The 143,876-nt window shown below is 43.9% G+C and overlaps 2 protein-coding genes and 1 long non-coding RNA gene across 3 annotated transcripts; 2 read left to right on the top strand and 1 right to left on the bottom strand.

Moving 5' to 3' along the window:
- Positions 1-16,247: 16,247 nt before the first annotated feature.
- On the bottom strand, positions 16,248-71,665 carry ANXA13 (annexin A13). Its single transcript, XM_040979444.1, has 12 exons — positions 71,651-71,665; positions 70,260-70,382; positions 47,191-47,266; positions 36,794-36,888; positions 32,964-33,134; positions 30,353-30,386; positions 30,166-30,245; positions 27,936-28,004; positions 27,410-27,511; positions 22,930-23,005; positions 18,367-18,479; positions 16,248-16,370 (listed from the first exon to the last, which is right to left on the bottom strand). The coding sequence occupies exons 1-12, from the start codon at positions 71,663-71,665 to the stop codon at positions 16,248-16,250; spliced, it is 1,077 nt and encodes a 358-aa protein (XP_040835378.1).
- LOC121155957 lies at positions 47,302-49,451 on the top strand. Its single transcript, XR_005883773.1, has 3 exons — positions 47,302-47,391; positions 47,505-47,685; positions 49,369-49,451. It is a non-coding gene; the product is annotated as an uncharacterized LOC121155957 (long non-coding RNA).
- A 25,143-nt stretch (positions 71,666-96,808) lies between the features above and the next one.
- Positions 96,809-143,674, top strand: FAM91A1 (family with sequence similarity 91 member A1). The gene is made up of 24 exons (XM_040979332.1): positions 96,809-97,094; positions 102,100-102,184; positions 103,704-103,855; positions 105,385-105,442; positions 106,432-106,499; positions 107,518-107,631; positions 109,153-109,243; positions 109,617-109,679; positions 113,241-113,347; positions 113,834-113,872; positions 114,386-114,498; positions 114,866-114,981; positions 115,704-115,816; positions 116,114-116,200; positions 118,546-118,678; positions 123,944-124,092; positions 126,399-126,533; positions 126,647-126,760; positions 127,955-128,027; positions 129,771-129,920; positions 135,388-135,492; positions 137,674-137,797; positions 138,862-138,931; positions 141,819-143,674. Exons 1-24 carry the CDS (start codon positions 97,023-97,025, stop codon positions 142,002-142,004), a joined length of 2,517 nt encoding a protein of 838 aa, XP_040835266.1. The 5' UTR covers positions 96,809-97,022; the 3' UTR covers positions 142,005-143,674.
- The last annotated feature ends 202 nt before the right edge of the window (positions 143,675-143,876 follow it).

Below are 143,876 nucleotides of genomic sequence, written 5' to 3'. Positions count from 1 at the left end.
CTCAGATACCTGTGAGCCCTTTATCAGTCTGCTGTTGTGTCCTGATTCTCCTGTGAGTCCTAAGACTCACTATGCTGGGATTTTTTTTTTTTTTTTTTTTTTTTTTTTTTAGTAAAAAATGATCCTGCTATACAGCCAGACATCTAAGGATGCTGCAGAAAATGAGCAGAATGTATGTGTTATCTTCTAATTCTACATGAGCTTTTGAAGGATGCTGTCCTTATGCTAAAAATTTTTTTCTCATCTGAAATTCAAGTTTGAGTGCATCTTCTGTGGTTTTACTACTTGGTTTTATTTTACTGTGCAACTGGCAGCACCAACCCCCAGAAGCCTATCTCACTACAGAGATCGAATTACACAGGGCATTTGATAAAGGTTATCTTCCTGCTCTCATTTTTCCCACTCGTCACCACTCAGTGTTAACAGAGAGACCAGAGACAGCAAGCCTTCTGGGAAATGAATGAGTGTACCCTGGCCTGCCCACCAGCTGTTTAAAGAGACATTTTGTTTTTGGCCAGAGGCTTCCTGGCAGCACCGGAACTAAAAAGAGGGCACAGTGATAACCTGATCTGTCCCTGAACCCCAACCAGAGTTTTGACCTTTTGGAAATGATCATGGCGGAACGGTGAGCCAGGAGTCCTTGGCCTCTGCAGATGTTAATGCTTGCCTTGGCTTAAATGTCCACTTATCCCATGAATCAGGCTGCTTCTGTTAAGTCTCTTCTACCTTTATGTCTGTTTCTTGCTGTGTCAAGGCTAGGAATTCCCATCTCTGTTTCTTCATGGGGCTATGTCTTGCTGAGAAATAGAATAGTTGATAATCCACTGATCGGGGTGTAGGGCCTAGCTCTCTGCTTACCAGCTGTGCCACCTAAGCACTGGGTGCTTTGGTTTCCTCATCTGTAAGATGAAGATGGTGATAACTTAAATACAATGAAGGCTGTGTGGATGGGAGGCCAGGCTTGCTAATTAGTCTTTTACCCACACAAGCACTCATTGACAACTTGGTCCTTGCCCCTATAAACAGCCCTGCCTGTTTGCCTAGTTGTGTGCTGCATGAATGCCTTGCTCTGTGCTGGAAGAAAGCAGAGACACCCCAGGAGCAAAAGAAACAAACAGAATTAAACAAAACAAAATAACTCCCCCCTAATCTATGCTCCAGGGGTGCCACAGCAGGTGTGGGGGTGATGCAGAGGAGGAGAGGTGCATGTGGGATGATACAGCAGGTGCAGAGATGCCATGAAAGTTCTGCTGGCTTCCCCGGGGGCACAGAGAGCGGGCGTGATGATATAGGCTTTTAGCCCAGTGCAGCTTTCTGTTGCATGTTCCCAGATCCGTGAAATAATGCATGGTGGTTGGAACCAGGAAGTGCTGCTCATGGGAAGCTATTGGTGGAAGAGGCAAGCAACTTTTGATGATGTCACAGATTTGGATCAAAAGGTGCCAGATTCCATGTGTAAGGCCACGGGGTCCTGATGTGCCTGAGGCAAGGCCTTTGTACTTGCTGTCCCCTGAGACCTCTGCGTGGCTGGCACCTCCATGTTTGGGACTCAACTTGGAGGTTATTTCGCTGAACACCTAAGGCAGCCTGTGTCCCCCTGCTGTGTTTGTCATTGCACCTTGCATCTCAGGATTCTTGGGATTACGTTGTGTGTTTTTTTCTCTGTCTCTCTAAGAGGACTGGGTCTGCAGGAGAAGTTGGATGGATGTTTGGGATGAGCATGTGAGCAGGGTGAAGGAACCTGGTGGATAGTCCTAGGGGTTCAACAAGACCCATATAGACAGACAGCATCTGCGCTGGGGACTTCCAGTGACAACAGCTTGCAGGGAGCTCCTTCTCTTTCATCTTTCATTTATGAGTAGTTCCAAGGCAACTGGCAGTAGCGGAGGGGTCCACAGGCTAAGACGTAGCCTGGGCTTCAGGCCCATCTGAGACTGTGTCCATGCAGTGGTTCTTGCTCTGGCTTCACGTGAGTTTTGTGGGAGACAGAAAAACTCCCAGTCTAAGTCATGTGAAATTCACGTCTTGGGAAGTGGGGTCCAAGCATCAGCATTCAATGAGTGCACTGCATAGGTGGCCATGGGTGGGAACACTGTTCTGGCACCATGCATGACCCTACAGGATTTTATTTACTGGTCTCTGTCTTATTTACTGTCAGAGAGCAAATCCAGAGACCCTCCCCTGGATACGATGTGATGGGTGTGTTTGTAGCAGGGATACTCTGCTTGCAATCACCTCCACATTTTCTCCACAGGGTCTCTCTGTTCTGCCAGGACCATCCTGATGAGATGTTATTTTGGGCTCCTTGCTGGCAGTTCTGAGCTGGCTTACATTGTGTTTACGACCAGCTGGCTCAGGCCATCTCCACTTTCACCGTGCTTGTGATTGCCACCTTGCCCGACTTCTGTTTATCGTATCTTCAGCAATACTAGTGACCAATGAAGCTTCGTGAGCTTGATACTATTCACACAACAGCCAGAAGTGCTAGCCTGACCTCCCAGTAGCTCTCTCCCCACGACTCCCGCTACTGGCCCAGGACAGGTGGCTCCCTTGGGAGCTGTTGAATCTCCTCCACTGGTCTTGCCATTTGCATTTCAATCTTGTTATGCTGACTGTCACCCCTCTCTCAGCCCTCTACACGCCAACTTCTACGCATGTGCCATGTGACCTCTGATGAAACTGGACATCTGGTGGACCACCCATAGCCCTCTTTCTAACTGAACTCCTTGAAATACAATTGATACCCACTGTTCCTGTTTGCCTTCTGTGTGCTGAACAAAACAAGGAGCTAGTCAGTCCTTCAGAGGGGGGCTGCCCTGAGGCCAGTCAGGGCCCGTGTTGCCTATTAATCGAATTTATTCTTGCCTTTGTCTTCCCTAGTATTTATTTCAGAATGTGAGATTCATTCATTGTGCCTGTGAATCTTGTGTTGGAAAACATAACAGTTGCCAGACAACACCGCAGTGGCTTTCTTTGTCCTTTGGGAGCCCCGGGATCGACTGTGTTCATGGTGGCTAATCAAGCCATTCTTCCTCTGTTTGACAAACATGTGGAGTGAGTCATTCAGGAACAGATATTTGCTGTACACCTACTATTTCTCAGATACTGTTGTACACACACTGGAACTACAGTGCTGGAACTCCCCCTGAAAGGAAAAGGAAAAGTCAAGAGAAGATATTACCTGGTAAAAGGACATGGTGTTCATCTGGTCAACGGCCTTTCTTGAGCATCTGTGGGTTTAGAGTACCAGACATTGTTCTAGGCACTGTGGTAATGGTGGCGAACAATAGAGAAACATGTTTCTGACCTAGAACATATGTTCTAGTGATGGGGTGTCAGGGACAGACAATGAGGACATAAACCAGAGGATCTGGGATGTTGACAACCACCATGAAGACAGTACAGGCTAAGGTAAAAGGCAGGGCTTGGGCCTCTCCTGGAGGCACGGAGGGTGATGGGAATGCTGAGTGGACAACACTAGCCCTGAAGGAGGTGATCTGGGTTCTGACAACAGATTGTATGTTTTCCTCTAGGTGGAGTGGGGGGCTCTAGGCAGAGGACCTATAACCATAGAAATCCTATGTATGGCAATTTGGGGAGCAGGTTAAAAAAAGCCCAGGGTGGATGGTACCTGGTGGGTGACAGGGAGTGGACAGTCTAGATAGAGTGATTGGAGAATCAAGGAGCTTATTTGAAAGCCAGAAAAGATGGGGGCTTGGCATGGGGTGGTAGTGATGGAGCTGGTGGACACAGATGCTCTAAGATGTGGGGGGATGGCATTTAGTGGGGAGTCCTTGAGGCCTGAGGGATGGGAGGGATATCAGATGTTTTTATGTATAAAAGTACCTTTTCCTTGGGGATTTTTTTTTTTTTAAGATTTGGTTATTTGTAATGGAAAGGCAGATTTACAGAGAGAAGAAGAGGCAGGAAGACAGATTGATCTTCCATCTGCTGGTTCACTCTCCAAATGACTGCAACAGCCAGAGCTGAGCTGGTCTGAAGCTAGGAGCCAGGAGCTTCTTCCAGGTCTCCCACATAGATGCAGGGTCCCAAGGCTTTGGGCCATCCTCCACTGCTTCCCCAGGCCATAGGCAGGAAGCTGGATGGGAAGTGGAACGGCCAGGTCATAAACTGGCACCCTTATGGGATCCCAGCGCTTACAAGGGGAGTATTAGCTAATTAAGCCATTGTACCCAGCTCTCGTTGATTGCTTTTTTTTTTTTTTTTTAGATTTATTTTGTTTTGTATCTCAGGTGTTGAAAGAGGAGGAAAGACAGAGAGGAAGATCTTCCATCTGCTGACTTATGCCCCAAGTGACCACAACAGCCAGAGCTGAGCCAATCCGAAGCCAGAAGCCAGGAGCTTCTTCCAGGTCTGCTATGTGAGTGCAGGGTCCCAAGACTTTGGGCTATTCTCGACTGTTTTCCCAGGCCACAAGCAGGGAGCTGGATGGGAAGCAGGGCTGCCAGGATTAGAGCTGAAGTAACAAGGTGAGGACTTTAGTTGCTAGGCTACTGTTCCAGACCCCCTCCTTAGATTCTTAAAGCTGGGGTTGTAAGGTGTGACTTAAACACCTGCCCTGAAAGACCCTGCCATTTTGGACTCAATATTATTAGTGTTATGATTATTATTATTTTGATTCGGTGCTATTTTAAGTATCTGCTCCCCCTAGGTCTGCTTCCTTAAGTTTCGCACGCTTTTCAGGTTTCAATTTTGTTGACTGCCAATCCGCTGTAACTTTTTAACCCTGTTCCCACCAATCTGCTGTAACCTCATGGCACGGTACCTGACAACCCTACCCACCAATCCCTCGTGGCCCTTCCCCTCAATCCCCACCAATCCCTCGTGGCCCTTCCTGCCAATCCCCACCAATCCCTCGTGGCCCTTCCCGCCAATCCCTGACCATCTACCCATCCCCTGCAACTCTGACAATCCCATCCACCCATCCCTCATGAACACTCTCCCATGCGTTTCCTCTTCCTCCCTCATTTCCACCTTGCCCCCCTGAGCTGCTGCGGTTTCCTCTCCCGACTCTTCCCCATTGCCTTGTAGCCTCATCCTGCCACCGTGGCTGGAGAAGTTCCCTTGTTGTTCTCTCCCCCTCCTCCCTTGCTCTTGTCACTACCCTGCTGGAATGGAAGGACCTCCTAGGCACCTCTCCGAGTCTGGGATTTTGGCTTATGGTGGCAAATGTATGCTGAAAAGAGGACTTGGTTGTGCGTGAGAGCTAATGGGGTGCTTCTTGGCTATTTGCACTCTCATTTGACGGAAGAGGATATGGAGCCTGGATGGGCCAGTAGCTTCCCAGGGAGAAGCAGGCTGTGAGTGGAACTGCCAGAACCATGCCTGGTCATCCTCATTCTTAGGCTCCGTTCTCAGTTATTCCCTGTCTGCAGCTGGTGGCAAGCAGGGGCATGGGAAGCCATCTAACTCCATGCACATCTGTTTCCAGAAAGTCCCAGGAGAACCATAGACAGACGGGTGCTTCAGAAGGAAGGAAAAACAGGAATACAGTGGAAATCCTCTTATCTGACTCCCTTGACGGGGACAGTTGACACTTATGTGTAAGTCTAAAGCAGAGAACCATCACAGCACAGTTTTATTTTCCACATGAAACCCTCAGATGTACATGGTTTGGTGTAAACATTGACTTAAGAATGAATCATGGCAGGCATGAACGGTGTTTGCTTGTTTGTTCTGCTGTGGCAGTCCAGCTTTGTGTAGTCTTTTCAAGGCACTCAGTTGGGTTTCACAGAAACAGGTCGGACTTTTGCATTTACAGCTAGTCAGCCTATTGAGTAGGTAACTGAATTACATAATGACAGCAATTAATGCAACAGATGAAGTTTGGGCATAAATGCAATCTGCTTTTGCAAAGAATCAGAAGAGAGGATGCCTTCGACCAGCCACTGGGTCACAGGACCTCGAAGGAAGCCACCAGCAGACTGCAGGTGGACACATGACATGCATGGCTTTGACCAGAAAAGGCCACCGATGCTTATGGAGCCTGCCTGTTGATCTGGCACATAGACTAAGGGAGATTGTGTTCAAAGAGTGCTGATCGATAGGAACAGGCCTGAGTTGCATGTGCTTAGATGGAATCCTGGTGTGGAAGTGATTTTGTTCTTCTGATCTTTCCTGGCTCAAACTTCGCTGAAGACTGTTTCAAATTTGAATCGGTTCAGTAGACTCTTTCAAAACAATAACTTTGATTTATGTTTTCAAGGCAGTTAAAAATTAATACTTCAGAGTTCAAACAATTAATGTCATCTGCTTTGGGTTGTGAGTCACGTGATCTTGGTGTGTGTTAACTCACAGTGAGGAAGCATTCCACACCAGAGCTCCATGCTTCCCACTGAGTCTGACAGAGCCTACAATGCCTCTGGTATCTGCTGTCCTCAGCTGTCCTCCTTTTAAGTAGTTCTGACTTTTGGTACCCACTGGGGACCAAAAGTCTCTGACAGAAAAAAACCTGACATCTAACCCTGCTGCATCTTGTCTGTAACACTGAAGTTGGTCATCCTGCTAATGAATGGACAGCTTCTAGAAATCCATGACTCCTGCAGTTCAAACACTTCCCAAACTGAATGTCATAGTGTTGTCCCACTGGCTGTGCCAAGTTTCCAGTGATGACCCAAGCTCTGGCTCTCTTGGCTTCTCCAGTTTATACTCATGTTTCTCACATTTTATCATTCCCCTTCCCTTGCATGCCATCAGTATTGACTGAGTGCATTTAAAAATGTGCTAAACAGTTTATTCTAGAGGTAGAAACACACACACACACGCACATACAGGCAGAGTAGGAAGAGAAAGACAGACAGACACACATGTAGACAGAGTGCCTAGTTGCTGAGTCACTCTTCAGAAGCCACAGTGACTGAGCCTGGGTTGGCTGAAGCAGAAAGCTTGGAACTCAGTTAATTGCCACATACATTTCAGGGACCAGCTGCTTTAACCATCACTTCTGTCCCCAAGAATCTGCACTGACGGGGGGGTTAACGTTGGGAGTTGGAGCTGGGCGCTGAATCCAGGTACTCCAGTCTGGGCTGCAGTTATCTGAATGGCATCAATAGTTTGGTTTTGTGACAAAGAAGCCATAGTGCCTTCTCTTCAAAGCTGTGGTCCCTGGCAGTGGATGTCTGAGGACCCCTCAGCCTGGCTCATTCTTGCTCCCTAGCCCTGGATACAAATTCTCCCCAGGGATACTTGCTCCTGGAGCTTCTCTTACATTCTTCTTTCCCTTTTGCTCTCTCTCTTTTTTTTTTTTTCACCCAGGATGTTAACATCCCCTCTTAGCACAAAGTACTTGACTGGATGGAAGTAGGAAATGTTATGTGATGCTGTTAGTTCAATACTGACACAGTGGATCTGTGTCCATGTCCACATCCAACACCATGTCTGTGTGCATCCTCTATAACCTGTGTACAGGTTTTTATTCCTTATCTGAAATCCCTGAGATCAGAGTGCTTCAAATTGTGATTTTTCAAGAAGATTTAAAAATCTTTGCATGCATAAAATGAGATAATTTGGGGAGTGGGTGGGACTAAGCCTAACTGTGCCATTTGTTGATGTTTCCACCTTACACACATCCCCTGAAGGTAATTTTGTACAATATTTTTAGAGATTTATTTATTTTTATCTGAAAGGAAGATTTACAGAGAGAAGGAGAAAGAGAGAGAGATAGAAAGAGAAAGATTGATTTCCATTCTCTGATTCACTCTCTAGATGGCTGCAACAACCAGAGTTGGACCAATCTGAAGCCAGAAGCCAACAGCCAGGAGCTTCCTGCAGGTCTTCCACATAGTTGCAGGAGCCCAAGGACATGAACCATCATCTGCTGCTTTCCCAGGCCATAAGCAAGGAGCTGGATTGAAAGTAGAACAGCCAGGACATGAACTAGTGTCTATACATAATTCCAGCACTGAAAATTATAGATTAATGTGGTATGCCATTGCAACAAACCCACACAATATTTTTTGTGTGCTTACAGCTTGACTCTCACCTATTACATGAGGTCAGGCATGGAATTTTCCATTTGTAGTATCATATAAGAGCCCCAAAGTTTTGGACTTAGAAACATTTTGGATATTTGGATCAGGTGTTCACTTTGTATACAAATAATTTTAGATGTGTATGTATACATTGATTAGTATACACACATGTTTTGTACTTCTCCCCACTGAGTGGGCCAAGAAGCAATGGCACCGGAGATCTTGGTATGTAATAACCTTCCCAATCAAAAGACGCACGAGCCAGGAAGAAATGACTGGTTCTAGGACTTGGGAAGAGAACATGCAAGATGGTAGCACCAGAGATTAAAACACCCAAGAAGGAAAATGAGGGGTGTGTTAAACAGACCAGGAGCCAAATGCAAGAGGTCCCAAGGCTGCAACAATCTGAATAACGCAACAAAAAAATGTGGTGTTGATTATAACCCAGAAATGTAAATATTCATGAGTCTATTTGATATGTGTGAATTGATGCATCCACTTAAGTAAGTGGAAGCCAAAAGAGAAACATCAAGTACTGAGAAATCTAAAATAGTTGATGTAGAGAATCCCTCCCTTCGGAGAGTGGAGTTTTATTCCATACCTGTGGGCTGCATGGTGGGGTGTGGTTTCTAGGAGCCCAGAGTGGAAATGGGGAAGAGAATGGGTGATTTCAAAGTGCAGAGACCTGCCAATCAACACTGGAGCCAATGGATCAAAGTCAACATGAAAAGTAATTTGATGTCATATTACTATCATTGAGATGTTTGACAAGAAAATATTATAGCCATGGGCTTCCTCTCTGGGTCCCATAACCCCAATCTAATCAGGAGAAGATCCCAGGCAGGACATTCTGTAACATGCCAGATAAGTATTCCAAAAACTATCAAGGTCATTGGAAACAAAGAGGAAAAGCTGAGGCAGGGTCACAACCCAAGAGGAGCCTAAAGGGGGCATGATGGCCTCTTGCAGCGTGGAATCCTGGAAAAGAAAAGTAGCATTAGGGACCTGGCGCTGTGGCCTAGCAGCTGAAGTCCTCGCCTTGAGCATGCCAGGATCCCATATGGGCGCCGGTTGTAATCCTGGCAACCCCACTTCCCATCCAGCTCCCTGCTTGTGGCCTGGGAAGGCATTCGAGGACAGCTCAAAGCCTTGGGACCCTGTACCTGCATGGGAGACCCGGAAGAACTCCTGGCTTTGGATCAGTGCAACACTGGCTATTGTGGTCATCGGATGGAAGATATTTCTTTCTGTGTCTCCTTCTCTCTCTATATATCTGACTTTGCAATAAAAATAAATAAATCTTGAAAAAAAATAAAAGCAGCATTAGATAGAAATGAGGGGAAAGTGAACCGAGTGTGGGCTTCACTCAGGTGTAATGCATCAGAACTAGTTTATAAGTTGTGACAAATAGAACACACTCATATTGGTGCTGGAGAGGCCAGGAGTGGGGTCTATGAGAATGCTGTCTCATAGGCCTGCAACTTGTTGGCATCTCTCTGTAGTAAGTGGGGCTGTGCTCAGTTCTTGGATGGAGAGCTGAGATCCATTTCTGGCTTTCTGGCATTCTCAGCAGATCTTGCTGCTGTGGGGTTATCTGAGGCCTGTTGGTTAGCTGTAATGTGGTCAGGGAACATAGCTTGGTCTAGGAACATCCTGGGCATTAGTCTCTTGCCACTGACCAAGCCAGGCTGCACACTGTTGGGGCAGGGATGCCCTGCCCTCTGGATGAGGGATGTGGGGAGGAACTCTCGGGGGCAGGTCCCCTCCATCATGCTCTGCTTCCTTTTATTCCCCCAATCTCTCCTTTATGTACTAACAGCTCAGTCTCATCTTAGTATCATTATTCTTACCTCATTTTTCCTTGAAATCTTTACTTTTGGATTTACATGAATTGTTTACATAATATTCAGGATGTCTGGAGAAATAGAACTTGTAGCATCTGAAATTAAAAAAAAACTGGTCACAAGACATTCTGTTCAGGGAAGGATCTCCTGAATGACCCAGTTTTGGGTAAAATAGCTTATAATCAGCACTAGTCATTTGGAACCAGCCAATGTGGTAACTCTGCACATTGGCAGAAGGTGCTTCCCGAAGGCTGCTACAGCCCTGCAGGCAAAGTCTGCATTGGGAGAACTGAGATGTCAAGCCCAAGATGTCACCTCAACCAGGCAGCCTTGTGTAATAGAGAATCTACACACCTGTTTGTGGTGCTCCTGAGATGTAAGGTGGAATCCATACAATGCATTGCCCTGGGAAGAGTGGCTATCGTGGGGATGTGAGTTTGGGTGTTAGTAAGTGTCTTTCAAAGTCCTGCATATTAAGGGCTTCCTCCCCAGAAGGAGCCATTGGGAGCTGGAAGAACCAATAGGAGGCAGAGTCTAGTCAAGGCCTTAAACACTCATTGGAAGTTGTTACAAAGCCTTAACTGGGCCGACCACTCTTTTTGCTTCCCATCTTGTTACATGATCTGCATGTTCTTCACCAATGCCACCTACCACACAATCTTGAACTTGAAGTTTCAGAACTGTGACCTCAGCCAACCTTTTCTCTTTGTAATTTAGTTGTCTCAGGTGTTTTGTTGTGGTGATAATCACTTCTTACACTGGCTCCTAGCAACAAGGTACAGATCATCCTAGGAAAAGCAGGGTTAAGACACAGACTAAGTGCAATGTCAGTGCAATTAGTTTATAAGAGCTAAGTAGATTTTCAGAAAATTTATGAGGTGGTTTGCTAAACATAGCTATTGTTGAGAATTAAATTAGATAAACTTATAACAAATATGGTGGTATATAAGTGCAGTAAGTACTCAGAATCCATTGGTTTCTAGTCCTTGACTACATTTTAATGTTTGTCACCTTTTCCTTGTGATAATGACATCTCCAAGGCAGGCTACTTATGAAGATAAGAAATGTAGCGCAGATCACAGATGTGCATGCTCAAAGTGCACACAGCGTGGTACGGTCTCTGGCAAAGGACTCAAGGTGGAAGTGTGTACAACGGGGAAGGTCACGTCTCCATACAGGAAGCCAGAGGGAGCCTGCTGGAGCCAACTCAGGCTTCTGTGACAATCTTCTTATGAGAACTAGTCAGGCTCCGGTGAAAACCAACCTAACCCTTGCTGAGGGCATACACTCAACTGATCCAGGGACATCCTACTAGACGCCACCTCTTAAAAATTTCACACCAATTCCCATCTCCACCACCAGTATCCTCAACAGGCCTCTCCTAGTACAGGACAGAACCAAAGAAAAACAAGCAGGAGGAGCTGGGCTGGTATCCACAATTAAGGGTGGGCTTGTATGGGAAGAATGGCCCAGGACCCCCAGAACTGGTGGAGAGAAATCAGACAAGGGCTGGAGCTTCTGTAGTTGGTGATGGATTGATTTTTTTGGTAATTATTTTATTTTGATAATCTTAACATAGTTGATTAAGGCACAAAGGGTCAAGGGCTACAGGAAAGTGGGTAAGACTGTTGTTTCCACATCATTGTTATTATTTTATGTATCTTGGGTAAGGGGAGAGATAAAGGCAGAAGCCCCACTCAACTTCCCAACCATCCCAAGTCCGTGATATGGGGCATGCTCTGAGGGTTCTGCTCAAGCAGTTTTGATAGTTCAACAGTTCTGAATTGCTGCCAGTCTCGCCATTCCACGTACGATAAAAATCTCTCCAGAATCCACTGGCTAGCATAGCTCACCTTAGAGTTTCCATTTGCCCAGATTTTCACTGCCAGCACATAGCTGAGGCAGTTGAATGATTTGTTTTGTCTTACAGCCTCTGTTGTGGTACCAGGTGTCCTGTACAGATTCCGATGGACTGCCATATCCTCCATGTGCACCTGGACACGCTGTTTACTGCTCCATCTAAGCCACTGAGGAGGTTCAGTTTTGACACACGCACTCCATGGTCAGACCGTGGAACCTGCACTTCTCTTCATGGTTGGGGTTCTGAGATCAGCAGTTCAGTTGGAGGGATCCCCAAAGAAACTTCATCTGAGGTCATCCCAGATATGATTCTTGTGTGTGCTTGCCAGTGCAGAGTCTGACACAGCCCGTCATCCCAATCAGCTTATGCATGTATTGGTGGTTGCAATTGTTGGGTCAGTTCTGTTTCCAGACATGTTTTCCACATGAACCAATGGGTGTTACAGTCCAGCCTGATTCTGCCCAGCACACATTCAGCCCTCACACAAACCAGTGGGAGCTGCAGCCTTGTTGGAGTGACCCACAATACCCCTCATCAGGACCTCCCCCTGCCCTGGTTCCCGTGCTTGCCAGTATGTACAGCAGACTGGCCCAGTCTGTTCCAAATCCCATTCAGCTCTCATACATGTCAATGGGCACTGAAGCCTAGTTCAACCCAACCAGCCCCACTATCCAGCCCACTCACATGCTGGCAGGTGCCATTCTGTCTAGCCACCCCTGCCCTAATCCTGATAACCCTAGAGGGAGGTGCCCACTATTTCCCTACTGGGCCACTCCCACTCCCAGAACATGCACTCTCCAGGTGGTTCTGGAGTTTAACTTGACAGAATTAGCCCCCTAGTGCCAGCATCTGCCAGCTGATGCTGTGGCAAAGCCCAACCAACCCTCACCCACTCTGATTTATGCTTGTATCAGTAGGAACAGTCAGCCCAGCCTGGCTTTTCCCTAATCTAGCTCACACGAGGCCCACAGGTGTTATGGCCTTGCCTGGTCTGGTCTGGTCTGCTCCCATCTCCAGTGGGAGTGGCTGTCCAGCAGGGGGGCCCTCCACATTCCCCCTACTGGCTTTGCCCCTCCCTTCCTGGTTCTCATGTGTGTTGGTGGGTGCTGTGACCTAGTCTGGCATGGCCCCTCTCACCTCAGCATTCGCCAGTGGGTGCTGTAACCTGGCCTGGCCAGGCCTGGCCCATTCCCTATTCCAGCTGATGCTGGTGAGGGTTACAGTCTAGCCCAGCTCAGCAAGCACCAAATCCCAGCCGTAATGTGTACTGGTATGTGTTGTGACCGAACCTGGCCCGACCCACTCTTAGTTTTGGTGCTCGGATTCATCAGCAAGTGATGTGAACTGGTTCAGCCTGGTCCACCCCCAACCTATGCCAATTGTATGGCGGTGGGTACTTTTCCCTGGGCTGGTCTAGGCTGCTCCCTATCATGGTTCTTGTGCTCACCTGCAGAGACTGTGTCCTTACAGAGGAATTACATAGCCCTGGTGCTCCCAGTCACCAATAGGCTACTGATAGTTATCTGTACCCAGAACCCAAGGTTGCACTGCCCTTGTCCCACCTGCCACACGATGTTGGTGGTAGGTGGAGCCTGGGCCCACATTGTTCCCAAAAGATCCCCTCCCAGCATACTCACCAAGAAGGGAGAAGCCCTTTGACCCCAGGCAGGCCCGGGCCCAGCTCTGCATGGTTGCGGTGGCTGTAGCCAGGGCCCCAAGCATGGAGTCCGACATGGCCCGGGTGCTCCCAGCTGCCAACAGTGATGGAATGATCTTGACCTCTCAGCTTTTATAAGGGTTTCCTAGCCCAGCTCCCCAGTGTCTATTTACCTGCTGCACCCTGGGAAACTGATGTGGGGGAGCAATAGTATGGAGTCCCGTGGGGCCCTGAAAGAGATTTCATGAGGCAGTGAATGTGTGTTGCATTAACAAAGGCATCAGCGGGGCCTGCTGCTCCTGTGTGCAGCTCTGGGCGTGTGCCTCTGGGCTCTGTAAACATTTGGCTGGCAGGAGCTGGCATTCCTCCTGGGGTCCTGGAAGGAAGTGTGAGGCATGGGGACATGACTGTGCAGTGGAGGTGACATGACGGCGCTGCTCTTTCCTTTGTCCTTCTTCTGTCTTGTTCTCATCTTCCTTGCCTCCCACTCCCTCCACCTTCTCCCCACTCCCCACCTTTCCCTGGCCAAAGAGGCTGGGAGGGCTTGGACACAGGTAAAAGGGGCCTGGGAGGACAGCCACGTGTGCAAAGAGGAAAGGGAGGGATTCCCCAGCTGGTTATGGGAACAGGGTGGGTGGCCATTCCTGGGACAGACCGGACTGGGGATGTCTTGTGTCGGATCTCAAATCAAGCAACTAGGAACTGGCTCTGGCTTGTGAATGATGAAGTTTTGAACAAATGCACTTGGGAGTCAGGAGCTGCTATGGTGAAGGGAGCAGATGAGAGGGCCACAACAATCTGAGGTTGAATTCTAGACCCTTCTTCTACGTAGCCTTGACCGGTGGCCTTGCTTCCTCCGCTGAGAACCACCTACATGCTTTTTGCCGTGTGAATCATAGTCAGCAACAAATCATGTCTGCTTTTAATAGTTCTCTCTGCTGGCCTTGTCATGAGCTCAGATCCCAAGAACTGGTTGTTTTGTTTCTTTTTATGAAAGCAAAGCCCAGCTTTAGCTCCAGATACATAAATACCAGCATGTTTTGGCACTGACCTTGGCTCTCGAAATAATGTTTTATGTGTTAAAGTTCAAAACGATGACCGTGACTATTAGGTAGATAGACCAGTATGGTGAAGACAGATGTTTGTGTAATTTCATAATTGTGGATTCAGAGTTTTGTAGCCACTTAAAGGACACCCATCACATCTGTCCTTAGACTGCTGGGGATATTTGCTACATGTTGATCAACAAAGTTATTTCCCAATTCCCAAAAATGATTATGCTCCACAACATGATCCGCAATGTATTATGCACTTCCAGTGGCTGCCACTGTCCACAGAACCAAACCCAGACATGACAGGAAATGCCATGGCCAATGGGGTCTGAACTGAATGTTGGTGGCCTGGTTGCCTGGCTCCCAGCAGATGCAATATCCCTCCTTTCATAGGGCAATGTCCCAGGAAAATGGATCTTGCCTCCTCCTGGACATCCTGCCTACTCCAACTCCCCATCTCTGCCTGTGTCCCTCCATGTTTTCTCTGGAGGGCATCTAGGCACTCATTAGAACCCAGCACAATTGCATCTCTGAAGGGTTCCCAGCTCCTCCACAAAGGCTGTTGTGTTCCCTATTGTCTCTTTTTGTTCCCTTGTGTCCCCTTGCATTCCATTGTGTTCCCTTGCTAATGCACTCACAGCATTCAGTTGAATTATAGTGGACACCACTGTCTGCATCACAGCCCTGGGAATGAGTTGCCCAATGGGTAGTCAGTCTTCTGCTTAGCTTTTGTATCCATGGAGTTAGATGAATGAATATAGACCCATTCCCTGTAATTCAGGTTATCTTTTTTGGGGGGACAGGTGATTAGTAATATGATTTCTGGATTCAGTCAACCCTGGTTTCACATCCTGATTCTATCACTTGAAAATGAATTAGACTAGGTTACTGATGTCATGGTTTTTCTGACTGTTAAATGTTAGTAGTATTAACCTCATAGAGGTATGGGAGCATTAGGTGTGACATTGTCACTTAGAAGTGCCATACACAATTGGTCACCCAAAAACAAAGGTGTTTATGGTCTCTAGATGGATTTCTAAGGTCAACATCTTGGGTCAAAATTCTGTTGCTAGAAACCAATCCACCAAAGAGGCATCCCATTAACCTTGATCTTGGTGGCATTTTGCTCAGCCTGAAACGCTCAAGTGGGCCAAATGTCTAGAGAAGGAAGCCTGAGTGAACTAGATGAGCGAATTTTGCTCCAGTTACATTTCATGTAGGCCAGCCAGTTATCTCCTTGCATTCTGTCCCTTAGTGATCACAAATAAGTGTCACTGCTTACATCCCCACTTCTGTTTGAATTTCACAAGTCCTCTATTTCCAGGACAAGAACCCACACAAATCAAGTCAGTCTTTGGAAAAGCAGCAGACTGGAGACATAATCTACAGCTTTAATGAAGACAGAGGCTTTGACATTGAACACAGAAGGAAAATTAACAAATTTGTCGAATTGTCTTCCCTGTTCTTTATCCATTTAATCTTTACCTGGTACATACACACCCCATGCACTGTATAATCTTCTAAACATTTTATTAAAAACATAGGGGTTTTTTCATCAATTGCTTATTTCATTTGTGTGTGGAAAGCATTCAGTTAGCACGCTGAAGAAGCATTGAGAGGCATCCCAGACACCTGCTAAGCCACTGTTCAAGGTGAGCCACCAGGGCATCTTGGTATTGCTGCCCTTAATTTAAACAGCTGAGCTTGGCTGCACTGCTTAGGTTTCTGAGAAAATAAATCTGGACTTTTGAAGGTATTTGTGTGTGTGTGTGTGTGTGTGTGTTTGGAATATACTCTTCGCAAACATGGCTTCTCTCTATATTCTTGTTTCTGGGGCTTGGCTCAATTATTCAAGAGGGCCACGAGAAGTTTCCTGAAGTCTCCAGAAGTGTCTGAGCGAACCATGTCAGTGAGAGACTTCTGATACTTCTCTTGAAACTTTGCTTTAATCCCTGGAAGGTCCACCTGCAGGAAGACAACAAACACAGCCACATTTATGGTACATGGAGCACTGTTCTAGCATGTTCTAATTGTTGGCTTACTTATGTCTTAAAACTTCCTTTTAAGAGTTGCTGTTTCCATTTTGTGGATAAACAAAAAGCAGGGCAAACTCTGAAGATTCTTTGCATATATTTCAATTTTTTTTTTGTACCAAAATATGCTTTCCATGAACTTTGTGATGTGTTGTTAAACCACTGTTAATTTTCTGGTACATATTCAACAGAGCTGCGGAAGTGTCTGTGGTGCCAGCATTTCTTGAGGAGATGAAAATTAAGGGGAAAATGCACTTTAAAAGGCTAGAGTCCTTTCTTGAGCTTGCCAGGATACCATATGGGTGCCGGTTCTAATCTCGGCATCCACACTTCCCATGCAGCTCCCTGCTTGTGGCCTGGGAAGGCAGTCGAGGACAGCCCAAAGCCTTGGGACCCTGCGCCTATGTGGGAGACCCTGAGGGGGCTCCTAGCTCCTGGCTTCAGATTGGCGCAGCACTGGTCGTTGCAGTCACTTGGGGAGCAAATCATTGGGTGGAAGATCTTCCACTCTGTCTTTCCTCCTCTCTGTGTATCTGACTTTGCAGTGAAAATAAATAAATCTTAAAAAAAAAAAAAAAACAGTTCCTCAGAGGAGTGGGTGTTTGGTGCAGTGGCTAAGACTCCACTTGGGACTTTACCGTCTCATATCAGATTGCGTAGGTTAGAGTCCCAGCCCTGCTACCAGTCCTGGCTGCCTGCTGGGACACCCTGTGTTCAGTTCACCAGTGCATACCCTGTGAGGCAGCAGCTGATGGTGCATTTGGATCTGTGCCAACCCATGTGTGAGGCTTGAATTGAATCTCTGGCTCTTGGCTTCAGCCTGACCCATCCTTAGCTGTTGTGGGCATCTAGGAGCAAACTAGCACATAAGAGTATGCCCTTTCTCTCTCTCTCTCAAATAAATAAATAATTCATTTAAAAAGCTTCTTGGAGGGTAATCGTTTAGGCTGAGAACAATTGTCATGAGTTGCTGCATCTCTTGCACATGCTCAGTGCTTCTACAGTGTGTCCAATCAAAGGCCTAGCTCAGGAGCTAGAAAAGCCTTCACTGTTGTCTCTGCTGCCTGCAACTACCTCCATGTCCCTGTTGGTCTCCCCTGAGCTGAAGCCATGTGGATTTGCCCTGTTTTAGAGTGACTCTGCAGGGTCCCCCTGCATACCGACTGCCACTAGTTGTCTAGATCACCAAAGACAGAAGTAGAAGCAAGGGCCTGGTGCAATAGCTCAATTAGCCAATTGTCCCCTTGCAAATGCTGGGATCCCATATGGGCTTCAATTCATGTCCTGGCTCCTCCACTTTCAATCCAGCTCCTTGCTGATGCACCTGGGAAAAACAGCAGAGGATGACCCAAGTCCTTGGGTCCCTGTCCCATGTGGGAAACCTGGAGCTCCTGCTTCGCATTGGCTCAGCTCTGGCCATTGCGGCCATCTGCGGAGTAAATTTGCCTTTCCAATAAAAATAAATAAATCTTAAAAACAAAAAAGTGTAGAAGCAAGTCTCTGCCACATTTGCATATAAAGATTGGAGCAGAGCACAAGGTCTTGTACAAATTCTGGGAAGGCAAGGACAATCTCTGTTTTACTTTTGCTACAAGGAGGCCCTTGAGGAAAACGTTCTGTTGGGGTTTGTGTTGTGGTGCAGTGGGCTGGGCTAGACTGCTGCCTGTGATACCAGCAGCCCATATTGGAGCACCAGTTTGAGTCCTGATTGCTCCACTCCCAATCTAGCTCCTTGCTCATGCACCTGGAAAGGCAGCTGCACTTGGGCCCTTGACACGATGGGGGAAACCAGGATGTAGCTTTTGGTTCCTGGTTTCTCTCCTTTCTCCGAAACTCTGTCTCTTAAGTCAGTTGGTCGATCAGTCTTGAAGAACACTATGCTGTGAGTGGGGGTGGGGGGAGGGAAGGAGGAGGTGAGGGAGTCTTACCTCGGCTCTGGTCACAAGGATGGCAATCAGAGTATCCTCGTCGGTCCCTGCACCCTTCATGGATTTGTACAGACGCTCAGCAAAATAGCCCTCGCGGTCCTGGGCACACCTCACTGGGCAGGACAAAGGAGAAGAGATGATGAGAATGTGGGTCCCTCCGAAGGATGGCACTGTTGAGGTAGTGCCCAGGTTGCTCTTAGGGCTGACTACCTTGTCAGATGAGGAAGGGCCTATTGCATGCTGCTGTGGGGTGAGGTCTGGGAGACCCCCTAGGGGAGGGTGCACTCTCCCTTCCCTCCCTGGTCCTCCCTGGTCCTCCTTGGTCCTCCCTGGATCTCCCTGACCCTATCTCATTCTCAGTACTAAGTCTTTTCCCGGTGGGTTCCCCACGATCCTCCCAGGGAGTGATGTCGGGGGGCTGGGTGTCATGTTTGAACCTTTCTCAAGTTCACCTTCCTGGGATGCTGCCACATGATATTTTCTGGCTCTCTCCTTGCCCACTGCTAGGATCTACCCAGGAATTAATCAAGTGTGCTTTCTATCCATCAGCTGGTGTTGGGATGTCCCCAACACCCTTCTGGGTAAGACAAGAGACCACACAGCCTCTCTCATAAGTGAAAAGTAAAGAAACTGGATCTGAATTTAGAATAGTGGTGGCTGTGGCCCATGTCCTTGGGGCCTGCCTATGTGGTGGGTACTGGGTCTGTAAGCCCCCAGGTGGGGGTCCAATGGGGTCCAGGCTGCCTGACCTGGGTCCTTGGGCCTGCTGGAGCAGTGGGTGCCAGGTCCATGAGCCTCAGGAGTGGAGTGTCTGGCGGGGCCTGGGTAGGGTGGCCTGGGATATCAATGGTCCCGGGGTAAATTCACTGGCCACCTGGTGACACACTTGTAGGGATTTTGTGTGTGCAGGGGCCTGGGGATATCATACATGAGGATGTGCAGGGGATCTCATGCCAGGATTGGTGATCTGATCGTGGAGTGCATGTGTCAGAACTGGGTCTCCTCAGTGGCTAAGATAGAGAGGTGGATGGCTGGCCCAAATGCACATGACGGATATGGCAGCCCACTGCAGAGGACATCTGGTACCATAGCAGAGGAAGGATGGAACAAATTAGAAAACTACCCCAGCCAAACAATGACAGTAATCATCTGGGTGAAATGAGACTCTTAAGGTCAACTAGGTCAACCAATGGACATTGGAAGGGGTTCCTAATCTTTGGATCAGCGAGATTGACGGCATTTTAGAATTGAAACCATTTGGAAAGAACCCTCAGAGCATGAGCCACATCGGGGTCCCTGGGTTGATATCGGGTGGCCATTTCCCACCCCTGAGTACTGGGGTGGTTGGGAGTCTGGGTATAGCTTCTCCCCTTATCTCCCACTTTCCCCCAGATACAGGAAGAAGATACCCTCAGTTCTTCCCACCCTGATCAATTATGTAAACATCAGAAAAAAAATTTATGCTGGCTGGTGTTTGGGAAGGGGGAAGAGGATGGATAATGGATATAAAATCACAATCCTATAGAATACATTCTGATGTCCCACACTGCCTAGGGTGGCTGTAGATCACAATAGTGCATTACATTCTGTATAAAGCACTTGGTGGTAGACAGTTGACATGGTGGTTGAACCCTCCTGGAGATGCTTACATCTGTATCAAGATGCTGGCTTTAGCTCCTGGCTGCACTCCTAATTTCAATTTCCTGCTAGCACACCCTGGGAGGCAGCAGGTAAAGGCTCAAATGGTTGTACCACTGCCACCCATTTGGGAAACCTGAATTGAGTTCCCAACTCCTGGTTTCAGCTTGGCCTGGCTCCTGCTGTTGGGGGCATGAGGCAGCATACAGGAAATTTCTATGTTTCTGTCTCTACCTTCCAAGAAAAAGAGAGGGTTTGCGAAGAAAGGGTAAAGATTGTAGGTTATTCACAAATTGTAAAAACTCATCAGTGCTATCCCATCCCTCGAGCTCTTCTGGGCCCCTGATCCCAAGCACTGAGGGGCAATGAGTCATTTGCTCTGTAGGCTGTAACACTAGAATGGCTTCAGGTAGTGTGATTAAGATGAGCAGTCCACTTAGCATAAGCGCAAATGTGCAACCCCAATGTGTCCTGTCACTGGGTCCTTGTTTTCTAGGGCTGTTTGAGGGGTGCTTATGAACAAGGATGAGGAGCAGGGTTAGGGAGGCAGGGTATAGGGTTGGCCATGTGGCGATCACCAGAATTTCAATGACAAAGTGAAGCCCAGGTCCAGATGTCTGGCTTCCATATCTAAAAGGTGCTGGATTACTTGGTGATGTAGAGGAGAACATGGGTATCACTGTGGGACTCGCTGCGGTCCCTAGAGAATCTGACCTGCGGTTTCTAGAGAATCTGACCTGGTGGCCGCCACAAGGTTTTCCTGCAGGTCCTCCCCCTGCTGTAGTGACAAGAGCTGGCAGCATTGTCTGCCTGGTTCATGCATGCCTCAACTCCCTGGCACTCTCTCCCTAGACATCCCTTCTCTAGGGAAGGAGCCCCAACTTTCTTACTGTATGTAAGTATCTAACTGGGGCCCAATGCCTATGATTAGAGGCGGCAGCAGCAGCTAGGATCTCGCCAACTTTGGGCAAGGAGAGCCGGGGAGATGTGCAGTGAAGCTGTTCCTGGAGAGAAGAAGAGGGGCAGCTAGCTGCTGTGCTGGGACTCTCCCTGCTCCTCCTGGTCTCTGGGTGGGGGCCCTCAGACTCAGGAGCTTGTGGAGAGGAACTTGTGACGCGTGGGCCGGAGGCTCTCAACAGATAACTTGGAGTGGAGCCCCAGAAACCTGTACTGTGTCAGGTGAGTTGGATGGGGTTAAGGTTGGGGTTAGGGTCCAGGGTCCCCAGTGGAGAGCGTGGCCCCAGAGGCTGTAGGTGGCAGGAGCCATTTGATCTCAGTACTTTCTTGTGTAGATGTCTGCCCTATGTTGGGTCTTCCTGACCTGGTTGCGTGGGAACCGGCAGGGAGGTAAACGCATGACCCGGCTGTGAAGTCAGGTTGCCTTATCTGTGTGGTTTATTTCCAAGGCCTTTTCTAATCACCTCCACTTTTGCTACCAGGAAGTCCAGCAGCTCCTGCAGGTCACAGGCCCATCTCTAGGGACTCAGTTTTTTCTTCCTCTGTAAACTCCTTGCTCTTTTTTGTTTGTTTTTGATTTTTACCATAGCCTAACCTGTTGGCTTGCATGTATCCACTGTGGGTATTTAGCTCTTTGAGAGGAGGGGGTCTTACTCATCTCTGACCCTCACACTTCCCAGATGCTCCCTGATTCCAGCAGGTGCCAGTTGGATGTTACATGCCTAGACTGCTGTGTTGTCATATTTGGCTGCCCTCCTGTGTTTTCCTCATTCTCAGTTCTTTGAGGGTGGCAAGGGTTTGGTGCCTCAGAAGCAGTGCCCTCCATCTGCTTAGAGATGCCTTGCCCACTCAGAAGGTTAGGGACAGTTGCCCAGCTGAGGGTTCAAGTGCATCTAGGATGGGTGTGAATGACACAAGGGGTGTCTGGGATCCCTCCATCCATCACAGCAGAGGTCTTGCTAATTTAAGTGCAAAATGAGCAAGGACAAAAAAAAAAAAAAAAACCCGATTGCTGACATTGTTCTAAAAAAACCTCAAACCTTCAAACAGCCAAACAAAAGTGTTTGGCACCTGCAGCGCATTCTTCAGCTTCCAGAGCTGCTTGTTTGGTGCTTCCTCTTCTTCTGAGAAGTCTTTCCATGTCTTGTGCCATTTGGGATGGTGCCCTGAACTCCTTGCCATGGGAAGGTGGACAATAGACAATGTGCCTCCTTCCAGGGCATGCAGAAAGACAAAGGAGTCTTGCCCAGTGTGCTCCCGGGCCCATCTCTCTGCTATTTCCTGCCTTTGGGCAACACCTGGAAAGAAGGTCCTGGAATTTGCTTGAGCACTCTCCAAGATCTAGTGTTCCTTCACTTGCTGTTGAAACATACTCATTCTTTACACATGTCCAAGGGAACTGAATGCAAAAAGAAACCCTGAAGCTACTGGGCATGTGCAAACACTTGGGTCCTAAATAAAGGTGCTCTGGTATGTGTGTCCCGTGAGCTGCCCTGTCAGCTGAGCCTAAGGGAATGTCCTGGGAGGTCTACAGATGATCTCAAGGGACGGCTACCTCGATGGAATAATTGCGAATACTGTGGGATACCACCTGCATGCTCTCTGCAGGATCGAGGCTTGACTGCTGTAGCTGCTCACAGTCAAATCTCTGTGGGGAAGTCACCCTTCAAAGGAGAGAGCTGGCTGGTTCAAGATGGCAGGTGCTGCTGGGACAAAGCCAGCACCCAATTACTGGCTGACGGAGGGTTCAGACCCAGGCCTCTTGCTCCTCTTTGGGCATTGCCTCCCCATGGTACCTACTATGCCTCGATGTGGCTGCATCACCTTCACGGTGTCCCTTGCCCAGGTTTGTTTAAGTGCAACATTCCCCACACTATTCTGTGACATCCTCCTGCGTGCAGTCCTCTGCCACCTAGACTGTTCCAGAGTGCCCGACTCCAAACTGAGGCTTTCCTGGCTGTACTTTACCGATGGTTAAATAGGCCTTTTTCAGATCTCCAGACGTCTCTGCCTCAATGACTGCTTCCATGTCTTTGCCGTTGAGCTGGAGAGAGAACCAAAGTCCCACCATTATTCCAGGATTTGCATTTGGCCTTGGCACCCCAGGATTGTTCCCCTGGTGTGTTAAGGAGCTCCTAGCCTTCCTCCAGCCTCGTGGGGGCTGCTGAGGTTGCTCCTGATTTTAGAGGAAGCTCTTGTTGTTCCAGCAGTAGGTCCAGGTTTTCGCTTTTTTTTTTTTTTTTTTTCCTGGTAAGGCAGAGATACACAGAGAGAGAAAGAGAGAGGGAGGGGATCTTTTACCCACTGGCTCATTCCCCAAATGGCTGCAACATCTGGGACTGGGCCAGAGTAAAGCCAGGAGCCCAGAGCTTCTTCCAGCTTTCTCACCATGGGACCAGGGGCCCAAGTACTTGAACCATCTTCCACTGCTTTCCCAGGAACCTTAGCAGGGGGCTGGATTTAAATGGAGCAACCAGGACTTGAATTGGTGCCCATATGGAATGTCAGCACTGTAGGTGTTGATTTAACTTGCTATGCTACAGCAATGGCCCTGTGGATTCAGATTGGACCCTGGTTACTGCCATATCCTTGGCCTCAGTTTCCTAAATGATAAAACCAGCAATTAGTAGAGCAATTAATTGATGCTGTAGCAGTAATTCTTTAAATTCATATAGGACTTTAGTTTTCAAGGTGCTTTTTAAATCCTTTCCACGGTTCCAGTATCCTGAGAACCCCTGAATATGACAATCCAATTGTGCCTTCCTCATCTCCCTTGTCTTGGGCCCAGGCACCTGGTCACGTACAGTTTGGGTGCAGCAGGAAGAAGCTGTGAGGTTCAAGGCAAGGACTTGATCAAGTGTCCCTGAGAGGGTGAGGCTGCAGGGGCTGGGAGCCCATGGGGCTGAGCTCATCATAGCACACTTCCCTTCTCTCTGGGTGAATTGTGAACGGGCCCTGATTTGCCACCGATTCACATACTGCCCTGCACAGCATTACGCATTGGGTTTCTTTCCAAATATTTACAGAAACTGACGTTACAGTAAATTGTGACTTATCCTTAACACAAATACTGCCTGGGCCACACTCAGGGCAGACAAATAGAGAGAAAGAAGAGTGCTTTGCTAGGGTGGGGGAATTTCAGTGAAGCATCAGAAAGGCTGAAACCTTCTTAGAAGTGATCTGCGGAGGAAATGACACATTCAGTTCTATAAATAATGAGGGCCTTTGTGGACCAAGCAGAGGAATTTATGTAGCTTATCGTGAAACATACAGGTAAACAAGATATTCTTTATGATGCAAGCAGAATGCGTGGGCTGGGATGAGGGTGCCTAGTTGGTGTGTTCTCTTCTTTAGTCTTCCCGTTATTGTTTGGCGTTCGAGACCAAATGAGAAGGAGAGGCAGGGCTGAGTCCCATGTTTCAGCTGCCCACAGCCTTTCTTGGGTCTGCTGGTGGGGGCTGGTAATTTGGAAGGGGCTAGGTGACTTCCCCTGGGACCAGGTTCTAGTTCTGTGGATAAGATTGCCTTGCAAGAGGCCCCTTTGGCTACCTGGGTCTGTGCTTGCTTAAAAAAATAAGCTCCTTCCATGAAACCCCTTTGTGCTTCTTTTGGTAATACCAGACAGAACAGTAGTTTTGTTTTCCATAGAACTTCACCCTACCCAACAGACAAAAGCAGGGTTATTCTGAAGAAGGGGAGGTGGCCCCTTAACCTCACTTATTCCCAAGCAGAAATGCTGCCTCGTTTCTGTCCTTGCAGGGTCTCTTCCTTGCACAACTTCAGGAGACACTATGCACACAAGGCAGCAAGATGGTACTCCCCACCTTCTCTCCCTGCCCTTCTCCTGGTGGCTCCCATGGCTCTCTGTGAGCTCCATGGAATACATAGAATCCAAAAACAGCTGCCCAGGCCATGGGGCCCTCTCCTTTGTTGGCTATAGGAACCTAGGGAGTGCTCAGAGCAGAATCAGGGTTTCTAAATTCAATACAAAAATACCTGCTGAGGGAGGGCTCCAGGGACATGTCAAAGTGAAGCAGGCAGCAGTGCCCTAAGGGAATCACTGGAAGACTAAAGGAGCTACATCTTCCTTCTGAAATCCATTCCCCAAAACTGACAGCATGCCAGACCCGGAGCCCTGTGCATTGTGGTGTTGATGGTGTTGGTTTAAGGGCTCAGGGTTCTGCTAGGGCTTTAGGAGACCTCCAGGAAGGGTGTGAGTGGTGAGGCAGCAAAGCATGGCTGTGAGTGTAGGCATCTGCCGCTCAGCGAGCCCTGCCTGGGGACTTGACTTTGGCTTTAACTTGTGCAAGTCTTCTGTAGCTGGTCAAGTGGGGGGGATGTCATAATGTGGTTGTTTGTGAAGGATTTTCTTGTTTCAGCTGAGACTGCAGGGAGCATCAGAAGGTAAGACTTGGGCTAAGGGGGAAAACAAAGGTCAAAACCTCAAGTTTCTGTGTCAAAGGTAAAAATCTGATTTGATGCCGAGACAGGTTCTGCCACAGCACAAAGTGGCCTCACAATCACATATTTGTGCTTCTGGTCAGAGGTCATCTGCAAGCTTCCAGAGCCTGAGACCCAAAGCAAAGTCAACGCTGAAAGCATGGAAGGTGAAGAGGACCCACATTGGAGCAAAGCTTTGGATTAGATGAACAAGGCAGAATGTAGAGCTGGTTTCGCATAGGAATCATCAAAGCTGTGGATTTAGGATCCATTTGAGTTCTGCTCTGACTTGTCCATTCTTGGTCCCCTTAGCAAGACTGAACAATTGCTAGTTTATTGAGTTCCTTCTGCAGGCCAGGTACTATCTAAGGTCTTCTGTTTGTTCTTTTAATCCTTACTAGTTCTGTGAAATAAGTAGCACTACTAGCCTTCTTTACAACTGGGAAAACTAAGGCACAGATATAACTTCCCAGGTTCATACAATTAGTAATCTACTGCTGATGACCCCCTGGCAGCCTGCCTCAGAATCACATGGAAGGTGGAAAAACGTACAGATGGGAAAACCCTGGACCCATTCTGGGGAATGTGACTCAGAAGGTCCCAAGTCGGGACCGGGAGTTCTCATTTTTACTCCATATTCTGGAACACTGAGGCTGCTACTTCAGGACGTTTGGAGACAGCGACATAGTCAGTGTTTCCTGGCATGCAGTAGGGACTCTGCAGGTGCGTGCACACACACACACACACATACACATGTGCATCCCTATAGTAACAGCCATCCTCAGAAACTGTGGTCCCATCATGGGCAAAGACAACCTGGGTCATGGAGGGGTCTTCCAGCTGAGAGGTCACCCAGACCCTTAGATACAGAGACCAGCAGATTTAGAGTTCCAGCTGCTTTTGATCACAATTCTGGGCATGATTTGAAAGCTGAGAGTCCTCATGGCTTATATACAATAAGGCTAACATTCCAAAGCTTCCTTGTCTTTTTATCTGCTGGCACCACACAGGAACTGCTATTTTGAGTGAGGGGTGGCCAGCTCCAGCCGACGTAGATGCTCCAGCTGGGGAGGCTTGGAGTTCTCATCTGCTCCCTGCTACCGACTTGCTGTGTGGTCCTGATAAGTTGCAGATGGTTCCCTGCTCAGCCGACTCGGCTAGTCCCACAGCTGTGCAGCGAGCTGGCTGCTCAGCTTCGACTGCAGTTCCTACACTGGCATGCAGCCGAAATGAGACACAGGGCCTAGAAGTACTTTGAACAGGTACAAACTTTCTACAAAGATAAAATGGGAAGGGAAACAGATATGCTATTCCTCTAAAGGCTTCTTTTTCTCTCCATGCAGACTGCTTTTTGGGGAAGGGTTTCCTGCCCAGGGCCTTGACATGACTAACCTATCTTGTTGGTGTCAAGCGATGATGGTGATGAGATTATACGACTGCTCTGCATGCATCTTCCCAGGAGTGGGTTTCTGTCTTGGGAACAGTAGGGCCATTAGCCCAGCTGTAAATGGGAAGGCTAGCAAGGATAAGAAGGAAGGGATATTCTTAGCACCACCAGGCACTGTTAGGCACCGTTATCTTACTGAATTATGCACAGAAGTCTCGAGGGTGTCATAATGAGGTTCAAGGCTCCTATATTGCATAAAAGGACAGAGAGGTTTTGGTCTCTTGATGATGACGGTGGAATCGGAATTTGCACCTGTATCCTCTGGCTTGGGAGTTTGATCCTAAACACGACCCATTTCTGTTTCCCTAGCATCTGCCACCAGCCAGGGCACTGCATGTGGGGCTGGCCACCTCTTTGTTGAGGGCGCTGGAGGAGGTGTGGCTGTGTCCCCTCCCCCACGTTGCAACAACTCCTGAGTGTTTCCTGACATTTTCGGGTGTTCCTGGGAAGGGACAAACATGAGCTTTTCCTTGGGTTACAAAGAGAGCTTCAGTGCTATACCCCAGCTCTAGGCTTTCCTGGGACACAACAGTCTCAGAGCAAGCTCGCACGGTTACTTACCGCCTGGTAAGCTTGGAAGGTGGCTCGCAGCTGCCTGTAGTTCCTCTTGGCCAGGACCTCGTTGAAGGCAAGCTCATCAGTGCCCCAGCGGCCTTCCCCTGCCTTGGGAGTAGATAGAAACATTATAGAAAAAGGTTTTTTTTTGTGAAAAGACCAAATATCTGGGGCAAGGACCAGGCCTCCTTTACAGGGACTGCTAAGCAATGCACTAACCACAAGTACAAGGACTGACTCAGCACATTCAGCTTCTAACCCACAAGTACATATTTATACACTTAAAAAATACATATATTATGTATACCTTCCCTGGACCCCTAAGTGGATTTCAGAGGTTAGCTTATTGAATAAAAATAGGAGCAGTTCTTCACATATGACCAATAAGGAGCTAAGCCTATATTTGTTTTGTAAAGCTCACACTTAAGTCCCAGTCACTCCATTTACATGAAATAAAGAAACATTGGTTGGCAATAAGGTCAATAAATTAAACCCCCAGCATGCAGGGAGCCTGGCACGTTGGCATGCTTACGTCATACAGCTCTTTGGCATCCTTGGCTGCCAGTTCCTTGTCCACAGTATCTCCTTCATCACGGTTAGCCTAGACAAATCAGCACATTGTTATTGACTTGAGTTCTTTCTTGACCACAGAAAACAAAAAGAAAAACCCATAGTCCAGGCAGCTTGGCCAAGGTCTCCAAGGCTGCTCTTTGCTGCCATCTCCTGGTCGAAACTGGCAAACAGCGTAGCTTCCGTGACAACTCCCTGACCTCTGAGCAGGCTGACAGCCACCCAGTCTATTAGGAAAGATATAGCCTTTCTTCCAAACTATCAAATGTCACCATTCCCCATCTCCAGCCCTAAGAGCTGGTCATGAAAAATCGTGAAGGTCTAACATGAGCCTATTTGATAGGCAGCAGTGTGTAATGAGTGCCAGTGACCCATGGAGGGTGGGTGGGGCCAGCAAATGTGGAGAGTGGTCCCTCTCCCATGATTATGGGAGATTTTTTCAGATATTTTTCTTTTTTAAAAAAAGATTTATTTATTTTTATTGGAAAGGCAGATTTACAGAGAGGAGAGACAGAAAGATCTTCCATCCACTGGTTCACTTCCTAAGTGGCTGCAACGGCCAGAACTGAACCAATCTGGAGCTAGGAGCTTCTTCTGGGTCTCCCTAGTGGGTGCAGGGTCCCAAGACTTTGGGCCATACTCTACTGCTTTCCCAGGGAGCTGGATGGCAAGTGGAGCAGCTAGGACACTAACTGCCCATATGGGATCTGGCACTTGAAGGGGGAGGATTAGCCAACTGAGCCCAAGTGCCAGACTCTCTAGAGTTTTCTAGAATTTCCATGATGGCGAGGGATTTTTTTTTCTAGATGTCATTCATGTCCCTCATCAGCCGAGTGCCTCAAAAGGGAGATTTCTCTAGGATAGGGGAAGGTTACCTATATAGGTGAGCTTTTTTTTTTTTTTAAAGATTTCTTTATTTTTATTGGAAAGTCAGATATACAGAGAGGAGGAGAGACAGAGAGGAAGATCTTCCATCTGATGGTTTACTCCCCAAGTGGCTGCAATGGCTGGAGCTGAGCCAATCTGAAGCTAGTAGCCTGGAGCTTTTTCCGGGTCTCCCACATGGGCGCAGGGTCCCAAGGCTTTGGGCCGTCCTCTGCTGCTTTCCCAGGTCACAAGCAGGGAGCTGGATGGGAAGCGAGGCTGCTGGGATGGAACTGGCCTCCATATGGGATCCTGGGCGTGTAAGGTGAGGACCTTAACCACTACGCTATCGCTCCAGGCCCTATAGGTGAGCTTTTAAAAGATCAGAGGTGAAAACAGTCAGAGAGATGAGCTTGTACTGGGCTGGGGTCCACAGTAGGGGTTCTGTGGCAGGGATCTGTGGGCACCCTCTGGAGCCAAGGGTGATAACTGGCAGTTTGTGAGAAAACAGAGGCAGCCAAGTTCATAACCACAAGGAGACGACTGATGGGTGGATAAGATAGCTGTCCTATCGACACTTTGATTCTGGCCAGTCTAAAACCCCAAGAGAAGGACTTTAGGGACCCATACTAGACTTGACCTACAGCAACTGTGGGATGCTGGAGCTGGGTTGCTTTGAGCTGCTAAGGGTGTGGTAACCTTGTTGTGCAGCAAGAGAGAACATTTAGGTCTTTGTTCTCTGCACTCAGCCCCATAGCCTCTGGGAACAGTGAAAGCTCAGCTTGTTGAAGATAGCAGGTATGTCCCTGTGAAGACAGAAGGCACTGTGTCTGAGAGCCCTGGAGAGGCTGCATGCTCACAGGGTCCATTCTGAAAGCTCTGCTGGCCAACTCCCTGGATGCAGTTCCTACAGGCCTAGCCTTGGCTGACTCCTGGAAGCAAGCTCAGAGCTGTGCTGTGAAGACAGCCCTGCATGCGGACACCTGGTCCCATGGCGGCTTGTTGGCTGTGCATTACCGGCTGTGTCAGCCTGGGTAGGTGACCTTTTTCTCAAGGTCTAAGACTTCTTCTTGGCAGAATGAGTTAATCCATGGATGCCAAGATGCAGTGTCCTTTATGGGACAAGATAGATTGCTGTTTCAGGAGAAATCCACGCCTCGTAATTTTAGTCCCAGTGGGCTGCTGATGGAGCCAGACTTGAGGTGTCCCCAACAACACTTTCAACTAGAGAAGGGAATGCTCGTGGGCTTTGTCTTTTTCATTGTGGTGCCATGTTACCAGGAGTCTTGTCCAAACCATAAAGTAGGCAAGACCTCTTCTACTCTTACCTGTAGCAAGGACACCAAAATTCTTTGTAGATTTCCACTTGTATCGCCCTTGACATCCGATTCAAGGCTCTTGTCGAATACTTTTGAGAAAGAGAAAAGGAAGGGGAGAAAGCAGATGATTTAGTTTCCCACTAAATAGTTTTTAAGGGACCAACTTTATTGCAAGTCAGCACAAAAGGTCACTTACACCTTTGGTAGGCTTCTTTGATAGCAATGATCTCCTAGGGAAGGAAAAAAAGAAATCAACACTCCAAAGTCAGGTTCATTGACAAGACATAAAAAACAGAGGGTGCTCTTGGGACCTCCTCTTAGAATGGTCTTTCCTGTTGCCAGCTTGAGTGGCCGGAGCAGTGTCTGGCTGTGAGGGGACCCTCTCTCTGCAAGTTCATGCATAATGTCTGGATACCTTCTCATCAAATATGGACCTAACCTGTGAGTCCATGGGCAGACAAATGGATAAGGAAAATGTGGAGGATGTGTGCTATGTGGAATACTGCTCAGTCATGAAAAAGGATGAAACGCTGTTGTTGCACAGGGGAAGATGTGGAGGAGGGTGAAAGGAGGAGTGGTTGGACAATGGGATTAGGGTTACTGATACCAAAGTTATGATGCTCTAGTGCATGGTAGGGTGAATATGGCTAGCAAGAAATGTATGGCTGCAACATGGCTAGAAAAGAATGTTCTCACCACAAAGAAATGGCAAGCATTTGATGTGATGAATACATTCATTATCCAAATTTGACCATCACACGCGATATATATGTGTGGAAGCATCCCCACTCTACTCCATAAAGGCACACCATTATTATTTGAATTACAAGTTTAAAAGTAAAAATATTATAGCTGAGCTAACACTGTCCTCCACTACCCACTGGCTCTGTCTTTCCCTCTTCTCCACCATACGGCCAGGTTAGAAGTTCAGTGCATGGACCTGTGCAAGTGTTTTTCTTTGCATTTGCATGTGTGCATCTGTGCTACTGGAAAGCTGTATGAGCGCTTTGTGAATGTGCTATGAGTTTCACTCGTGGGCTGCTGCACCTGTCATGCTGGGACTTGGGTTTTCACTCTCTATGAACACCTTTAACCTCTAACCATGCTTTTGTATATAGATAGTTGCCTATCAAATGGTTATCGAATGTTCTACCCTAGAATATGCCCCAGATTTCTCTAGCTCCTATTGATGAATGCTTGGGTTGTTTCCAGCATTTCTCTGTTTCAAACAAGACTTCCTTTAGTGGATGACTTGCTAAGTGCAGGAGTGTGAGTTTCTCTCGTGGGTGTGTCCTGGGCAGGTTGCTTTTTATTTTGATGGCCTATGCCAAGAGGCCCACTTCAGGAACTGCCCGGGGTTACTGTGGGGCTGGCTGTGTGCAAGAGTAGGTGCTTCCCCATGGCAGGTTAAAACAAGTTACTGGGCAGCAATAGGGGGAAGATGGCAACAGGTGAGGAATGGGCCACTCTGCTTTGATGGGGAGGGAATGCAAGCTGGTCCAGCCATGGGAGGGGGCTGCTGGCCACTTCCTCCCTTTACCCCTCCTCCCAAGTCACCACCAAAAGCTGCCTGAACCTGGCACCTGCTCTCTCCCCATTTTTCTTCTCATTACCCACCACTCTATTATCATGGAAGAAGGAAACGTTGGCCTTAAAGAAATCAGGCTTGGGGGAGAAACTCCGATTAAATAAGATTAGAAAATAAAATAATAAAATGAACTTTTTTTTCCACAAAGACAGGTAGCAATGACCCCTGGCACTGCACACCTCCCTGCTGGGGGCCTCGATGCTCCTTAGATGGGTAGAAGTGAATGGGGAACATGGCATGTTGCCCCTGGGGTCTATGTTGACCCTCCTCTGAGGCATGACCCTGCATTATCTTGAGCAGGAGATAAATTTAGGGATGTTTAGGAGAATGATTTGCACTGGCGGTTGGCTGGTGGCAGTGCTGGGGGGACCTGGCTGAGTGGCTGAGTAGAGAAAGCAAGGGAGGCCAGCACCTGAGGCTCCGAACACCATGAACACCACATTAGCATCTCTGTTCTGTTGCAGCTTTCCTTGCTGTCTGCTCCAACCACCACTTCTGTTTCCTGCTGGGCCCCCCTGGCCTGTCCTGAATTGCTGTGCAAGAAAGTAGGGCAGCCTTCTTGGTGATTTGTGGATATTTACTTTCCATAGAGCTGCTCTTGGCTTCTGGGAACAAACCAAGGGGCTTCCTCTGGATCCTTGCCAAATGCTGTTTTCAGCTTCTGAATGGGGGTATCTTGGGATGACAGAAGGACCCTGAGGCCTCTGGGTAGGCAGCTCCTGGGATGGGAATGGGTATTCACGGGAACTTGCAAGCCTTACCCACCTCTCATTGCCTGGTTATCTTCTTTCTGCTACTCTAAGCTCAAAGGTAGTCAGGGTGAGGCAGCGGTCCTGGTGGACTTAGCTTACTAACTGCAATATTCATACTGTGAGATCTGCAATCCCGGTTATGGAAGGAAGTAAAGTCAAATCTGGCTTCCTGCCTAGACAGCTAAAATTGCAGCTAAGACCACAGTGGAGCAAAGCTAAGGCTGAGTTGACACACTTATTCTGGAAAAATCTATCCTGTTAAGCCAGAGGCAAGGGCTACAAAACCAACCTCTAGAAACCTGGAAGAAACATCCCTCCTGCAATGGCCAAGCAGATACATCTCTGCTCAAACTTTTGCTTCCTCATGAAAAGAATGCAGAGGGGTCACCATGCATGAAAGGCTGCAGCCATTTCTGATGGAGATGTTAACACCCCTTTGACCAAGTCCCGGACCTTGCTGGTCTGACCTTGTTGGTGGTGGTGCATAGGACCTCGATGAGCCGGGACTCATCAGTGCCCATCCCCTTCATGGCCTTCTTCAGCAGCCGGGCAGCATATTCGCTGGGGCGGTCCAGGAGAGCCAGGGCCGTCTTCTCGAAGTTTCCACTCAGCTCACTCTTAAGCACATCCTCCAGGTCCTGAAGGAAGACAAATGGGAGAGGTGTCTGTCTGCCCTACTGCCTGTGCCCAGGGTGGGGAGTGCTCTGGGCAAGAGTGGCCCACTGTTGAGGACAGTGGTTTCACCAGTGCTCAACCATCTCCCATGAGAGCTGACCAAGATGCAGATTCAAAAGTCTGTATCTATGAAACCGGCAGATGTCCCTGAATCTCAGAAGGTGATAGTTTTGTAGATTTGCTCCCAGAGATTCAGCTGGTAAGGACGGAGATATGGGCCTGCCCTTCTAGGGGTGTCCGGTTTGTCATCCACACTGGGCTGCTTTTGAAAGAGAAAGGTTCTGCTATTAACAATGGCAGGGGCTGAGTGGGAATAAGCGGACAAACTGGATGTGTGGTTTCTTCAGCGACCTTGTGTAAGCCCAAAAGTGAACCATGAGAAAGCACTCAGGGGCATGGATGGAGAAGTCCAAGAATTTTTCCCTAGCCCCTTGCTTTGAGCTTTGCATGCATCCGCCTTCATCTTTTCTTTGAATATCACAAGTGATCTGACTGCCTTCAGAATAGACATTCAGTCTAGTAAGAATCATCAAAGCCCAACTTTGATGCAGGATCTTCACCCAGAGCCCTAATGGGTGGGTTAGGGAAGGCAGAAGTGTGGAGGCGGGGGGGGGGGAACAGATGGAGGTCATGTTCCAGAGAGTTGGTTAGGAACCCAGATTATAGCTGTGGTGGGTCTGGCTACTCCATAACAGGACATAGTGGTGAAGAATATAGCAACAGGGGCTTTACGCCCTTGGAATTTGTGCTTAATTTCACCAATGGCCAGCTTCCTGCTATAGAAAATGAGTAGAATAAGCAGATTTGCCTTATAGGCTTGTTGGGAGAAGTAAATTTTAATTCAGGTAAATGCTGGGCATTAGTGCCTGGTGTATTTTAGATGCTCAGTAAATGTTTATTAGAATGATCCTAGGCAAAACAGCTATTTTTTTTTTCAAACTAACCTCCAAGATCTAGGCTTCAGAGAAAAAGAAGATGGTTGTCCGTGACCCTGGGGTCTGTAGCCTTAAGGGGGCTGCGATATCATGGCTTCCTCTTGTTCCAGTGAAGCCTGTATCTGGGTCAGAACGTCATGATGTGGATCCAAAAAAACACTGGGATGGCTTTTGCAGGTCAAATGGGAACTCTATAGAAATTCAGAGGAAAGAATTCCCAGCTGCCTCCTCTTACAAGCCACAAGCATGAAAACAAATCCTGGATTATTGACCTTCTGTGTAGGCAGAGAAGCCGGCTCAGGCTCCCTCAGTGCTGGCCCCGCTTTTCTGCTAACTAGCCGGGTTACTTTGGGATGGTGATTCCCTTTGGAATTCTGTTCACATGATTACCCAATTAGATTGTCTTGGACATCTAGTTTTGTGATATTGGACTTCCAGAACACCTGTTTTGAAGTCTTGGCTCTCAGAATCACAACTGGCTATTGGAAAGGAATGAAACGTTTGGCCAATGAAAGACTCACAGAGTCCCTAGTGTCCTTGCTTGGAATCATGTATCTTCTTGGTTGACAGGGAGGGAAGGAAGGAGAGAAAGAGAGAGCAAACACATGAGCACTTTGGTCTGCTAGTTCGCTCCTCCAAATGCCTGCAACAACCATGACTGGGATTGGCTTAAGATCTGAGCCTGGCATTCAACCCAGGTCTCCCTCCTGGGTGGCAGGGGCTCAATTATTTGAGCCATTATGGATCAGTGATGAGATGGCTGTTGGCAGGGAGCTGGAGCCAACTGTGAATCTCCTGCATTTCAATGTAAGATGCAATCTTCCTCACCTTCAGCTTGTCTGTCCTTTCTTACTTTAAAGACTAAAGTTTAGGAAGCCTTGTATCTAGCTTTCCATGTTGCTGGGGTAGAATAAGACATATGACTTGGGAGGCAGCTGGACTTAGGTGTGTTCAAAAGTATGAAAATTCAGCTTCATTCAATTCAGTCCAATTAAACTCAATTCAATTCAATTCAATTCAATTCAATTCAATTCAATTCAATTCAATTCAATTCAATTCAACTCAGTTCAATCCAGTTCAATTAACTTGAACTGCAGACTTACTCAGATTTTTATAAAATATGACAGACAAGACTGATTGTCAGAAGATAAGCAGAAAAACTGTAAAGTCACAACTATCTGTTTAGAATGCAAAAGCACTTCAAAATGTTTGCGGAAAATGAAATCTTAAAAGTTTATTTTACATTTTCCCCCACGATCTATACAAAATTCATATTATGTAAAACCATGCATACATTTCAAAATTTTTGTACCAAAATAAACTTTTAAATTCAAATTTCTGGGGTTGGTGTTGTAATTTAGTAGACCAAGCCTCCACCTGTGGCACCAGCATCCCATATGAATGCTGATTCATGTCCTGGCTACTCCACTTCCAATCCAGCTTCCTGCTTATGGCCGCAGAAAGTGGAAGACAGCTCAAGTCCTTGGGCCCCTACATCCACGTGGAAGACCCAGAGGAAGCTCCTGGCTTCAGACTGGCCCACTCTAGCTATTGCAGCCATTAAGTTAGAGAACCAGCAGATGGAAGATCTCTCTTTCTCTCTCCATGAACTTTTTGAAGTACCCTCATGTCAGTTAGTAGTTCCATCCATGGCATTAGGTCCCCCTAGGAATGGACATTGGCCTTGAAATCAGAGGCTTGGATATGAGTCCTGGTTCTATTTTTTCTCCTATGCATGTAATTTTATATACTTTATTTGCGTGTTTGAGTTATAGCTTTCTTATTTGTGGAATGGAAACAGTCACACATATCCCAGCTTTCCCTCAGTGTGTGCTGCTACGGTGCTGTTTGAGTGTCCCAGCCACCTGGGGAGGGAGGAGGCCGCCTTCTGCATTATTCATGTGAGGAGCCCAGGGCATAAAAAGATTGTCTCCCACCAACCTAGGGAAGGAAAGCCTATGTCTTTCTACGTATCTGTTTGTACATAACATATAATGACTAAAACTACACAGTTTTATAAATATGGACACAAATCCAGCAAAATTAAGACTCACTTTACATAATGGCAATTCTACTGAAATTTTAAGAGCTTAAATTCTGTTCACTGTATATGAACAGAGAAACAAGAAGACTTCATGTGTGCTTGAATATTTCTATGCCCAACAACATCGTTTCTAACAACTCCCACCCCCCAAAAATGATGGAGGAAATTAGGAAAAAAGGTATGATGCTTAAGGAAATGGAAGGGTTTTTTTTTTTTTTCTTAAAGAAAAATGTTCTGTAACAGTTACTAGGGAAGAATAGCTCATTCCTGAAGATAGTAAAAATAAATAGAAAATTTCAGTCTGAAAACTCACCTGTGGTGCTCATTTTCTAAAACACTTGCTATATGTAAGTTACTGTGTGGAATGAATCTAAACTGAGTGGCAGGAAATGACTAAGAAATTAATAGAAAAGTAGTCAATTGATAAAATAGTAGTTAAAGGATATTAACTTTAAAAGCTGTTAACAAAGCCATTTCAGTTTTTTTCTGATGTCAATGAAAAGTTTCAGGTGGTGACCTCACGTTTTCTCCTGGGCTAACTCACTGAAGCTTTAAAGTCGCTCTCTGTTGCCTGGGAGCGTGCAGGAGACAGAGATGGTCAAGGCCAAGAAGGGTGCAAGCTCGCCCAGGGCCCCCACATCACCTTGCCATATGTAGCCTTGTACTTTTGCTTTATTTGTTGCCTCTGTTCCGATGTCCTGGTTGACAAGACTTCAATGATGCCTGCCTCATCCGTTCCTAAAGCACAGAAAAAGAAAAAGCCACACTAAGAAACAAAAAGGAGGCTTATAAGTTTTTAACTCAAGTCCAGGGAAGGCAGCTTTGCCTGCCAAGGGATAGTCAGCTCTTCAGTGGAATCAACTGGACCCCTTTGCTTTAAGGTCTAGTGCTGAAAACTGTATCCTTTTCAGTTATTCAAACAAATATCCCTTGAAACATCATGGTGCATGAAATACAGTGCTGTGCATTACGGTAAAATGAGGATTAAATATAACCTGCTCCTTGACTTCATTCCCACAGAGAGGAAAGCAAATGAACACACCAATCTTGTACACAAACGCTCGTAGCAAGCAGTGTTATTCATAACATCTCAAATGACCCGAAAGTTCACCACTGGACAAACGGTTGAGCAAACTGAGGGATAGCCATACAACAGAGTATTATCTATCTAGAAAAAAAGGAATAAAACTTTTTTTGTTAAATCTTTAATTTGAATTTTTGAATTGTGTGGTACAATTTCATATGGACTGGGATTCCCCACCCCCAAACTCCCACCCTCTGACAGATTTTCCCCTTGTTGCTACAAGGAATGAAACTTTGATAGATGCTATGATGTTGATGAATCTTAAGAACATAAATCTAGATCGAATAAGCTAGTCACAGAAGACCACATATTTTATGACTTCGTTATGTTAAAACCCCAGAGTGGGGAAATCTATAGAGGTAGAGAATTAGAGATTGGAGGTGGGTGGGCTGTGTAGGGAGATGATAGCTTAAGAGTTCAAACAGAATGTTCTAAAATCACCAGGCTCATGGCTGCACAAACCTATGAATTAAAAAAAAAAAAAATCAGGGCCCGGCGCCACGGACTAGCGGCTAAAGTCCTTGCCTTGAGCGCGCCAGGATCCCATATGGGTGCCGGTTCTAATCCTGGCAGCTCCACTTTCCATCCAGCTTCCTGCTTGTGGCCTGGGAAAGCAGTCGAGGACTGCCCAAAGCTTTGGGACCCTGCACCCTGAGGGAGACCTGGAAGATGTTTCTGGACCCTGGCTTCGGGATTGGCATAGCACTGGCCGTTGCGCTCACTTGGGGAGTGAATCATCTCTGTCTCTCCTCCTCTCTGTATATCTGACATTCCAATAAATAAATCTTTTTAAAAAAATCAATGAACTGTGTATCTCGGAGAATCGGAGAATATGTGGATTGAATCTCAATATTGTTTTAAAAAAAATTCTAAGGAAAGAAGTCTGTCCATTTGTTAGTCTCTGGTACCTACAATTAATTGGTCAAGATTAAGATATAGAAATGGATTGTTCAACTATTAATCCCACCCTTAAACTTTGTAATGATCTTGGAAAAGTGTAATTGAGACCATGAAGGATGATAATCTTTGAATTATGTGCTTTTAAAAAAGCTTTTTCTTAATGCTCAAAGTAATTGAAATTTCTTTCAGCAATTGGAGAGGTATTAAAATTATATGAATAAAAGAGGTGAGGATATCTTTATTTGGGCACGGGTATGAGGTTAGACACATGACCAGGAATTGCGCCTGGGGGAGTAAGAGTCAATTTTTTCAGACTGAAACAAGCTCATCCCCCAACTCCCAATGCTAACTGTGGCAAGCCTTGTTTTTCCCACCAATGAGATGGGATTAATGAAATATAAGGGTATTGCGAGAATGAAATGAGAGAATCCAAGGAGGGGTCTATGGTGGACCTGACAGGGCGCCTCAGAGACCTTGGACACTGGAGCTTGAATAACCAAGTGCCACTGGGCTGGCCCGTGTCCAGCAGAGCACGTGTCCAGCATCCCCTTCACAGGCTGCCCACCTTGGCAGACACCAGGTAGCAATCACCAGCGTTCTGGGATCCGAGAACAGCACTCAGTAGTTCTCAAGAGAGAGGGCACTGGGAGGAACTTCTCAGGTCCTCAAGGATAAACATTAATTTCCAAATGGGAAACTGAGGCACATCACAAAGCCTCAGGCCCCAGATGTACCCGACTGGCTGCATTCAGATTTGTTGGGCATTCTCTGCTTAGGACACCTTCCTTGGCTATTTGACATCTGTCCTCCTGCTCCTCCTTTCAGCTTCCCACCACCTGCCCTGCCCATCCTGCATAAACCCTTCTTCTTGCTTTATTTGCCTTTAGGCCCAGTGCCCACTTGGCATTCCTAGTTTGTGATCACTCCTCCTTGGGGCACCACCGTGGAGCTGTGGAGTCCTAGACCAGTGCCTGTAGCCCTCCTCTTTGCCTTGAGTTCAGATCTCTGTGGCTACCTGCACCACCTTTCCTTGGGTCTTCCAAGGCATGTAGCTAAGATGCAACTCATTTTTTCCGTCCTGAAATCTGCTTCCCGCCATCTTAGGCTCAGTGCATGCTTGAATCAAAAAATCGAAAGTCATGGTTGAGGGCCCACTCCGTCTCCTTGACTTTCCAGTATCATCAGGCTCTGACTTGTGAGATAACCCTTCCACCTGCTCCATTGCCCATAATTCTTTCTGCCTCAGCCTAACAAGTCCTGTTGGTCTCTCTGACCCCAGGTTGTGATCCCTGCATTCTACCCTTGAAAGCACACATATGCTTCTTTTCCCTCCATAATTCAAACACCTTTAATGATTCCTTATGATTTCTGGAACGAAATTGGAATCCCTTAGCCTGGCATCCAGACCATCTGCTGTTTGATCCCAAACTACTCTTCTAGAGCTGACTCTGCAGCCACCTGCAGGTTCATTCACCTTATAGCAGCCTACATCTATCAAGTCAGCTGTTCACATTTGGCTCCCTCTGCTCTTCCATAGCATGTTGCTCAGATGAAGATGCTTCGAAAATTCCTGGAAATGGAATGAACAGACTGGGATCTTAGGCCTAGCCTGGGCACTTGACCTGGAGCCTGAGAAGCCACGTGAGATGCCCACATCTCCCACTGGAGTACCTGGCCTTGAGTCTCAGATCCACTCCCAGATCCTGCTTCCTGCTCATATGTGGCTTATGGGGTAGCCGTGACTTGGGTGTTTGAACTCCTGTCACATGTGTGTGCAACACCTAGGTTGAGTTCCTGGATCCCAGCTTCAGTGGAGGTCCAGTACGGGCTGTTGCAGACATTTGGGGAGTAAACTAGTGGATGGGTTGTGTCTCTCTCTCTCTCTCCTCCCTCCCCCCGGCCCTCTGTCACTGCCTTTCAAATAAATAAAATAAATAAATAAAATTAGTTAATTTTTTTTCCAAGAGAGAAACCTGGTCAAAAGGCTGGAGAACTGTGTTGTGGTCTCAACACGGCTGTGTTTTTGTGTCCTTGGACTGATCCCATAAGCTCAGGCTTACTTCTGCCTCTGCAATTCTGGGAAGACTTAGCTTTTCAATTCCAGTTGGCAAAACAGAAAATTCTAGGATGAGCTTGCTTGCAAAAATAGCCAGAGTTAATTGCCTGCCTCATTTGGGTTTGGCTTCAGTGCTGTTATTTCTGTTGTCCCTCTTCATTTCCTCTTGAAGCTGCACCTACACAGTGTGTGCCCTGTGACATTAATATATATTTTTTGAAACCTCCGTGTGCCAGAAATCTCACTCAAAAGGGAATCTGTTTCTCATAAACGCCTCCTGAATCCTCTACACCCCTCCTTTCCCCATGCATGTGGAGGGCCTGACTTCTCAGGCTTGGACCCTGGATGTTGCCATTTCTGGAAAGAGCCTTGGGCTCCCACATGGCCCATTCACTGTGTTGGACTGGCCAAGCACCTGGAGTTCATCTGGCAATCCCCCTTTTCCCTCACCCCTCATCCAATGAATCACTGGGAGAGCCTTTCTAGTCTGTGCACCTGAGTCACTCTCAGGAGTGTCCATTTTTCTCCTTCTAGGCCTCTGTCATATTACTCAGCTGAGCTGGTAACGTGGCCATAATGGGCCATACTTGCTTTCACTTTCGAAAAAAAAATATACTTATTTGAGGTGTAAGGGAGAGAGAGAGAGATTGTGCTCCTATGCTGATCTATTCCCCAAATACCCTCAGTGGTGGGGCTGGAAACTGGGAACTTAATCCAGATTTCCCATGTGAGTGGCAGGAATGAGTTACCTGAACCATTAACGCTGCCTCCCAAGAAAGCTAGGGTAGGCCAGGGTGGAACCAGGTACTGAACCCGGGCACTCCAATATGGACTGTAGGTGTCCTGACCACTGTCTTCAGCCCTGAGCCACATGGCCGCCTTTGGTTTAATCTTTACAAATCAGCATTCACTGCTCCTAGAACTATCTTTCTGAAGTAGAGTTTGGTGTGGCCCTCCTTTGCCTGCAGCCTTTCAATGGAGACCTCCTGAAGTGTAGAATAAAATCTTGACTCTCTTCAGTGGGCGATGTGGGGTCTTTGAGACCCAGCTGCTATTTGCCTCTGAAAATTTGTCCTCCCTTTTCACCCCCTCCTGGGTTTGTGTCCATCCTCTCTCCGTGACTGGCAGCTCCCAGGAAAGCAACCCTCTCTTTCCCACCTCTGGGTCTTGCAGGGGCTGTTTCTCCTGCCTGGAACACCTGCACCTTGCTCTTCACTTTCACTTCCAAATCTCTAGGACTCAACTCCCTGGACTTTCCTGGACAGAAGCACTGCCCCGCTTCTGTGTCCCTCACATTACCTGCCCCTCCTGTTTTCACCATTATGCCCTGTAAGTGCCCTGGGAGCAGGGTGTTCTGTCCACCATTGCATCCTACAGGAGGTTCTTGATAGTGGTCAGATGACTTCCTGCATGAACAAATGCCAACGCAATGCTTGGTGAATGAATGAATGGGGAGGTTTGCATATCATTATGATAGAACATTGTCTCTGCCTTGGTGTCATTGTGGATGGTACCCAGATGGGTTATGGGAAACGAGGCCTAATAGAAAATCCTCTCTGGGGCCTGGTACAGTGGCTCAGTTGACTAAACCTCCCCCTTAAAGCATTGGGATCTTATAGGAGCACCAGTTCATGTCCTAGCTCCTGGCTCCTGGCTTTAAATCAGCCCAGCTCCAGCTGTTGCAGCCCCTTGAGGAATGGACCAGTGGACAGAAGATATTTTTCTGTTTCGCCTTCTTCTCTATAAATCTGCTTTGCCAATAAAAATAAATAAATATTTTAAAAAGTCCTCTCTATTCTGATGATTTGTACAGCCAATAGGTGAATTATCAGGGAAATTGAGTTATTGTTTTAAAAATTTAGACCTTTCTGCCTAGAAGGCCTTGAGAGAGACAGATGAAGAAGAGAGGAGGGGAAAGGAGGGGGCAGGAAGAGAGGGTAGAAGGGACGGAAGAGGAGAATAAGAGAGCAGGAAGAAGGGGAGAAGGGGAGGGGAGAGGAGTCTAGTCCAGTCCTAGGATGTCCCACAGCCATCCTGGAGGTGGGGAGAGTGTATCTGAGCTATAGAATTCCTCTCTCACCCTTGCAATCCTGGTCTCAAGCTGATCCTGTGGCTGTTTGTGTCATTTGACCAAGAAGCCAGGTACGGAACAGTGACCTCATTCTACATTGCACAAGATGTGTGTCATACAGGCAGTCAGTGTCACCAAAGTTTTCTGTAAACATTGACAATGATCTGAGGCACACGGGCCAGTCCCCAGCGGTTCTGGGAAAAATTCTTTGTAAAGTAGGAGGTGCCGGCCTCTGGCTCCCACCGGGTACAGCGATGACCCTGCAGAGGTCATGGCTCCGGGTGACTCAGCCACAGGAAGTGCCCCGTTCCTCTGCGGGTTGGCTTTCCCAGCAGCTTTCTGGGAAGATTCTGAGGCTGAGGCTTCAACTACACGGAGGTCATGAGGTTTGAAGCCCTCAAGGGCCTGGGAGCTGGTGGTGGGGGCTCTGCCTCCCCCATGAGCCCTTAAGCGTTAGGCTGGGGCTGCTTGGCTGGGCCTGGCAGGTGGCAGCCCTGGTTCTGTTGCCTATGGATATTCCACTCCCTGCCTTCACGTTTCCTCTGGGAATGGAGGAGCAGGGGAGACAGCTGAGTACATGAATGGTGGGGAATTTGCCTGCCTAAATCGAGCCTTGGCTCTTGGCTTCTCTCTGAGTCCATCACCATCTTGGTGGCAGAAAACAATAGTTGTCTAGTCTCGCGTGATTCCAGAGCGGGGAGACAAAAGAAATCCCAGTGGGTGAGGTTACGATGCTGCCAGAGGTTCTGGCGTGGAATTCGTTCTTTGTTTCTCCCAGTTCTGGTGTTCCTTAGCTTGTGGCTGCCTCCCTCCAGACTCAGCCTCCATCTTGGGGTGACCTTCCACGTGGATCTTTTGTCTCTCTCAAACTCCTGTCATTGGACTTAGGGCTCACCCAGGCAAGCTGAGATGATGGCTTCTCAGGAGCCTTCATTTCATCTGTAAAGACCCCTTTTCCAAGTGAGGCCACACCCACAGCTCTGGGGTGGAGGGCTGTAGTTGTAAGGGGCCTCTTTTCACCCATCATGTGCTCAGCAATGGAGGGCAAACATGGGCCTACTGGAGCGTACAACCCCCCTGGCTGGTGTGGGTTGTGGAGCTGAGTACCATGTTGCAAAGGAGACTGGCAGCTAATGAAGGTCCAGCAGGGCTTGGACCTTCTACTCTGCCAATTCCACGTGGCAAGAAATTTACTTGCTCCACTTTGCAGGTGAGAAAACTAAGGTTTTGGTACTGATAAGTGGCAGGATACGGCTGGAGTTTATTCCCTGCGTGCAGGCTGTGCAAGCAGTGTTGTGCTGAGAGTCATATGAGGTTTAAGTTCTCTGTCCCTGCTGAGGTGTGGCTTAACCTCCCCGGATTTCAGGCAGACCTGTTCTTGCACTTGGAAATGTGGGTCTAGCACCTACCACCTTAACATCATCCAGGAGTCACTGGCAATGCGAACTCTAAGGCATCTCCTTACCTGTCCTATCCCCCACCACTCACACCATTCTGTGTCAGAATCTGTGTTGACACAATCCCTGAGATTAAAGGAAGCCTTGGAGTCAGTTATTCCCACAGCAGCTTCACCTCCATGGGTGAAAACTGGACCCTGAGGTCCACACACACTCATGAGTAAGGCCTTCTCTTTCTTTAGCCCTTGATGGAATGACACAAGGGGCAGGTCTGTTTAGAAGCAGCCTGGGAACTGGGGAGGGAGCAGCCGAGAGGCCTGGAACCCCAAGAAAAGGGGCTGGCAACCAGCATCAGCAGCAGGGTCAGGGTGGGAAGCTGCTCTAAGTCACCCCAATCTAGCACTTGCTAGGCACCTTAGCAGCTGCCTAGGATACCAGGAAAGGAAGGATGTTATAAAACCAAGGAGCTTTTTTGACTCTGAGTCACTTCGAATAATTCAACATTATCTACTGGCATTAGCCTGACTTAGGAGGGGAGGGGCTGCTTTTCAAGTAGGGTTTCTCTGTGCACTCCAGCAGCCCCTTGCCCCGTGTGGCCATTGAGCACACTGAGTGGGGCTGGTCCAACAGGAAGCGGCCTGGAAATGGAGAGTAGGCACTGGATCTCCAAAACTTGATGTGAAAAGCAGGTCGTAAATTAGCTCATAACTAACTGTATGTTGACTACCTCATGGAGTGGTATTTTGGATGTAAAATTGGGATAACTATATTATCAAAATAATGCATTTCAGTTGCTTTTTTTTCTTTCAGAATATGTCTTCTCAACAATTTAAAGTGATCCATATGACTCCCTGCATGGCTCTTGAAAGCACTACCTTAGACATTTAAATCCAGCCTCAGCAAGGTGGATACATCAATGAAATGAGTACATGGTTTGGGAGGCAAATTTTGCCAGTAATACAGTTTAGCTATAGTTTGTACTCAACAGGGGAGGGATTTCAGACCTCCAACCGAATTAAAGCTCTCCCAGTTTCTAAGAATTTAGCCCTCATGTTGTAACCTTATTATCTTGAACATGACTTTTAATAGTCAAGCCTCAATACTTCTCATCTGCTAAGTAGCTAGGATCATGCCAAATTTTCAGGATTGGGAAGATCAGACAAGGTGTGTGTGTGTGTGTGTGTGTGTGTGTGTGTGTGTGGCATTCAGCTTAGTACCTGATGCCTGGTGGATCTCACCTTGTGACATCACCCAGAGGGGAGAAGAGGACCTTGGTGATGTTGGCAATCAGCAGATGCTCCATGTGTGCCGGTTAAACCAAACTCACATGATGGCTTGGAACCCGAGGATTCATCACGAACCCTGACTGAGTCATCCCCGTATCCGCTTCAGCTGCTGTCTCTCTGTCAAGGCCAGGTGTTAGGCCCCACAACAGGACAACTGGGGCATGGGCTTGGAAAGCACCTGGGAGACCAAGCTCAGCCATTCAGCAGCTCCTGCAGCCGCAAACATCCTGCTGCATTCCCGCCCAGTGCAGCCAGCCTCCCAACAGCTGCTGTCTGAGGCAGGGACTGTGCAAGGCTGTGTGAAAGGAATAGCCCCTCCAGAGCTGCCCTCCGCTGCCCCCAAGCCAAGCAGCTCTTTGTCATCTTTGATTCTCTCTGCATCACGTGCCTGCTCTCCCTCCCCCTTCCCTTCTCTCTCTCTCTATCTCCCTTTCTCTCTCTGGTTGATTCAAGAATGCTTAATATGGAGAAATTCCTTCTACCACTTCCGGACCAGATCTTCTCCAACTCCAACACCCTGGGGTCCTCCTAACACTGGGTGGTTCTTCCCATGGTGGCAGAAAGCTGACTCATGGCAGCTCTGTCATGGGTGCCAGGGTTTCCCTCTGAAGCAGAATGAAGAAATCTGGACCATATCTATTCTTTCATGACATTCTTTCCACTATTTTACTTCTAAATACCCTTACATCACTTGGATTGGCAAAATATTATGTGGGGTAGAAGAAGGTGCATAGGAAAGGTCGTGTATCCTGTGGTTCTGTTTCTAGGAAATGCACAGAATGGGCAAACCCTTAGAGACAGGAAGTAGTTTGCTGATTGCCTGGGGGCGAAGGGAAGGACTGCTAATGGGTGTCAGGTTTCTTTTGGGGGGTGATGGAAGTGTGCTGGCATTGGTTGCCCTACTCTGTGACTATATTAGAACATGCTGAGTCCTATGCTGCAAAAGGACCATTTGGAGGGAATGTGAATTACATCACAACGAGACAAACAAGAGTTCGATAAAACATCCCATGAGCTCAGTTGGCTCCTCCCAGCTGTTGCTGGCACTCAGCAGCATCTTTGACCCCACCCCCTGCACTACTGCAGTTGTGTGGGTGTGGCCCCATTGAAATAATTCTGAATTAGCAGAGCTTGGAATGGGTGAGAGAAACAAGTTCAATCTCCGCATTCACTCCTTACTGCCTTTGTGACACTGGTAGTGTTAGTTATGCTGTTAGGGCCTTACTTTTGCCATCTAAAAATGGGTTTCTGTGAGAATAACTTAACAATATTTCACATATGAAATGCTTGACTCAGGGGCCAGCACTGCGTTCTAGCACATTAAGCCTCTGCCTGAGACACTGGTATCCCAAATGGGCCCTGGCTTAAGAACTGTCTTCTTATTTTTCAATCCAGCTCTGCTAGTGTACCCGGAGAAACAGCAGAACACGGCCCAAGTGCTGGACTCCTGTCCCCATGAGGGAGACTCAAAAGAAGCTCCTAGATACTGATTATAGCCTGGTTCAGCCCCAGCCCCAGGTGTTGCAGCCATTTGGGAAGTGAACCAATGGACAGATTATCTCTCTCCCCACCACTTTCTCCTTTGTCTTTCTCTTTCTATCCCTATATCTCTACTCTCCTCTCTTCTCCCCTCCTGTCCTACCCTCCCCTTCTCTCCTCTCCCTTCCTGTCCTCCCCTCCCCTTCTCTCCTCTCCTTTCCTCTTCCAAGTGGCTGCAATGGTCAGAACTGAGCCCATCTGAAACTAGGAGCCAGGAGCTTCTTCCAGGTCTCCCACGCAGGTGCAGGGTCCAAGGCTTTAGGCCATATGGGATCCTGGTGTGCGCAAGGCTAGGACTTTGGCAACTAGGCAATTGCACTGGGCCCTGCCCTTTGATTCTTGACCTGGGCCATTGTTTTGCATTCATTTGATTTATTCCTAGATGCACCTTCCAGGTCCCCATAGTCCAACTCATTATACCCAACTCCCCACCACTTCTTGTATTTCTCATGAAATTTCCCCTACTTGCAGGGCAAGTTAAGTGTCACAGTATCTGACTTGTAACTGATACATAGACTCTTGAAAAATCATAGAATCTAATAACTTTGAGACCTTTAAAAAAGAGATTGTTAGACACGAGCAACTTGAGTTAGCTTGAAAATCACAAGGCAGATTGGAGGTTACCTGCTTCATGCTGTGGGAAAGGTGATTTTGAAATCAAGCTTAATCAACTTCCAAACAGTAAAATAACAAAATGGCTTTCGTACCCATTCCTTTGCAGGCTTTGTTCAGCTTTTTGACATCTCGATCCACATCAAAACCTTGCTGACTTCTTCCTTTGGTCTAGAGAAAATAGTGGAAACAGTGAGTAAGCAATGCAGGCGTTTTCAATCATCTCTGGCTGAAACTTGTAGCTACGGTGAAGCCCCAGTAGTCATCCAGACAAGGGACCAGCAGCCACTCTGTATGTGAGTACACGTGGAACCCAGCAGGGAAGGCTCCGGCGCCAGAGGGCGGCTGGTACTCCTGGGCACTGGCTGGCCTTCGCTGACCACAGGATAATGGCTGCCTCTATTCTTAGGAACAATCAGTCTAGCCAGCTCGACCATGTGCGATCTTCATAGCAAACCCAGCCTTGTGCGTCTGTGGCTGAAGCTCCAAGCTTGCAAGGCACTGCTCTTCGCCTTTGGGCATGGGCCCCAAGCACAGCTTTTACCTGCCAGAAACTGAAGATTCTACATTCTGGCTGCAAAATCCACTTGGTAATGTGGACCTCTGTTGTCCATAGAATGAAATGTGATTGAATTTGCAGATACTACATGAACCAGTCAGAACACTTTGCTGTTTTGTTTTGTTTTGTTTTGTTGTTTTTAGTGGTGTGGAACAGAGAAAGGTGTCTTTACATACTGAGATATTTCGCAGACTTAGTCACTGGCATACTGCACAGCTGCTGGTATCTGTACGTTTACTTGCTTATTACTCTCTTTTCAACTGATTTTTGTTTCAATGTACAGTTGCTAAAACAAACAAACAAACAAACAAACCCTCATAGAAATTGAGAGTCTAACAGTGGTTATCAGAAACTGGGAGGGAAAGGATGGAGACAGGTTGATGAGTGGGTGCTTTCATCTGGATGAGAGTAGGAAGTTTTGATGCTCTGTTGCACAGTAAGGTGATTTTAGATAATCCACTTCCGTTGGAAGACAGGATCTTGGATGTTTTGCCAGGAAGAGTTGTTAAATATTTGAGGATATAGATATATTCACCTTGATTTAACTTTATACAATGTGTACTTTTATCAAAACATTGTGTGTTTGGAGCTAACATTATGGTATAGTGAATTAAGCCATCAGCCATGACACTAGCAATCCAATGGGTGTTGGTTCAAGTGCTGGCTGCTCCATTTTCAATCCAGCTCCCTGCTAATGGGCCTGAGAGCAGCAACAATTGCCCTAAGTGCTTGGGTCCATATTCGACACTTGGGAAACCTGGATGAAGCTCCTGGCTCCTGCCTTTGGTTTGGCCCAGTCTGGGCTGTTGGGGCCATTTGGAATTGAGTCAGCAGATGGAATATAATACCCTCTGTCTCTGTAGCTATGCTTTTCAAATAAATACTTTTTAAAAAATCACATGACTATCTATATCTATATCTATATCTATATCTATATCTATATCTATATCTATATCTATATCTATATCTATATCTATATCTATATCTATATCTATAAAGTTTCTTAAAATCCTACCCAAAAAAACCCTTCTATTAGCATGGAAATGGAAACAGAGGGTAACTAATAATGAATACATCATAATTAAAAACATATCACTATGCTTGGCACAGCTACATAGCAGGCTGATCTACCACCTGTGGCACAAGCTTCCCATATGGGTGCCAGTTCGTATCCTGGCTGCTCCACTTCCAATTCAGCTCCCTGCTGATGGTTTGGGAAATCAGCAGAAAGGCCTTGGGCCCCTGGAACAAGTTCTTGATTCCTGCCTTTGGATCAACCCAGCTCTGGCCTTAATGGCCATCTGGGGAGTGAACCAGCGATGGGAGGTCCTATTCTTTTATTCTCCCTCTCTCTCTATAATTATGACTTTCAAGTAAAATAAGTAAATCTTAAAACACACACACACACACACACAGCACTATTGGCTGATTGCAGCTTTGTAGCGAGTACCCTTGAGCACGCCCTTAGTTTCTCAGTTCTTTGCTTTTCTGTACCTCCATGAGGTGCCTTGTGTCCACTGAATGAGTTCCTATCCTTCAGTGAGGCTGGTTCGCCTGTGCTCCCTGTAACCTGAAACCATTCTCCCTGCTTTCAAGTGCTTTGGCTCTGGTAGGAATGAATACAGGATCCCACACAGCCCAGGCGCCAGGTTATATGTATCTGCTTGGCATTGTCGTATCCTTTGGGTCATTTCTTTTTCTCCTGTTCATACAGGGTCACTGGGGGATGTTAATCATGAAGACTGATCCTCAACACCCAGCCCTCTGCTGCTCCCATGTGTATGGGCCCTGTCACCCTGCTGGCTCAAGAATGGGGACATACTCCAAGTGGGATCATTTAGTCTTTTCCTTGGTTCATTCATGGAGCGAGGTATGTGTCTTTCCCTATCGAGCTTGCCAGACTGAGAGAAGGTGAATCTAGGGTGGTCATGAGATAAAAGGAAGAGAAGAGAGGGACAGAGAGGTGGAGACTGATTGCCCTTGTATATACAGAAGTGCCTATGTTCTTTCCCTCCCAAGTTTCATTACCTAACCAACTTCCCCTTTGTCTATGTGAATGTGGGTTGGGTTTTTGCACTTATAGCTCAACATGTTATCATCCCTTTGGTCTGAAGGAGTAGTGGCTTCTAGGCCTTGTGTAATGGAGGCTATTAGGCTACTAGATCCAAAGAGGTTATCAGGGTCCCTTGTTACTCCACTACCTTTGGGAACAATGCCCAACCTGAAGAACCTACTGCTGAGACAAGCCCAGAGTAAGTGCATGTCAAGCAATTTATAAATCTGTTTTCCTCGTCCATAGGGAAGAGTATTTGTTAGTGATGCCTTACAGGTAGAAACCTGGGGCAGATAGGCTAGGGAACTTGCCAAAGATCTTCTAAGACATAGTTCAACGTACGTTCCACCCAGTTCAACATAAATTCCAACGCTCTTATTCTACCAAGTGCACCATCCTGCTTTACATTTTATGGTTCCCATCGTTGGGCAAAGGAATTAAATATTCTATCCCATTTTCACTCTCCAAATCTATTGTGGGGTAAAAGGGAACTACTTTGTGCTTTTGAAGACTTGTTGGCAGGACAGTTGTATTTTTTTATGGGGCTCAGTGCAGGGCTCCTTGTTCAAATGTATTGAGAATTTCATTATGGTGACCTTGGCTGTGAAGTCAAGCACTGGGACCTTCTGGGCATGCGCCCCTGTGGATTGCACAGGCTACAGCCCAATGAAGCTCATCTAGTTTCTGATCAGATTCTTCAGGTTCAGCCCTGCAATGTCCAGAGTATGTGGCCTTTGCTTTCCCTCAGAAGGCCTGGGAGGACTCAGAGATGAAGTAGTGCTGAACCAGAGGGCAGACACATTGCACTACCAGAGCACTTCTTAACTGTTCTGTAGACGGCACCAGGCCTCAGCAGTGCAGGGACTTTGCTAGGACATTTACCCAGCCCATTTCACAGCTGAGAAACAGGCACACAGCTCTCTGAGAGTGGCTGTGTAGGTGAGGCCCTGGCCAAGGGTCCTGACCAAGATGCCGGTGGCTGGAATCCAGCTGAGGTTGCTGGAGGTTTTCATAGCTGCACTCCTCTAACCCTCCTGCCCCAGGCATCCCTTTCTAGATTACATGAAGAAGTTGCAGGGACATGCCAAGGCCAGGCAGGACTTGTTTCAGATCACCTGGCTGGAAACTGGCTGAGTAGGAGCCAGAAGCAAGACTCTGACAGGTACAAAATATCACTCCTGCCCATGCCACTTCCTGTTTGAGGGAAGTCGTTCTTACATACAAGGATCATAAAAATTCTGAGATGAGGGAAGGCCAAGGAACCCTTGGAACATGTTCAGCTATTTTTTTTTTTAACTCAAGGCCCCAAAATGAGTCAGTTAACTGTTCCTTGTGAGCAGATTCACACTGATCTACAGGTGTGCAATGGGATGAATGAACGTGCTAGGAATGAAGATGTCAACAGTACTGAGTGTTTTACGAATCACGCAAGGCAGGAGCCTAGCGTTACGTCATGGGTTCTGCCATTTCTGGGGCAGGTGAAGTCACGCATGTCTGGCCTTTACAGGAAGCACTGTTAGCTGTGTTTGTTACCTTTTCTGATGTATTGGGGAAAAAATTCAGCTTTATTCCTTGTGACAGCAGGATAGATGATGTAGGAGCTAGGGGTCATGTGCTGAGAGAGAACAGAGTCTGGAAATTTTCCTGCCACATGGCTGGGCTAAGTCCACAGTGAGCCATTCATCAGGGACTTCCAGTGCTGATACCAGGGTTGTTCTCTGGCTTGTTCTGATGAGCTGGATAAGAAACTTCTCCTCTGGAACATCCTGCATCCATTGTTCATTGTTAACAAGGCAGGCACTGGCTCTGGGGCTTCAAGCCTGTTTGCTTTCGGACCCAAAGCTGCTGAGTGGCAAGCGGGGCTGCAGGTGTGATGAGGAGATGCAGAGGCTTGGTGCACTTGGGGCTCTACCTAGGTCAGACTCACTTGTGAAACTTCATGTGAACACGTGGATATTCCCTTTGCTTCCAGCTGTCAGGTGTGCTACAGGTAGCTCTTGCACTGTCACTCAAGAAATAGACCAAGATGGGCCCGGCGCGGTGGTGCAAGTGGTTAAGGTTCTCGCCTTGCATGCCCAGGATCCCATATGGGCGCCGGTTCTATCCCGGCAGCCCTGCTTCCCTTCCAGCTCCCTGCCTGTGGCCCGAGAGAGCAGTTGAGGACAGCCCAAAGCTTTGGGACCCTGCACCCGCGTGGGAGACCCGGAAGAGTCTCCTGGCTTCAGATTGGCAAAGTATCGGCCGTTGTGGCCGCCTGGGGAGTGAATCATCGGACGGAAGATGTTCCTCTCTGTCTCTCCTCTCTGTATATCTGCCTTTCCAATAAAAAAATAATAAAAATAAATCTTTAAAAAAAAGAAATAGACCAAGGTACCAGTAAGAGAGGTGTCCGTCATACTAGTGTAAGTTCTGGGCATTGAGCCCATTAGCATCCTGGGGTGAAAAGGGGTTCTGCCCCTTAGCAGCCAAATGAACTCGGACCATTAACCTTCAAGTCACTACTTCCTCATCTGCAAAGTGAGGAAGGTTCTATCTTGAGCAGACATTGAGGCTTCCATGAAATAACATTTTCAGTACCAATCGCGGACCAGCTCTTTTTTTTTTTGTCTCACAATGATATGCATAAGATTTCATAATGTTATATTTATGTAAATTTCAATTTGTCATATTTTTGGTCAAGTTTGGAAGTTTATCTATCTATGTATGTATGTATCTATCTATCTATCTATCTATCTATCTATCTATCATCTACCTATCTATCTTTCAATCATCCTTCTTCCAAAGTTGTTGAGTAAACATATCACCATGTCCCAAGCAATATCAGAATTTATAGTATGTTGCCTGTAAGGCGATAGTAGTTTGAGTTTAAGAACACATCTTTCTCGTCAGATTAAACTGAATTCCCAGCTTATTATCTGTGTGACCTTGGGCAAATTACAGAGCCTGCTTGTGCCATGGTTTTGTCATGGCAAATGGCGATGATGATAGTGCCTCCCTCATAAGGCTCTTGGGAGAACTGAAATGAAGTCATTTATGCAAAGCATGTAAGGTGAAGCTGTGCAGAGAACATGGGCTTAATACACAGGTAATATCTTTGAATTTTCCACAATGTTCCAGAACCTTTCTTGCTTGAGTTTTCATTGCTTAAATGCCACTTTGAGGATCATTATTTTCACCCATCATCCATGGCCTGGATCTGGAGTTCCAGGTATGTATTTCACACAGGACAGGATGGTGGTTCGAAAGTCTGGCTGACGAGTGCTGTGGCCTGAGGTGACACCTCTGTACTACTCTCTTGTGAGCTATTTCATTTGACAAGTGTGAGAATTCACAGCTCCCTGAGTGTGAATCTTTCACTGGGATGCAGCTCTGGGCAGATGCTGGCCATCACCCCAGTAGATCAGGCTGCATCAAGCAATGAAGTCATCTCCATGTGAGACATGACCTGTGAAGGAGGAAGTTGGGGCATTTGGAGCTCCAGCTGTCTCTCTTCAAGTAAGTCTACGTAACATTCTGGATTCCCTCTTTGAAAACAAGGAAGTAAATCATCCATTTCCCTCCCACCCTTCCCCCGAAGGAAGAGGGGCATAGCACAGAAAATAAATCTAGAGGCAGTGATCCTAGATGTCACATAGACGGAAAGAACGCTAAACATGCTCAGGATCCGCTAGGTCACTCACTCTTGTATCACATTCCTGAGATGCCCCTCACCTCAAAGGACCAGAGAAGAAAAACAGATACCCCTCAGCCCTAGCTAAGCATCTTCTGTGCCAGTCATATTCAACGCAGTCTTCATTCATGGTAAAAATGGAATATTCTAGGCAAGCCTTCCTTCAGGTTGCAGCAGATTCTGGGGAGGGAGGGAGTTTGGCAAGTGAGATGGTTTGCAAGTTGCTTGCTCTATGTTTTACAAAAAAAAAATCATCAAGATCGTTCCGGAACACAACCTGAAGTACTCTCACACCCATAAGTCCTTGTGTCTTGATTTTCTATTTGGCGAGCAGCATTAAGTTTTGTAAGAGACACGTGAATTAATCTTCTCTCATTGGTTCCTCTCTTCTGCTTCTCCTACTTGCTTTCCCCCATCCTCTCCCTTTCTTCTACACAAAGATCTTGTCTTGAGCATCAAATCCCATCCGTAGTTGAGATGACCATCTGTCAAACACTGTCCTGTCCCCAGGGAAATGAAACTCTAGACAGGTAAACGACAATTGCTTTGTGATACCATCAGTGCTGTGAGTGCTCATGACTTTGAGAGGAGAAAAGTGTTTTCATGAAGGAGATGACATTTGTGCTGGCTGTTGGAAGATAAGTAGGAGTTAGGCAAGCTTAAAAAAAGAGAAAAAAAAGTGGTGTTGGGGAGGGGTGGAGGTGAGGGAATGGCCTGCCAGCAGCATGGTGCTTTCAGAGCCTGCACATTGGTGTGGTGACCGTGATTGGATTTGATTGTGTTGTGATAGTCCCCACTGTGTGGATTTGGGAGTCCTACTGTGTATAGCAGCTGCTGCTTTGCATGATCCCCAGCAAGCTGACTCCTCCCTGAGTCCTAACTGTTTCATCTTTAAAAGTGGAGAAGCCCTGCTCATGGAGTGGCATGAGGTTCAGGTGCAGCCTTGTGTGGGAAGCATGAGCAAGGTGCCAGATTACCGTGAGCACTCTGCTGGCAGCCTGCTAGCAGGTAGGGTGCATGGTGTCATAGGGTGATGAGGGTCATTAGTACATCTGAGATATTATCAAATTGCAATGGGAGTGGTACTTTGATTAACATTTTCAGCACACCTTCTCAGAAGCTCTGGCTTACTGTACTCTGTCTAGTAAGTAAATATTTGAAAGTAATTGCCTGGTATCCAGGTTCTAGGCCAGCAGGGGCTCCTGGGAAGTGCCAGAGAGCAGCAGGGCAGAGGGCTCACTGCACGCTGATTTGAGGAGAGCTACTGTTTGAACTGGCATGAGAGGTGGAGGAGGCTGAGGAGATGAAAAATCAGGGCCAGGGCTAGAACCAGGTGGTGGTCTGCGGTTATTAAGCAGGTGCAAAATGGAGGGAGGTGCAAGTTGTGCTGGACAGAGCCTGAGACCTGCAGGAGCTTCCTTAGTGCTGGCCACAGTCCTTGCCACAGCTAGTTCATGGTACCTGGGGGCCAAAGCTGCAATCCTGGCTACAGTCTTTTATCTGGATAAATGTTGATATGAAATTTTGGGGAGGATTGTAAGTACTTTATTGAAGTATAATTAAGATAAAATAAATTTCACATATTTAATATGCACAACCTGGTGAATTTGAACAATCAAGGAAGCTGGCAACATTCAACACCTCTCAAAGTTTTCTCGTGTCCCTTTCTTTGTGTACATGTGGAACAGTGGGCAAGAGCATTGAACAAGAGAGCTACCCCTAAAAAGTTTGAAGTATATAGTTCATAGAGTAGTGCAGGCTAGGGGTACCTGCTAGGCAGTGGCTGGCTGGAATGAGTTCATCTTGCAAAATCGAACTGTTACATTCACTAATCACAGCTCTTTATTTTCCCACCCCCCTGGCTCCTGGTAACTGCTGTTACACTCTTTCCTTCTGTGACTATTTAGGGGGCATCCTATTGGTGGAGTTGTGCAATATTTTGTCCTGTGCTTCCTTATTCCACCTGACATGGTATCCCCCAGTTTCATCCAAGCTGCTGCAATGACAAGATTTTCTTCTTTCTAAAGGATGAATAATATTCCATCGTAAGTCTACCTTGGACATTGTAGAGCTGGGGAAGAGACATCTTTGTGGTCATATCTATCCCCTCTCCTTTCTTGCACATTTCTACCCTTGAATCAAGAATGATGTTACTTTCCCCTCCTCATCTTTTCTGTTTTCCCATCTGAAAGATGATAGTCATGATAGGATCTAGTGCCTATGCGTTGTTACAAGGTTATGTGTCAAGACTACTTGGCAAATATTCGGTATGTGGTGAGTGCTCATTGATATTCTATTACCTCCTTCCATCTTGACCAGATTCCTGTGGAGCATGTGAAGGCACTTTATGTGGTGCCTTCAAAATTGTGAATGTACAAGAGCAAACTCCAAATAATTGATTACATACTCTTACCCTAACTAAGAAGCTACCTTGCACTTATACAGAAGTATTAGTAGGGACTAAAGTCTAAGTGTTACTTATAGGAGAAAAACCCAAATTGTAGAGCTTTTATTATGTGCCAGGCATTGATCCAAATCTGCTTGTAATAACCCATTTAATCCTCACAGCAGCCCTAGGAGGTAAATATTATTGCTTCTTATTTGGCAGACAAGAAAACCAAGATACAGAGCAGTTGATGTGTTGCCCCAGGTCACCAGCTGGCCTGGGACAAAGTGAGGAATCAAACACTCTGCAGTTTGATCTACAACTGACTTATTCACTGAGTTTTTGAATCCCTGTTAAGAACATTATTTTTTTAAATTTCATAATTGGAAAGTTTAACCACCCTCGAGGGATGCTGGCCTTTCACAGAAATAAACCCTTGAAGGCCAATTTTGTCCACTTTGAAGAAACCAAGAAATCCTTGTCAGAAATACTCCTGTTATGAAAGACTAGGAAATTCATTGAGGAATGGAGACTAGTGACCACTATTTGTAAGGCCAAGTGAACAGCCATCTCCTGATGGGCCAAGTGTACAGGCGTGTAGTTCTGTGTTCTGTTTCTCATTCATCAGCTGGGATCCCATTCATCAGCACATAGCATCTTCAGGAAATCCATGGCAACAATGTGAGAGAGTTGACCAGGGCAGCTTCCTTAAGATGACCCACAACTGGCAGCAGAGAGATGGGCCTTTTTGTCTTCAGTGATCTCTCAGTATACTTCCTTCTCCCTTCATCTCACCCTAATCCTTCCAGTTCACTTTGTGTTAATACATCTTGATCTCAGGCTAGGGGAAGAGGAGAATAACAGCTGAAGGGCAACAGTGTTCCATGGGCATTGAATCACAGTAGAAACATTGAACATTAAAGAGCTATTACAGCTCATGAGGTGACCAAGCTTTCCAATGTGCTGTTTCTCAGCCTAATAAAGTATCAAAATTTTTCATAGGTGGACTGTCACTTCTCCTTCCCTGGCAGACTGCATGCAAACTGACTGCTGATTTGTCTTTTTTCCCCATGAGGAGGTGGGTGGAGCATGTGTATGAAGCAGGGGTGGAAGGGACAAATGTTGGAAGAGGGAGGAATGGCTCACTGAAACTGGCAAGTCCTCAGAGGAACAAATGAGCTTGGGATTGACAGCATGGAGTTTCAAGGCTTTTAGAAACCATAGGGTAAATTTGGGCTGTCATTGACCCCCTTTGTACTAGTGGAGAATGTAATTACAATTCTGTAGAACCTCAGTGAATGTGCTAAGCGTCACTTCTTTTCTGAAACCACTTCTAACCCTCTTGGGAAGAAGTTGGGGCATTCTGCCCAGTGTGCTGGAGCTAAGGTAGTTGGTTGATTAGCCACAATGGCGGGCTCTCTGGGAGGTGACACTTCCTGTGAAAGAACTGGGGTGGTTCCAGGTTGATGGGGATGGTTGATCCCTGTAGCTGGAGCTTTCTTCACAAGCTTGCAAGAGCTGATTCTGTGCCTCTTTTCCCAATTCTGTGTTCACTGAGATCATGTTAGCAATTTAAAATAAGCCACTGTGGAAGTATTTATTCCACTGAACTCTGTAAACACCAAAAACGAATATCTTTTGTCTCTGGAAAGCTGGTTGGCAGACTTTAAAAAAAATACATCATTGACTTTTGTGCTTCCAACTCTAGAGACACCTCTCAGATCCTCTTAAGGTGCATTATTATACTCATGTGCTAGTCTAGTTCCCTCCCTAGGATGCAAACCTCTTGGGGGAAAAATCTTTGTCACTTTGTCACATTCCCCACAAGCTAGTATAATACCTGGCATATTGTAGGCACTTGGTTAACCTTTATGGATTAATGGAAGCTCAATTGAACAGAGCTTGTAGCTCTTTTCTATAGAAAATGCGAATTTCTCTTTCCTTCCAGGGGAGGTACACTCTTTTTCTCTCGCATGCCAACAGCAGACTGAGCACCTTTCCCTCTGCAGTTTTGCCTTGCTTTAGATTCCATCAGCGTTAGGGGTCAGGGTAGTCATGGGGAGAGAGAAGAGGAGGAGATGACTTATCCACTAGTTATCTTGAGCAGAAATTGAAAAGAGAAAAAGACGTACAATTGCATATTTGGGAGGGCCGAAGCAGACCTCATTTGGAGAAAAAACAGGGATCACAAATGATTGCAAAATCTTTGAGAAAGTTATAATGAAATCTCAGGTGGAACCCTCTTGAGCTAAACAGAGTTCAAGGTTCTTAGAATTAATACTGCACTTGGGTCCAGCGTAATAGCTCAGTGGCTAAATCCTTACCTTGCATGTGCTGGGAACCCATAAGGGTGCTGGTTTGTGTCCTGGATGCTCCACTTTCTATCAGGCTCTCTGTTTGTGGCCTGCAAAAGCAGCAGAGGATGGCCCAAAGCCTTGGGACCATCACCTGCATGGGAGACCTGGAGGAGGCTCCTGGCTCCTGATTTCAGATTGGTTCAATTCTGGACATTGCATCCACTTGGGGAATGAACCAGAGGACACAAGATCTTTTTCTCTTTGTATCTCCTTCTCTCTGTAAATCTGTCTTTCTAATAAAAGTAAATAAATCTTTTAACAAAAAGAATGAACATTTCTATAGAGGAAATAATGGACCCTGGGGAAGATGAACTTTAGCTAAAACAAGTGTAGTAGCTTATCAACTCTAGTGCCACATTAGAATCGTTCAGTTGTCCTACTAAATTAGAATCATTGAGAGATGGGTATATAAGGTGTGGAGGTATTTCTAAAACTTTGTAGACAATTCTAATGTACAACCAAGGTTAAGAGCTATTGGTGAGACAAAAATTATAAGCTTTTTCTAATGCTAGAATTACTGACATTCTAATGAAGGAAAAGACAACTTAAAAATAAAAGGAGAATTTATGTAGGTAACAAATTCTTGATCACATGCAAGGCACTGAACATAAAGGGGAGAGGTTAATTTTTAGGATCTTGCAGTGAAAATTCAATCCCTGTTTTCCCAAATAGGTGACATAGAGCATTGAAGCGTTTGACCTCAAGTTGGGAAAGTCATTCTTTGTGTGTGTGTTTTTTTTTTATTTTGTTTTGTTTGTTTTTTAATTGATTACATTGCATTATGTGACACAGTTTTATAGGCACTGGGATTTCCCCCCTCTTCCCCTCCCCCCCATGGTGGATTCCTCCACCTTGTTGCATTACCACAGTTCAGATTCAGTTGAGATTCTTTCATTGCAAGCATCTACCAAGCATAGAGTCCAGCATCTTACTGTCCAGATAAGTTCAACGGTTTCTTGGGGAGACCATCTCTGGTCTTTCCTAAGATTTCTGATTCATCCTTTTCCAGGTGGTGGTGTATGTCTCATAACCTTCTGACCCAGGGGCTTGCAGACTGCACAGACTGTGGATCATTTCCAACTCATCATGTATATGTGTATGTGTATATGTATATATATATTAGGGGTCAGGGCATATCTATATGACAGAAGTTGCCGATCCACTGGTTCACTGCCTGTAACATCAAGGATTTGAATTCAGGTCCCCGAACTCAATCTGGGTCACAGACATGGTGGAAGGGACTCAAGTACTTTATCCATAGTGTGCTACCTCCAAGTATGTGCATTAGCAAAAAGCTAGAATTGGAAGCTGAGCTGGGAAACAATCCCAGGCATTCCCTGTGCTATATAGACGTCCTCAGAGTGGCCTAACTGTTGTGTCCACCCTTGTGCTCATCACTTGTTTTTGTAAATAAAGTTGTATTGGAGCACAAACAACATACCCATTTACATTTGGTGGATGGTTGGTTTCATATGACGGTACTTAAGTACTTGAGGTAGAGGCAATTCATATCTTTCCTTGGTGACCCCTCCTAGGCCAACCCCAGCTGAGTCTTTGCAGAATCAGAGAGCAGGTGACAAAAACACATTAGCTGGAATCAAATGTGTTCTTTTGCATTTGCTTGTTTCCTACATTGGTGCCTATTGATATCTCTAACCCTTTAAGATGACCAATACAAAGTTTCCTTTTCAGAGGAATGAATTCATATTTTTAAAATAGATAGATTTAAAGATCATTAATAGAACTATAGTAGAACAATGTCATGTATTTGCTAACTACCAAGATGGTTGTACTTGAATCATAAAAATATTGGGCCTTGCTATTCACCTGTCCACAGTCACCTACTTTGTTATGGAAAAACTTGCACTCTCCCAGGACGATGTTCTTTATCTTAAACTGGTAAGTCATGTGTACTTTGAAGCCAGTTAATATGAATGCAAAGTTTTGTATGATTAAAGTTCACAAATTTGGAGCCAGAAGATATCCTGGTGACATTTCCACAGACATGTTCAGTGGAGACTGAGGAGCAATTTGGAGCAGAAAAAATATGCCTTTCATGTCTTAAATATGAATCCTGGGTGATCGGCAACATGCTGTTTCCATTAGGGTGACTGTTTCTTGGGCATGGTTTGTTTGGAACAAGAAATTTGAGCAAAAGTATTGCTAAGTCTTTGTTTTGTTTTCTTTCAAATCAAAATACACTTAAGTGTTTGTCATAGCACAAAAGTAAAACTACTTAATAGAAAAAACATGGCAGTGTACTTTGTTGGGTATACGTAAGTACAGTTGGAATCTTGTGGGAATATATTTATTTACTATGGAGTCATGGCTCTATTGGTGCTAGGATTCTCCTTGATCACACCATGGTAATAGCAAAGTTGATTCCTTTGGTGTCAGATGCTCCTCCCACTTGGGCACTCACTGGAAGCTGGTTCCTTCTTATGGAGCTGCAATTTTAATAGGATGTGTAGGACTACTCAGTGTTTGGCTGTCACTTTAAATTAGTAGCAACGTTTGCATTGTTTGACAAATAAGGCTGAAAGTAAAGCACATCTATGTGGATCTGAGTTTGTTACATGTGTTTTTTTGTTCTGAAAAATGATGGAATTTTAAATTAAAAAAGAGACTTTTCTCCTACATTTGGAGTTGTAGTTTTGGCACTTTTAATGAAGATTGGCAAATTAGTTCATTTTCCAGAAACACATACTTGCTTAGGCTCTGTTCTCTGGCTTATGTGTGCTGATGCTTATAACTGTAATGAGTGCATCTTCCTTTCCCTTCTTAAATTCCACACATCTACAGCTCTAAAGAGAGTACATCACCCTTCCCTTGTCACATGCTAGAGAATGAAAGCTAGCTGCTGATGTTGGGACTAATCAGAATGTTTGCTGAATTCAACAGATAAATACTACGTGCTTAGGAGTTCTAGGAACTGACAACAGGAATATGGGTAGAGTGGAAGACGTCAGATAAAAAAGAAATTTGTGACTACCAAGCTGGTTTCAATGGCTATCACTTCCTGGCAAGAGTTCACAACCATCAGCTTCATGTCAAAGGAACTTCTACCTAATTGGACAGTTGTCAGAACTGACCTTTGGGGACCTGCCTGATGATCTATCAACTGAACCTGTGGTCTTCCCTAACCTCTTCCAACTCCCCTTTCTACTTTTAAAAGTCTTCCTGTTGATTCACAAAATGAGAATAATGCTTGTGAGACTGATGTTTGCTTTCCCTCCTCCGATTGCTGGCTTATTAAATCAACCTATTTCTCTGCATCAGCTCTTGTCCATGATAGATTGTCCAGCAGCTGGTAAGCTGCGCCTAATTTTAATGGCATTGATGTGATACTGACTTATCAAAAGTGTCTGTGGGGTTGGGCAGGGGCAAAGAAATTTGACCTTAGGACTCTTCAACATCAAATGCATTAAAGTGGTAGGCACCACTGCTCCTGAAGGTGCGGCTAATACACAGATGGTTCCTAACTTACGATAACCCTAAGATTTAAAAAAAATTTTTTTGATAGTGTAAAAGTGGCTGTGTTTAGTAGAAATTCTAGTTTAAATTCTGAATTGGGATCTTTTCCTGGGCCAGCAACAAGCAGTTTGATCCTTTCTTGCAATACTATATAGACGCCAGTAAGCCCAAGCTGTAGGGAAGGAAGCTGACATTCTGTAGTGTGCCAAGCTTTGGTGCTCAGTAAGGCAGGTGTATTAAACACATTTCATCCTTAAGAAGTTTTCAACTTGTGATGGGCTTATTAGGGGTCACCTAACTGTGGGTTGATGACCATATGGTCCTCAGAAGTATGAACAGTGTGGCCTGCCTGCCATCCGTGGAGCTCTGGTATAGGGAGACCAGTAGCAGAGCTCTGTAGAAGAGAGCTGAGCTTATTGGCCCAGAATTGCTTTGATCAGCATCTTTACAGGTGAGCACTATTGATGCAGGGAAGCCAGTAGCTTAGCATCCCCAAGTCCCCCTTCCTGGGTGCTTTATGGTGAAGCTCTCCTCACACTGGCTATCAGAAGGAAGAGTCATTTGGGGAAAAACTGCAGCCTCTCAGTTGCTATTGTCCCTCCACAGGAGGACAAGGGTCAATCTTTGGAGGAGCTGGCGTTTCCCCCTGTGATAAGAGAGGGGAAATTGGTGTGAGGGAGTGCCTGGGCAGAAGGGCAGTAATACATGGTAGCTGCTGGAGGCCTAAGGAGATAAAGACGCTCTGGGATCATCTTCTGCCTTGCTTTTCCACTCGAGGTTTGTGTCTGTATAGTAGGTCTCAACTACCTGGAGCAATTTCTCCTCCTAAGTGACAAATAGCAGTGTCCAGACACATGTTTGTCACAATAGAGAACTGTACGTCTAGTAATAGAAATCAGGATTGTGCTAAACAGTCACAATGCCCAGAATAGTCTTACACAGCAAAGAATTATCTAGGCCCAAATGTCAGTGCTGCCAAGGCCTACAATCTACCTCATGGTATAGCAATTCTGTTGACTGTTACTTTAAAGACATGGGGAAGACTCAGCTTATGATAGATCACATAGGTGTCAAATAAAGGCCTCGAATCACCTTGAGAGTAGCGGTAGCTACACAAAATGGAGGCTTCCAAGTGGACCAAAATGTCTTTCTGAGGTTATCACGTTTTGCAAAAATGACCCAGGAGACAAATTTGGGATGAAGTTACTAGGAGGGAGAGTATGAGTTGAGGTCAGTTCAAAATGAGAAGCTTGTCATCACCCTCTGCTATTTTTGTTCTGCATCATGATTGTTGGGGCCATCACGAAGTGTACCAGCAAGAGGACATGCCTGTGTGACATGGTGTTCTTTCGTAAGTGCTGCTTTGGGTGGAGAACTTGCAGTTTCTATCAGAAGCTGTTTTCCAACTGTGAAAGGAACCATGCCTTCAGGAGTTATGAACAATGAAGCACATTTCTCATTAGAAAAGAATTATCCATTTCATTTCTTACACTGCCAAAGGCTGTCTTTTGCCAAATCAATCAGAGTATGAACTCTGGATTCATTACTTGAGGGGGGGGGGAAGAGGCAGATGTACTTTGGAATTCTCAAGAGTCAATAGTAAGTGGGCAGATGTGATTGAAAAGAGAAAGTGTTGGGGACGATCCAAGTCATCATGGCATCAACTGTGCTCTGTAGTAGGTGTGACCAACACGTTCAGATTTGTTGAGAAGGAAACAAGGTGAAATTGCTAAATTTGCTTTAAGCAATTTTCCGTCTCAACCAGTGTCTACACAATGAATGCTATTCTTTTAAGTTTCAAATATGCCTTGGGTTCCAACCCATTGATTTTTTTCTTAAAATTCTTTAAAGATTTTTATCTTTCTTTTCACTCCCACTCCAACTACCTAAACCTCTGCCATCTTAGGGGTGAATTATTTTCTATCTAATCTTCAGGTCTTACTTCCTTTTCTATTTTAATCTACCCAATAGTACTAGTATTAGGTAGTACTGTACTATAATAATTTTAAAAAGTCTTTATTAGAAATCGGTAATGATAAAGCAATATTCTCAGTTCCCAAGGATAGTTAAGGTCAACTTTGATTGTTCAAGGGATGGAGACATGGCCCAAGCCCCAAGCCAACCAGAATTCTTCTCTAACATTTTGAATGTGGATACTTAGCAAAAGAAGCTGGCTTTTTTGAGGTTGCTATACTGGAGTGACATGGGCTAATATCTGTTGTGCCTTAAGTATCTGAGTACATGCCCTCCTCCCTCCAACTCCCCATTCACCTCCTTTGCCTCCTATATTACTGAAAAGAAAGGCTCATTTTCAGTAGGAATAAAAGGAGAGCAACACACATATTCTCTCTCTCTCTCTCTCTCTCTCTCTCTCTCTCTCTCTCTCTCTCATACACACACACACACACACACACACACACACACACACATACATCTTACAAAATGATTTCATTGGGTCCCAGGAATGAATCATGATTCATGACTCTCATCTTTCCCATTGCAAGTTTGGATACTTGACCAATTCTAGTCAATGAAATAGAAAAATATGTCTGCTTGGAGTTTTCCAGATTTTCCTCCCTAGCAGATGAGTGGTGAATGAGAACACACATTTTTCTCTATCCCCTTCCTTCTTGACATGCCTTTATCATGTGAGATCATTAACTTGAATATGTAATCATCTTGCATATGTGAGGAGACATTGCCAGGTCTTCAAGGTTAGCAGGTTAGACTGGCAGACAGTCCTCAGTGATATGACGTAACTGCTAAACCAATACTGAAAATAATGTCCTTTCAGATTTCCCACTAAAGTTGACAATTAAATAGTCTTGTTATTTAAATCATTGTTCATTAGTTTGCTACTTGTAATCAATCACATACAAGTTGTTCCAAACAGAAAGAAACATGTGTAAATTTATCCTTTCCAAATTATCTCAAACCCAAACTTTGTTCTTGAACTTCAGATGCAGGCACCTGTTAGGCAGTATCCCTGGGCATATCACAAGTGTCTTAAACTCAATAGACACCACAACTCAAGCTTACCCTTTCTCTATGCAAATCTCCCTTCTGCATCCCTGGGAGGCACCACAAGTCACCTGGACACACAAGCCACACCCTGAGGAGTCACCCTCTTATCCTCCTTTCCTGTCACTTCTCAGAGCCAGCTAACCAACAAGCCATGCCCATTTGGGCGTCCTATTTGCCCCTTTCTCCCTAATTCCATGATCACTGTTGCAGTTGGTAGAAGGAAAGTTAAGATTCCTCCACTGTTTTCAAAGTCCTAACCTTGCCTCCAAATAACCTTTTCCGTAAGCTCCTGGCATAGTCCATTGAGAAGAATCCCCCTTGCCTAAGGCAGCAGTTCTCAAACTCTGGTCCCTGTACCTGGGAACTTGTCAGAAATGCAAATTCTCAAACACCATCTCAGAATGGCTGCCAAGTCAACACTGTGAAGGTAGGAGGATCCAGCTTCTGTTTTAAGAAGTCCTCCAAAGGAATATGACATGTTTAAAAATTGATTACCTAAGGCAATAAAATTTAGTTTCCTTGGTGTGGTGGGTGGAACAGTGTCTACTCATAGCCTCGAAATATATTATTTTTAGAAATAAACTATTTGCAGCTGAAAATTAGGTAAGGCTCTCTATTAAGTGCTCATCTTGAATCTAGAGTGGGCACTGAATCCCATGGAGAGTGTCCTTGTATAAGATTATAGAGAACCCAGAGACACACACAGAGAAGCCACATGAACAAAGAGGCAGAGATTAGGATGGTGCAGCTGCAAGCCAAGGAATGCCTGGAATCCCCAGGGGCTGTAAGAGACAAGGAAGGATTCTTCCTTCTAGCCTTTGGATGGAATGTGGCCCCACTGACATCTTGACATCAAACTCCCATGTTTCAGAACTTTGAGGCAATAAATTACTGCTGCTCTATGCTCCTTGGAGTTCAGTATTTTATATGGTCACCCTAGGACACTAGTATCCTTCGCATAGCATTTGAAGGTCTTTGGATCCCACCCCACATATCTGTCCGGGCTCATCCCCTGTTACCACTCCCTGCTCATTGATCTTTTATCAGAAGTATTTATGGATTTGTCATTATGAGTCAAGCTGAAAGCGTAGAGCTGTGACTAAGACACAGCCTCTCCCACGTCAAAGCTCCCTGCCAGTCAGGGACAGCAGCAGCTCTCTAGGAGGTGGGGTGATGCTCCAAGTGCATCAGCAGGGTTAGAGCTGCACATGTCCACAGAACCTCCTGTAGTTCTGTCAACAGATTCACTTCTTCTTGCCCACTTGATGCATGTTCCTACTGGGCAAGGAACTCCCTTCTCCACTTTGAGACTCCGCTGCCATCCATGTCTCTTGTAAAGAACCTCTCCCTTCACTCTCTTCTTTCTGAATTTTTTTTTTTACAATGGGTGCTTTTCCAGTAGTGCTTGCATTGCACACTGTTATTATTTATTTGTCTGCTTCCCTCAGGAGACTGTGGGCTATTCTGAGGTCAAGGACTGTGGTCCTGTGTCTTGTTCCTCTTTTTATCCTCAGGGTTCCGAACAGTACCTGGCTCACAGGAATTTCTCTAAAAGAATGTTGAGTAGAATTGGAATTGAAAAATTGACTACGAGGGTGGTGAGTGGCTTCCTTTCTGCTTGGTGGCAGAAGGGATCTTTTCTCAGCCACCTTTTCATAGTCCAGTCCTGGGAGCAGGTACATCCTGGGCCAGGAGTGAGGAGGGAGCAGTCAGGAGCAGTTGTCTGTGGTGCATTCCGTGTGAGTGACCCAGGAAGAAGAATATAGAGCCAAGAGTATTAGAGCCATCATCTGGGCATCTCTGAAGGCCGAATGCTGGGGCTGGACTGTCCTAACAGTATGGGAATGGCTCTAACCTGGGCCTGCAAGAGGCTGATGCTTCAACCATAGTTCTCCAACTTGAGTGAATGTCAGAATCACCTGGAAGGGTTGTTCATGTGCAGGTTGCAGAGCACATCTCTAGAATTTCTGATTCAGTCAAGTGTGGGGTGGGGGTCCAGAATTTGCAATTCTAAGATCCTTAACTATACCTATGATACTGACCTAAGAATCACATTGGAAACCATGACACCAAAAGAATAGCTATCATTAGATCCCTAATTCTCAGATTTGGATGCAGTAGAATTATCTGGAGGTAAAGATATGCCTAGATTAAGGATTTTGAACTACAACTGAACAAAATACTGATTTGATCAGGACTGATTTGGAAAGTGTAATGACTTGACTGTGTTTTTGCTATGCTCTAGGCATTGTGTTGGTGCTGAGGATATAAAGATGAACAAGACACAATACTACTTTTGGGGCCATCACACCAGATACACAAGACAGATGATTCTAAAACTACAGAGAACAGGGGGATTGACTCATGCACAGATGGTTGTGGAAGTGTTAAGGAAGAGCATCTAATCCACCTTGGAGTGGGAAGAGAAGGCAGCTTAGAAGGGGGTAGGGAAGAGATGACAAGGTCACAGTCCAGTTCTCTCGTTTTAGTCCAGCTGACTGTATTTGATAAACACAAAGCTTTATTGAAGCCAGGACAGAATGCCAGTAGTTTGTGCCTGAATCTATATCTATGCTTTTCTTTTTCAAGATGTCCAAGCTTGGGCATATCATCTGTCACGCTCTCCAATCTTTCAATACATCTGTCCTTGGCAGATATTGCCACCTTGAAATGGCTGCTTTTTACCTACCAGGGATAAGAATTCCAAAAGTCAAGAGTGTGTCACTGTGTCTGCTATGGAGATGGACTTTGAAAAGAGCTGTGTCTCCACGTGAAGAAGGAATTCTTTGTGCATGGTGTACTTTGATCTTGGGGACCCTTTCTGCTTTTTCTATAATACTTCCATAACTGTTTTGAAGGCCCGACTTTTCAGGATGAAAGATTTCATGCTGAGAAAGTAGGGTTGCTTGGTCCGACCCAATTTGTGCTTGGACTGCAATGGGGTTGTTTTGACAGTGGGATCACAGAGAAAGGCACACACTTGCTTAAAAATAGATGTGTATTCTAAGCTCCCAGTAATATCTTTACCTGCTTCCAGAGCTTACCTTCTTTTCTCAGGAATCTGGACGTAGGTCCCACCTGTTGTATGGCTCCCAAGTACTCTGGTCCACCCTCACCTGAGCTTGCCAATCACACCCCCTCAAGTTGCTCTCCACTTCTAACAATATTTATGTTGGGTAAATATTGGCACAAGCAAGTCATATGCTTGGCATATTCACAGACACCGTGGCAGATCATTGAACAGATGTTCGAAATTTACAATCGATTCTCCTTTGTGGCCACTCCCAGTGGCCCTGCTCTCCTCATTAGTATGCAGAGCTGTTTTTGCAAGGCTCATGGTAGCCCTGCCATTCAGGGTTTCTCACACTCTGCTGCACATTGGGATCACCTGTGGAGCAATTATAAATCCTGATGTCCAGGACAACTGCCAGGCCCATAAAGTCACACTCCCAGGAGGAGGAATCCAGGCATTCATGGTTTTTAGAACTACCTAGGTAATTCAAACCTGTAGCCAGGTTTGAAAACCTGTTCTGTATATTCTTCATGGTTCTGAAACTTTCATGGGCACTTTGGAATCTTGTTAAATTGTAGACTGTGATGTAAAAGGTCTGGGTTGGCTTGATATTCTGCATGTGTAACAAGTGCCCAGGTCATGTGGATGAACTGCTAGTCTACCTGTGCTTTAAGCAGCAAGGTGTCTGTTCATCGTCATGTAAATGCTTTTCCAGAAATCCTAAGTGATTATTTTCACACTTTCAATGGCTTCCCTAAATTTTATTTCCTTCCAGTTGTTCTGCCCTTATCCAAAGGCAGTCTCCCATGAGAAAGAAAGCTCAACATTGATCTCAATTCTCTCATTTCCTATAGGTATTAATTCTCTAGAAAACAATGCACATGATAGTGCAGAATGTAAGAGTCATTGAGATAACTTGAACAGATTTCTTTGGATCTCATTTTTTCCTCTGTGCACACTCTTTGAAGTTCATTGGGCAATAGGACAAGCAAGCTCTGAGCATTGGATGATGTAGCAGATGTTCATGATATCTTAGTTATTGCCCCTCTAAATAAGTTGGTCATAAAAGCTGAGTCTCCCATTTAAAAGTGCATATCTTTGTGGTGGTAGAAGAACTGGGGAAAATTATAGAGCAAAAGTCACTTTTGGTGTCAGGACTAGATGCGATTCCTGATAAAAGTATACCAGAAAATGTAATTTCCTGGCCAATATTCTATTGACTTTACAACAATATTTGTCAAATGGTTATCTATGGACTCTGGTCTGTAGACACATTCTTGGGGATTCCAAACTTTTCTAGAAGACTTTGAAAACAGTGAGCTTAATGTTGATTACTTTGAAATGAACATAAAATGCACTAGATCATCAGGATGACCAAGTGCTGGCACAAGATTTCAATGACTGGGGCCCGGCACGGTGGCACAGTGGTTAAGGTCCTCGCCTTGCACGCCCCGGGATCCCATATGGGCGCTGGTTCTATCCCAGCAGCCCCGCTTCCCATCCAGCTCCCTGTCTGTGGCCCGGGAAAGCAGTCGAGGACGGCCCAAAGCTTTGGGACCCTGCACCCACATGGGAGACCCGGAAGAGTCTCCTGGCTTTGGATCGGCATAGCATCGGCCGTTGCGCTCACTTGGGGAGTGAATCATCGGACGGAAGATCTTCCTCTCTGTCTCTCCCCTCTGTATATCCGCCTTTCCAATAAATAAATAATAAAAATAAATCTTTTATAAAAAAAAGATTTCAATGCCTGGATTTTTATACATATTTATAATTATTTACATGCCAAATATCCACATTTTTGTTGTCATAGGCTAGTGATAAAAAAAATAGAGAGCTGAGAGAGGGGAATAGAAAAATTAAGTTTGACCCAAGAGAAGGTCCTCAAGGATTCTTACAAATGAAAAATTTCTCAGTGGTTGAACAGAGAAATGGGGCAAAATAATTAAAATCACACACCATGTGATTTTGTAGACTATGTAAGACTCAAAAGGAAAAAAAAAACACCCTAGAATATAGAATTAGGATCATTTTGCATGAGCACAGCCACTTAATCTCAACAATCCAACATTGTCTGTCACACTGAATTAAAAACACACATGTAAACTTCATTGACCTGTCTTCTAATTTTCATTTGAAAATTAGTTTTGGTTTTTCAGTTGCTTCAAAACTCCCAGCACTCTAGTTTTAGTTTGGACACAGTCAAGTAGCCTTCTAATGCATACAATTTTAGCTATAACTCGGGAAATATTTTTTAGCCTTTATAAAGATTGTGCATTTACTTCTAAAGAATGTATCCATTGCTTGAGCACATGTTAAGTTCCCTTACTACTTCTGAAATGCCACAGGGGTCAAAGTGTAGCCTCATGCCTTGATTCTAGGGGGCTGTTAATGAGATGGGGTGATGATATCAACCAATCTCTCAGCAAATTATGTTTATACATAAGTTGTTAATATTGTAACAGACATTTGCCAGGGGAAGAAAAAAATTTCTCGCTGCTTGCAAGTCATAGCTAATGGTAAGATTCCAGACTAGGAGATGGGGGCGTCCAGCATGACTGGTCAATGGTAGGGAAGAGTGGACACACGTGAGAGGCCAGACACAACGTGGAGTTGAAGTAAAGTGCTTACGGGCTGTGAGGCCTCTGGCTTTCCGTTCCCTGACGGGTGGCTGAGAGGCTGCGAGGCTGCCGAGGGCAGGGTGTCCCCTCTGGGCAACTGTTGACTGCCTTCTGAGAGGGAGTAAGACTGGCTCTGAAGATTCAAAACAGAAATATGTAAAAAATGCGGGCCCGCCCTCCAAGGCCAGCTACCCTGTGTGCTGACCTCCCCTTGGTCCTCAGGCCGCTCACAAAGGGGCCAGGGAGTATTCCTGAAGCGCTGTGCATTTCTCAGCTGCTTTTAATCTCTGCAGGGAATGGATGACTCATATTCTTGCCTGGTACAAGACGCTCTATGCAGGTGATTTCTGGAGCAAGCAGGTGTAGGTGCAGCTACTTCTGACTGCAGGTATAATGTCAAGGATTGTCAAAAAGTCCAAGTTATATGGAATTTAAAGAGAAGTTGGCTTCATGGCAAAATGTTTTGAAATCCATGCATAGGGAGGACCTTCAGAACATTCATGGAAATGTGTTATGAAAAGCTATGCATGGATTTAACTTTTTTTTTTTTATGTTAGAAAAAATTGTCTTTGAGTCCCATCTTTCCACCAGCAATTTGAAGTACCCCGTATATAGCCAAGCAAAAATACTAGAAACAAAGTTACAGCTTACAGAGAATTCTCGGGTCATCTCTGGTGATTGTACAATACACCATTCTTTACTGTGGGAAGTGGTAGTTGGTCCATAAAATCTAATTAAAGTTATTATTGGAATAACTTTAGATGTACATTTTATTTTCAATAGAAAATATCAAAATTCAATTCTTATCCGTCTTACTGATAATGGGCTCCAAAGAGCAATATTTTAATCATGAATACCCTGTGTGCTATTCTCAGGTTTAGATATTTCCAAAGAAAAATAAAATATTAAAATTTTCTCATGGATGCTTTCAGACATCTGAAAGCTTACTGTTGTTTATCAACCGTAAAACATTTTTTCCTTTGGATCCACCTTGTATAGATTTATAGAAGCACTTTTAATTTACTCTTCTGATATTTGCAACATGCATCCATCTTTCCTGCAAAACTCTGGAACAGCATAGTCTATGATGCTTTGTACGACATGGCTACAAACAAAAAGCTTGAGCCATAGGTTCTACAAATACCTCTTAACCATTTTCTCTCCTCTAGACACTGTTAACTGCCTTCATTTAAATCCTTCTCTTCCCCTCCTAAAGGAGTTTCAGCCAAAGGGGAGCAGATAGTTTCTTAATGCGTTTCCAAAGCATTGTAGGCTGTTGTTACACCAAAAAAGAATAGCCACAGTGCCAGAGCATACAAATCCTCAATCATGATCTGCTCGCTTAAATCCTCCCCATGCCAAGCAAGATGAACGTGATTCCCAAAGGCAGTGGGTACTTACATGGCGGTTGCCCATGTTCGTTTTCCTGAGATGGTGGTTCCGTGTTTCATTAAGAGATCAGCCCTCCTACAAAGTTTATAATGGTTTTCCCAGGGTGCAGTACCTCATGTGTTTAATAAGTAACCTCGGCATTGAATTTGAAATCTATTGTTGGGATGGGTAGGGAGTGGTGATAGCTACGAATGAACTGAAACTACCTACATGTTGCCCCAGGAGGTCATCATTTGAAGATAAAAAAATACTTATTCATAAATAAGCTTTAAACTTTTAAGTTGAATTAGTTATTTGAAAGTAAAAGATTAAAACTGCCTCATTTCTGAACTGCTGAAAAAGCTATTCTTTTACATTTTGGGTGTTTATTTAAAATTGTAGACATTTTAACAATTGAAAGCATTAAACAAATGGACTGAAAAATCTTGCTATTTTTAGCATGACTATTATTACAGTGAATTGTTGAGTTATACTGGATCATCAATTTTATGATTTCACTAGTGTTTTGGTTTAGAAAGTAATGTATGAGGTAAGAAAAAAAATTTAAATAAAACCAAAGGCTAACCTCTTAGTCCCTTCTCCCCCTAATTTTTTTCTAAGTCCTTCCAGAAGTGCTCTATGCACAAATAGCCTTGTGTGTTTATCCATCTGTCGGTGTAAGTGTCTATATCTCAATCAATCATCTGTCTCTGGACAGTTTTATTCCTCAACAAACGAGTTTCTCAGAGGCAACCTGTTTCGTAACTTATAAATGAGGTTAGTGTTGTGGCACATCAGGTTAAACCACTGCGTGTGAGACCAGACATTGACAAATCTCTCTCTCAGTGGCTACAGAGTAATCTATGACAGGTACAAACCAAGCCTTATTTCATCTGTCGATCATTGAATGTCATTAGATTATTTTGGTCTTTTGCACAAATATCTTATGTGTATCTTTGCTTATGTTGATTTAGCTATAGAATAAAATCTTAGAGTAGAAAAGTTACTCAAATAGCTTGTATATTTTAATATGCCGATATTGGTAGCCAGCATTGAGGCACAGCAAACTAAGCTGCTGCCTACAGTGTCAGATCCCATTTCAGGACACAGACGTTTCTCCTGGCTGCTCTGCCTCTGATCCATTTTCCTGCATAAGATGGCACGGGTCTTGTGCTCCTACCCACCCATGCAGGAGACCTGGATGGCACTCCAGGCTCCTGGCTGTGGCATGGCTCATTCCTGGCCATTACAGCCATCTAGAGATAAATCAGCAGATGGAAGAGCTCTCTCTCTCTCCTCCACCCACGCTCTCCCCTCTGCCCCTCCCTTCCTCTCTCTCTGTCCTCATTCCCCTTTATCTTCTCCTTTCCCATTCACTCTTGTTCTCCTTCCTTCCTCCTTCTCCCCTCTTCCTCCCTCCCTGTCTCCCTCCCCTCTTTTCTCTCCCTTCCCCTTTTTCCTTTCCTCCCTCCTTCAAGTAAGTAAATTTTTAAAAATAATATTATACTCAATCTGAATACATGAAGTTGATTATTAGCAGCTATTAGAGGTGGGAGGAACAGAAAGAATTTGGATAAAAGAGGGAGCTGGTAAGGTTTATAAATTATATGGGTTATAAATCTCATATACACTAATGTGAGTTGTTACCATTAGTGGAAAGTGGAGTGAAGGATATACAGGATTTCCTCGTATCAGCACAGCACAATTTTTGTTTTGTAAATTTAAAACTTCTCCAAAACAAAATGTTATACAAAGAATAAAATTCCGAGATCCAATAAATGTTGCCAAGCTAATCTCCTCACAGACATGAAACTACTGGACCCCTCTCAAAGACCACTCGGCCCGTGGGGCTTACGTTCCAAAGGCAAAAATGATGCCTCTTGTAATTCCCCAGCACTCATTTTCTTACTGGCCAACACTAATATTAGCAAATGTATCTGCCAATTTTGAAGATGAAAAAATGGTTATGGCTTAATTTATGTTTCTTTCACTTGGTAGCCTTAAAATTGTTTATCTCAGTCCTCAAAATCTATTCGAAGACATTTTTTCTGTGGCTTGGTTTTTTCCTGCTCTTTATTTTTCCTTTGAGTTATTAGTCATTTTTATTTGAAAAGTATCTTATTTATTTTTTAATAAAATCTAGGACTTTGCCAAATGTAATGGTTATTACTTGTCTTTTATCTTTGTTTATATTTTGAGTGAGTGTGTGTGTGGGGAGGGAACATGTTGGTTTTGAATGTGCTCAAGGTCCTATCAGAGTTGCTTAGAAAAACCTTGTCTGCACCAAGATACCCACATTTCATAAGTCTCCTTCGAGTTCCTTTAACAGGTAAATATCTGAGAGCTTAAAACTTTGATCCATTTGGGATGAGTTTGATGTACATTAGAGAAGGAAGGTATTCCACTTAGATCATCTTAGACAGTTATTGAAAAGCTCATCATTCCTCTGTTGACTTAAGATGCCACCTTTGCTTTCTACTGAATTCCCAAACAATGTGGGATTAAAATTCTATTGAATCTTAATTATGCATGTTCATTCTTGTGTATCTTGGATGAGCAGCCCCAAGGACTTCAACAGTGAACAGAACCCCGTGAATTTCTCTTCCTAGAACTTAGAGTCAAATTTCCACACATTTTTAAATATTTATTTTTATTGCAAAGTTACATATACAGAGAGGAAGAGAGACAGAGAGCAAGATCCTCTGTCTGCCGATTTACCCCAAAAAGTGGCTGCAACAACTGGAGCTGCGCCAATCCGAAGCCAGGAGCCTGGAGCCTTGGGCCATCGTCTACTGCTCTCTCAGGCCACAAGCAGGGAGCTGGAAAGGAAGCGGAGGCACTGAGACTAGAACCAGCACCCATATGGGATTCCGGCACATACAAGGTGGGGACCCCAGCTGCTAGGCTACCGTGCTAGGCCCTGAGCATGACATTTTAAATACAAGAAACAAGCAAATAATGAAGAGTATCCATAGGGATTATAAAGGAGATAAATGGAATGCTTATGGAGGCTAATTTGGGTGTGCAGGTCTAACCTTCTTTAACAAGTCAAGCCAACTTTAATAGTCGCGCCAACTTTAAGGAAGCTTGGGCCCTTGGAGGAGCTGCCCTTTAGGCTGTCAATTAAAGGAGGAACAGAAATTCTTCATCTGGAGAGAAAGGGTTCCACGCAAAAATGCTCCCAAGCTTGTGAGGGCTCAAAAGAAAGGAAAGATCTTTGCACACTGAAGCAAGCAAGATGACAGAAGAGATTAGAATGAACGAGGCACAGGATCTTCTCTATGGGAACTGAGTGAGATGGGGGTGGGAGAATGGGAGGATCTAAGCCATTGGCTCTTTGCTGTTATTTTGCTTTAGTGTCCAGTTTCTGCTTCATAGTCCACAGCCTAATTCGGCCAGCACCAGACTCTTCTCCCCACTCCAGCCTTCCAGCCCCACCACCTCGGATCCCCTGATAAGCGATGTCTCCTTCTCTGCCTCCTTCCCTGTCTCTTCTGTCCTGGCTCTGGAAGTTCAAAGCTCAGGAGGAGCAGCTCTGGGTAGAGATAAGTTCTAATCAAGGGTGTTGGGTTCCTAAGCATGGGAAAAGCCTTCAAAAGACAAGATACTGTTTATGACTGTGGTGAGGTGAGTGATAGATGACTGAGAGGCCGAGTAATAAGCAGGCACACCTTGTTAGCCTTCTGGATCACCATCCCCATCGATTATCAAGATGTGTCTCATGATTATCTTCAAGTGCCCACACTCGAGATTTGATCTGACTGGAGCAGAACCTTTCCCCCAGCCCCCTCAAGCTGATGGGATCCTTAGGCAGGTGGCTGGGATGGCTTCCAGTGGTAGCAGTTGGGGAGGAAGGGGCCTGCCCATGATCTCATCTTCTTTCTGGTGAGATGGGATGATGTGGGAGGCCAGAGAAGACAGCAGTCGTGGAGGAAAGGGAGAGGATGAAACGAAGTGATGGGAAATGGGTATTTTTATGTATTACAAACACTGAGTAATTAGTAAATTATAACAGGTACTGGTGATAGCTTCCTCTACTAGGTGGGTCTTATTTGTTTACGTTGTTGGATTTTGGTGGTTCTGTGAGTGTTGCTGCTACCCGCGGAGTTGGCATCATATGCTGGCTTTCCATAATAGATAAAGGAAAGGAAAACCTACCTCCTGCACCACAGGAGACTTTGTTGTGTAGGAAGGACAATTCCATGCACCCCTCCTAGCTAACAGTGCTCCCTCCCATTCAGAAACAAGCCATGGGGAGGTTTCCTCTTTCTCCCACCTTGTCAACAGGTAGAGCTGTATCTGCACACATGAGCATGGAAGTGTCTCTCATGCTCCTAGGCTTTTAAAAAGATTTATTTATTTTTATTGCAAAGTCAGATATACAGAGAGGAGGAGAGACAGAAGATTTTCCATCCATTGATTCACTCCCCAAGCAGCCACAATGGCCAGAGCTGAGCCAATCTGAAGCCACGAGCCAGAAGCTTCTTCTGAGTCTTCCATGTGGGTGCAGGGTCCCAAAGCCCTGGGCCATCCTCCACTGCCTTCCCAGGCCACAAGCAGGGAGCTGAATGGGAAGCGGGGCTGCCGGGATTAGAACCGGCATCCATATGGGATCCTGGAGTGTTCAAGGTGAGGACTTTAGCTGCTAGGCTAGCATGCCAGGCCTGCTCCTAAGCTTTTAAAGTCTGTGAAACCTGAACGTCATGGTAACGCTACAAAGTTGTAGAATACCAGACAAGGGTAAATAAGTTGGTTGGGCTAGAGGAGAAAAATCATTTAGATAACCCCTGTGTTCTACAGCCCAGAACATCCGGGCCCAGGAAGACCATGTGCAGCAGAGCCTGGGGTGTGAGACTACGGAGAAACAATAATGCCCGCCGTTTCCCTCTGCTATGGCACTCTTTGAGGTGTGCAAACTTGGCTGTAAAGTAATAACAACGTTTTGTCAGTAACAGTCTTAAAGTAGCTTTATATTTTGGTTTCCTAAAAATATGCTGCAGATTTTTCCTCATTCACAGACCTTTCTACGTCTTTGAAATCTCAATTTGGTTTGCCCATCTTTTCATGTGCTTACTAGACAATTGAAAATTACCTACCACATATTGTGTTCCTGTTGGGCGCCCCTGGCATAGAGAGAATAAATAAGCAAATAAACATGTAACCCATAAATGCTGAAATACCAGGCTCAGCTGTGGCAGAGAATCTCACAGAGGGTCGCTCCTGGACAGGGAGTGTGTGCAAGGAAACTCCCAACAATGTGAGAGGAAGAGCACGAAGAAGCCCAAGTTCCCAGTGCAGACAAGACTTCCGGGCCATGGAGAAGCAGAACCTTCTCACAAGTGAGAGGCCTGTGCCAAGAGCAGCTTGTGTGAGAGTCCTTGGCATGATGGAGGAATGGAAGGGAAGCTGGTAGCTGAGAAGAGGGGCAGCGAGATTGAGGGGATGACAGACACTTAGAAAGGTCCTATGCACTTCACTCCCATGCCCAGCCCAAACCTCCCTGAGGATAGCAACCTATTTCATGATGACTGTACTAATAGTGCCGAATGCATATCCTGCAGAAGGTCTGTGATTGAGGAAAAATCCGCAGCATAAATAAAGGTGAATGTTAATATTTCTGTTATGTTTGATCAGAGAACAACTTATCTCCTTCAAGTGTTTTTCTCATGATCACTAACTGCTAAAATAAAAAACAATGGAAAAAGGAGGGCAGGGATTTGGTCTACACTTAAGACCTTCTGCCCTAGGATTTCTGCATCCCATGCTGGAGTGCCTGCTTTTGAGCCTGGCTCTGCTCTCAATCCCAGCTTCCTGCTAATACACCCTCTGAAAGTCCGTGAGTGAGTCCCCATCTACATGAGAGGTTATGGTTGAGTACCAGCCTTGGCCCAGCCCTGGCTATTTCAGGTATTTGGGGAGTGAAGTCAGTAGATGGAAGATCTACCTGCCCTGTGTGTGCCTTTCTTTGTCTCTCTGCCTCCTAAATAAGGATTTTCAGAATTACTAGGGAATGAGAATTGCCATGATAACTCGAGGGCAGGTGTGTCTGTGGTGTCAGCATCCAGTATCTTTGCTGTGAGCTCTGGGCTTGTGAGAAATGGAGGCCACAACCTCTGTCCTAACTCTCAGAGGGTCACGCTGCAGGAGGGAAATGAAACACAAGTTTTGTGGCCAAGAAGCCACATCCCTGGATTGTGGGCTGATCTTTGCTATAATTTAGGGTGTGATTACATCAAGTTATTCGTTTTGTAAATGCAAAAGTTGGATTACATCTCTATGTTTAGAGATTTTAAATCTAGAATGCTGTAAACAATTTGAGTTTAGGAACATACAGCAAATATGACTCTTCTGGCCAATGACTGAATCTCTTACAATAATTTGGGCAAACAAGGCTTTTTTTTTTTTTTTTTAACTTGCATAACTTGGAAAAGCAGCACAGCTGCATTCGGCTACTCCAAATATATCCCAGGACACACACACTCTCTTTCTCCCCCTCTCTCTCAAGGATTCTCTCTCTTCAGTCAGTGGTATTCCTTGTCTCAAGGGCAAGGTGTTAATCAGTGAGATACTGTCTTAATCTCCCCATGCTGCAGTTGGTGAAAAGACTTGCGAGTGTCCTTTCCCAGGACTCTGGCCATGTAACCTGCTCTGGCTCTCTGGGACTCACACTCCTCTTTGAACTGGGGAAAGCTAAGAACTATGCAATGAGTCACTTATTTTCCCAATCCCCTGATACTAAGAATGGGAGAGAGAGCCTGCCCAGGAACACCAGGCTGCTCTGGGTAAAAGAAGGGTGAATGTGATGGTAGGGTGGCGGAAAGAGGGGTGACCACAGAAGAGGGACAAAAAGAGCAGTGTTTGGAAGGCATGAGAAGAGATTAGAGAAGGGAAACAGAAGAGAAGTGAGGATGGGAGGAGAGGGAGGAAATAGCCATAAAGGCTGAAGTTGGTCCCTGTTCCCCCCACACCCCAAGAGGAGTGTTGTGTCCTGTCCTGTTGACATGGCACTCCCAGCCTTGTTTTCTGTGTATCTGCCTGGGCCGGCCTGTCTCTGATTGGTCACCGCAATGGGCACAATCAACAGCTGCCCTGGGCACCCTCAGCTTCTGCCCCTGGCTTGTTCTGTCCTATGAACTTCCTCACTGGTGCTTGGCTTCAGGGAGGCTGGTGCCTGTGGCTGCCTGTCTGTCCTTTCTCCTGGGAAGATTTGCCAGAGCTGTGGCCAACAATGAAGAATTCCAGAACGTGTTCATTCACACGCATATTCTAATCCTGGAATATGGGGTGTCATACCACTATGCTAGGTGCCAAGAGGCTGAAGAGAAGAAAGTTAAAAAAAAAATTTCCAGATTGTGTTCTGTCTTCCAAGAGCTCAAATTTGCCTTTAGGGAATAAGATACTAAAAAGTACATTTGAAAGCCAGAATATCACTGAGGTGCCAAAGGCCTTTTATAGGTCAAGAATAATCTGGAAGTTTTGGAAAAAATAAATAGTATTTTTTTAATAAATCATTTTGAAAGACAGAGTTATAGAGAGAGGAGGAGAGGCAGAGAGAAAGAGATCATCCATTCCCATTCATTGATTCATTGCCCAAATGGCTACAATAGTCCGGCCAAAGCCAAGATCCAGAAGCTTCATACAGATCTCCCACACAGGTGCAGAGGCCCAAGCACCTGTGCCATCTTGTGCTGCTTTCTCATGCATATTAACAGGAGGTTGGATTGGAAATAGAACTTCTGGAACTTGAACCAGTGCCTGTCTGGAATGCGCATGTTGCAGGTGGGGGCTTAACTTGCTACATCACAATGTTGGTCTTAGGAAAGGAGAGCTAGTTGCTGAAAGGAGTAAGGAGGACTTTGTGTGTGTGTTAGTGGGAGTGTGGGGTGGAGTATGCACTTTATTCTGGGATTGTGGAGTGGTGGGAATGTGATAGTGGTATAGGATAGGGCATCAAGGGGTGGGGGGGGGACAGCATTGGAAGTGATGAATGCCATTAAGGGAATAACCAGCAGGTGATCGAGAGGGTGATATGTTCAGGGGACAGCACATATGGATGATGGCAAAGGGCAGATTATGACCCAGAAGCTAAGTTATTGATCCTGTTTCTTCAGTACTGAGGAAATTCAGAGGAATGGAGGAATGGAGGGAGAGAAGGAGAGAGAGTGAGAGTTATATTAAGTAGGAAACATTGATGTGAGGAGAGCAGGGGACCCTGAAAGGGAAAGAGTTCAGAGGTCAAGATGGAGAAGAGAGGGATGGCATGGCTGAGAAGCTGGATTTAAGAGGCTGATGGGTGCCATCACATAGGGGAATGTTGGAAGCTGGGCAGAAGGTGCAAAGGAAGAGAAGGCCTGCGCCCTGCCCTGGCTCTCATTCATCGCAGCATGTGCTGTAGAGTGGCCCAGCCCAGCCCACCCCCCACAGTCAACCTACACTTATGCTGATGGATACTGCAACCCTGCCTGACATGGTTCACTCCTAGTCCTGGCACTCACTGGTAGGTACTAGGTGTGGTCCTAGCTCAACTGGCCCACACCCATTCCAGCTCTTGCAAGTAATACAGCTTGCCCAGCATAGTTCTCATGTAAACTGACAGGTACCATGGCCTAGTCCAGCTTGTCCCACACCCATTCTTGCTCTTGTGAGCACCAGCAGGTGCTGGGGTCTAGCCTAGTCTGGCTTCCCCCCGCCGCTGAGACCCAACCCACCCCAACATGTGCTGAGTCCTTGTGTGGTCCAGTCAGTCCCCAGTTCCAGCTTTTATGCTCACCAATGGGAGCTGCAATCTAGCAGAAGAGTCCCCAGAGTTCCCCTACCAGGCCCATTCCCAGTATCTTATGGGTACCAATGGCTGCTTCAGCTCAGCCTGGCATGGCTTTCCCACAGTCTCAGTTCTCGCTGAATCCCAGTTCATCTGCCTTTGATCGGATTTCCTCCTTGGAAGCAATAGATGATGACTCAAGTACTTGGGTCCCTATTGCCCACGAGGAGCTCTGGATGGAGTTCCTAGCTCCTGGTTTTGGCAGAGCCAACTCTGGGTGTTGAAGGCATTTGGAGAGTGAACCAGCAGATGGAAGATTCTCTCTCTCTCACTGTCTCTTCCTCCCCTGACTTTCAGATACAAAGTGAAACAAACAAACAAACAAATCAAAATAAAGCTTGGGGTGAAAAATACTATCACCTGGGGTGAGAAAGGCTTAATGAAGGGAAAAGCTGGATGAGCAGGGAATTATGATTTTTAGCTTCAACCATGTTAAATTTGAGGCTTGTCAGACATGTAGGAGAACATCAAATGAGTGCTTGGGTTTCATTGCTGCCTGGGTTGGAGGTAGATTTGAGAGTCACAAGCAGATATGCAGTCATAAGCCAGGTTGAGATAACTGCTTGAAGTGTGAGAAAAGAGAAAGGGAAGGGAGGGAAGAGGAGGCTGGAACCAGCCCTAGTTGCATACTTACCTGTTGAATGGAGCGAAGAGAGGAGACAGCCCAGCAAACAGGAATAGCAAGCAAGGCCAACGAAGACATAGGAGAACATGGTACCCCGAAAGGCCAGAAATAAAGTAGTCTATTACTTAAATAGTCCCGAGAGTAATATGAAGCGATCTGAGCATCTAAACATGTTTTACTCTTAAAAATTAACGTCATGGGTTTGTAGAAGCACTTGTATCAAATGAATAGAAGCAACCATTCATTGGTTCATGATTTTAATTTCCAAATTGTGCAGAGACTGGATGAGGTCAGTGTCAGCTTCACTGGGTCACAGAGAGCAGGAAGGTGCTCACGATATCCCTCTGGGCGGCGGCTGTGAGGAGCCCAGGCTTCTCTGCACATGATCTGCTTCTGTGTCATTAACAAGGTGACCACAAGAAGTCACTTCCTTTTTGTGGGTTTCCATGCTTGTAACTCTGTAACAAAGTCCTGGGTCAGGACTTGTAAATCCCCTGTTGTGTTGACTTTACTATGATTCTGTGGGCCCAGCTATCTAGCCAGTTCTTATTAAAATATAGTAGCATCCCAGAGCCTGTGCAAGTGTATCATAAAATTTATAAAGTATGTTACAGCAAAAATTAAAGGAAGGAAAAGAAGGAGGGGGATGATGGAGGGAGGAGAGAAGACAGTATGATTATCTTCTTAGAATTGTATCAATGAAATACATAAAATCTATTCTCTATTAATAAAAGTTTTTAGGGATAAATGCAAAAATAGATAAATAAATAAAAATTCAATAACAATAAAAATACAGCAGCGTCTATGTAAGACATTTTCTTCTTCCAAAATTTTGCCTGAGGCAAGCCTTGTCTATATTAATATGTGAACAAATATCCTTGTTTCATGAACATTCGTTTTATTTTATGGAATGAAATATTACCCAATACTAGAGTTAAAGACAAAGCCAATTAAGAGCGTTTGTTTTGTTTTTTAATCAAGGAAGGAAATACTGCTTTGCTTTCTGATTTTGCATTTCACAGTTCCAGGCATCAGCCAGCACGCAGCAAGAGGCAAGCTCCCCTGTTTTTCAGACTCCTGTGATTTTGGTGACTTTTATTGCATATGGTAAATTAATTTCTACTCTACAAGGGGCCGTGATGACTAAGATGCCTATGATCAGATTCCCTTGCCTTTTGAACTTCCTCAATGTTACTGGCCAGTTCCGACCTGTGAACTTTTCAGCAAGACGGTTCATGCTCAAAGCCATGAGGCCTTCTGCCTTCACTGGGGGCGGCAGCCTGTGTGGGCTCCACTCCAGGGTCTGACTGAGCGCTGACCCTGCACCTGTAGCACAAGGAAGGGGCTCTCTCATGTAGTTTAGTGAAGACCTTTCCTCAGCCTGCTGCAACTCAAGACAATATTCCCAAACAATCTTTCAATGAAGGCTGTAGAAAGCTTCAGCGTATATTGTGCCTGGAGATAACAGATAAATGATTAATGGATCAGGAGGCTAATAAATTGCCTGCTGACTAATAGGCTTATGGAAAAAGTGGCTGCCAAAGGTGAAGTAATGACGGTTGCCCTTCACTTTTTCACAGATAACTCGGGTTTCCTAACCTTTCCTGGTAGTCAAGGCTTCTTTTTAGAAACAGATTTTTAAAGCAACAGGCAGAATGAGCCATTTCTACGAAATTTTCTCAGCTACAGTGACATGTTTCAGAATTAGCTTTTTTAAATCCAGCATCATATCCCACCTTTATTAGCCGTTGAGAAGAGCAAGGTGAAAGTTCTGCATCTTTTGGGGGGTGTGTAGGTGGCTGTGAATCACACTGACCCTTCTTCCATCATTAATGAGGGTATCTAGCCTGTTGCTGTGCACCCAGTAGATGTTTTGTTTGTAGTTAGCTGAGAAAACAAACACACAGATGGAATATAATTATCTGCTAAGCAGATGCAAAAGATGAATAGTGACCTGAAATTGAAAGTGCACATTTTTCTCCACTAGCAAATATGGAAATTCCCATATGCCTGGGGACTCCTTTCTTGTTTAAAACATCTTTTATATTTATTGAATGTATATAAGCTGTATGCCATTGTGCTTTGCTAAACACAGTGAATACAAAGGGGAATGATGACTAAAATCAATCAAATGAGCATGCAGTCATCTCTCGCACAGTTCCCCTGGCGTGTGTGTGTCGTACGAGTAACTAAAATCAACTCTCAGTGAATTCCCAGAGGACAGGAGTGTGCTGTGCCTTAGACCCCTGGATCTAGTCATGCCATATAACCTCAACTTTGTACCCTTCTCACATGTTCCAACTTCCCCCATCTCTGATAAACATGGTTCTATACTCCGTTTACACATATGTTTTTTTTTAAAAAGATTCCACATGTGAAACCATGCAGCATTTTTCTTCCCACATGTGGTTTCATTCAGAGATTTCTTCAGTCCCATGAACATTTGATAACCTCTCAGATACAGAAGAAAACTAAGTCTCCATCCCTGAATTAACAGGCAAAGAAATTGTTACACACACATACACACACACACACACACACACACACACACACACACAATTGTTTAATGGAACACTTGTAAGCCTTTAAAAAGATCCTGCCATTTATGACAACATGGATAAAACTTGGGAGCTCCTTTCCTCTGAGAAAAAAAATGCTTATTTTCTAATTGATTCTGGGCCGCTGGGGGAATTCTGGGGTTCAGGGAAGTCCCATCAGGGCAAGGTTTATTTAAAACTAATTAGTACAATAATGACCAATAAGAGAAATATTGTTATTTAGTTGAAAAGACACATACAAATCTCCTTGTAGAAAATCTGACTACGTTATATAAATATGTGAACTCACTCTATATCAATAGTACTAAAATCCTAGGTATGCATTTACAGACATTGTATCTACTGATGAATTTTTAATTTTGTGAAATTTTGTCTAGAGCAACCACCGTGAGTAAGGCTGTGTTGTGGTGCCTGAAGCAGATCACCAAAGTGTCAGAGGGTGATTGGATTGAAGAAGGAGTTAGTCTGTGTACCTTGGGTCATTAAGATTCTACAGGCTGTGTTATCAACTTAAAAGATGGGTTGTATAGCTTAAGGTTATTATAACCCACCCTCACATTTCATTCGACTCAAAAATCTCTAAGTAACCTCTGAATGTCTGTTAACTTAAAACAAACTCACCTCCCCACTTCCCTCCTGGGTGCTGGGCACCACGGAAATGCTAAAAATATGAGTGATAAAGATGTTCTTGGCACTGTTGGCTGCATGGCTGTTGAAACAGACATGTACGCAACATTTGACGGAAGTAGACAGGTACTGCGTTGAAGACTATCGTGCTGCTGGGCCTGTGATCGTGAGGCTACTCAGTCCAGAACACGTGTGTTCTATCCTATGCTCTTGCTCAAAACTTGGCTAAATGTGAGGTTGGAGATAAGAAAAAGCCACAGATGGAGACTTCATCCCTCCTTCCCTCAAATGACTTCGGAAGTGTGCTGGTTTCATCCTGCCTTTTTTAGAGGTGTCACATGAGACTTGGAAAACTTGAGAAGCTGTGGTCTTATCAGTGATATAACATTTTGCATTTAGTTGTACTTTCTTGTATCGTATTGCTTCTCCACTCTCTTGCTGCTCTGCAATTCTATGCTCTGAAGATGCATCACCATACAAGCTTATCCACTTTCTTCTAGATAGTGGGACCTCAGAGAGTGTTTCTTAAGTGTTGGGACTACTACCATTGCATACCATGGCATATCTAACCTAAGGTGGATGAAATGAGGAGGTGAGGAGGAAAATGTAATAGAAAAAGGCTTCCAGAAGGAGGTGACTCTGGAATAGGGCTAAGGAGGAAAACTGTGTTAGAGGCAAGCAAAATGGCGTTGGTAAGAGAAGACGCGTCAGCACGAGCAGAAATATAGGACGTGGGGCCGTGACCAGGACTTAGGGTAAAGGGCTTCTACTTGGAAAATCAGTAGAGAGATGAAAGTCCTGAAGTTTAAATAATACTAACTTTTTGGCTATTTTAATCTCACTCTCATTACACCTTTCACTAAGCAGGGAAAAAGTAAAAGCATTTAAAAATATCCTAGAATTTGCTTAAGCTTGTATCAAAAAAGTTCACAAAAATGAATTAACTGTTTCTTTTGGTACAAAATATATCAAAATCAAGCATAGTTTTCCCACAATACATATTTTCTCTCATCCGTTTGAAGTCTGTTTGTATGAAATAATTTTTTCCTTTGCATCATCAAGCCACTTACATTTCAATTCCATTTTCCACAAAGCACCCTTGTATGTAGGTGGTCTGAAGGCTGAATCCAGCTAACAGGTATGTGCCCATTTATGTGTGACTACTCAGTAATGTTTTTGCTTTAATTGGCTGCATGTCAATTTTATATAAAAATCAGAAATCTTATTTCTTTAGAAAATTACTCAGTAGTACTGGTCTTTTATTTCTACTCCAACGCAAATATTTGGGGCTGGGCAGCACCTGCTCACCTTGAGTAAGGTACCATTACCCAAGTGTGTGCAGTCCCTGCCACTCCCTAATCTGGAACCTGTTACTCATGTACTTACCTAGTCCCTCCAGTATTTGGGCTCTCAATTCTGAGAATTCATTCAATATTAGGTCAATCTGAGGTGCTATAAGGAACATGTTGACCTATTCCCAATATGTACAGTATAGAGATGAGAAGATTCTCATTGTATTCATTTTATTTGGCTAATAACCTAAAAATATTTTTGTAAGCCATTTAAAAAATGTTCAGACTTAATGTTGGCAAAAGTTGATGTAGCAAAGCTAGAAATACTGCCCACTGTGGTTGAGAAGGCACTGATCTGAGTTGTAATCCCGGCGTTGCTGTGTCTGGCTTGTGAAGAGTACAGTTTCCAACTCTGCTTCTTTATCTATGGAATGAAAGGGGAGCTGTCAGGATTGTGGACAACAGGAACTGCTGCTGGCTGAATGAGGGACCTTTTAGCATAGGATTTGCCAGGCAACGTCAAATGGTCCTCTGAGTTTGGGGGATGGCTGTTAGGATTGTGTCCAGAACTTGAGATGCAGCAGCAGCACCAGGAATCATATGGTTAAAACTGGACCAGTGAGAAAATAACTGCCACCCTGGTGGTGCAAGTAATACCCTGTAGTTCTTGGAGCTCATCTTGTGGGACCTCCTAGGATTCCATCTCTGATTCTTCTGATCACCAGCATCCAGTTAAGACTTAGGCAGCAGCAGGTGTGGTAGGAAAAGCTAAGATCATATGCTCTGTTTCTGCCGGAAAGGCACCTGAGAAGGAGAGAATCTACCATTTGGTTTCCTAGCTGAGAGGTGGGCTTAGCTGAAAGAATGAGCAAAGGAGTTGGATATCTCAGTTCCTTTCCACATCGGTGCTCTATGCACCAGTGGTTCTCAGACATGGCTAGCAATCAAGCATGGGAGACGATTTTAGGTGGAACACACATAAAATTTTAACAACATTGCATTGTTCTGTGCATGTCAGGAAAATACAACTAAGATATCAAACTTCTGAATGGCACAGATTTATACAAGTATGACAGTTTAAAGAAAAAAATCTTGAGTAAATGATAGTTTAGACGCTACTCAGGAAATCCTACTGTATCTAAATGATTGAGGTTTTGGGGAATTGGTCCAGATAACTGCAAATTTTAAAACTTTCCTTTCTGCCAAATAATAGTAATAATGATAACACTGATTAAAAATATGCATCTCTAGTGCTTTAGAGCAGATTCTGTTCCAAGCATGTTACATGGGGTTTCCTTGAACATTATGTCTGCCTTATGAAACAGTTTCACTTCTTATTCCCATTTTTACAGTTGAGGAAACTAAAGTAGAAGGTGATTAAACAGTCAGATATTATTTGGCAAATAGTCAAGTGAGGATTTGCCTTAAGGTCCCTCCATACTCCACTTGGCAGCTCCGTGATTAGGGTGGTGATGGATTCCCACACAATGACTGTTCCTCATATTTTCATTATTGATCTAGGACTAGAGGTCAGAGTATGGAGTAGATTCTGCTTTTACAGTACTCATTTTTTGTGTGTGTGCCAAGTGGTATGCAGTCTAGAGTGGGAGTCCCATCCTCAGACATTTGGGGTCCAATAATTCCTTGTGGGGAGTTTGAAAGCTACATTTGAAAGCACAGCTTCCCTAGCCTTCATCCGCTAGATGCCAGCAGCACCTTCTCCAGCTAAGCATCCCCTGGGAGAGAATTCATTCCAGCTAAGAACTTTATCTGGTCTGGAGCATTCTGAAGTGTCTTAAGGAAGAGCCCATTGATAATGATCAGCGTGAGCAAAGGATATGACTAAGCAGCACTGGTACGCTTCCTCACAGTGTCATGTCATTGGCTCACAATATCATGTCGTTATTTGTTAATAGCAGGTGTGTCCAGCTTCTCATATCAGAAACAAATACAAGGTACCAGCTTGTACCAGCTATTGATTTTAATGCAGTATGTGGTGAATTTTTAACTGGACAGCCACCTTTATATATATATATTAGAATGTGCTGGCTTGAAATGTACTTGTCAAGAAACTAAATGTGCCCTCTGTCTCTTTAAAGGTCTAGGCCAGTTCACATTCCTTTTGTTGACTAGATGTTTAGTCACATCAACACTTGTTCTTTGATACTATCTAAATATAGGGCAGATTTCAAGCTAATACCTTTCTCTATATTTGAATATGCCCCTCTATAAGCTAGGTCCATTATCTATATACTGATATTCAGTGGGATTTCAAAGATAAAAGTGAATATTGTGATCATGATACATTAATACAATATAAAACATTGAAGAATTTAAAAAAAAGTCACTTCTTGGTGGGGCGTTCTGGACATGAAACTGCTGACGAGTTTAGCATCTCTCTTCTTTGGTGTGACTTTGTCCTCCATGATATCTCCCATAGGATTCTTAGTAATCAAACTCCTTCCAGCTCCTCTCGGATCTGTTGAAGAGTGAAAGGCAGGCAGAAAAGCCACCCTTCCCACCATTGCTCCCGGAGCCCTCAGCAGAAATCCGTTTGCTTTCACCATCAGTTTATACCCATCATTACATTCTACACTGTCTTCCATTAAGTTACGTACTTGGACATCTCAGTCCTGAGGCTAGGCTTGTAAATTATTTAAAGATAAAGTCATGCCTATTAGTTTCTGGGCTCCCAAACATCTTTTATGTTTCTTTGTACAGAGAAGTCATTTAGTCCAGACCCACTAAAAAAAAGAAAAATCTCTTGATGTCAAATTAATCCTTCTCAGCTTAATTGGATATTTCTAGAATCAGTATTTCGCACCAAGACAAAACCAGTTGCTGCCATTTTTATTGCTGATCCCTGTGATGCAGAGCCCTTACGGGGATCTGAATGGGTCGTTTTATTCTTTTTCCTAACTTGTGGAGTGAGAGAACATCTCCTCTGGATTTTTCTTTAGCATCCAAGATTTTTCCATTTAGTTTCCTTCATGTTTAGAAAGCAGTTACCAACTTTCATGTTAATTTAGCTGATACTGGCCCATTAAGCCATCTTGATGCCTCTACTTTTGGTAACTCAGGTCAGAATTAGCTGCCTTGAAAGAATCCCGTAAGAGCATTTCTCCTTTAAAAGATTCACCTTTCCTCTGGCAGGGACAGACTCTTTGACAAATCACAGTTTGGGTCCTCTTTTTATTCTTCTTTCTAAGTGGTCCACAAAAGCCTGCCTGCCTTCCCTCTCTTGACAGGTCTGGCTATTTCCTGAAGTGTGACTCCTGCTGCTATCTTTTGGGCAGATAGCGAGGGATTGTGACTCCAGCTTGGCCTTGCTTCTTATCATTCATGTACAGAGAATAGGTCCAAGTTCAGATTCAAACAAGCAGTTGTTTAGAGTTGAAAATGTTCTTATATCATTGCTCATGGATACAATCATTCTCATGCTCTTACCTCATGGAGTGGTAGGGGTGGGGTGGGGTCTTCAGTGGAACAAATCGAAGTGCTCTTTTAAATAGAATCATCTCCTGGGGACAACTTTCTACTTGGAAATACTCCATCCTAAGAATTACAATGTCTTCCTGTGTTACATGTCAAGATCTGCCAGTGGCAGCTAAAATCATTTAGAAAATCCTTTCCCAAAAAAACTTGACTTTCAAGACTCCTAGCTTGCTCAGACTCAAATATCTCATTTCATATTTCAGAAGTTGAACTTTGATTTTCTATCTTTGTAATAATTCTTATCTTCTTAAAGGCAAATACATGTCTCTGACTTCTTGATTAGTTTGTTCTTGACCTTTGCTTACCTAGGCCTACCTTTACCAGGTACGCAATTTGATTGACTTTTAAGAACTTTTTAAAAAAAGGAAGAAGAAAGAGATTGAAAAATTATTATGTATCAAGGTGCTATACAATTTCTAAAAATATGGTCATTGGTGACATTTAACTGAATCTAAAAGAAAGACTATTCCACATTTCTATAAAGTGAGGGGAAAAAACAAAAGCTTGAACAGACCTCGGCCAAGAAATAACTGATTTATGTTTTCCCAAGGTCAAGTGTAGCTGTAGCCAAGAAAGTGTCCTATCTGTCACTCATATCTCAACTACAGAGGCCATTGACCGGCCCTACTGTACTTGAATTTAATCTCTGACCACAGTTTATACAAGGAGGCAAACTTGTATTTCTTGGTAGCTAAACATATAAAATCGAAATGACATAATGTAGATGGAAACACAAATGTTTCATTTTAGCCAGTGCTAAGCCACTGTGAACACTGCACCCAAGTGAGCTAAAATGATCTATGGTGGACCAATGCTGTGGGTATAATCCAAACTCAGATCATTTCTACATTAGCCCAATAGTGTGTGATTTTTTTATTTGCCTTTGACTCTTGGTTGTCACCAAGAGGGTGTAGAAATTATTTTCTTGATCTACATGAATGTTGATTAGATGCTGTTTGTTTCTTCAGTAGTCAGTTTATTTGGGAAAATCATTTCACATATGCAAAAAATAATTGGTCATGAAATTATTGGATTGAATTTGTCATTTGCTCAATCTCTTCGTCTTATAAATTCACTTCAACAAATGCTTGTTGAGTACTTGAGGTCCACAGAAGCTTTGTGATCGTCAATTCTTGCTGCTGGGGATACTTCACAAATGTATGAAGGTACTTCAAAAAGTTTATAGAAAAATACAATTAGAAGGTGAGTTTAATTTGATAGAAATTCAAAGAAAAGTTAGGCATAGTTTTTTTCACATTATGTATTTTCCATAGACTTCTCGAAGATCTTTCATGTGCATGGATTTAAAAAAAATCTTTTAAAAGATTTACTTATTTTGCTTGAAAGGCAGATTTTGCAGAGAAAGAAGGAGAGACAGAGAGAGGTTTTCCATCTGCTGGTTCACTCAGCTGCAGCTGAGCTAATGTGAAGCCAGGAGCTTCTTCCTGGTCTCCCACATGGGTGTAGAGACTCAAGGACTTCGGCCATGCTGCACTGCTTTCCCAAGCCATAATCAGAGAGTTGGATTAGAAGTGGAACATCTGGAACACAAACTGGCACCCGGATGGGATGCTAATGCCACGGGGTGGAGGATTAGTGTGCTGTACCACCATACCAGTTTTGGGTTCCAAAATACTTTTATATCAAATTAAACATACCTTTTAATTCCATTTTCCATGAACTTTATGGCATACCCTTGCACAGGCCCTTACCTTTAACCCGTGAAAGTTTTACATAGGTGATATGTTGTAAGTTGTGGGTGTGCATAGTTTACAAACTCAGGTGATTCTTATGTCTGTATGATTCGATCTCCTCCATTAAAAAAAAAACAAAAACTAGTCTTAAAACATTTTATTCTGTATCACATCCACTCCAAGTTATCCACACATGTAATTAAGCTTGTGACTCAAGGAGACCAGGTGCCTCTCACTCCCACTGGTTTTCATCACTGTATCCTCTTTGCCTCTTCTTCCAGTCTGTCTAGTCTCTTTTAACACATGAAACTGAATATTAATCAATTCACTTGAAATGTGAGCTTACCCCTCATAATGGCTGCTTTAAGGATACTTTCCTTTTTCTAAAAAAAATTATTTTTATTGTAAAGTTGGATTTACAGAGAGAAGCAGAGACAAAGAGAGAAGGTTTTTCCTTCTGCTAGTTCACCTCCCAAAAGGCTGGAGTTGAGCTGATCTGAATCCAGGAGCAGGAGATCCATTCCAGCCCTCCATGTAAGTTCAGGGTCCAGGGAATTTGTGTTAACTTCCCCCTCTACCCCCCCATCCCCACTCCATTTTGCCACAAACCCAAGATGCCAGACACAGCACGTGAGCCTGAAGAGGGCAGAGTCAGTCTTCAGGGTCACTGATTCAGTCACTCCTTACACTTGGACCGTCCTCCACTGCTTTCCCAGGTGATAAGCATGGGAAGTGGAGCAGCTGGGATTGGAAATGGCATCCATGTGAAAAGTTGGTGCTACATACCGAGGACCAGCACACCATGCCACCACGCCTGCCCTGAAGATATTTCCAATGGAGAATAAACCATGCTTCATTGCTAACCAACTTGTCTACCTTGAGCTACTGAGGGGCATAAAAGCAGACCTTGGATTGTTAAAAGAAAAAATCTCTTTGCTCACTGCCCAGTGAACAAAAGTGTAAACTTTTTAGGAAGAGTCTACTGTATTTCATGATGTTAAAGCTGGAGATGAATTAGAAAATTGCAAAGATTGTCAGATCTGGGAAAATGGTTTGGATGAAAGTCAATAGGACTGGGGCGGCAAACTGCAATATAGAAATGTTGTGTGAGATCAGCCCCTGGTGGTCATCTTAACCATTACAGTTGTTTGAGTTAAGGTAATGGGGCTTGATTACGGAATGTTTGGTTCCACATCTGATGCAAGCACTTCTCTGGTTTCAGAGGGTACACATACCTGAGGGCACTTCAGAAAGCCCATGGAAAACATGTATTATGAAAAAGCTGTGGTGCCAGCATCCTATACGGGCTCTGGTTTGAGTCCAGCTTTTGAATCTAGTTTCAGCTCCCTGCTAATGTGCCTGGGAAAACAATGGAGGATGGCTCAAATTCTTGATCCCTGCATGCTCCAGGCTCTTGGCTTCAGCCTGGCCCAGCTCTGGCCATTGCAGCCATTTAGGGAGTGAGCTAGCTTATGGAAGACCTCTCTCTCTCTCTTTCACACTCCTTCATATAAATAACAAGATAAATCTTTTTTAAAAAGATTTACTTCTTTCTATTTGAAAGGCATATTTTATGGAGAGAAAAGGAGAGTCACAGAAGGTCTTACATTACTGGTCCACTCCCCAGTGGACCGGAGCTCAAATGACCAGAGCTGAGCTGATCTCAAGCCAGCAACCAGGAGCCTCTTCCAGGTCTCCTGTGTGAGTTCAGCGTTCTAAACACTTGAGCAATCCTCTGCTGCTTTCCCATGCACATTAGCAGGGAACTGGATGGGAAGTGGAGCAGCTGGGACATGGGCAAGCACCCATATGGGATGCTGGTGCCACACGGTGGAAGATTAGCCTGTTGAACCATGGCCTTGGTTTCCAAAATAAATCTTAAAAACAAACAAAGAAACAAACAAAAACTATGCATGTATTTCAGAAACCTTGCAACAAAATAAGCTTTATCTTTTAGTTCTATTTTTCCACAAACTTTTTGGTGTCTTTTCATGTAATATTAATCTCCCCCATCTTTAGACTTTATGATATCTACAAAGCTGCTTTGGTCATGGAAGATTCTAGGGGTTAGCGTATGGATGGCTTTGGTGATAGCCCAAGTAATTGGACCCCTGCCACCTATGTGGGAGACCTGGACAGTGTTCCCGGCTCCTGTCTTTGGTCCTGGCCCAGCAGAGGCTGTTGCAGGCAACCAGAGAGTGAATCAGCAGAGGGGAGGATGTGATCGTGTTTGGCTTCCTGGCCTTTAGGGAGGGGATTCTATTTCTGAACTCTCTAGAAACTACCTGAATTGCTTTGTTTCCAGCTGATCCAAGATTTGTCACTTGTGGAGAAAATGAGGCAGATTGTGAATGAGCACCCTGTATCTCACCGACCCTCCTGACTCCACTTCCTACTCTGAAGGCTTCGCGTACCTGGATTCTTCTCCTGCACGTGGCTTTGACCCATCATCACTGACATCTTCACGCTTCTTGTTTACTTAGCCACATACTGAGTTAGATGTCTTCTAGTCACCAGGACAAGATTTCCAAAAGTCTGTTCCTTGATGATTTAAAAGGCCTAAGTCTACCTCTACATTCCATAGCTACCTTTGTGTACGTTTTGATATGTCTGTGCTACACTCAATATTTGTTAGAACTAGCGAAGATAATGATTCATGGGGAATTTTAATCCAAGCTGACTTTAATTTTCATTGTTCCATTGTGTTAAATCAAAGTTAGACTTTGGAAGAGTATGGGTTCTCTATATTTAGAATCATAAATTGTTTTAACGTCACTTACTATTGACTTTAAATGAATGTTATCTCAATGGGAACAGGAAGCGGAGCAGTTTAGTGAATGAGAGCTGTGAGTGGAGGGCCCCGGAGTGTGACAGTCTGTGCTCAGGCACCACCTGTGTGAGCTAAGTCACGCTACCCTGCCAAGCCTCAGTCTACCCTTCTCTTCCATGGGGCTAGTTTACAGTGATGCCCTTTCACGGGCTGTGAGGTAGGGCAATCGCTTGCCAGTGAAGGCTTCATACCCAGCAGGTAGGCAGAGCAGCTGTTCTGTTCTCTGCCGTAGGGTCGGCGTTCAGTGGACATTGGCTATGCTGCTAAGGATCCACAAGTATGGAATTCAAAGCTCTTGTAGTTGGATGGTAAGAGGCTAGTACACCTCTGCATTGTCATCTACCGTTGTTTCAATTCATCGGAAAGAAGGGGTTTCTACTTGCCAGCTGTTCATGTGCTCACAAGGCATCTTATAAAAAGTTCCATGCATGTATCTGTTAGCCTGCGATAAAACTCTTTAAAACTATTGTTTAGCACTGGAAAATAGTTGCAAAAATACCAAATTTGTTCCTGGTTGCCACAAGAAATCAGTCATGGGTCTGCTAAGGTGGTAGTTACAGTAAATTCTAAGAGAAGTTGTCCTCAAAACCTTCTCACTGAAGCTGACATTAAGACATACTGGGTTCAGGGCCAGGCATGAGAACCAGAACCTCCAGTCCATTGGCCACATTGGGCTGATGGGTGGGGGCACAGTCTAGCCCAACTGCTTAAAAAGCAGCCAGCTCCATCTTAGTGTAGGTGGCCAGTGTGCATTGGCACCAGACTCCACCTGCTGACCACCCAGAGGCGAGCTCTGGGGACTTGGGATTGAGGAATTATTGCCTAAGGACATCCATGAATAAGGCCACCGTACATGTAGGTGAGGAATCTATCTTGAGGGACTCCCCAAAACAGGGTCACTGTACTTGCAGGTAAGTGAGGGTACTGAGACCTGGTGGTTTAGAGGGGAGAGACGAGATGATTTGTATGGGTCAAACTCATGTACCAGCCCACATGGGAGTCCTGAGATGGGCTTGTTAGTGCAGAACGCTGCTGACCACCACATGCCAGCTCACACAAAAGCTAGGGCTAGGGGCCTGTCTAGCAGGGCTAGATCCTAGCATCTGACTGAATATTGGAACAGGATACTGGTCACATTAGGCAGGGTGATGACACTAGCCAGCATGTGAGAGAATCATGCATGGGGATAGATTCTGAGGGGGATAAGTGGGCCAAATCCTGTGGAAATACAAGTCCTGCTTGTTAGCTCAAGAGTTGGAGTGGTGATGGGCTGAACTAGGTGTGATCATGGAACCTAATAACACTCACGGGTACTGGAGATGAGGTTAGGCTAGGCAGGTCAAGTCTGCTGCACTCACATATGCATCCTAAAACAGGGTATGGGGCGGGATGGGCCACAACAATCACCAGCTCATACAAGGCCAAGATAAAGGGGCAGGCTATGCCGGGCAAGGGCCTAGCACCTACTGGTGCATGTGAGATCTTGGTCTGGGAGTAGATCAAGTGGGGGAACCTGAGAAACTTCCCTACAAGATCATAGTTCCCACTAGTGAGCTCATGGCCCAGATGTGGGGTTGGGCAAGATGGGCAAAGTAGCTCCATTCATTGGCAAGTGTGTGGGTTGATTTTGAAAGGGGGCAGACTGGGTAGGGCTGAGCAAAACTTAGCCCACTGGCAAGTGCAAAAACAGGCTGGAACACAGGTCATGCTGGGCTAGGCTGTCATACCTACAAGTCTGCATGATTTGAGGATGGGAACAGAGTGAGCAGGGCCAGGTGCCAGCACCTGACAGCAAGAATTGGGACTGGGGGCAGGCCAGGTCAGGCCAGATTACAGCATCTGGAGGCAAAGACCAAGACAGGTGAGGGACTGCATCAAGCTGCATCAGAGCAACCACTGGCACATGCAAAATCTGTGGCTGGAAACAGGCCTGGTTGGGGAGCTAAGGGGACATCCTGGCCAGGTTGTGATTTCCCTTGGTGAGCGCAAGGGCCGGGTTGGGGGCTACTATCTGGTCTGGACATGGCTGCAGTGTCCCTGCAGTGTAGACTGGATCCGAGGTGTGCCAGATTGGGCCAGACTCTACCACTCTCTGATGCTCATCATAACCAGGGTAGGCAAGGGACGAGCTAGGCTAGGTGTCTGCCTCTGCTGAGCCATGTGTGAGCTGTGTCTGGGTGTGGACCAGACTTGGCTGGGCTAGAAACACCCAACAGTAAAAACCGAAATGGGTGAGGGCAGGTCAGGAAAGGCCACTATTCCTGCTAGGACAGGAGGTGGACTAAGTAGGGCTGGTCCATGGACCCACCAGTATGAGATCTGCCATTGGGAGAGGTCTGATGGAGGAGCTTGGAGAACTCCTCTGTCAGGACACAGTCCCTGCAAGTGAGTGCAAGAACCACGATAGGGAGCAGCCCAGACCAGGTCAGGTAATGGTACCCCCCCAGCATACATTTGACTCAAGTTGAGGGTCAACCAGGCTGGGCCAGTTTACATCACCCTCTGGTGAATCTGAATGCCAGAAGGAATTGTGGGTCAGGCTGGGTCAGGTCACAGCACAGCTAGTGCACATGAGGGCCAGGATTGGGTGCCTGCTGGGTTAGGCTAGGCTGTAGCCCCCATCAGCGTGAGCTGGAATTGGGGGTTGGCTGGGCCTGGCCAGGCTACAGCACCCACTGGCAAACGCCTAAATCCCTATAGGTTACGAAATTGGATCTTTTTGGTGGTGCCCAATTTCTACCTTCCACAATGTGCGGCAACTTCTGGGCAAGGAGGGCTGACCAGAGCTCTGCTTTGCCACTGCTGGAGGCTTCTAGCTGCATCAGCAGAAACGGATGGACCTACTCTTTTTTCTAAGCTGGGCCCTGTTTACTTGGCCTGCACAGTCCCCAACAAGCTCCCTGTTCTTTATTGCAATCCATCCAGGGCCCCTCCCCAAGTCACTTTTCCAACTTGGGCGACCCCAGTGCATGAAACCACCTAGTCTTGGACCACCAGGTTCACACTCTGGGGAAAACTGGGTCACCTAACAACCGTCAGGCCAACCCAAGAGGTGGCATTCATTCACGCAGACCTTAAAAACAGAATAACCGCGCGGGGGTGGTCACCACGCGCTGCCCCGCCCACCAAGGTGTAGTGGGCGGGACCAGGATGTAGTGGGCGGGGCTGGAGGCCAGTCCAGCCCCTAGCCTCTCCGGGCGCGCCGGAGCGGGAGGAAGTGACGCAAGCCCAGGACCATTTCCGGTTGGCTGAAACTAGGAAGAAACTTGGAGCCACGGAGGCTGTCCAGCTGTTCTCTGACCTGTGGCCGGGGCCGCTCTGAGCTGTCGGGAGCCCTGGCCATGGGGAAGGCCGAGCCTTGGGCGCTGTGAGGCGCGGGGCCTCCCGCGGCCTCCTCTGACGGGCAGAGGGCGGGCGGGCGGGAGGCGTCGTTAGCGCTGCGGCCGCGGCTCCTGGCATCATGAACATCGACGTGGAGTTCCACATCCGGCACAACTACCCCTGGAGCAAGTTGCCGGCCAACGTGAGGCAGGTACGGCCGGCTCTCCCCGGCTCGCCGTCACCTGCCGGCCCGGCAGCGGGGCCCCCGAGGGGCGTCTGGGGGCGGACTCCCTCCCTGTCCCCTGCCAGGGTCCCGGGTTGAGAGGGGTGTCGGCTGCAGCTGTGAGGTCAGAGGGGCAGGATGGCGTCGTTGCTCCATGGAATGGAATGGTGTCCGCAGGACCCGCCGGGCGCCTGTCCCGCGTTGTCGGTTCATCCAGGATCCTTGGCCTCTGGGGCTTGGGGTTGGAGCGATGGGGACGGGGTCTCTGGGGCTCAGGGCCTCCGGGGCTTGGGGCTGGGCAGAGGGACCGGGCCTCCCGGGCTTGAGGAGGGAGGCGGGGCCTCCGGAGCTAGGAGATGGAGAGACAGGGACGCAGTCTCTGGGGCTTGGGGCTGCGCAGAGGGTTGGGTCCTCCCGGGCTTGGGGCTGGAGAGAGGGGGACGGAGCCTCCGCGGCTTGGAGATCCATGGAGAGGAGGAGACAGGGCCTCCGCGGCTTGGGGAATCCATGGAGAGAGAGGGATGGGGCCTCCGCAGCTTGGGGGTGGAGAGAAGGGGACGGGGCCTCCTTAGATGGACAGGGGAACGGGGCCTCCTGGGCTTGGAGATAGGGAGAGAGGGATGGGGCCTCCTGTGCTTGTGAAAGGGCAGAGGCACGGGTCCTCCGGGGCTTGGAGATGGCCCCACGAGTTAGACTGGAGGCAGGGAAGATATCCCACAGAGAGAAGTGAGCGACCGCCTGTCGCCAGGCAGGGCTGTGATTGGAACTAAAGTTTGGTGGTTGGCGTGGCGGTGGTAACAGCTGAAGCTGAAAGAGTAAGGCGGGAGTTGGAAGGGGCCGTCCTTTGTTTCGATGGATTTCTTCCTCTAGATGGCGAGGGATGGTTTCAGCAGTGTTAGCGAGGGTGACACGAGGGTTTGGGTTTTCAGTGCTGGTTATGTTCTGTGTTTATGAGCTTCTGCTAGGGACTTTGTTTTTTCTGGTCTGGTAAATTTCAGTAGTCAGTAAGATCCTGTTTTCGCGGAGCTGATTTTTGCTCAGGTGGTGGTGAACAAGTAAACGAAGAAATGCAGAGAAAATCCACCTCGTGCCAGGTGATGCTAAATCCTATGAAGGTAATGACCTGAGGTGACATCTCAGTTCGGCACTACCAGGACCAGAGTGAGCTGTCGCTTTTTACTGGCGCTGGGCAGTTGTGTTTGAGTGATGATGGTGGGTGGTGATAGTATAATCCTTACACTAAACTTTCCCTGTAAACTTAAACCTGTAAACTTTCCCTCCTCCTCCCCACCTTAGGGGTTTACTGTAGCAAGGAAGTATCATTTGGCATAGGAAAATGCTTTCAGGTAGTGGCTGCTCCACTTTTCAGCTCCCTGCTAATGGCCTGGGAAAAAGCAACACAAGATGGCACCAGTGTTTGGGCCCAACACCCAAGTGGAAGAGCTGGATGCAGCTCCTGGCCATCTGGGAGTGAGCCGGTGGACAGAACGTCTCTGTCTTTGTAACTCTGACCTTCAAAGCTCTGAACTGAGGGATAAGCTTTTCTTGCTGAGCCAGAGAGGGGGCTTTGGTGGGCCCATGCTCTTCAAGCTTGTGTTGCGTGTTTGAAGACAACGAAAGAACCAGCAATCACTGTATTTTCTTTTTTCTGTACTTTTTTTTAAAAAAAATAAAAATGAACAAAGCATAATGGAAGAAAGATGAGGGAGATAGATCATGCCCAGCATGAATAATTGACTTTAAATCATTTAGCTGGGGAGAAGACTGGCCATTTGTAACTACTGAAGAAAAAAACAAAGATGTGTTAATGGTTCCTTCCAAAGGCTTTGGCTGGCTTTCCAAGGTTCCCCTAGGTTAAGCTCCCTCTGGCTGCTGCAGCACATGCCGCCTAGCCTCTGGCCTGCCCAATAGGACTGCCTGTCCGCTGTCCACGTTAGTGCAGATCTAGCTTTGTTGACACTGCCGGTAACTTCTGCTGGTGTCTCTGGTCATTCGCTTCTGGAAGGATCCCCCCACCCCCTTCAGCTGGGGTAGTTGCCTCTGGATAGGCTGTCATGTTGCTGTCGCTCACCCGCCTGAGCACTGACCCGGTGAAGATACGTTTCCTGGGGTCACACCTTGCCACTGTAAACACCTGTCACCTAGTGAATGGGCTTTTAGTTAGTACATACTTTTGGAGTGAGTGTGAGTGTATGGTGGGGTCAGTCTAAGTTGTTTTTTTTGGTCTGGGCAGATCCCCTGTAAAAGAGAGGGGAATATTCTTTATATGGAAAAATAAATGCTTTGGCTTTAAATATGCTTCAATTCAGTCTTCATCAGGAGATTACTCATATTTCCCAGTTTGAATGCTGGGAGGTAATTCAGATTTTAAAAAAATGTATTGCAAACCAACTGTTAAAATATGGATAAGATGAATTTTCCTCCCTATGAAATGTATCATGCTAGGTTAAGAAATAAAATTATTTTCAGGATAGTTCACTGTTATCTTGTATTTATTGCTTAAAGCAGTTCCTGGTCCTTTCGTTTTATGGAGACTGTAAACCCCATCAGGGTCACTGCAGGTGTGTTTTGGGGAGGTGGTTGGAGTGCGCCTGGAGATGGGGGCCGCAGGAGCAGAGGCTTTAGGGAATGGCGGCTTTTAGGATTGTTTGCTGCATGGTGAAGGCTTTAGGGTGGGGACCTTACTGCTCCATCACCCCTTCCTCATTGACAGTTCTTGGTTCTGCAGCCCAGCCCTGTGTGGTCCACTGCCCCAGTGTAAGACTTTGTCATTCTGCAAGGCCCACATTCTTTGAGTTTAAAATAACCCTTTTAAAAGTTACCTTCTGTAGTGGCAACAGTGTTTTACATGGACGGGAGAAGGGAGCAGAATCACCCAACAGAGCCATTTTAGTTTATGTGCTTGGCTGGAGGGGGAGGTGATTTTTAAGTGTTTATGTGCACACAGCAGTGCTAATTGATCAGCACTAGTCATTACTTAATACATGGTGCAAAAGGTCTAAGAGGTGTTGTATTTTTATTTTTTATGATTTATTTATTTTTTCTGGAAAGTTAGGTTTATAGAGAGCAGGAGAGGTAGAAAGAAAGATCTTCTGTCTGCTAGTTCACTTCCCAAGTGGCTGCAATAGCCGGAGCTGAGCTGATCCAAAGCCAGAAGCCAGGAGCTTCTTCTGGGTCTCCTGTGAGGTTGCAGGGTCCCAAGGCTTTGGGCCATCCTCCACTGCTTTTTCATGCCCCAGGTAGGGAGCTGGAAGGGAAATGGAGCAGCCAAGATATGAACTGGTGCCCATATGGGATCCTGGCGCATGCAAGGCAAGGACTTCAGCAACTATGCTACCATGCTGGGCCTGAGATGTTATATTCAAGGGGAATTACAAATAATGGACCTTTGTGTTTATGTGAGTGGCTTGATTTATATTTATACACACACACAGTCACATACATATACATATATATTATATGCGCACACACACACGTATATACACACATATATAAAGGCACTCAGTTTTTCCTGAAATACTAGGAACAGAATCTAAAATGGAGAAAATGATTAAATCAAGGTAAGTTGAAAGCATTTTTCAAATCAAATCCAGAAAACTTTTTATTTGGCACACTAAGATTGTAGCAGAATTGCTACGATTTTGTGTCCTGAGAAAGAGGCTTTGGTTTGGTAGAAGGGCTGCATGAAACCTTTTCCCTCAGGCAGTTCAGTACTGACCATGGCTTTGGTGCTACATAGAATTTGGTGGTTTCTGTACAATGAACTCTGCTCTTAATTACTTGTAACGTCAAAGCATGTGACAGTAGTACATGTACATACATTCTGGCTTAACAAATCCAGATACAGGAAGAAAGATATTTCATTTCTCATGTCCCACTTTTCCTGGAATCCTGCTCACATAGTGTGTCCAATTGTGGACCAGTTTATGTAGGTGGGAGCAAAAGTTGTCTTGTAAAGATTCCCTTATGTGAAAGATCAATGTATTGATACTTTGGCTTTTAATAAGAGGATACTTAAAAAGTTAGCAGAAAATAAATTTGCAAGATAATGCTCATTTCTCATGAATCTTTTGAAAACCATTTCTTGTTGACCACTATTAGGCAAATTTCTTTGCTTTCATAAGCATTTCAACTTTGAGCTTTAAAAAAAACAGCAAATGTATAGCCAGAACTTTTTCTGCTTATTAAAATTATATGGGAATTCTTAAATTGCTTTGTTTTTTAAGATATATTTGTTTTTATTGGAAAGGCAGATTTTACAGAGAGGAGAGACAGGAAGAACTTTGATATGCAGTTCACATCCCAAATGGTTGCAATGGATGAAGCTCAGCTGAAGCCAGAAGCCATCTCTAGGTCTCCTACGCGGGTGCAGGGTCCCAAGACTTTGGGCCGTCCTCGACTGCTTGCTCAGGCCACAAGCAGGGAGCTGGTTGGGAAGTGGAGCAGGTGGGACATGAACCAGTGCCCATATGGAATGCCAGCACTTGCAGGTGGAGAATAGCCACTGAGCCATTGTGCTGGATCCTCAAAAGTATTTTCTGATGAGGCCATAAGGAGAGAGTGTTTTTCAGGGATTGATGTATTTTTAGTTACCGTTCTCAAATGTAAATAAATGTAAGTGCAAGAAACCATCCATCTATTCATTCAACGCACACAAATCGACAGTGGTTAGGGAGGAAATCTTCATATAAATAGAACTTAGTCGTTTGTTAAGTCATGCTCTCATATTGCTCTTTTATTTGTTTTTAGGGACTTTAAATAATTTTAGTAAATCCTCTTAGAAAAGATTATTATTTGGAAATAGATATTTTGAGTTGTTGCGCTATTACCATAGTAGGAAAGTTAGCATAGAATAATCAAGCTTAAGAAAATACTGTCTGTTTAGTTCTGGAAGTTAAAGAATAAAGTTAAGAATCATAGTTTTGAATTTTTATGGGGAAAAAGTACTGTTCGTTTTGGAAGCTATTTAAAATTTTTATGAAATTTCTTTTAGAGTCTTGGAAACTCACAAAGAGAGTATGAAAAACAGGTTGTCCTGTACAGCATCCGCAACCAATTACGATACAGAAATAATTTAGGTAAGTAGAGGCATTCTCTGTGTCTTTTTTCTTTTTAAAAGTTTAACAATTTATTTGAAAGTTGTAGCTGTAGCAGAGAGGTCTTCCATTCACTAAGTCATTCACCCAGTGGTCGCAGCAATTGGGGTTGGGCCAGGACAAAGGCAGGAGCTGAGTCTACCATTTGACTGACATGGGCCTAATTTTGGAGCATCTTCTGATGCTTTCCCAGGCCATTAGCAATGAGCTGGATCGAAAGTAGAGCAGCAGAGACATGAAGTGGTACCCTTGTGATATGCCAACTTAATGTAGCTTAATGTACTGTGCCACAGTGCTGCCCCAGGGTGTTCTTACACTGGGGCGGTGATGACTGCAGTTAACTTCTGATTCTCACACATCTGTATTCTTGTTTTGATAATATTTCATAGTGCTGAGTTTATCCCACATATAAACTTTACAAAACTGTACTAACTATACATAACAAGAATTTGCAATTAGCAGGTAGACTTTTCTTTCTAATTGGGATGAAAATTATTTTTTAGAATAGTGTTTAATATCTTCTTCTAAGCTGAGAAAACATACCAGAAAAGAAGAAGATTGCTAATTCTTAATAATGTTCGGCTTTGAGTTTTAGTTTATCTCCAGAGATTTTTCAAATAATACAACTTCAATGAGAAATTCTTCCTGTGATAACCAGAACAAATTGGAACATAATATTTAAAATATATCTGGTTCCATTTTTTTTGCTCCTTTAAAAAATTTGCCTTTTGGCAGATTACTTTGGTTAGCTTATTATGTTTCCAGCCAGTCTTTCCCCTGTGTTCATTTAGAGGGAATTTAAAAAAATACTTTCCATGGGAGAGGACTTTTTACATTGAGAAAACAAAAACAAGTACATTTTCTTGTTTAAAGTTTATTTATTTGAAAGACAGAGTTATATGTGAGAGAAATAGGAAGAAACAGAGAGAAGAAAAGATCTTTTGTCTCCTGGTTCAGTCCCCAAATAGCCATGATGCTTGGAGGAGGGCTAGGGCAAACGCAGGAGCAGGAGCTTCCTCCTGGTTGCCATGTGGATGCTACAGCCAGAGCACTTGGGCCATTTGCTGCTGTTCTCCCAGGCCCATTAGCATGGAGCTGGGTCAGAAGTGGAACAGTTGGGACGAGAGCTGGCTCTCATATGCCAGCACTGCCAGCAGCAGCTTAACCGGCACAGCATTAGCTCCAATTTTTAAAAAATAGGCGTGGTTTTATTAGAATGTAGCAGTTCAGTTTGACTGGTAAAGTTATAAAGGAATTTCTCTACTTATCTGTCCTATTACATGTTTTATAATGAAACACACATTTATTCAACGTATGTATAGTCTGGTTTTTTTTTTTGATGGTATTGATTTCTGTATCTGGCATTGAATTTTATTCTTTTCTAATCATGTACTTTTCCTCTGATTTAATATTGATTTATAAGGTCTTTATTATTACATTTACACTTAATACATTACTGTAAGCAACCTGGAAAAAGCTTGAAAGTGCCTGTCTTTCCCAGTTAAACACGTCAAGAAAGATGAACGCAAGTACTATGAAGAGCTGCTCAAGTACAGCCGCGACCATCTCATGCTGTACCCTTACCATTTGTCGGATATCATGGTGAAGGGCCTGAGGATAACCCCTTTCTCCTATTATACTGGGATTATGGAGGTAAGTGAATCATGGGGTGAATCCTGGGATTGGGGGGACTGCACGTCAGGGGGACTCTGCAGCCAGCCGGCGGCTGTTCAGCTGTCAGCTACAGCACGTTTGGTTGTGAGCTTAGAAGGTACAAAGGAATGTGGCATATGAGGTAATTATTTGAGCTGCACTTTGTTGTTGATGGTGTTTCACCTGGAAAGTTAGAAACGTCTACTGTATATTCTTAAAGATTGTTGTTCCTTGCCCTGGAGCTGCATGAGTCTCCTGTTAGCCAAGTCTGTGTAGCTTTTTTACTGCTTTTATTCAACAATGAAGGTTGCATAGGGGTGCCGAAAGTCACCAGTAAACACAGAGAAATTTCAAGTGTGTAGATCTGCTCACTAACTGTATATAGGAGACGTGAAGACATGGACCCGAGACATTGTATAATGTGCATGTCTGAGGGATGTGTCAGTAGCCCTGGTTATTAATCTCTTTCTGTAATTGTTACCTTCTTGCAAAGGTAGTTTTTATGGGCTTGTGTTGAGTAACTTTAATCCTGGTGACATGCAGCTTTATGTCAAGGTTTGTCTAGTATTCATTTGTTGTTTGATTATGTTTGAGAGTGACTACTTTGGGCTCTGTGGCTTGATGTTGCGAGAGCAGAGGGGCATCTGTGACTGGACGAGGTGGGGTACTCCCACGGCAAGCAGACGGCACCCTCTGTGCTGCAGCTTCTCCGGCTGTGGACGTCCTTGGCTCGCAGCCTTTCACCCGTCCTCCAGGCACCGTCCCCTGATTGCTGTGTCCTTTGTATGGAGGAAATGCTTCTGCAAAGCTTGACGACTGCTAGCTTCCTAGCACAGGGGAAAGTCAGAGTTGAATAGTGCAGGTGACAGCTAATCAGTAGGTAGAACAGTTATTGCTGGTTCTTTTTGCTTAATTTTTAAAAAATTAATTTACAAGGTTTAGGGGTTTAAAAAACTATGGCAATTTTGTTCCATTTACCAGTTTTCATTTCAGGTACATCCTTGTACATCCTGCTCTATTTTCTTGTACATAAAGTATTGGGTCTGGCTGCCAAAGTGATGTGGATATTCTCTATGCAGTAAACGTTCAGTTTATTATTGGGGGACTTGCAGAATTGCTGCTCCCAGTTGGCTCTGTTCTAAGTGGTTGGAGTCCCTGTAGGAGGTGCACGTCTGGGTGCATGCTGCAGGATTGGCCCTTGGCTCGGGGCCGGGGTTCCGGCGGACATCTGAAGTATGGAGAGGCTGGAGGCCCCAGCTGGCATCTGGGCATTGTCCCCAGGGCTTCCACAGGGCAGAGGTTAGTGAATTCATAGAGGGCATTCTGGGAAGCCAGGCCTGAAAGGACTCGGTGAGGACTGTGTGCTGAGTGCCGCAGTGTGCATGTCTGCTGCAGCCAAATGATGACCTCACTCAATGCCTCCTGTAATAACTGTTGTTACTCTGTTTGGCTGAAGAATTAGGTAGTTATACATCTGTTTTTATCTAAGAAAATCTGCATTTTGATTTTAAATTTCTTGTTTTTGAAAGGACATTATGAACAGTGAGAAAAGTTACGATTCATTGCCCAATTTTACTGCTGCTGACTGTAAGTATTCAGATATTCTGAAGGAGGTAATTTTAACATTGCATCTTTACATATACCTGCTGTTGTCATCAGTATTGTGAAGTGAGTTTTTAACCTGAAAGATGTGAAAAATGAGACCAGTGCTTTTTTTCTTTTTTAAAGATTTATGTATTTTTATTAGAAAGGCAGATATACAGAGAGGAAAGACAGAGAGGAAATTCTTCTGTCCAGTGGCTCACACCTCAAGGGACCGCAGTGGCTGGAGCTGAGCCAGTCCAAAGCCAGGAGCCTCTTCCATGTCTCCCTTGCCGGTTCAGGGTCCCAAAGCTCTGGGCCATCTTCGACTGCTTTCCCAGGCTGCAAGCAGGGAGCTGGATGGGTAGTGGGGCCACTGAGTTTAAAACTGGTGCCTATATGGGATCCTGGTGCATTCTAGGCAAGGACTTTAACCACTATGCTATCACGCTGGGCCCCAGAAAGTACTGTTTTTAATGTGAGAGGTAGCCTAAATGTCTAAGAGAAGAGTTATTTTGCCTTGTAGGTCAGAAAACGGACTAATCTGTGTCTTTCTAGAGAAAGAAAAGTTACTTTTCATATTAGACTGTGTATATTGCACCAAACGAGAGGAGAAAACGTAGAGTGCACCGTCTTTCGGTGGTGTGAACACAGTTTGTATGAGTACATTTTGCGATTTTATAAGGTTTCCCTAGTGAACGTGCATTGGAAGTGGGACAGAGTCCTGCTGGGCAAGAAGCTTTTGCTGAGCACTTTGACTTTGTGAAACCAGGAGGACTTCTGCTTTTTAAAAATAGCCTCCGCTTCACTTCATCTCTCCCGAAGTGTAGCCTTCTCCCAACATTTGAAGAATTCCTTTTAATTTTGATGAGCTATGTTGATCAGTAATCAGAATGAGTGCAGGCTGGGTTATTTTTTCCTAAGGTCAGTTGAGAGTATGCTGACATTTTAAGATGAAGTTCATGTTTTTTTAAAAGAAAGACTCTTTGTTTCAGGCCTCAGGCTGCTTGGCATAGGACGAAACCAGTACATTGACCTTATGAATCAGTGCAGATCGTCAAAAGTAAGTTGGTCGTTTCCCTTGCTTTCTCATTTTGGGGCCTTCTTACCACACATTTTGATTAGTTTTTTAAGTGATAGAAATAATGAAATGTAACTTCTTTAGCTAAATGAAATACATTTAATTAAAAAAAATACTCTCAGTATCTCCTAGGTTATTGAGTGATTATTTAAAGATTTATTATTATTGGAAAGGCAGATTTAGAGAGAGAAGAAGGGACAGAGAGAAAGATCTTCCATCTGCTGGAAGTAGCTGCAGTGGCCAGACTTGAACCGATCTGAAACCAGAAGCTTCTTCCAGGTCTCCCACGCGGGTTAGGGTCTCAAGGCTTTGAGCCATCTAGAATGATTATTTACTCAAACATATTTAAAGCATAAAGAACTTATTTTTATGATTTTTGTTTCCATGTTTTGAAAGGCAGAGAGACAGAGGCTGAGGGAGCTTCCATTTCCTGGTTTCCTTCCCAGATGTTCACAGGTTGGGAGGCTAGGCTGGAGCACAGCCCAGAGCAGCACACAGCATAGACATCTGTGTGGGCTGGGGAGCACCCACGTACTTGTGCTATCTCTTCCTGCCCTCCCAGGGTGCACATTAGCAGGAAAGTGGGCTTGGAAGCATGGATGGGTGACACACCTAGCTGCTGAAGCTGGGATGTGGCCATCCCAAGCTATAACAGTTGCCAGGCCAAGTGCCTGGCCCTAAAATATTTATTTTTAAAAATTATGTTAGTTTCTTTTATCATCCATTCTTCTCTCAGGACTCACTGAATGGGTTAAATAAATAAATAATACACACACACATTCCACCTTTTGGTTTCATGTAAGTTTCTGGATTTAGATCCAGATTTAATGATTAGCATCTTGGAATAATTTAGGACAGGCTTCCTCTACTCCATATGTAGAGAACATGAGAGTTTAGGAAGATGTTTAGCCTGTCAGAAGCAATCACGTATGATTGATAGAAAAAGAAAGTGGTAATGTTAAGCTGACTGCAAATTCTCAGATGGCTTCTTCCATTGCAGAAATTTTTCAGAAGGAAAACAGCCCGTGATCTTCTTCCGATCAAGCCCGTGGAGATTGCCATAGAGGCCTGGTGGGTGGTTCAGGCTGGCTACATCACTGAAGATGACATCAAGGTAGAGTGCCTGAAAAGCAAACACAGAATTTTAATTTTTAAACTTAAGTTTATAGTTTTCAGTTATATTTGTATATACTTTAGAGAAGTAATCCTTTGTGGTTTTCCTGTCAAAAATAAATTCAAAATTTAGAGTGATCTTGGTAGGCCGGAATATTGGTCAGTTTGCAATATACTCTTTAATCTTAAGAGAGATTTAACTTAGTTCAGGGGCAGATATCTGGTGGTTTTAATTACATATTTCATAGAAATGTTGTTTGATGCCAAGTCTGTCAACAGGTTTTTTTGTTTTTTTTAAGGATTTTTATTGGAAAGTTAGATTTTTACAGAGTGATGGAGAAAGATCTTCCATCTATTGGTTCACTCCTCAAGTAGTTGCAACAGCCAGAGTTGAGCTGATCCGAAGCAAGAGCCAGAAGCTTCTTGGTCTCTTCTTGGTCTCCCACATGGGTGCAGTGTTCCAAGGCTTTGGTCCATCCTCCGCTGCTTTCCTAGGCCACAGGGAGGGAGCTGGATAGGAGTGGGGTAGCTAGGATATGAACTGATGCCGTTATGGGATCCCAAGTGTGCAGGTGAGGATTTTAGCTGCTAGGCTACCATGCCAGACACACAACAATGGTTTTAGCCAGCATTTTTGAACACATGCTAAATGCTAGATGTACCAGGCACCATTGCAAGTGTTTTTTATATTGTTCCATTGATTCTCATAATCCAAGAATTATAAATTATTCGTACTTCCATTTTACAGTTGAGAAAAGGGAGCACAGAGTGATTACATAATGGTTTAAGTCAAAGTGGTAGTACGAGTCCGGAATTTCCACCCAAGTAGTTTGCTGTGATCTGCACTCTTTAATTGCAGTGCTGAACTGTGTGCTAATGTAATAGGCACTGTGATGGGGTGATGCTCTCAAGATAAGGGAAATGCTACCCCAGTGGTCAAGCACGTGATATACTTTATACATTTTGGAGGAGTTGGAGTGATGAAGGAATCCAGAGACCTGTTCATATGTTTATGTAGTTGAAGGAATGTTGGTGTGGGTTTTTAGTCTGCGTTTAGTCTTTTCCCCAGAGAGTAGATTAAGTCCGTGTGTGGCAGGCTTAGGAATTTGGCTTCAGTGCAAGTATTTCCCAATGAGCTGTTGGACTCCCCTGTGCTGGTGAGCCCCCTGGCCTGATGATATTCACATGAACTTTGGGTAAAGTCTGATTTGATGGAGTCAGAATCAGCGATGGATCTGGTTCTAATTCAGTGGTGTTTGTTAGTGAGCACTTAGTTACCAGTACAACTTAGTTCTTTTAGTAACTATTCTTTAAGCTCTATTGATAAGCCTTTTCTGGCATCTTGATTGATGGTCATGTGTGTGGCATTTTGTTTGAATTCTAGAGTGGTAAATGAAAAAAAATGCAGTTCATTTGGCTGATGACATGTAATTGGTTGCGTGCTATATGAATAGATTTTTGGGAATTTTATGAATTAGTTAATTTGGACAGAACTTAACTGAAAATATTTTGCTTTTCTTAGATATGCACTTTACCAGAGAAATGTGCTATTGATAAGATCATCGATTCAGGCCCTCAACTCTCTGGATCACTTGATTACAATGTAGTACATAGTAAGTGGTTAGTAGAAGTGGTCTTTTGTCAACATAAAAGTTTGCTTAAAACATCAGTAATTAACAACAACTACTTAACATTGAAGTACAAACAGTACTATCTGCAAAGGCATGTTATTGCTTAAATATGACCTTAGTGTGTTGTGTTTTGGTGTGACTAATTCACACACACTGAAATTTATACAAGTGGATGATAAAAATTTTGTGATTCTGAGCATATGTAGGAAACAGATTTTAAAACTTTGGTATAATTTTTTTCTTTTCTTTACATGGCATTTTAGCTTTAAGAATCTTTATAGAAAGTCAGCAGTTTTAAAAAAATTACTGTTGTGTAGTGTTGCATGTAAAACAAAGTACTTTTGTGTTTTTCTAGGCTTATATAACAAAGGATTTATTTATCTGGACGTGCCAATATCTGACGACAGTTGTATAGCAGGTAAACCATGCTAGCATTTCTCAGTGTATTTTGAGTGCCTTCTTGCTGCTGAACTGCATTTAGGCCAAAACAGTTAGAAATAAGTCACTGTAAAGGTCTAAGAGGTTAATAATTTTCAGAGAAATGTTTCTTATTACATTGTAACACATTGCCATGTTGAACTTAAAAGTTTTCTTTAAAGATTTATTTTATTTTATTGGAGGGTCAGATATACAGAGAGGAGGAGAGACAGAGAGGAAGATCTTCCATCCGATGATTCATTCCCCAAGTGAGTGCAATGGCCGATGCTATGCCGATCCGAAGCCAGGAGCCAGGCACCTCTTCCAGGTCTCCCACACGGGTGCAGAGTCCCAAGGCTTTGGGCCGTCCTCAACTGCCTTCCCAGGCCACAGGCAGGGAGCTGGATGGGAAGTGAAGCAGGTGGGATTAGAACTGGCGCCCATATGGGATCCTGGTGTGTTCAAGGCAAGGACTTTAGCCACTGGCCATACCACTGGGCCCTAAACTTAAATGTTCAAAAAATTTTTGAGATAACCTTTTATATTCACATTACAATTAAAGACTCAATGCTCCACTAAATAAAGAGTTCAGCGAAGAAAAATAGTAAGATCCTACTTCAGTCTGAGTGTATCAGTTTTGCTTCAAATATAGTATTTTGTCAAACTTTGTTTTAAATCTTTATCAAACAAAATATTAGCAGTGATATGTTGCTAATGGTATTACTAATCTGTGACTATTTTAAATACACTGCATGAGTGAAACTGACATTTTCCCTTGTTAATTATAGCCATTGCCTATGTTTCTTTTCATTTTTGTTATTTTGTTGTAAATACTATATTAAAATTATAGAAATCCAAGATAAATTCCTCAAAATCCTAATAAAACTAATAGTCTTAAAAATTTGTTACCTTTTAGTCCATAGTGTGTGATAGTTTTTACATATGTTCAGTCTTATTGTAGAATTGTGTTTCCCCATTTTCGCTGGACAGGTTCTCCGGCTCATTTTCTCATGTTTCTGTGGTTGCTTTGTCTTCTTGAGTATTTCCTCTTGCTTCCTCCTCTGCCTGCTCCCTCAGCGTTCTCTCCATGGCTTCTACATCGCATAGATGCATCAGTTCATTAAACCATTCGCCTGCTGCTGGTCATTTAGGTTATTTCTGTGTTTCACCACTGTAGCATTGAACACAGCAGTGCTATTTTTCTACAGATGAGGTTTCCTACCAATTTGTAAAAGTAGTTACTATATTCAGATTAGCAGAATGTTTTGTTGCATATCAAGGATGCAGATACTGGGGTCATTTTCCACTGCTTTTCCCAGGTCATTAGCAGGCAACTGGATCAGATGTGAAACAGCTGGGACATGAACCTGTGCCAAAATGGGATGCCTGCACTGCGGGCAGTGGTTTTACCTGTTACAGTGCGACTACGGTCCCAGAATCTTTTTGATTTTTAAATTTCTTTCCTGTCTATTCTTTATATTTGTTTTTGTTGACTAATTTATTATTTATTTCATTTTATTAAAATTTATATTAACATGCATATTTATGGACTGCAAAGCAATTTTTGCAATACCTATATTCAGTTTGTACTGCTGAAATTAGGGTACTTAGCATTTCCCTTTCTTTAGCATTGCTTTTCATTTGGAGCCTTGGGGCACCTTTTTCCATCTGTAAAATATATAATAGTTTATTGTGAGCTGTAGTCTCCCTGTTGTAGTGTGTAACAATAGGAACTTAATCCCCATCTCGCTCTGATTTGGTGCCCATTTTCCAGTCTCCATCTGTCACCCTACCTCTCTTACCTGCTGGTAATCTCTACTCTGTGTCCACATTGAGGTTTTTTTAAGGGGACTACATGTGGCATGTCTAGCTTTATTTGCCATGATATCCCCCTGTTCTATGTAAGTCATTTTGCCTCCAATAACAGGATTACATTTCCTTTATGTGGCTGTATAATACGCATTGTGCATATGTACCACATTTTCTTTATCCATTCTTTGATGATGGACTTGGTTGATTCCGTGATCTTAACTGTTGTGTTAGAGCAGGAGCGTGATGCAGCGGGGTTATGTCTTCTGGCTCTTGCCTGGGAGTGGGATTGCTGGACTGTACGCAAGTTCTGGGTCTGGTTTTATGGTTCCCACAGTGTATAACAGTTTCCCTTTCTGTACCTCTGTGTCAGCTGTTGTTACTCTTGTGTCAGCCATCTTAATAAGGGTAAGGTGATATATTTTGATTTACATTTCCCTGATGGCTAGTGATAGTGAGCATTTTTCATATATTAGCATACTTTAAAGTATGTAATTATTATGATTCAAAATTATAAATTTCTAAGATGATACAAAAGCCTTCCTCCCATACCTGCCCCCAATCATCTGCTGTCTTAGGAGACACTGTTTCCTGTGTATCCTGCTAAAGGTGTTCTGTACACATAGCGTGTCTGTATCCTTTTATGTGTTGGTTTATTTTTTACTCTAGTTCATTTCTTTTAAACTTAGTTTTTATTGGAGACTATTCTGTATCTCTTAATGTGGAACTGCTTTATTCTTTCTGGATTATAGTGCTTTGAATTCTTTATTTCTAAAATGAGAGAAATTCAGTATTAAGTCCTGGGGTTTAAAAGGAATAAATACAATTTTGTATGTATTTTTGCTCATATCCTCTAGCTGATAGTGTAGGAAATGAATTAACGATGTAGAGTTTTTGGTGTTATTAAATGGTATTAGGGCCCAGGAATACCCATATACTTCGGTGGCCTGGGCACCATTCTTTACTCGTGTACATTCAAGGAAGTTGACACACAAGAGGATGGCAGAGGAAAAACACAGTGCTTTTCATTGTTGCTTGGGCAGAGCTCTCTGGTGAATTGGTTAGAACATTAGATTAAAACAGAAGATTGAGAAAGAGAGTGATGGTTGCACTGCGTGCCGTGCCTGAGAACAGGTCTGGGCCGTCTGCCTGTTAAGATGGAAGGCCACAAATCAGGCTAGTTGAGTGACTTCTGGGAAGCATGGTGCTCCGGCAGGTGGATTTCCCTCCTCTGAGGGTGCCGAGCGTGGGATGGAGAGAACCCGAGTGCCTGCTTTCCATCCAGCCTGAACAAGGTGTTCTTGTTCTTTTTGGCTTTTCTGTTTGGCCTTGGTCACCTTTGTTGCCTCCGAGCTACACCTCAGCAACCTATCTAGGTGTCTTCCTAAAGTGGCCTCTTCCCTTTCTGTTCTACCAAGTCCGTGTCCTCCAGTGTTGTTTGCTTCACATGCTGAGACTTCCATGGTGAATTAACTCACTCTTAGATTGTACCGTCTACCTTAAGAGTTCTCCCCGCAGACAGTGTTAGATAGGGCTTTAACCTGGACATTTTAGAAAACTGACTGTGGAGTAAATAAGACAAATGTGTGTTTTATTTATAAACAAATTGCTTATATTTATAAAATTGTATAATACACATTTATAAGCTGTATCATTCTTAAGTAACGAGTTTTTCTCTTTTGATAGGATATTTAAGTTATACTTCCTTCTTTTAGAAAATCATATTGAGAAAAGTTTTTTTATTTCATTTTAGTTCCTCCTCTTGAAGGTTTTGTAATGAATCGAGTGCAAGGTGATTATTTTGAAACACTACTTTATAAGATCTTTGTTTCGATAGATGAACACACTAATGTTGCAGAGGTAAGTGAGACAGTGTCCTATGAAACAATGTGATCTCAAGATTATAGACTGTTTAAGTAGGTAAAATTATTTTATTGTATGATTAAAATGTTTTAAAAATCTATATGGAGACAGACTATTAATATACTTAATAATTGCCATTCTCAAATTGGGTTTTGCATTTGCATATTACCGTGTTTTAAGGTAATAATTTCTAGGTTGATTAAATACATTTTTATATGACTATTGTAAAGAATTAAAATAGCAAATGTAGGAGTTTTCTTATTCTAAATGAAACAGAATTAAAGATGGAGGAATATTAAATTGCTTTGCTCACTCTAGATTTCTATTATTAACATCTTAGTGATATGGAAAGTAAAAATTCTGCATTTATCCATTTTTTATTTTTCATAATATTTTGCTGATTATATTTGTTGCAATTGTAAAGTGTTAATTTTAGTAGGAGTGTAGAAATAATTTTTTAAAATGTAAAATTTTATTTTCTAGCTTGCAAATGTCCTTGAGATAGACCTGTCCTTGGTTAAGGTATGCTGTTTTTATGCTTTGTATCTTTATAATGTGAATGCTGAGTGGGTCTTGTTTCTTTCCTTGATGAGCTACTGAGAAGTAGATGTTGATGCTCTCACTGGCTGTCGAAGGAGGTGGGGGCGGGCAGGGCTTGTGCTGCAAGGAGGGTGCTTGCAAAGAGGAGCGAGAGCTGGAGTCTGCCCTGAGCCAGTGTGCCTCCTGGGGCTGGAGCACTGTTGTTTCTGCAGGCCAGGGGACAGCGTGAGCAGCAGGGTCTTGTCATGAAAGGAAGTAGAGCAGCAGCTGCTGCTGCACTGGGAGTGCACCTCGGGAGGGAGAGGCTGCTGGGCCGGAAGCCATCTTCCCGTCGTTATGGAGACCAGAAGGCAAGAGCAGGCCTCTTGAAAACCGCCTGATAGAGTTAGGGTTGAGAATATTTGGGAACCACTCTAAGTGTAGTGTATTATGTGGTATTTTTTTTCCTATGAATATTCTACTTAGAAATGCTGATTTCCTTCATATTCCTTTCAGAATGCTGTTTCAATGTATTGCCGATTGGGCTTTGCGCATAAGAAGGGACAAGTGATCAATTTGGATCAACTTCATTCTTCGTGGAAGAATGTTCCATCCGTAAACAGATTAAAGTAATTCATTTATGCAGTATGATATGTTAGAGCTTCCTTTAAATGCTTTTATGGTTTCAAAATTTTATTTGTTCATTCTGTTAGTTGGGCTAAACTCATATATATTAATGTTTCAACTATTTGTATAGGTCTTTTTTAGGATTTTAAGATCTTTTTTAAGATCTCTCTGCCCATATATTGCATAGTTTTGAAGGGCCTTTGAACTCCTTGAACTTAATGTGGGTTGTGGGCAGCAGTTCAGTTTTGAGTCTAAATGTAAGACTGGTTTTGGAAGGATTGCTCATAACAGGTACTGGCTTCAGTAGTTCTTTCTGCCTAAGATGATTTATATGACTTTTAAAAAAGTGAATGTATTTTTCATTAATAGGAGCACTTTAGATCCACAAAAGATGCTCTTATCCTGGGATGGTGGGGAAAGTAGGAGTCCTGTGCAAGAAGCTTCATCGGCTACTGACACTGACACAAATAGTCAAGAAGATCCAGGTTAGCAGTCGTTTAGCTCAATTTAGAGTCTTTGTGTAGGTGTGGCGTCTCTCCAGACATGTACCCTTAGAATTATTCAATAGTTTTAGGTTTTATTTATTACATGGGTAGCCTTGGAGTCCTTATCCACGTGTTAGGTCAGTCTTAGGGTATAAAGTGGACATGACCATAGTACCTTCTTTCTTAAGAATGTAGTCTAGGGAGGGAGAAGTGAATGTACCTGAGAAGACAGTTACAGCGGTTAGGTTATTATGCTTGCTGTGTGCAAAGAGGAAGACACCCTCCATAGGCCTGTGGCTTTGGGGCATTGAAGCCCACCGGCTTGTCAGGGTAAGACCTTCAGAATGGTGGGCTCTGCCCCAAAAAGGGAGGCGAGACGGAGTGGATGAGGGGCTGCTCATGGTTAAATAGGTGAAGGAAGGAATACGACATGGACTTCTTCCATATTATCCATGTTTCTGTCAGTTATTCAAGCCAGGTGACTGAAAAGGTTGTGTTAGTTATTGTTCTGACAGTTATTATTGGCTTTGAAGGAATTAATCACAAAAGTTCCTAAAATGGAATTCTCGTGCGCTTTGAGATAGTTGCGATTGGGATGCCTTCTGACTATAGTATTGCTTATATTTAATTGTGTGCTTTTTGGTTCTCAAAGTTGAAGTATTTTTTGTTCGAAATGATTATGATTACTTTCTGTTTATTTTAAATTGCAATTTTTTTTTCAGCTGACACAGCCAGTATAAACAGTTTGAGCCTGTCTACAGGATATACAAAACGTATTGCATTTCTCTTTGACTCAACCCTTACTGCCTTTTTAATGATGGGAAATCTTTCACCAGTAAGTCAAACTCTTGCTTCAATATGAAGTTTAAAGTAAAAATTATATAGTAATTTGGTGTTTTTCTGTTTTTTTTTTCTAATTGCTAGACTTATTCCTGAAAATACAACTTTGTTTTCTGTTTTTAGGGGGAGTAGAATAAATTGTTGGTGTTGGTTGCTTTTGTAATTGGAAGAATGAACTCCCTCCCTCCTTTACCCTTAAGTTTTAAATGTATTGGCAAGGATAATATACTTTGCATTAAAAAAGAGAAATTAGGACTTTAATATTTTGATTTCTTTTTTTTTTATCTTGAAGAACTTGAAAAGCCATGCAGTCACCATGTTTGAAGTGGGCAAACTGTCAGATGAGTCCCTGGACAGCTTTCTTGTAGAACTGGAAAAGGTAAGTCTAAAATGTGTGTTCTAGAAAGCTCAGGCATTTGACCCTTGTTTTGCTTGGTTGGAAGACCTTGTATGCTCTTCTGTTGATTATGATGAATTTTTAGTATATTCTTGCTCATTTTGTACTTCATTCCTCACTTAGGATTGTAGTTGTCATTTAGACTTAACACGTATCAAATGAATAAATGAATTTTTTGACTTTTAAAATAATGATATGCCTGCCTCATCTAACTTTGACCATATCTGATATAATAAAGAAATAGGGTATAGAAATGTGTCACTTTTCAAGTTGTTTTTTAAAATAGCCTTTTTCATAATGAATCTATTTAAGATGACTTCTTAAAGCAGTTTTATTGGACGTTTCATTTCAATTGTCCTAATTCTGCAGCAGTGTTCTTGAGTATTGTATTTGTGGTCCCTCTGGTTGTCCTTTTTAGCGTCTTGAAGACTTGAGCTTTCTTTGCCCTACCTTTTTGCCCATGTGTGAGCTCTGGTTTACTTCGCTCAGAGTCCTGCTGCCGCTCTGCTGGTGGTGGTGCTCCCTGCATATCTCCTCTCCTGCGCTGTCCTGTGCATGTGCGCAGCGGGTGTGCCTCCACTCCTTGGCAGGTAGCTTTGTCCTTTCGTGACAAACTCTGTGTATTAAACAGACTCTTGAGAATTTGAAATCATTCTGCAATCCCCTGTATAAAAGAAAGACCAAATTTTTGTTTTACTGCTCTTTCTCCATAGGACTTTCATTTGTGCGGAAATGTATATGAAATGTTCTTCATTAATTGATATTTTTGATTTTTATATTTACTTCTCCAGTGCTATTTTTATCTCCTTTTGATCCCATTTCTTATTATTCATCATATTTTGTCATTACATTTTTTAAAATGTTTGTTTTGTTTGAAAGTCTGTTACTGAGAGAGGGAGAAGTACAGAGTAAAGCAAGCCAGCCAGGCTCCATCTGCATGAGCTCCATCTCCCAGTTGGCTGCAATGACCAGAGCTGATCTGAAGCAGGCAGCCAGGTCTCTCCCAAGGACATGGGCCATCTTCCTCCAGTCCCCCAGGGTCACCAGCAGGGTGCTGGAATGGAAATGGAGCAGCCAGAACTCAAACTGGTGCCCAGTGGGATACAGCACCACAAGTGGATGATTAGCATGCTTTGCCACCACTCTGGCCCAATCATTAAATGTTTTACTGCAATTCTGCATATTTGTATTCTTACTTTCTGGTTTTTATTTTTATTACCACAGCTAGTTGTTTACCAGTTATAACAAACTGTAAGATCACTTCTACTTTTTCTCTCATTCACGTATCTAATTTTTTTTTGAACCACATAGTACTCTTGGGAAAACTTTAGTGTGAAGTTTAGTTTTAAAAATGGTTTCTTAGGGGCTTGTACTGTGGCTTCTCAGGGTACTTCTCTGCCTTCAATGCTGGCCATATGGGTGCTTGTTCTAGTCCTGGTTGCTCCGCTTCCTATCCAGCTCTCCGCATGTGGCCTGGGAAGGCAACAGAGGATGGGCAAGGCATTAGCACCCTGCTCGCAGCTGCGGACTGGCTCAGCTCTGGCTGTTGTAGCCATTTGGGAGTGAACCAGCAGATTGAAGATCGAGCAATCTCTTGCTGTAATTCTGATTTTCAAGTAAAGAATACATAGATGTTTTAAAAAATGGCTTCTCAGGTATTTTGGAGCTTAGTAGGTTGAATTTATTAATTTACTCCAATAATTTTGCTGACTTCTGCAGACCTGTCCTTCCATGTGTGTTGCTTCTGTCTGGATGCACTTTTACCTGATCAACAGGTGCTGGCTGTGTGCGCATGCCCTGATACTTGCATGTAGGGGTGTTAGGTTTTCTCCCTTATTTTTCCTAATCTTCAGACAGATCTTAGGATGTCGGAGACACTTGGGAAATTTTTGTTGAATAAACGTAAGCTGTGTGTTTAACAGTGGTGAACAGTTTATTTAGTGTCACGTACTACAATATTATGGATAACAAAATTGAGAACAAAATGATGGGATTTAAAGATGTGATTAGTGGCCAAGGATTGGAGAAGTTTGGGTGATACAAAAAAACCGATTTTAGAAGTTTTAAAATACCCTTTTTGAGGCATATGTGGGATAAATAACACTATGGTATGATTTTTCTTTGTTTAGTTAGTAAAATCATTAGCTGTAATCATTTTGTCATCATAGTTATGTAAGATTGAAGGCTCAGCTGAGGTTGAGCTTCATGTTTGCTTCTGGGTTGCCTGGGCAAACTTGTCTCTTGCCTTTTAATCCTGTCTGGATGTCTCTGTCAGAACACGTGCTGTGCATGCCATGTTTGCTGCAGACTCTGTTTTCTTTGTTTAGGTGCAGAGCACCGGGGAAGGAGAAGCCCAGAGATACTTTGATCATGCCCTCACTCTGAGGAACACAATATTGTTTCTGCGTCATAACAAAGATCTAGTTGCACAAACTGCACAGCCGGACCAGCCCAATTATGGTAGGATTAATGTACTCAGCTTTGAAGACTTGATCACAGGAAACTGATTTCTGAGAAACAAACATATTATGCCTACTTATTAATCGTCAAATCTTTTTTTGTAGGTAGCATGCTAAATTATAATGAGAGGTTTGTTTTGTGCATTTTCCTAGCTTTTCAACTGTTTCTTACTTTCTTGTAATTTTATTCTTCTCACATGGAATGAACATTTACTGTACTCCCTAAAACTGTTTATTTCCTACAAATAGTATTAGAATGTTAATTTTTGGGGTAGTTGGATGGAATTAAAGTAGGTGTCAGCTCCGAGTAATGAACAAATGCCAAAATCTAGCTAACATAATTTTTCTAAGAAGATTTGTATGTTTGTTTAGAAGAGTTACAGAGAGAGCAGGTGCAGCAGAGAGATCTTCCCTGCGCTGGTTCATTCCCCAGAGGCTGCAGAGCCAGACCCAGCAGGCCACAGGCAGGAGCCAGGCTGACTCTTGCCCTAGTCGGCCCCCTCAGTTTTGTGATAGCTGGGAGGTCTGGCATGGACTGATGGCATCAGAATCTCTGGAGAGATGCAGTAGGTCTTCAGGGGCGGCAGGCCCCTAGACTGTTTAGGAAGGGATGGTTCTGATTTTATTAGCTTTGGGGATTGTTGGAAGAGTGTTTGACCAAGTGCTAGGATGGCTGGAGAGGTGCTTCCTGGAACTTCTGCAATTCTCGGCACTACCCTAACTTTAATTTTAGTCATTCATTTACCTAAAAAATTTTTCTGGCTGAGACCCGTCAGTTTCTTAGTCATGTCCATTTTTTTTTTTTTTTTTTCGTTTCTCTTAGCAGCATCTGGCTTTCCTTTCAGCTCAATTTGGAAAATTAAGGAAGGCTTCATCTCTCATTTCCCAAGAGTTGTTGCATAGGTGAGAACCAGGAAGACTGGGTAGTTCAGTGGTGCGATGGTGGACTCATTCAGTATCCCTGGACTCACTTGTGCCACTGCAGCCCTCACGGACTGTCACTGCTGAGCCTTTCGTAGTTAAAACAGCAGTACTGAATCACCAAGTGGCAAGAGTCTGCAGTACTTATTGATAAGCATTTTTTTTAGAACTGGGGAGCCATTTTTACTACCAGATACTAAATCATGCAGTGGAGCAGAGAATGGCACAGTCTTGAAGATACCCGAAAAACATGTGAAACTTCTGGAATTTGGGGGCTTTTAGTGATTTGTGGAGGGTATGATTAGAATATTTGAAATTTTGTTACAATTGTCTTGAAATCCATCTCATTTGCTGCCTGTCCTGGAAGCCTGGTAGTGCTGGTGATGTGCCTGGAGTAACTCGTTTTAGCTAAGGATGTTGAAACTTACCCTGGTTAAGTCATCTCTGTTTATTCAGTCATCACACCTTTTATGACTGGTAAATGGAAGAAGCAGGGATTTCAGACTTGAATCCATTCCCCCTGAATGTTTTTCTATTGCCTTGTCCTGTATATTATCTTCTCCTGAACATATGTCTTTTTATTGATTTGCTTGTTTAACAATGTGGCTTGAACTTGTCATTAGGAGTAATCTTTGTACCATCAAATGTGCTGAACAGGAAGCCTAAACCTGCTCGGTGGGGAAATTCTTAGGTGTAATTCTGGCTTCAGGGCGTGGTAATATTTAGGGGTTGCTAGCCTCACTGGGAACTTCTGCTTGGGAGAATTGCTGGAGCTCCAGAGTTAGGTGGCAATGAATCCTGCCAGAAAGACCAAACTGCTATCACTTGGGAACATTTTTGTTTGGTTTGGTTTTCCAACCAGCCTTCCTAAACTAGGGCCCGTATGAACCACGAGAAGTAGGAACTGAGGAGAAGGATTGAGAAGCAGTCACTGCAGAGATGGTGGGTCCCCTTGTTCCGTAGCAGATGCTTGAGAAGGCCTTCGTTCTGCACACAGGGTTCCTTGGGGCATTAAGGTTTCAGATCTGCCCGGCTAGAAATGTTGCTTCCGTTAGGGCTGAGCTTGATAACAGAATTTTACCCTTTTTCTCTTTTTAGACAAATTCTGTGATTTTGGTGTTTTAAGCAACTTGTTTTGAGCAGAAACAGTCTCCTTTGTATGTAATTAATAATTTATAGTTTGATTATATCATGAAGCACCTGGTAATCATGTAATCCAAAAGCCTTTGGTACTGTCACAGAAGCAAATGCGAAAATAAGTAATTTCTTAGTAATTTTTTGCTTTTAAATAGGATGAGACATTGCATAAAAAAGCAAAAAGCAATGTGTGATCTTATTTTTTCTCGTAAGGATAATTTCCCCCCAAGTGTCTTTGTCTTTTAAAAAACATCTGTTCACTGTGATCAGTACACATCAGATATAAACCACTGTTTATCATTCGTTAGTATAACACTGAAAATGTTTAGAAGTTAAATCACATTTGTAGAAAAACAGTCACAGTTGCAAAAAAGAATCTCGAAAAACACATCCTAACCATCATGAATTTTCTATACTTTCTACCTTTGCATATATTAAAGGAATCATCTACTCTTTTTGGCATCTGAAGGACTCTTTCTATAATTCATAGACTCCTGATGGTTTAACATATTATTTGGCTATATTTTAAATTTAAAGAAAAATTGTAAGGATAAAAGCAACATCTATTATTTTTTGACCTAGAACTTATGAGTTTTAGGGTAAGTTACTTTTCCCCCTAAATTGTCAATCCAACAATACTCTTTTTTTCCTTTAAAGACTTATTTATCTGAAAGGCGGAGTTAGGGAGATCTTCCATCCACAGACCCACTCTTCAAATGGCCACAATAGCCAGAGGTAGGCCAGGCGAAAGCAAGGTGGTTTAGCCGGGTCTCCTGTATTCATGGCCCAAGGACTTGGACCATTCTTCACTCCTTTTTCTTAGTTATTTTTTTTTTAATTTTTATTTATTTATTTATTTGTTGGAAAGTCAGATATACAGAGAGAAGGAGAGACAGAGAGGAAGATCGTCCGTGCAATGATTCATTCTTCAAGTGAGCGCAACAGCCAATGCTATGCCAATCCGAAGCCAGGAGCCAGGAACTTCTTCTGGGTCTCCCACACGGGTGCAGTGTCCCAAAGCTTTGGGCTGTCCTTGACTGCTTTTTCAGGCCACAGGCAGGGAGCTGGATGGGAAGTGGAGCAGGTGGGATTAGAACCGGCGCCCATATGGGGTCCTGGCGTGTTCAAGGTGAGGACTTTAGCCACTAGGACATGCCGCCGGGCCCGATTCTTCACTGCTTTCCCAGCAGGATTGGCAGGGAGCTGGATTGGGAGTAGAGCAGTCGGGACTCAAACTGGCACCCTCATGGGATGCTGACTTCGCTTAACACTCTACATCGCAATGCTGCCTTCTCCCCAGTGTTGCTATTAATAGTATTTTCGCCATTGGTATAGGATCTAGGTCTAAGTGTTGTGTGTATTTGCTCATTTTTGTGAGAAAGAGCAAGAGTACATGTGCACGAGCAAGAAAGAGCACAGCCATTCTCGGCCAACCAATTGCTGCAGCCGGACCAAAGCTGCAGGCCTAGAACACGAGGCAGGTCTCCCATGTGATTGTCCATAATCCAGTTACTTGAGCCCTTGCTGCTACCTTCCAGTATCTGCATTGGTGGGAATTGAACCTAGGCACTCTGATGTTGCATATGAACATCTTCATCTAGTTAATTCTCTTACCTCCTTTATTCTGGGACACATCTATAGATTGTTTTTCAAAGTTTTATTTATTTTCATTCGAAAGGCATATTTACATAGAGAGGAGAGATAGAGAGGGACCTTCCACCTGCCAGCTTACTCCCTAAATGACCTTGGTAGTTGGTGAATCCTGATGCCTTGGGCCAGGAACTTCTTCTTCCAGATCTCCCGTGTGGGTCCAGGGACCCACGGACTTGGACCATCCTCCACTGCTTTCTCAGGCATCTTAGCAGGAAGCTGAATCAGAAGTGGAGCTCACGTGAGATGCCAGCCCTGAAAGTAGAATCTTAACCTACTATGCTACAATGCTTGCCTCCATTTTTTTGTTTTATAACATTCTTATTTTAAGAATCCAGTCCATTTATTGGTTTTATAGGAATTTTTTTTCATTCTGAGTGTAGGTGCTATTTCTATATTAGATTCAGATATGCACTGCTATGTAGAATAGTACACAAATGCTTATCGTTTATTTCCTTTTAATGGTGTGACATCTGGAAGCGCATGATTTCCATGAGTGATCACCTGGTTAATATTTTGTGTGATTTTTGCACTGTGTGGTTGACCATTTGCAACACTAGAGCTGGTGGGCGGCAGGTGGAAGGAGAGGCCCAGGGCCAGGCAGATAGCATGCTTCTCATCTGTGTGGCCCCAGGTTTTCATCCATTGATGGTGCGTGTGTGAACCCTACTTTGCTGGGATTGTTGCAGGTTGGTGACTTCCCCCAACTCTAGTGCTTACTCTTGATCTACCAGTTGAATAGTCATTTCTTGGAATCCTTGCTATGGATTTCAAAATATCCGTTTTTGAATCATAGCCTTTGCTTTCTCTTAGTCGTTTTTGTGCCCCAGTTATCTTAGATTTTGTTGGTGCCATGCTTTAGGCTGCCTCTCTTCTCATGCTATGCCTCTATTTTTTTTGTTTGCTTTGGGTGGGAGTACTGTTTTTTTCTTTTCATGCTAGACAGTAATAGTCTTTGTGATCTTGCATGCTCAGAGCTGGGGTCAGCACTCTCCTGGGAGCTGGGTACTTGTACTGAGGAATCGTTGTGGAGAGCGAGAGTTCGGTCCTGAGTGTGCTCAGTGCTTCCAGGTCTTTTCCTGAAGTGTCTTCCATCCTGTCTGTCTCCTTTCCTTGGTGTTGTATATGAAGAATAAAGATAGGAATGTGTGATGTGAATGCTGCATGGCTTCATGCTTTGTGGACCAGCAGTCTCTAGGCTGCCTGTAAACTGTGACTCTCCTTGGGTAGTTTGGAAAACGGGATAGAGAAGGAACTTTTGACGCTCGTGCTTTCACATTCCACTGTCCTGGAGTGGCTGGAGCTGCAGAGCGGAGTCAAGGTCAAAGAGGTGTGATGTGTTAAAGAGAAAGGCAGCTGAGGAGTGCAGGTAGAACGGACGGCACAGACTTTTAGCTCTAAGTCTCTACAGAGCTGAGATGTCTCCTGGACATTTGCTACTTTTTAATAGTTATCTTTTTATAAAAGTTCAGAATCTCAAGATAGCTTTTAGAATTTCATCTTCAACATTTTTGATTCACATTCTCCCCTTTCTTTGTATGTTTGATCACGAACACAGGTTTTCCTCTGGATCTTTTACGCTGTGAAAGCCTTCTTGGTTTAGACCCTGCAACCTGTAGCCGAGTTCTCAACAAAAATTACACACTGCTTGTTTCCATGGCACCTCTCACCAATGAAATCCGGCCCGTGAGCAGCTGCACCCCTCAGGTAACGCCCTGGAGGGCCGGGTTGGGTGTGCTGCTGGTCCTCCTGTTTTTCTGGATTCTCAATTGGATGATGTCACATCTCAGATACTGTGACTTGGGAGTTTTTTCTTTTATGCTAGTGTGAGGTGGTGGTATTCAGTTTTGAGTTATTCTGAAGTTATATTTATTTGAATAACAAAGCTATGGAGAGAGGGGGAGACAGAGAGTTAGAATTCTTTGATACGATGTTTTATTGCTCAAATGATCACAATGACTGGGACTGGGCCAGTGGAACTTGGAATTTTCTCCTGGTCTCCCATGTAGGTAGCAAGGTCCCATGTACTTGAGCTATCTTCTTATGCTTTGCCAGGCAAATTAACAGGGACCGAAATCAGAAAGAAAAGCAGCCAGGACTGGAACCAGCACTCATCTGAAAGAAAAAACATTTATTTATTTGAAAGGCAGAGGGACAGATGTTTGATCTGTTGGTTTACTACCCAGATGCTTACAGTAGATAGAATTGGCCAGGCTCAGTCAGCCAAGAGTCCAGAGATCCATCTGGGACTCCCACTGGCATGGCAGGGTTGCAAGGATTTGAGCCATCATCCTTTGCCATCCCAGGACGTGTTAGTATGAAGTTGGGTGAGAAGTAGAGAGCTGGGACCCGAGCTAGCACCTTGATGGGATGGTGGTGATGGCAGATAGCTGCACAACATGCTGTGCCACAGTGCCTTACCCCATACTCGGAATGTTTTAAAGAACATGTTACAGGATGCCCCAAGAAGGAACCTGGGTCATTTTGAGGGATGAAATAAAATTAGTGAGGGAAAATTAAATATTTTGAAAGTGAAGATATAGTTCCACAGAAACTGAAGAGAGAATGTGCTTACAAGCTAGCAACAAGTCTGGTTAACTGTAGAATTTATGTGTGGGAAATACTCTAGTTGTCCACACACACACACACACACACACACACACACACACACACATTTTTATTGGAAAGGCAGATCATAATTATGGAGAGAAAGAGAGACAGAGACAAAAATCTTCTATCCATTGGTTCACTCTGCAAATGGCCACAGTGGCCAGAGCTAAACTGATCCGAAGCCAGGAGCCAGGAGCTTCCTCCAGGTCTCATGCAGGTCCAGGGTCCAGGGCTTTGGGCCATCCTTTTTTACTGGGCCACAAGCAATGAGCTGTTTTAAAATAAATAGTTGTGTTTGTTTCTGTACTGCTTTCCTGGAGGCGGAGTTATATCATTGCTCTCAGGCCACAGCCTGCGAGCTTTCCTAAGTTTGCAGCATTTGGTGGTGCAGGAAGCAGGAAGTCGCTGCACAGAGGGATTGTGCATCTCTGTGCTTTGAGCTCCTTTGGCATTCTGTCTTCTCAGCCAGTTTGTCCTTTGTACTCAACAGAAGTGATCCTAGGTTTACGTTTAACAACACTTCCTTTCTATAAATTGTTTGTACCTCCCCTCTCCAACCACCGCTTTCTCCTGTTCTTGAACACAAGCTGTAGCCATGGTAGGAATCCATGAACTGTCCAAGTGAATGGTAGAGGGATAGAAGGGAGGTAATCCCTTTTCTTTTTTATGAAAAGTAGCGTGATTAGTGAAAATCATAGCTAATAGTTTAATATAGAGCTTATTTTATACCAGGTACCATTTGAGGCCTTTTTAAAACAATCTTGCAACATACTCATGAGGTTGATATTTTACTGCTGTTTTTAAATTAAATTTATTTGTTTAATTTATTAAGGATAATTTATTTTGAAAGGCAGAGAGTGAAAGATGTGTGTGTGAGAGCTATCTTCCACTCACTGGTTCCTTCCCAAATGCCTGCATCAGTCAGGGCTGTGCAGCCAAAACCACAAGCCTGTAGTTCCTTCTGGATCTCCCACCTGAGTAGCAGGGGCCCAAGTACCTTGGTAGGCTGAAGCTGCCTCCCAGGGAAACATTAGCAAGAAGCTGATCGGAAGCAGGGTTGGAACTTGAACCCAGGGGCTCTAATGGATGTGGGTATCCCAAGACTGCACTTCACTGCTGGGCCAAATGGACTGTTACATTATACAAAAAGAGTCATGGAGCTCAAGTGAATCTTCTGAAGGCGACGGGACTGATTTGAGCCGACTCAGACTCCAGGGCTCAAGATGAGCTTTGCTAATTCCAATATAAAATTGAAACTGTTCTAATGGAGCACGTAACTTTTTCCAGAAGGATAGTAAGTTAATACATGAGACATTTGCTGTTCATAAGACCGTATATTGTCACTTATGAAATTTGACTTCTTCAGGTGAGTGCTCCAGGTTTATCTTCTCTTATGGTTGCAGCATATTGGACCAGCTATCCCGGAAGTTAGTTCTGTTTGGTTTAAACTGTACATTTACCACATTACTGGACAAGGACCACCATCTCTGTTACTATCTAAAGGTACAAGGCTTCGAAAACTACCAGATATATTTCAGGTGCGTGACCCCCCCCCCCTTTTTTTTTTAATAATTACAGGTGTGGAAGGTAAAAGTTGATGAACAGTGTTTTCCTATTTCCAAGTGTCACTTCTATAATTTCTTTCTCACAGGGTTATGATAGGTTACTAATAACATCTTGGGGTCATGATCCTGGAGTAGTTCCCACGTCCAATGTGCTCACAATGTTGAATGATGCTTTAACACATTCTGCTGTTTTAATTCAGGTACAGTTATCTTGCTTGATACTATCAATTTTGGATTTTATCATAAAAATTGTTTATCTGGCTTTGTTCTAATTTACAGTCAGTTGTCAGTAATTTGGAATTTGTAGAGATGACAAGGATTCAGACAGTTGCATTTTCCAGTAGTTTTATTGGGGTATAACTCATGTACTGTATGATCCACTTATTTGTATAGTTCTGTAGTTCGGGGTGTTTTAGTATATTTACGCATATGCGCAACCATTACAGAGGTGTACTCAGTTTTAAATGTTCTTATCATCTCAGTAAGAAACCTTGCTTCCTTTAGGATCACTGTTATTTTCATCTTTTTCCTTTGTCTTAAAAAATACTGGCTACTTGTTGTTGTATCTTTTGATTTGTCTATTCTGGGCATCAAACTTAGGAATTAAATATAAATAACACTTTGAGACAGAAGAAATTCAAAGGAACAAATTGAATTTTATGGAATTAAATGAGTGCACGGCAGGTAGACTGAGTTTTATTTTTAAAGCTTTAATTATTTGTGTATGTACATGACTCATAAATAAAGCACTGTTAGAAGATACACAGAGCAAGTTATCATTTCCCTTGTAGCCCTGTCTACCCAGTTGCTGTTCCTCATCTCCAGATCAGATAACCACTGAGTATCTTATACCAAATTCTTCTTGGTACATAAGCAAGCAATTGCACAATTATGTACCTTCTGTTTTCTGTTTAGTGTTTAGAGTTCTTCCTACTGTCAAGTTCATTGGGAGATGTGTTTCTCTTTCTTGCAGCTTCATTGAAATATATACTAAACTTACCTAACTGATCTCGTGTTGGCAGAGATTTTGATTGTTTTCAGTTTATGATAATAATATAGCAAGACATACTGCATTTATATTAAGTGCATACTTTGTGAGTTTTCCCACTTCATGTAGTTGTGGGACTCCTCCCACTTTTCTGTCTCAAAACTACAGCTCAGCTTTGTGCCAGTATGCTTAACCTTGTTCAGTCTTCATTTGATTCACCTCTGAATTATTTATTAAATCACCTGCATTTTTTCATTAGCCTTATTTACCTGATTTGAGAGAAAGAATTGTTGAATGTTTTTAGTGAATATTAATGTGCACTGTTCCATTAGGTGGCGTTATTATTTGGATTTCAGTATTTGGAAATGTAAATTTCCCACATATGCCTTTCTGTGTCTATGTTTAGGGACATGGTTTGCATGGTGTAGGAGAAACTGTCCATATACCGTTTCCATTTGATGAAACAGAACTACAAGGAGGTACCTTTTGAACTATATTTATTTGACATTTTTATTTAACATACCAACAGTAAGGTGAATAACATGGCAGGAAATCAGTTCTTAAACATTTTAAATTCTTGATTCATACTGTTGTGTCAAAGAGAAGGCAAAAAGGTTTGAACGTGACTTTTTTCTCAAAGAACTGATAGAATAAGACCCACTTACCGTAGCTGAAAAAGTTCTGTACTAGAGTGGAGACTAAATTTTCTTTCTTTCAGTTTGTTTTGTTTATTGCAAGTTTGGGAGAACACACGTTACAGAGGATTCTTTTTTCCACTTCGAGGTTGCATGCATTTTTTTCCAGGTGCTTTCAAAGTGTTCAGTGGAAAGTTTTCAATGTTTTGCAGTCAGTCTTTGTGTGCACACTACATATGTACATGTGGACTCCTAGAATGTTAATGGTTCATATTTGAATTTTATATTAAAACACTGCTTAGGTCGTGGACACTTACCTGTTTTCTTATAGTTTAAAGCACATGTGCATATATTGCTTAGTATTTGTTTTTGTTGTGAAAGTTTATTTCTGGTATTAAAGGAAACTTGAATGCATGCAGAGTTGGTAAATTCAAGCTAGTTAGAATCAAGGCAGAGGAAGCTCTGCTTAATATTGACTTTCTCAAAGTGAGTAGATTAGATGAAATATGCTCAGAGATTTTTGTAAAAATAAATCCATTTTTTCTTAACAGAACTTAGCTTCTATATTGAATAGCACAACACACATATTCAGAGGAAACACTGATTAAAATTTACCCATTTTCTGTAGCATCTCAGTTTCCTGTTTCTTGCAGAGTTGCTGTCCTATGAGCTAGTCAGCTGGCTCCTGGAGTCAATGTAGTGATTTTAGAAAACAGTGAGTGGTTCAGATGATTTAACGTGGATTAGTTTGTGAAATAATTTACTGTTCTTCTCAAATGTTGTGTACCACTTTACCACTTTCCTGAAATAGGGAAAAGGAAAACTGTGAATGTCTTGTTGCTGCTGACGTGGCTGGGCTGCAGAGGCTGCGTGCTTGGAGTTAGGGCTCTGCTGTTGTGATTACAGCTGAGAGCAGGGTTTCAGTTTCTTTCTTTGGGGCATTTCCTCTTCTCAAAGTAGCACCTATTTGGAAACAAATAGCTGCCTGCAAAGAAACTTTGCCATTTTCTCCTTTAACTTTTTATAGATTCTAAGGAAAAAAAATTTGCCTGATGTAGGATAGTGGTGGCAAATTCTTTAAATTACTTAAACTTATAAGATCTCTAGAATTGAGATAGCCCTAGGGTATTTTGTGTGAATTACAAAATTTGAATAGAGATCTTCCTTTGTAAATTCATATAGTTATGAGAACTTAAACTAATATCTAGATAATTTATTAGGCATGTGTTCTCAAATATATTGTTCACTTCAGCTTCAGAATAACTTCTCTCAAATTTGTAAAAATGTAATTTGTATTCAACATATTGCCTCGTAGCAGCTGGCCAGTTAAGTCTTCAAGGCAGAATAGGACCTCCGACTTGGCTGCTTGTTTCACTGACAGTGTGTTTTGCTATAACAAATGCTTCCTGAGGACTATATGTATATTATTTGTGAACAACATTCTTTTGCATTACTATATATTTCTTCATTGTAATTAATCTTTGTAGATTCAAGTGTAAACAGTTTTAGGTTCTTTAATAAAATATGTTCTGTGTTGTGTGATGTTACACAGCAATTTACTAACTGATACAAACTCTTTGTTCTTAGAGTTCACTCGTGTCAATATGGGTGTTCATAAAGCATTGCAAATCTTACGGAGCAAGGTGGACTTGCAGCACTTCTGTGGATATGTCACCATGCTGAATGCTTCTAGTCAGCTTGCAAATAGAAAACTCAGTGATGCATCGGATGAAAGAGGTTGGCTGATATTGGCTTCTGTGCCTTATGATGATTGGTTTTGAGTTTAACATGTTATCTTACTATGTATAAAACTCAGCAGAACTTTGTGAGGATGTTGAAGTTTTTAATACTTGTTGTTTACTTACTGAAAGGTGATGCTGCACCATCACTTAGACAGATACCAATTATTCAAGTGCAGAAAATGCTGAGAATGTAGCTAAAAAAGTGTTGACTTGGGAGTTAAAATACAGAAATCATGGACTTTAGCCATTTACAGTCACATCTGCAATTATAAGCTCTAAAAGTACCTTGTGAATTAATAGTTTCAAAAGTCAAGTTTCTGTTTTAAATTTTTTTTTTTAAATTTAATTTTTATTTTTCATTTATACGATTCCATAGGCTCAGGGATTTTCCCTCGCACCCTCCCCATCACTTCCCCCTCTCGGTTTCCCCCTATATTGTTAATAATAGTGTAATCCTGCAGCCACAGTCACAAGTTTATCATTCTGTTATTTAAGTATAACATTGTAGGTATTGACAATGGTAGAAAGTTTAGTATACAATATTGTCAAGATACAGTTAATAGTTTAAGCTCAACACCGGCAACAAAGCATTGACAAGCCCAGAATAATGGACCTGATGGATTCTTCTTCTGCACTTGTTAGCAAAAGCGGGCGGCCAGGGCCCAAGACCCAGCCTTGCCCTTGCATGTTCCATGCAAACATGATTCAGTCTCAGCTGTGTCACACAGCACCAGGACTGTGATTGTAAGAGCTGTAATTTCTGGAGAAAATGACTTACACCAGTGGGATCCAGATAGTCCTGTCTTTATTCTTGTGCCTCAGGCTGGCAGCTGCCAGTTCAGGGTACCCAGCACAATTGGCACTTGGGTGGTAAGACCTGGGTTAGTGACCTATTGCATTCTACATTTCTGGGACTATAACTTAGTTCTATATATCCCGTGAATATCTGATTCCTCCTAGATAGAGAGGAAGACCCTGTCTGCATTTGTCTGTTCCAGGTCTGCACTTGCTAGTACACAATCCTCAACAGAACACAGAATTATCATGTGGAACCTAGGTGTTTTACCTTCTGAGTCCTTGCAGCTTTGGGACTGTGAGTGATGAATCATATTTCACAGTCACCAAGATTCACCCTGAGGGATCTGAGTAAGGATACCATGACATCCTGCAGCTCTGGGGTTCCAGCTATACCTGAGTTCACCTGCTGGGCCTGAAGAAGAACAGTTCTTAACCAATCGTTAGCATTTGCACCTGCTATATAACACAGTCCCTAGAACTTGCTATCAGGTAGTGGGACATGGATAAGACACCCTGTGAATCCTCTTTGCTGAACAACCCTAGTGTGACTGACACCCATCTCTCAGTAGACTGAAGATCCACATCTGTTGAAGCCTACATCCAGTTCAAGATCTTACTAACACTTGCACAAATTGTTGTAGACTAGATACAGGTGGCTCAATAGACGCTGAATACTGAATGCAGCTGAGAAAATCACTTAAGAGGTTACATGAACAGGCTGGCAGAATCCAAGCCAAGGCAACATATAACTGACACAATTTATTTGAACAAAAAGATCATTCTCCTATGAAAATGATTCCAAATAGCAAAAGAAACTGAAGCACCCTAAAAGCAGATATCAATGTAGGGACATAAGAAAGATCAGGAAGCAAGACAATCTGGCATCTCCAGAAGAGCACGGGTTTCTCCAGAAAGAAATCCTTATTTGTACTGATGGAAACAATAAATGTAATCTTTGTAGGTTGAAAGATTTAGATCTATTTGCTCTAGCATCTGGGTGAGCTCTGTAGTTTCCTTGCTGAGTTTCTGTTTTGTCTGTTATGATGTTAATGGGGTGTTAAGGTTCCCCACTATTATTGTATTAGAGTCTGTTTCTCCATTTAAGTCTTAATTTTTGTTTCACCTTGCTAGGTGTCCTGACATTTGGTGCGTTTACATTTATTATGGTGATCTCTTCTTGCTGAATGGATCCTTTGATCATTATGTGGTGTCCTTCATATTTTAATATTTTCCATGTCAGAGTCTGTAGTATCTGATAGAAGAATGGCTGCACCAACTAGTTTTTCCTTTCCATTAGCTTGGAAATCTTCCATTCGTTTGCTTTCAGTTTCTTCATATCCTTGTTGGTGAGATGTGTCTCCTCTAGGCAGCAGATAGATGGATTTTGTTTTTGATCCAATCTGCTTATCTGTGTCATGGTTAATTGATGAGTTTAAGCATTTACATTTAGGGTTAATAAGAATAGGTAGTAATTTGGTCCGGTCATTTTACCAATTAGTTATTCCTTGCTTGATTTAGTCTTCTTTTGTTTTATTGGGACGTTGACCACATTTGCCTGTGGTTTTGGTATATGCTGTTCCTTTTCTCTGTCAAGAGAATATCTTTTAAGTATCTTTTGTAGGGCAGGTCTGGAAGAGACATATTCTTTGAGCTTTTCTTTGCGGTGGCAGAATTTTTTTTCATTTTCAAAGGTAAAGGAAAGTTTTGCTGGGTAAGTTATTCTGAGCTGACAATGTTTTCCTTTTAGAATTTGAAATATATCACTTCATTCTCTTCTGGCATGTAGAGTTTCCTCTGAGAGGTCAACAGTAAGTCTGACTGGGTTCTTTCATGTGTTGGTTGATTTTCTTTTCACGTGCATATTTAAGGATTTTTTTCCTTATGTTAAGCTGAAGATAATAACCAAACGATTATTATGTGTTGTGGCTAAGATAGCTTTTGGTCAACCTAATGGGAGTTCTGTGTTCCTCCTATATTCTGTTTTCCAATTCTTTCTCCAAATTAGGGATGTTTTGCTTTATTATTTCATTGAATACATTTTCAAACCCGGCTTCTCATTCTCTGCCTTCTGAAACTCATAACGCTTATATTTGGCCTTTTAATAATAGTGTCCCTTAATTCTTGAATACTTTAGTTTGAGTCAGTTCTTCCAGTTTTTTGATTATTTCCCCATTGTTGAAGAAAATGACTTCCAATTCTGAGTTTTTTTCCTTCTGCCTTACTTGTTCTGTTGTTGAGGCTTTCCACTTAATTTTTAATTTGCTCCATTGTGTTCTTAATTTCTAATATATCAGCATTCGTTGGATTCATTGCTACTTCCTGTATAACATGTTCCTTAAATTCCTCGGATTCCTGTATTTGCTTCTCATTGTTATTAAGCTTTATAACATGTTTTAGAAAGTCTTTATCCCCCATTTCCTTGATATCTTCCTCAGTTAATTCTGAGGTTGGCAAAGACTTTTGCTTGTTTGCAGGAGAGGCATCAGTATTATTCATTGTGCTTTTGTGTCTTTTGCTCTTGGTCATTGTACTTCTGGTTTGCATATTCTTCTTCTTAGGGCTGATTTCTAAGTTGTATTGTCCATTGGTGTATGGGTTGATTTTACTGATTGCATTTGGTACCCAGTTTTTCATTTGCAGTCACTTGTGCCTTGGTCCCCATAACCCCAGCTCCTGGCTCACCAGTACCCACCCCTTGTGATCCCGTGCTGTGACCACACCATTGCTTGCACAGCCTTTTTCCCTCTCTTGGTTTGAGCAGTGCCCAGGATTAGGGAAATGCCAGCTGCCCTAAGTGACTGGGTTGTTAGCAGTATTAGTCTTGCTGGGACTTGCTGGCTGTTAGGTCTGGGGACTACCTGGATCTGTCTTGTGTGAAAATTTTAGGATGCCAAGTTGGTACTGTTTTCCCTGTGGGACCAGTGCAATGTGTCAAGTTGGGAATGAGTTCACTCCTGGCTTAACACCTGTGCAGCTTGCTGTTGTTTCTCCAGCTCCCATAGCCCTTTCCTCAGTACATAGAATGGCACCCAGTGTGGCACTGATAGAGGTTTGATTCATGAGATCCACCCTGCTCCTGAACCTGCCTGCTTAAGGTCTGCTGCTTGTCTCTGCTCCTGTTGAAGCAGGAGGTGAATTCTGGTTCACTTCCTGAGCTCCCAACGAATTCCCTTCTCACCTAGTTACTGGTGGAGCTCTGATCCCCGATCTCTGACTGTAGCTGGGGTATCCAGTCAGTATCCTATTCTGCCATCTCTGTTGCTTCCCTGTGTCTGCAGGTCTCCAGGTGTTCCTCTGCTGTTGGCCTGTCCTCTCTTATTTCCCAGGATTGCACCCTCTCCTCTTCACCCTAGCTCTTGATTCTCTGGCTGTTTAAACGTGTCCTTACTCTGCCATCCTGTTTTTCTTCTTTTTTTTTTTTCTTTACATCAAGTTTCCTTGTGTAAAAATGTTTTCAAATAGAACAGTAGTTTCTTCTTTGCAGCTTTTCTGTTTCTGTCAAAGGTACCATTTCTCACCTGTGCCTAAAATCTTAACTTTTTTCTAGTTCTCTTTTTGTCCACTTAGTTCCCAAGTTTTATAAATTAGGTTTTGTTGCTTGCCATTTTTAATCCTCTTTAACAATTCTGTATGTGTGATATTGTCTGATCTTGACACCTTAAAGTTGCATTATTGCAACCATTTTCTGCTTAGTTTTCCTGACTTGCCCTTTCTAGATACAATCTATTCTGAAGTTTCCTTGCATACTTTTATTTTTAATTTAAAACCTGTTTTCAAGATGTCAAAATTTCAAGGGTGCATTTTTCTGAGAAGAGAGCTCTGACTTAGGCAGTCATTTCAAAGCCTGGCTACTACCGCTTTTGTGTGTTCCATGAACACTTATAGAATAGCTGCTCAGGAGCTAGAGATGAACAATAATCTGAAGTAACTCAAGAAAGGGAGACAGAAAGTGATTAGTATACAGTGTAGAGTTAGACGCAGTTCAGCAGACCTGTTAGAACAGGTGAAACTAGGCCTGGCCATTGAAAATTGAAGTCTCAGCAAGACAGAAGACGATTGATGTTTTTAGAGGATGGCAGCCTTTGGAGGGAAATAAAAAACAAAGCAAACCAAAACAAAAACAGAATAACTCATCTTGGACCAAAATAAAGGATTTGTTTTATAGTCATTTTATAATCATTGAAGGTGAGATTAGAGAAATAGTAAAATTTGGGAGACCTTAAAGGATTTTATGTGCTGAAACCTATGAGAGGTAAAACTGACTTGAAGCATAATAATGTGAGTAGCCTGCTTTATTTCCACAGGGATAGAATGCCTGTAGTTCTGGTTTTTAAATTGAATGTTTTTCAGTCAACATTTCTCAAACTCAGTAGTGTTTGCATTTTGAGCTGGAGAATTCTTGGTTGAGGGGCGTTCCTGTCTCTGCATGGTGGGCTGTTGAGCATCCGTAGATACCAGGAGCATCCCTGTCTCCAGCCACCGCCAAACGTATTTTGGGGGATAAAATTGCTCTCTTGGTTTAGAATCAACACTTTAAGTTAATTTATTTGTTCTTTGTTTTGCATTATCGTTCTTGCCTGAGATCCTTTTTATGTTATAACTGATTTATTGACAACTCCTAATGACTACCAGAACTCTGATATTATTTATGTTCTTATTAACAGGAGAACCTGATTTAGCTTCTGGCTCAGATGTAAATGGGAGTACAGAGTCATTTGAAATGGTCATTGAGGAAGCAACTGTAGATTCGGCCACAAAGCAAACCTCTGGTAAAGTGTTAAAGATTTTTTGCAATATTTTCATGCTATTTTCTGATATTTCATTTTTCTGTTAGGTTATTTTCATGTTGTTTTCCTGTTCTTAATATCCATAATAGGCTTTTTGGATTTTCTGGGGGACAATTTTTATGTTTAGAATAACAATTCAGGTACAGTCATGTATCTTGTAACATCACATGTACTTTGAGACATAAATCCATTAATGATCTCAGTGTGTGAACGTCATAGAGTACTTAGACCAATTACAGATTGCCAAGGTGTCACTGTCTCTCTTTCTCTCTTTTTTTTTTTTTTTTTGGTTTTCCAATTTTATTGTTAATATGGTGGACTTCATTAGTTAGCATTAAATTCTTTAACAAACTTTATGTTTTTTGAACAAATACAATTTTATCAATTGGTCCTATACTTTTTTTTAAATTTCATTTTATGAAACAGTTTCATAGGCTCTGGGATTCCCTCTACCCTTTTCCATGCCCTCCCCACATGGTGGATTCCTCCACATTGTTGCAGTAGCACAGTTCAAATACAGTCATGATTCCTTCATTGCAAGCATGTATGCATAGAGTCCAGCATCTTATTGTCCAAATAAATTCAACAGTTTCTTGGGGAAACCATCCCTGGTCTGAAAGTAGAGCTGGCAGAATATCATCCCATCCAATAAAAAAGCCACAACATAACATCAACAACAGTTTACAACATTATGGAGTTAATTGACATGGTATTGAGTGACTGATATGTTAGAAAATTCCAGGTTCTTAACCACATCCTGTGACTACTTCATTGACTTTTGAATTTTAGTTTATACACAACTGGCTGTGGTACACCTTAGAATGGCTATAGTGTACTGTTCAGCTGTCTTGTGGCTATTTCATTTTAGTATTTAGCAGTTTATAGTATTGAAGCATAGTTTTTACTGAACTTGGCAAATTTTAGGATAATCCAAACCGGCTTATAACTCTAAGGCATATGTTAACAATTGAGGTGCAGAACAGTTTTAGGAGGGGTGTGCAGAGAAATCTTCAATACCCCAGTGAGGAGTAATTAATCTTTGTGTCCTACCTAGCAAGGTATATAGGAGTCCAAGCTGACCGTTTCCTGTCTGGTTCTAAGCTTTTCTTGTTGATCTCTGTCTAATCTAATTTTTTTGGGGGGGCCTCTGGCATGACCCAATGGTCATTGCAAAAGAGGATGGGGATCCAAAGTTGAAACTAAGTAAGGACCAGAGAAAGCTCCCCTCCCGAATCCTGAAGGAAGTTTACTGTTCTTCTGTTTCTGGGGTCCGCTCAGGGCTCCCAGCTGTTGTTCCGATGACGTTAGATCCTGTGAGGAAGGATCTGGGCTTTTTCAATCCCATGTGGGAGATCCGATAGGGAGTGGATCACCTCAGAGTTCTCGACCTATGAGGACATTCCAGTTGCCTGTGGTCTCCTTGGCAGTTGGGATATAGTCCTTGGTGCCCGTACTGAGAGTCCTTGGTGAGGATCCGGGAGTCTCCAGTGTTGGGATACAAGCCTCCTCCTGTCCTCCTGCTCCATTTTGGGGTGCTCCCCTGCTCTGTGCATAGGACCTCCTGTTAAAAGGTTGTCAAGATTGTTCTTGATTCCTCCTGTATGTCTTTATAGTTTTGCTAATGTCTAATGCTGATTTGAGTCTGCTGTCTATAAGTCACCTGTTATATTCTTGATAGGTCTTACTTAACATCTTCCTCACACATTCTCAGAAGGTGGAAGATTTCTCTGTTCTTCTGATATGTTACGGAGTAACATAGGGCATTATTTTAATGTCATTGTCTGTTATATGGACCCTTGTTACTCAGTTTGCTTTTGCCAGGCCTTTTTTAAGTGTCCCATGGCTGAGTTGTAAAATTATGACTTATGGCTTAAATTTTATTATCCCTGAACTAAATGTTTTGATTTTTTTCATTGTACAGATGTCTTGCAGTACCCTTTTTTAAGAGATGACCGCTTTTTAAATGCTTTATGAAAGCTATGTACCTTCTCCACAGTACATGTATACTCTCAAAAACAAACCTTCCTCGAATATGACTTGAGTCTTTCAGTCCACTTTACCTTCCAAGTTGTTGATGGGCATCACTGGGAGTCGGCTTTGGAAACCCTTGTCAGTCATGCAGTATGTGCAATTGAAAATGCAAATTGCTGTTTCCTTTTTTAGGTGTTGCAACAGAGGCAGACTGGGTTCCTCTTGAGCTGTGCTTTGGAATTCCCCTGTTCAGTTCTGAGTTAAACCGGAAGGTCTGTAGGAAAATTGCGACACATGGCCTATGCAGAAAAGAGAGGTAAGTCCTGGTCCTCTTGTCCTGGTCCTGCTGGGTCTTTGAGATGTCAGTGGATGGCTACTGTGTCTGGCTTCCTTGCATTGTGCATAGTGCTCACTCTGTGTATATTACTGCTTGAATAAAAGTTGCTAGTTTAAGGTGTTGTTGACTTTTTGAAGTACAAGTTTAATAGAGCAGACATTAGGCATAAGCAGATATTTTAGAATGCACATGTTTTGGTTAATTATGTATTTGCTTAGTTACCCTGATTTGGTAAGGGTGTGATGAAATTGATGTATGTTCATGGGCATAGACCTTTTTGAAATATATAATTGTTCACAGGAAATTTCTTTGATGTAGGTCTCTCATCATATCATACCCTAGGTATTACTAATAGAGATTATCTCTTGTGAAATTATGGCATCTTCTCTTCTCTTTTTCATTTTCTGAGATGAACATTAGTGCCTTTAGAGAGGATGTGTAGGATTTCTCTCCTGTGCCAACTGTCACCCTTTGGGAGTGGCTGCTAAGAAGGAATGCTGTAAGGTTCTTAGGCAAGCTGGGGTAGCAAGAAAGAACATCACTGAATCTTGACTATTACAGATGGTGGCTTGGAGGAGTGATACCCACACATTGCCTTAACTTCTTGGTTTAGGACAGAACTGGGAAACAACTCATTTATTTCACTGACTTGTTGTAGTTCCTTTGGGTATCCTGCATGGATGGCAGGGGTCCCCAAGTACTTGGACCACTTTCCTGCTGTTTCCTGGGCACATTTACAGGGAGCTGGATCAGAAGTGGAGCGGGCAGGACTTGAACTGATGCGCCTAGAGAATGCTGGTGTTCAGGTGGCTGCTGAATGTGCTGTCACAACACCATCTTCTAAAAGAACTCAAGGAATTTATTTCTCCCTGTTATTAAAACAGATGAAAGTTTCAGTGATAGAAAATATAGTTTTCAAAAGTTGTTTATGTGATTAATTAGGATTTGTGTGTGTGTGTTTAGCTTACTAATAGTAAATTGTCATAAGGTATTAGTTTTTGTCATTATATTTACTTTAAACTTTTTCTTTCCCATTTTTTTAGCCTTCAAAATCTCTTACATTCCAGTAGAAAACTCTCTTTACAAGTCCTTAACTTCGTCCACTCATTCCAGGTAACAGAAACCAAGAAATCCAAATGGTATTTGTGTAGAGCTTTATGGTATGCAAAGTACTTGTCTTTGTGCTTGAGTCTTTGTGCCAACAAGATGTGCAGTAAGCGGCAACCTTATTACATGAATGAAGGCTCTGGGATTCTAGGAATTGATTGACTTGCACCTTTCACTTGCCAGACTTCAGGCACTAAAGCTTGAACTCTTTGTGCTGTGCTAGTGCTTCATCCTGCAGAGCTGCATTGCTGTGGGTAGTGCACTGTGCTAGGCACTGGGTCAGGGGCCGATTCACTTCCAGTGCAGTGATCCTCCACTGTGCGGAGGGGCGTGTAAGCCAAGGCAGCACACGACCCTTTTGTCTTTTCCCCAGGGAAAGAGAAGACTTCATAATAATAATATCTTCATAAATAATATCTTAACATGGAATCTCTTTTTTTAAGTATTTAATGAATATGCCTCATTAAAAAATATATTCTGTTTGAAAGAGAGAGGAGCAGTCTCCCAGCTGCTGCTTTGCTCCTGACTGAGGCTGGGTCAGACCAAGGTGAAGAGCTGGGAACTCGGTGCAAGTCACCCATGTAGAAGGCAAGGTCACCAGCTCCTTGGGGCAGCACCTGTTACTTCTCAGGTAGCTCGTTAGCAGGAAGCTGTGGTCAAGAGACAGATGTGGGCCCAGCTACCCTGTCAGGGTATGTGGGCATCTCAGGAGGCATCTTCTTCGCTAAAGCAAATAGAATGTTTCTGTTCAGAATGTCTGATCCAACATTGTGCAATCGACATTTGGAGTTTTGTCTCATTCATTGATTGGATAAATACTGGAGTCCGTCATGTGTCAGGCCTTTGGCTGGGTCTAGGAAGACAGCAGTGTGTAAGGCATAGGCGGGGGCTTATAGTATTCTGTGAGACAGCAATCAAACACTGAAATAGTTTCATTGTGATGTAATCCAAAGATAGATCTTATCGGAATAGGTAGGAGGTAATATTTAAGCCAACCTAAAGGATGGAAAGGAATGTTCTGGGCAGGACCTAGTAGTGCAGAAGGCCAGTGTCAGGAAGGCACTCTGTGTAATGAAGTGCAAGGTACCAGTGGGCAGTGCCAAAAGGCAAGCACTGAAGAGGAGGACAGGGCTGTGGGGTACCAGGCCTTTGGGAGTACGTTGCAGAGTTTGTATATTTTGCTGAATGCAAAGAAAAACTACTAAAAATTTGAACAAGGAAAAGACCTCATTTCGAATTTTTTTGGAAATAGGAGCTCCTGGGCCCAGTGTGGTAGTCTAGTGGCTAAAATTCTCGCCTTGCATATGCTGAGATCCCATATGAGCACTGGTTCCTGTCCCGGCTGTTCCACTTTCTATCCAGTTCCCTGCTTGTGGCCTGGGAGAGCAGTCAAGGATGGCCCAAAGCCTTGGGACACTGCATTTCCATGTGGGAGACCTGGAAGAAACTCCTGGCTCCTGGCTTCGGATTGGCCGTTGTTACTACTTGGGGAGTGAACCAGCTGTTGAAAGTTCTCTGTATCTTCTTCTTTCTATAGATCTGACTTTCTAATAAAAATAAATAAACCTGGAAAAAAAATAGGAGCTCTTGTTTGGAGGATCGCCTGGAAAGGGACAGAAAGGGACAGAGGCGGACAGAGGGCCAGGCTGTTTCCTGTGAAGCGAGGGACTAGGACTGAGTACCAATTCTTCAATAAAAGCTTTTTTTCTCTTCTTTACTTTACATATACACTATTACATCAACAAAATAAAAATGCATGAAATGGTAATTGTAGAAAGATGCTGTAAGTAGACCAATTCTAGAACTTTGCCCATACTCCAATGTACTTTGGAGTGAGTACCTGACTTTGGAGACCGTTGGCCTTTACCATGGTAAACTATTTGTGGTGTATTCTGGTGTATTCTGTATTAACAAATCTTGTTGGTGAATTAAACATGAGGAATAGATTGGGGATGTTGGGCCTGGCACGAGGGCTTAGTGGCTAAATCTTTTTTTTTTTTTTAAGATTTATTTATTTGTTGGAAAGTCAGATATACAGAGAGGAGGAGAGACAGAGAGGAAGATCTTCCGTCCAATGATTCACTCCCCAAGTGAGCGCAATGGCTGATGCTATGCCGATCCAAATCCAGGAGCCAGGAACTTCTTCCGGGTCTCCCACACAGGTGCTGAGTCCCAAGGCTTTGGGTCGTCCTCGACTGCTTTCACAGGCCACAAGCAGGGAGCTGGATGGGAAGTGGAGCAGGTGGGATTAGAACCTACGCCCATATGGGATCCTGGCACATTCAAGGCGAAGACTTTACCCGCTAGGTCACGCCACCGGGCCCAGTGGCTAAATCTTTACCTTGCAAGCATCGAAATTCCATATGGGCGTATCCCGGCTGTTCCACCTCCCATCCAATTCCCTGCTTGTGGCCTGGAAAAGCAGTGGAGGACAACCCAAAGCCTTGGGACCCTGCACCTGCATGGGAGACCAGTTCTAAGGAGAGTTCTATGCTGAGTACGCGGATCTGAGCAGCCTGCTGCGGGTGGATGCTTTTCTTAATGTTGTGGCGGACTTTTCAGGGGCTGTCTCATGTTGGTTAATACTTGAGATAGTTATGGTCTTCTAAAAAAACTAATCTTTTCTTTATCCCATAGCCTCATAACGTATTATTTCTGTTTCTCTCAAAATGCTTACTGTACTCTGACCAGTGTTACTTATCCTCGTATGCTTATCTGCCATGGATTATTTGGGGCTTGGGATATAATCTTTGGATCTGCTAGAGTACTTTTATTTCATAAGCATTTCTTGGTGATCGAGGTTATATTGCTCATTAGGAATACTGTATGCATTTGATTTAGTTGGGTGGTTTTAGTAAACCTGAACATGGAATATTTCTCGTTTCTCTTTTAGGAAGGTGCTTCAGCGTTGGATATTCAAACTGAGCCCAGTTTTTCGAGTTTGATGTCTCAGTCATCCTGTGCTGATACAGGAGTTCCACTTCCTGCAAAAAACTTAGTATTTCAGGATGGCATCTTATCAGAATGGAGTGGGCGGTCCCCTTCCTCCCTTCTGCTCGCCAGTCTCCATTTGCAATAATTTGGTTTCACCGTTTGTGGCTCACCCTTTCGGCCTTGTTTCCTTTTCTGGCGTTAGCTTTAGAGTATCAGCTACTAAAAAGCGTCCTGCAGCCGCAGTGCAGTTCCTGCTTACTTGACACGAAAAGTTGGGAAACATGTTCCTGTTCGCTGACATTTTGTTCATTGTTGCACCTCTCACCACAACAAGTGCTTTTTAGCAGCCAGCACTGTATTTTTTACCTTGAGACAATCTGCATTTCTTTTATAAAACTACGAATATACTTTATAGGCTTTATGATGACTGTTACGTTTTTAAACAGTCACTATGAATATTGCAGTGGTAATTTTATATGTTAATCAAACATAGATCTTGTTTAATTTTATATTTTGTTACTTACCCTTTCGGGGATCAAAGGAAGAGATGGAACTCTTCCTATGCAAAGGCTTTGGGGTCCTTATACATGATAATAAAACCATCCAATTCAGACGTACAGTACTGCAGGAGCAGGTGGGGGGGTTTGCCAATGACATAGAACGGCCAACTGTTGCACAGGGTATGTCAATGAGGGTAGTTACCTAGAAATCACCTCGCTTTCTAAGGTCTGAACTCAGACCGTGGCTGTTATTGACATCTCATGAGACACTTTGGAAAACATTGTATTTTTAAACAATGTTTGTATTTGGACTTCTGTTGTCACTCACTTTGGGCTTTATATTTTCATAGAGTCTATAAGGAAGAATGGAATTCATTTTCCACTCTTGGTAGCTACAGCTGTCACGTGTCTTCACCCTCATTTGTTTGTAGCCTCACCAATGAACTGTTACAACAATTGAATCTGATGTTTAGGTTAGAATTATAAATGAAAAGCAGTAAGGCCATGTCTTCAGATCAGAACCTGATCTGAAGTATGAAACCTGGCTTGAAGACTTATTCTTAAGCAGTCTGGATCTTAAATCTATTTGAAAGAAAATGATAAAAATTGAATTATTTCAAAGCATTTCTTAAGTCATTGATTCTTTTAATATCTTAAATGTTAACTAGAACAATTGCAGTCACTTTTTGACTTTTCAAGTTACCTTCCTTGGGAAGTTTGTGCAATGCTATAGTTCAGTTTAGCTCTTCTTGTAGGGTAATGGTTTGCTAGTTTAAAAGTTTAACTAACGGATCAAACAACATGTATTTAAATTGCATAAAGCACTAAACAATTTGAGAATGTTGTAATCTAGCCGTTTTTGCTGAGAATTTTTGGTATTTACAGAAATGGTATTTGTGTATTTAATATACTTCTGGAAATATATGCCTTTCTTAAAACCATTAACATAACCATGCATTTGATGGCCTGTCTGCAGAATGGAGTATTTTGGACCAGGCTACCTGTGGCACAACCTGTGCTGTGTTGGGGCTTGAAGACAGTGAACTTTGTTTTTCTACTTTATTCCATAAAAGGTAGAAACTATGTGTATGTTGTTTGCCTATAAAAAGATAAATGCATATTAATATTAAAATAATTTCTTACGACTGTGAATCACTCATTTATTTTTCCAGTAATTGATATTGTACATTCCTAGTGCTATTAGGTATGTATGTAATATGTATGTATGTATGTGACTTTTGTAGGTTTTCAACTGAAAATTGTAATTATTCGTTTTGATCAAGGCTCCTTAATCTCATTTTAATTTGCTTTATTTGAATTGTCTGCAGCCTATTTATTAACAATATAAGCTATCTGTCATGGTATGTCCACTAATAAAGAGCTGACCATAGGTGCTTGTTGGCAGTGAACGGTGAGTTTAAAGCTTAAACTGTAGGTGTGAGTTGCTGCTACGTTTCTTTTGAGAGAGAATCGAGGAGGAAGTCAAACCTAATGCTGATCATGGACTTAGGGGACTT

This window comes from Ochotona curzoniae, unplaced genomic scaffold (assembly GCF_017591425.1).
Source record: "Ochotona curzoniae isolate NIBS_2020 unplaced genomic scaffold, NIBS_Ocur_1.0 contig_3190, whole genome shotgun sequence".
Lineage (NCBI taxonomy): Eukaryota > Metazoa > Chordata > Mammalia > Lagomorpha > Ochotonidae > Ochotona > Ochotona curzoniae.
This window is presented reverse-complemented; position numbering and strand designations above follow the sequence as displayed.

Excerpts from the sequence above, each read along its gene's own strand:
- FAM91A1 (XM_040979332.1), top strand. The coding sequence starts at position 97,023 with ATGAACATCGACGTGGAGTTCCACATCCGGCACAACTACCCCTGGAGC. Across the intron at positions 107,632-109,152 it reads TCACTGAAGATGACATCAAG|ATATGCACTTTACCAGAGAA; the intron begins GTAGAGTGCCTG and ends TGCTTTTCTTAG. Across the intron at positions 124,093-126,398 it reads TGAGCAGCTGCACCCCTCAG|CATATTGGACCAGCTATCCC; the intron begins GTAACGCCCTGG and ends TTATGGTTGCAG.
- ANXA13 (XM_040979444.1), bottom strand. Across the intron at positions 36,889-47,190 it reads CAAAGCCTGCAAAGGAATGG|GAACGGATGAGGCAGGCATC; the intron begins GTACGAAAGCCA and ends TCTGTGCTTTAG. Across the intron at positions 28,005-30,165 it reads TTTTGGTGTCCTTGCTACAG|GCTAACCGTGATGAAGGAGA; the intron begins GTAAGAGTAGAA and ends TGATTTGTCTAG.